This window comes from Diceros bicornis, chromosome 28 (genome assembly GCF_020826845.1).
Source record: "Diceros bicornis minor isolate mBicDic1 chromosome 28, mDicBic1.mat.cur, whole genome shotgun sequence".
Classification (NCBI taxonomy): domain Eukaryota; kingdom Metazoa; phylum Chordata; class Mammalia; order Perissodactyla; family Rhinocerotidae; genus Diceros; species Diceros bicornis.
The window spans coordinates 20,108,168-20,252,346 of NC_080767.1; the positions used below are offsets into that span (position 1 = coordinate 20,108,168).

The 144,179-nt window shown below is 37.4% G+C and overlaps 2 protein-coding genes across 3 annotated transcripts; one reads left to right on the top strand and one right to left on the bottom strand.

Annotated features, from left to right (window-relative positions):
• The first annotated feature begins 7,183 nt into the window (after window positions 1-7,183).
• On the top strand, window positions 7,184-13,564 carry GNG10 (G protein subunit gamma 10). Of its 2 annotated transcripts, none has more exons than XM_058523771.1 (3): window positions 7,184-7,307; window positions 12,105-12,236; window positions 13,274-13,564. In XM_058523771.1, exons 1-2 carry the CDS (start codon window positions 7,227-7,229, stop codon window positions 12,228-12,230), a joined length of 207 nt encoding a protein of 68 aa, XP_058379754.1. In that variant the 5' UTR covers window positions 7,184-7,226; the 3' UTR covers window positions 12,231-12,236; window positions 13,274-13,564. The 2 variants fall into 2 exon arrangements, with proteins under 2 accessions (XP_058379754.1, XP_058379753.1); XM_058523770.1 differs by having other exon boundaries at window positions 7,192-7,307; window positions 13,271-13,564.
• A 6,306-nt stretch (window positions 13,565-19,870) lies between these two features.
• On the bottom strand, window positions 19,871-97,894 carry SHOC1 (shortage in chiasmata 1). Its single transcript, XM_058523773.1, has 27 exons — window positions 97,816-97,894; window positions 95,175-95,298; window positions 91,052-91,139; window positions 83,735-83,919; window positions 77,230-77,395; window positions 76,911-77,025; window positions 75,387-75,537; window positions 73,801-73,902; window positions 72,326-72,434; window positions 68,076-68,170; window positions 67,093-67,335; window positions 56,149-56,565; window positions 53,828-53,947; window positions 52,694-52,870; window positions 49,241-49,345; window positions 45,998-46,176; window positions 44,841-44,913; window positions 41,014-41,083; window positions 39,738-39,916; window positions 37,985-38,102; window positions 36,842-36,953; window positions 35,424-35,545; window positions 31,314-31,407; window positions 27,039-27,170; window positions 24,953-25,102; window positions 23,063-24,029; window positions 19,871-20,075 (listed from the first exon to the last, which is right to left on the bottom strand). The coding sequence occupies exons 1-27, from the start codon at window positions 97,858-97,860 to the stop codon at window positions 19,975-19,977; spliced, it is 4,539 nt and encodes a 1,512-aa protein (XP_058379756.1). The 5' UTR covers window positions 97,861-97,894; the 3' UTR covers window positions 19,871-19,974.
• Window positions 97,895-144,179: the final 46,285 nt, after the last annotated feature.

The window sequence follows — 144,179 nt, forward strand, 5'->3', positions numbered from 1 at the left end:
TTGCCAATATTTTGTTGAGGATTTTTGCATCAATGTTCATCAGCGATATTGGCCTGTAATTTTCTTTCTTTGTATTGTCTTTGTCTGGTTTTGGTATCAGGGTGATGTTGGCCTCATAGAATGATTCAGGAAGTGTTCCATCTTCCTCTATTTTTTGGAATAGTTTGAGGAGGATGGGTATTAAATCTTCTTTGAATGTTTGGTAAAATTCACTGGAGAAGCCATCTGGTCCTGGACTTTTATTTTTTGGGAGGTTTTTGATTACTATTTCAATCTCTTTACTTGTGATTGGTCTATTCAGATTCTCCATTTCTTCTTGGTTCAATTTTGGGAGGTTGTATAAGTCTAAGAATTTATCCATTTCTTCTAGATTGTCCAATTTGTTGGCATATAATTTCTCATAGTATTCTCTTATAATCCTCTGTATTTCCATGGTATCCGTTGTAATTTCTCCTCTTTCGTTTCTAATTTTATTTACTTGAGCCTTTTCTCTTTTTTTCTTAGTTAGCCTGGCTAAGGGTTTGTCTATTTTGTTTATCTTCTCGAAGAACCAACTCTTTGTTTCATTAATCCTTTCTACTGTTTTTTTGGTCTCAATATCATTTATTTCTGCTCTGATTTTTATTATTTCTCTCCTTCTGCTGGCTTTGGGCTTTGTTTGTTCTTCTTTTTCTAGTTCTGTTAGGTGTAATTTAAGGTTGCCTATTAGGGCTTTTTCTTGTTTGTTAAGGTGGGCTTGTATCGCTATGAGTTTCCCTCTCAGGACCGCTTTTGCTGCGTCCCATATGGTTTGATATGGCATGTTATCATTTTCGTTTGTTTCCAGATAGTTTTTGATTTCTCCTTTAATTTCATCAATGATCCATTGGTTGTTCAGTAGCATGTTGTTTAATCTCCACATTTTTGTCACTTTCCCAGTTTTTTTTTCCTGGTTCATTTCCAGTTTCATAGCCTTATGGTCTGAAAAGATGCTTGTTATGATTTCAATCTTCTTAAATTTATTGAGGCTTGCTTTGTTTCCCAACATATGGTCTATCCTAGAGAATGTTCCATGCCATGCCTAGAATCTTAAACACTACAATTGGTATATAGGATTTTAAAATGTTACATAAAAAATAGTTGAGTTTAGAGAATTAACAAGTATTTTAGTACTATTGAATTTATGTTTAGAAAATCATAGTTCATTTCTTTTGAGATTTTTTTTGGACTGAAAGGGCAGTAAACTTTTATCACCCAAACCTTGGAGACATTTTGCTTGAGTGGAAGCCATTGCTAAGCTAACATTCAGCTGGTGTTATGAACCAGTGTGCTGGCCCCAAACTGAAAGGTCTGTGGAAATTAAAGAGAAGTGGCTTTTATTACACATTAGTATAAACAGATCTAGCTACTTTAAGACATTAAATCAGACAAGGGCTCTGTTATAATTGTGCATTTGAGGCAGATAAATGTTGGTATTGATACAAACTACATGTGTATGGATGAAGTATAATTAATTTTATTTGCAAAATGTGATACTCTTCACATTTAAATATTGGCTAAGGCTAAATCTAGAAGCTAATAACTAAATAAAATTTGCTAATAAAATTATTTAACATTTCTGGTTGCCTCAACTGTGAAATGAGGAGATCTTTTTAGATAATTAGGATTTAAAATTTTATAAGCCTGCAAATACACATAGGTTTAGGGTCTGAAGCAGATTAGATTGCCTGCAATTGAGAAATGTTATGGGTATTTAATTTAAAAGCCTACATAATTAGTTGTAAACTTTAATCAGCTTCTTAGTACTTAAAGGATTCAGAGTATCCTTGACAATTGTGCTTGGAATGGATCACAAGGTCTTAGGACAGTGACCTATGGGGTTTCTTACAGTCTCCTCCTCCCTAGTTTCATTAGGGGATGGAGAAACTTCCTCCCATTCAACCCTTCTCTCCTTTTATAACCCCAAGAAGAATGAGCAGGACACAGTGGAATGGCTCAGGCTTTGTAGCCAGATAGACCAAGGCTTGGTTTCTGGCTCTGCAACTGACTAGTAGCTTGACTTTGGGCAGATTAACCTCTGAGCCTTGTTTTCTCTCTCTCTCTCTTTTTTTTTTTTGCTGAGGAAGATTCACCCTGAGGTAACATTAGTGCCAATCCTCCTCTACTTTGTATGTGGGTTGCCACCACACAGCATGGCTGACAAGTGGTGTAGGTCCACACCCGGGATCTGAACCCACAAACCTGGGCCGCCAAAGCGGAGCCCACCAAATTTAACCACTACACCAAGGGGCTGGCCCCTCATTTTTAATAGTAGAGATACTAACTACTTCACAGGATTAGTATGAGAATTAAACAAGATAGGAGTCAAGTGCTGGCATATATGAAGTGCTCAATAAATGAGTTTCCTTGCCTTCATAGGAAATAGGAGTCATTCTCATTCATTAAAATCCATGGTAATAGGAGAGAGTTTACTGATGACTCCAAATCCATTGTTTCTTTTTTCTTTTAATAGGCACTTGAATTCCTTACCTTGTGCAAGACTGAAAAAAGTGATGCTCCTTAGGGTTGGAATTGTGTTTTAAAAGCAGCTGCCTGCCCCTGGTTGTCTTTGGGGTATAAGGTGAAGCAACGGAGATGACAACTCAGGAAAGAATGAACTTTCAGAGACAATTGAATAATCAGCTAATTGCTAGTTTAAGGCCTGCGTTTTACTGAGAGACCCTTTCAATGAGTTCACGAGGCGTCTTGGAAATGGCTGCTCAAAAGGACAGCAGGGAGCCTCAAGTTCCATTACCTCCCAAAGTCTCAAAAATGCCTGTGAAAATCTCTCCAGAGAAGCTGAATCTACAAACCTGCTGGTGAATCTTTAGCTCCTGATTCATTTTCTAAGTTCTAAAAATAATGCAATGGGTATAAGGAAGTGAAGTAATTTTTTTATGGTACATTATACTGTGTCACATTAAATATAGTTGTTAATGTGTTTTCCTGTTTCTTTTTAATCATTTTAGAAAACCAAAGGTATATATTACTGTCATTTTGATATAACATTGGCAGAAAGAAACACTTTCTCGTTATATCATTATTTTTATGGAGAAGAGTAATTTAAGCCCCTTTTCTGGAAAAATAACCCACTGTTAGTAAAAAGACGACAAAATACATGTCAGAGGAGTGAAGAATTATAGATCGTAATAGGGAAACAAATGAAACGTTTGTCTTCACAAGGACACTGACATTTCTAACAAGTACCGAGATTCTTAGAAACAGTGGAAATTTATCAGTTTTTATTTTAACCAACAAAAAAATGTGTAACAAATTCTTTAAAATAATATACTAGTGATCTGAGCATTTTAGCTGGGGTGAGGAGGAAAGGATGGTCTGTCCCCACGCCTCACGTCTTTTCAGAGCTCTGGAAATAACTGCATCTCTGGGAATAGACTCTAGTCCTTCAGGTGGGCAGTAGCCTCTCTCGAAAGCTAAAATGAAAGTTCTTTTCCCACTTTGTGTGATAGTAGGCAAGTCACTTTCCTTAATGGGTCTTAGTTTCCTCATCTCTAAAACCAGGAGTGGACTACATTATCTGAGGGTCTCTTTCCCCTCTGAAGTTCCATGATGCAAAAATAATGGACGAGAAGACATTCTGGTAAGGTATAAAGCAAAACACAGATGGTCAGCCCTCCTCAGTGACAAGTGGTCCCCAGCCTGCTTGTCCATGGATCGCTGTAGGAGGCCTTATGCTAAAGCCTGGCTGTTTCTTTCAAAGCCAGACCACTCCTCCCCAAGACTAGCACAATGAGCCATACAGAGGTGGGCATGAAGGAGGGACACGGGCACCCCTCTCGACCTTTTCTGCTACTTCCTGGCTGACACACGAGTACTACATTATGTGTAGTAATGTGGGCCACCCCAAAGCCGCCTTTCCTAATTAGAGACAATCTCATTTCTCCAGCTGTCATTGCACTGGGCAGATGTCTCCCAGATCAACATCTTGCCACTAAACATGTCAACAGCCTGGAGGCACGTAGCAGTACAGTGGAAAAGTTAGTCCTAAACCAAACTCCTCCCTGTTCTTTATTCCTCCCTTCAAACCTAGTCCTGTTTCTTGATTTCTGCTACAGGCGTCAGTTCTAGCCCACTCTGCTTCAGAAGCCTTTGCCCCCTTTCCTCTGCATTTGATAACCACCATAAAGGACTACTGATTTAGTCTTTTGTAATTTATTTATTTATTTTTTCCCCCAAAGCCCCAGCAGATAGTTGTCTGTCATAGTTGCACATCTTTCCAGCTGCTGCATGTGGGACGCGGCCTCAGCATGGCCGGAGAAGCGGTGCGTCGGTGCGCGCCCGGGATCCGAACCCGGGCCGCCAGCAGCAGAGCGCGAGCGCTCAACCGCTAAGCCACTGGGCTGGCCCTGATTTAGTCTTTTGAACTTGTTCTCCATCCTACCTTCACAGTCCTCTCTGGGGCCTCATTCCAGCCATTCTCTCCACCAAAAAGACAAAACAAAAACTATTATTGAAGTCCTCTTGTCTCCCCAACTTCAGTTCATTTTGTATCCTCATCCCAGCTTAATAATCCTAAAATGTCTTACCATGTGGCTACTCCATTGTTTGCCACAAACCTTTCTGTTTCTCTTGAGGTTTTCTGTAACTTCTAGTCTTAACGGCTTTATCCTCTATTACTCACTAGAGCCTTCTCTGTTCGTTAATTCATTTATTCCACGTATACAAGGCCTTCTGCTCTTCCCTTTGTTGGAATGCTCTCCCCCTTCCTCTGTGCCATCTGCAGGACCCATATCTTCAAGGTCTGGGTCTCACTATCCACGAGAGTTTCCTAATCCTTCCAGTCTATAACTTTGCTCTGAGTTCTTTGCCACATCTTTTCGACACACAACCATTCTATTCTGTCTTACTCACCAATCTAGGAATGTTTCCAACATGTGCTTTCACCTTTTGACTAGAATATATGCTAAGTTCTGTGCGGTGAGGGAACTTGCCACTAGAAAGGGCTTTAAAATTCGCAAATCTGCTCCTGTCACAAGATGAGAAATCTCTTTAACACCCCAAAGACTGAACATAATGCTCCCAAAATGAATAGAAGAAATATTCAGTCTCAACAGTTAAGACATTTAAAAGACTTGAGATACCATTTTTCATCCATTGGGTTGGTAAAGATAAAGAATTACAATACAGAATTGTGAGGCTGCAGAGAAATAGGCAGCCTTCTGCTGGGAATAGCAATTGCTACCACCTCCTGGAGGATAAAGTAGGGGAAAGTTTTAAAAACTGTTTATACGCTTTGACCTATCAATTCTACTTCTAGGAATCCTAAGGAAATAAAACAGACATGCACAACGCTGTATGTTTAAGGTTAAATAATAGGGCAGTAGTAAATAAATTATGATCCAGTTGAACAATGGAATACCATGCAGTCATTAAAAACAACAGATGTAGGGCATACTTTTTTTGACTGTCTCTGGCCCTCTTCTGGTTTCAGCATCCTGGATTTCCTTTGGAGAACCATTCTTCCCCCCGGCCCCATTCCATGTGGTTTGGGTGAGTGTCTTAGTTTGAGTTTCACAGAGAAACAGACTCTGAGATGGTGATTTTTATGCAAAAAGTTTATTGGGGAGTGTCAAAATCAGCACGTGTTGGGGAGCCCAGGAAGTGGAGATTGGGCAGAGGGAGGAGCTGAACTGTGAAGCCTGTTGCCATAAAGGCCTCAGATGGCCCCAGGGAGGGGCTCTAGAGCTGGGACCATCACTTAATGTTGTCCTAACTTGAGGCAAGGGGTTTGGGGTTGAGCTCTCACACATTCCACATCAATCAATGGTTGAGAGCAGACACTGGGAGGGGTGGCTCTCTGGCTAAGGGCAGTTCCCAGAAAGGAACTTAGCTGAGACGCATCAGCTGCTGCTACTCCCAGCAGCCAGGGAAATGAGTGCCCCAGTCCCAAATGCGGAAGTTGGGTGGTGCACCCAGCCCCCACTAGAGGTGGGGCTGACCCCACTCCCCATCCTGCTCTCAGCCAGACACAGCTAATCTGAGCATTCCAACTCCACATAACCTTGCCTTCAAATAGTGATTGGTTCAGGGGTGGGCACAGGACTCAATACGGTCAGTGAGATCCATTACACGGATTTTTGCTGGAACAATTAGAAAGAAAAGAGGCGCTCTCGCTCCTGGGTTTGTTAGGCTAGGTCAATGAAAACAGGGAACCTTCCTTCACAGCACTGGAGAGAGTCTAGTCACCTCTGAAGAAAAAGAGGCAAACACTCAGAAAAAGCAGAGCCAAGAGATGGAGAATGAGAGCCCAGAAGCTATTATTTGGGCAATGAAATCCACTACTTTAAAGTCCCTGGGCTTGTCAGTTACACAAGCCAATATATTACCCTTTTTCATTACTCAGTTTTAAGTGGGTTCTGACAAATACAATGGTGTACAAGAATAATAAGGAAATATTCATGATACATTAAGTGGAAAAACTCAACATTATATATATATACATTACACACAGTAATGATGCCAGTTTTGTAAAACAAACTAACGTACACAACAAAAAAAGAAAATGCAGCACAATAAAAACAATGGTTATAGTTAAATGGTGAGATGGGAGTGACGGGGTTGAATTGAATTTTCTTCTCTATGTTCAGCAAAGATGTCAGGGTCTGGGATTTTACCCTGTTTACCTTATTTACCGTCCCGAATCAACTGGTAGGATTCCCATGAGACAGGAGCAGGCTAATTTATAAACCTGCTCCTGTCTCATGGGAATCCTACCAACTGCCTTCCTCTTTCTCTGGTTAATTGCTCCGCGTGGCACAGAAGCCCGCACGATCTGGCCCCTTATTTCTCCAGCTCATTTCCCACTTTGGCTCCAGCCACAAAGGATCATACTTTTGATTTATCAGGAACGCGTCTTTGCCCTCTCCATCCCCACACCAACTCCGCTCGCCCTAGAAGCCCCAGAAGCTTCCATGTGGAGAGGCGCGCTCGTGTGTGGGCCCCACGACGCGACTCCGGTTACACGTGTAGATGCAGGTGTTATCTACGTTTAGAATCCAGACACAGGTGTCAGTCAACTCGCGGGCCCAAACTGTCGCTTACCTGCGGCGCCTGTGCCCGCGGGGCGCGGCCGCGGGAGAGGCCGGGCGGCGGGGCGGGCGCAGCCGCTTCCCCGCCCCGAGGCGGCGCCGCTGCGGCCCGGCGGCTCCCGGCCGGCTCCCCCGCCCTCGGAGCGCAGCGCCGCCGCCATGGCTTCCGGGGCCAGCGTGAGCGCCCTGCAGCGCCTGGTGGAGCAGCTCAAGCTGGAGGCCGGCGTGGAGCGGATCAAGGTGAGGCGGCGGGAGCGCGCCCCGCCCCGGCCCGCCCCGCCGTCCGCGGACCTGAGCCGAGGGGCCGGCCGCCCGTGCGGAGGGCTGCGGAGCCGGCCCGAGCTGGGCCCCCGGAGCCCTGGAGCGGCCGCGCGGGGCTGGACCGCGCGGGGCCGGACGCGGCGGGCGGCCGCGAGGACTCGTGCTCGGCCTCGGCGGCCGGGGAGCCCGCGCAGGGCCGCGCCCGGACCCAGGCGCCCGGGAGAGGCGGGGACGCGGGCCCGAGGGGAAGGAGGCCGGGCCTGGTGGGCCCGGGGAGACGGGCCTGTCCCCGCGAGGGTGGTCCGGCGCCGCGGGCCCCCGGGGGCGTTTCCATTTCAGCGGTGTGGACAGCGACGGGGGGGCTAGGATGGACGCGAGGAGCGCAGTAACGCAGGCGACGCGCTGGTGGCCTGGACTCAGCCGTGCGGGAGGATGGAGGCCGGAGATGCGGAGGCGGCGGAGTAGACGCGCCTTGGTGATGGACTGACGGGATGAGGGCGAGAGGCAGGGGGAGGGCGAGGCGCAGGTTCTGGCGCGTGGACGCGAAGGATGGCGCTGCCGTTCTCTGCGGCGGAGAGGAGGGGAGCGGGTTCGCGGCGGGGCGGGGGAGGATGTGGACTTAGAGGGGATAGCCTGGAGGTGTTTGGCTACGCGGGCAGAAGGAAGCTCAGAGAACAGGGCTCAAAGAGGGCGTCAGAATGTATGGGAGCGAACGAAGTGTGTTAGTAAAGAACCGGGGACCAGCCAACACGGATGGCTGCGAGAAGAGGAGAACCAAGAGAAAGCAAGGCTGCTGAAGCGAGGAAAGAGGGGTTTTCAAAAATTGGGGGCTTAGTCAACATGTCCAGTGTTTAGTCAGTTGAGTGAAAAGCATCAGTTGTATAATTGTGTTTAGCAACTAGTATAGCGTTATCTGTAGAATGTAGGTATGTGTGAGCGACCACTGCCGAGATATTCCATGTTACCTCAGTGATGCCTTTTCTCTGTACGAGGCACTATTCTAGGTACTGAGAATACTGTGACTGTAGTGGGGAAGAGAAATAATAAACACATTAACCAATAAATAAAATAACTTCAGGTAATAAGTGATGTGAAGATTATAAAACAAGGTAAAGAGAGAGTTATGGAATACAGAAGAGGTTTCAGTGACATATGTAGTAGTAGAAGCAGAATCTAGAATGTAACAGGGTAGGCAGACTTTTTAAAAAAAGAAATTTGGTTTTAAAGAGGAACAACTTTTTTTTTTTTTAATTTAGGAAATGAGAAGCCATATTTTTAGGTTAAGGGGAAGGAACAAACTATATTTTTAGGTCAAAGGGGAAAAACAAATGGAGAAGGAGAATTGGAGATACAAGAGTCAAGGGATCTGTCTATGGATTGGAGGGACACCTTCTGAGACAGAAAGGAAGGAGATAAGGATATGTGTAAAGACAGATGTTTCCAGATATGGGCTTAAGGACTTGTATGATGATAATTTTCTTTGTGAAATAGGAGGCCAAGTTTTCTTCTAGGACAGAGGAAAGGGAGCTAATGGAGTTACAAGAGGGAGGGTCGGGGAGAGAGTGCTGTTGGGAATGGAGAGGACCCCCTAGCAGGTACATCCATAGACGCTTTGTGATTCTGAAGACCCAACTACTGTGAGATTGGAGATTGATTGTCCTACTTGTGCTTTTTTTTTTTTCTCCAGCAGTATTTGGCCACCCAGGAATCTGAGTGCCCAAGGTGAATGGTAGTTAATCCAAGTAGTGGGTTAGCAGGGGAGATGTGTCAGAAAGATGGAAGTGGGGTTGGCAGGCAAGGAGTTCGAGGGTCTGCCCGGAAAAAGGCTGAACCTAGGCTGGATAGAGAAGGAACAGAGCCAGCCTTCTAGTGATGGATCAGACAAACCGGGAGGAGGTGTTCTTCCTGAGACGGAAGAGCAGGTGTAGTGAGACTAAAGGAAGCGGCCCCCTGGATGGTAGGCGAGATTGTGATCAGAAACTAGAATGGGTGAGTGTAAGATTTCAGGTGTAGAGCAGTTACAGGTGTTGGTTGTAACTACTGGCATTGAGGAGAAGGTTGTTGGAGGAGAGAAGGTGAGGGAACTGAAACTGAAAATGCTCAAGCTGATGTTGGGACCTCAGGTGGAAAGGAAAACTGTGAGCCCGACGCCCGCCTACCCTGTGGAGTAGCTCAGGAAGACACTCTTAGCCACATGTAAAAAATAATTATGGGTCATGAGACTGAGACCCAGAGAATTTTGAGTGAATTGCTCAAGGTCACCCAGATAATAAGCTTATTTGAGGGGTGTCCTCATGGTAGTATAGTCTGGGGTGCCTGGCAGGGCTTCTCTTAGGCAGCACCTTAGGGAGTCATAACAATCCAGGTCTAGTCTGCCTCATTTCAGGGCTCAATGGTGGATCTTCTCAGCACACCCAGAGGTGTCATCTCTTTAACAGACTTGCTAACTGGTAAATAAACCAGGACACCAATTTTCAAGCATGTAATGGAGGGCATCCCTTCCCAGTGACTGGAATGCTTGATATCCTTCCAAAGACCCTTTCTTTGCTTTGGAGAAGCCTCCCAGAAGTTGCTGGGCTCAAACCAAGAGAAGTCATATAATTCGGGTGGAAATTATCCTACCTCCAGTGGCAGGCGACAGCTTCCAAGTGTTTAGGATTATATTCTCCCAGTCTAGAGTCTCTCTCCCTTGAAAGTGCTAGAGAAATGCTGATCACTTTTACTCTTATTTTCTCTGCACATCCTCTCACCTGAACTTTTTGACCATGTTCTTTGGGCTAGGGTCCAGTTAGTCTAATTTCTTCAGGGGTCCTGGGAGACAGTCTGCTTTCGTTCATGTGTGGAGTTCACCTATTCTCTCTGATGTGGAGATAGTAAACATGAGCATAATTGGTTCCAAATTTCTTTTGAATTAATAATTGTTATATTTAACCATTAATTCCAATTATAAGTAATGTGAAAATGTCAGAACTTCTATTGAGGGAAAAGTAAGGTTAAACATTTGTCTGATAATATTTATATTTTGTGTTTGTATTCATATAATATAAAGTAAACTGTTATTACATTAATGGAACCAAAATTCCTGAAGCATTCTGGAAACTAGTAACTGTAACATAAGGAGTTAATTTTCCAGTTATTTGGAAGCTTGGAAAATTAACACAAACTAGTAGTAATACTTGAACAGCAATTGGAATCATTTTTGTGCAATGAGTGAGATTTTATACAAAATACGTTTTCAATGCAAGAAAAATGGAAAATGAGGAAAGCCTCCAAGTAAAAATATGGATCAAATGGAGGATAAGAAGAAAGGCAGAATAATATTGTGTCATTGCTGCCTAATAAACTTCTCTAAAATTTAGTGGTTTAAAACAACATTTATTGAGGCCGGCCTGACGGTGCAAGCAGTTAAGTGTGCGCGCTCCACTGCCGCGGCCTGGGGTTCGCTGGTTTGGATCTCGGGCGCGCACCGACGCACCGCTTGTCAAGCCATGCTGTGGCGGCGTCCCATATAAAGTGGAGGAAGATGGGCACAGATGTTAGCCCAGGGCCAGTCTTCCTCAGCAAAAAAAAAAAAATAAGGAGGATTGGCAGATGTTAGCTCAGGGCCAATCTTCCTCACAAATAAATAAATAAATATATAAAACAACATTTATTAACTCACAATTCTTAGGTCAACAGTTTGAGCTGGATTCAACTGTATAGTTCTATGGATCTTTGCTGGGCTCTCCCGTGCGTCTACAGTCAAATGGAGGGTTGGCTGGTGGCTGGATGATCTAGGATGGCTTCACTCACTTGTCGGAGGTTGGTAGGCAGGTGGCTGGGGGCCGGCTGACTGGGTCTCCTCCTCAAGCCCTCCGGTTGGCTAGCTTGGGCTCATTAGATGGTGGTCTCAGGGTTCCAACCACAGCAAGAGAGGTAGCTGCAAAGGCTCTTGAGGACTAGGCTTGGAACTTGACCATTATTTCTGCCACATTCTCCTGGTCAAAGCAAGTCACAAGGCCAGCCCAGATTCAAGAGGTGGGTAAATAGATTCCACCTCTTGGTGGGAAGAGCTGCAAAATATTGTGACTGGTTTTGCAATCTGCCACAAATATGTTGCTAATTTTGTGTCAGCACTATTCTAAGTGCTTTGTGTGCATTAACTTGCTTAATTGTCACATCAAGCCAGTGAGGTAGGTACTATTACTAAATTCATTTCATAGATGAGAAAACAGGTACTGAGAAGTTAAATAAGTTGCCCAAGCTCATACAGGCAGTGATGGAGCTGAATGTGAGTCCAAGCAGTCTGGTTCCAGAGGCTGCACTCTTAACCAATAAGCTATCCCGCCTCAGAAGCATGGTGGAAGAATTTTGTCACTTGTTTTGAGCAGAGTGGAGAAGGTTCCAGCCTTAACATTAAAACAGTTTGTTCGCATGGCAAACCTGGAAATATCGATGCATGCTTCATAAGTGAAAATTTGTAAAGGGAACATTAGAATGAGCTATTTCTTTACTAATTCAGTCTCAAAACTAGGATTCTAAATGGATCAAAGCTATGGCTTTATCTTTCCTTTATTGAACAAGCAACTAAACCAAAAATATCCTAAATCAAAGTTGATAGAAATTGTAACCTTTCCTCTTTGGAGTTCAGTTATTTAGAACTTTCAGCACAAAAGAGACTTTTGGAGGTCGCAAAAAGTGTGATCAGGTTGTACGCCCATTTTTCAGAATACCAAATGGCTGCTGGATAGTTCTGGCTCTGAACAGCTGTGTCAAGCTGTTTTCCCTCTGTTTCAGGTCTCTCAGGCAGCTGCAGAGCTGCAGCAGTACTGCATGCAGAATGCCTGCAAGGATGCCCTGCTGGTTGGTGTTCCAGCCGGAAGCAACCCCTTCCGGGAGCCCAGATCCTGTGCTTTACTCTGAAGACCAGTGAGTAATGATACATTGTGCCGTGTTGGGGCCATGGCATTATCACAGGGCTTCCCAAAGGATTTGGGCAACCAGGTTTTGAATTTCTACTATTCTTGGGGGAATTAAAAAACAGTGAAATGCACAACTTTCCCTGAAGGGTGACTCTATAGTTACCCTGGCTGTGGAATACATCTAATTAGGAGAGTCTCAGTCCTCCTTGGCACCAACTCATGAGATGTTAATATCCTTATGTACTTGAGCTCTTGAACTGAGTTGGCTGATAGTCATTTCTTGACCTTAATCCCACCCTCTCTGTCCTTAACACCATCCCAGAGTAGTGATCTGGTGCTTAGTGCTATCAACTCCCTTGCTGCTCTTGGGACTAAGGACTGCCCAGAGGAGGAGACTTGTTCCTACCACCGGCTGTGATTCTTTCCTAAAGGCTTTCAGAATACATCTCTGTGTTATAATGGAGGAAGAAATGTAGTACTGGGGAGAAGTGTGAGTAGGGTTAAAAGAGCTTTAAAAATGGATTTTTGAAATGAAAACACCTCTCTGGTGGCATGTTAGAAATTTCATGGGTTCTAGTGCTTTGTATTGGGGTCTCATTCAGATTTTCACTTTTTTGGGGGGAAAAAGTCAGAGAATAGATTATTGGAGTCTTTTGGGGCCAACATATTTCAAAATTATGTGGTCTAAGGGGTGTTCATATAGTACATAATCATCTTAGGTCCTTTTTCACATGCTTGCAAAAGGAAATTGTTCACATTAGAAAGAAGGAAGTAATCATACTATCAGGTTCTATTGTACCTTTTAATGGAAAATGTCCACATTTATGGTATTAAAATAATAGTGTTATTGCTGGCATAGCACTTTTCTTTTTACAAAGCACTTGCATGGGTGATGCTCATTCAATGGTGTGGTTTGAATATTTTTTGTATTAACCTGTTACTTTCTACTTTGAAAATCCTAAAGTGACCTGTGAAATGATGAGTAGTTAATTTTATGTATAAATCTTACTAAAGTGAAAACCTACCAAATTCTCTTTTCAGCAGGGAAGAAGTTCGCTGAGGAATGCTTTCAAGTGCAAAGTGATGAATAACTGCCTCCAGATCTCAAGAAAACACTTCTCTCTAGCCAAATGACTGAGATATTTCAGCCCTTTCCTGTGACCTGGTCCTATAGCCAAAATTCTACAGAAATTGATGAATTTCCACTCAAATAAGGAAACTGGGTGAAGTAGTAGACTTTAAATAATAATGGCCTGGTTCTTTTGGTGAAGTACTTTATACTTAAACTAAAACATTACCACCAAATATACCCAACACACCTCTTTCATAAGTGAATTACTAGTATTTCTATACCTGGAACATTATGTATGTTTTCTTTACTGGATGTTTACATTTTGGAAGGAAAACATTTTTGTTTGTTAAAAAATTGAATATTTGTAATTGTTCCTGACTAAGATTTTTATACCATAACAAAATTTGTTCTTTTCTCATGAATTTACAATTTCTAAATGAAGACAAGCAAGTATAAACTTGGGGGAAGAATGGCCTTTACTAATCAAATGATGTCTTGATTTTTCTAAATGAGAAGATTGTTTTACTTGTAACACTAAACATGGGAGCTGTTTCTTAGCAAACTTGTTTGGAAAGATTAATGTTGGGCTGTATATTAGATTGCCCCACTTGTGTATGAAGCAGATTTGGTCTTTGTCTTCTTAAGTTCCTCTACTTTACAGTTGTAGTTGTACTTGAAGAAGAATACTACATTATTTCATGTCTTTAAAAAAATGTTTAAAATGTGTACAATGTTTAAAAACATTGTAAATAATTGAAAGCAAAGTAATATGAAAATATTACAACCTAAATGCATTTTTAATGTCACAAGTGTTTTACTTTGATGATGTGCCTTTGATTTAATTTGGGACACTTTAAAAAAGGATACTTTTGTGTTTGTAATAATCTTTGAAGAGGTTGGAAATAAAATTTCTGCTTAATTCATCATTTTCTGTGACAGCAACATTTTGTGTCTGATTTTGTTTTAAGGCTTCATGGATTTCTGTTTGCTTGTAAGATTGAGTGTTTGGAAGTGGGAAGTGACATTTTTGTTTATAAGTTCTTGTAGAATTTGTAAAAAATAGATATATCTACAACATGCAGGAAGATCTCAATTACTGGCAACATTTGTTCTTTGAAATAGCTATGTATAAAACTATAAATAAACAAATGAAAATATCTTTGAGCATAAGTAGTGTTAAGACAGAAAACAGAAGTGTTAGATGGGAACCCCCTTAACTTGCGGCCACTAACCTTCCAAATCTAAGTGATCTGAATCCCTCCCATTCTATCATAAGTCAGGTATCCCTTTTCTAGCCCCTTCATTTGTTCTCTGGATCTGTTTCACCTCTGAAATGTCACACTATCAATTATCCTTTCTCTCCTTTGTCTTCAACCTCTTTATTGGATCCTATCAGCATTTAAACATGTTCCATTCGCCATCTTAACAACAATAAGTATTTTTTAAAATCTTCATTAAAAAACAAACTTTTGGTTATACAAGATAAGTCCTAGAGATCTACTGTACAGCATAGTGCCTGTAGTTAATAATACTGTATTGTATACTTAAAATTTGCTAAGAGGGTAGATTTTATGTTAAGTGTTCTTGTCACAAAAAATAATAATAAGAGGGCAGGAGGAAACTTTTGGAGGTAATGGATAGGTTTATGGCATAGATTGTGATGATGGTTTCACAGTTGTATACTTATCTCCAATCTCATCAAGTTGTATACACTAATTATGTACAGCTTTTTGTATGTCACAAAAAAGTCTTGATTCCAGTTTCCCCTTCAGCAAAAACTTGATAAAATAGTACAAGAAAATTATAGATATCTCATTTATGAATATAGATGTAAATGTCCTAAATATAATAAATCAAATTCAGTAGTGTATCAAGAGAAGCTAAAACCTGACAAAGCCAGTTCAATATAAGGAAAACTATCAATGTAATTCATTATATGAATGGTTTAAGAAGAAAATCTATGCCAACAAGTCATTCAATAAAATTCAGTAGCTATTGAATAAAAACTAAGTGGATTGGTGAAATAGGAACAGAAAAAAATTAAAGATGATAAAGACAGTTTATCAAAACCAACAGCAAATTTCATACTACATGATGAAATGTGGAAGCATTCAGCATATTACGAAAAAAACCAGGATACCGTTTTTTGTGTGTGTGTGAGGAAGATCAGCCCCGAGCTAACATCCGTGCCAATCCTCCTCTTCTTGCTGAGGAAGACCCGCCCTGAGCTAACATCTATTGCCAATCCTCCTCCTTTTTTTTCCCCCAAAGCCCCAGTAGATAGTTGTATGTTACAGTTGCATATCCTTCTAGTTGCTGTTCGTGGGACTCAGCCCCAGCATGGCCGGAGAAGCGGGGGCGGGGAGGGGGGTAGGTGGGCGCCTGGGATCCGAACCAGGGCCGCCAGTAGCAGAGCACAAGCACTTAACCGCTAAGCCACGGGGCCGGCCCAAACCAAGATACCTTTTATCACTATTCAGCATTGCTTTGGACGTCTCAGCCAATGCAGTAAGATAGAAAATGAAATGGTGTAAACATTTTAGAAGAAACAATATTTGTATTTATGATACTGAACCTCTTAATCTCAAGTTCGTGTGCCCAATGCCCAGCAAGCCAAACACTGAGACATCGGTGCTTGGAGATGAGAAGAATTTATTCAAATTGGCCAAAACAAGTAGGTGGGAGCCTGGGTTGGCTCAAGTCCAGCTCCCCTAGAACAGAAAGCAGGGGGGTTTTATAAGCTAAGAGACTCGGCAGGAGGGGCTTCAGGGAAACAAAGGGGTCACTCCTGATAAGCCTCTGGGCAACCTGACTTCTGGACTTCAGCACCTGCTGAGGGCGGCCATCTGGTGATCAGCCATCCAGTGATCGCAACCTCCCCGAAGGCATTCTCTTTCTCCTGCAAAACAGGCTCCCAAATCCTCGAGTCACCACTCAAGTTAAACCAGAAAAACAGCAAATTGGTTTAATATCTACAGTACCCCTCAGATACCCAGCTTCATTTACAGATGACATAATTGTACACCTTGAAAACTCATGCAAGTCTAGTAAAATATATCTGAATTTGTAATAGAACTTGGGAGGCTGGCTGGGTACAAAGTATATTTAGAAAAATAAAAAGCATTTTCAAGCTGGCCCAGTGGTGTAGTGGTTAATTTTGTGCTCTCTGCTTTGCCGGCCTGGGGTTTGCAGGTTCGGATCTCAGGCGTGGACCTACACACTGCTTATCAAGCCATGCTGTGGCAGGCATCCCACATATAAAATAGAGGAAGATGGGTACAGATGTTAGCTCAGGGCCAGTCTTCCTCAGCAAAAAGAGGAGGATTGGCAACGGATGTTAGCTCAGGGCTAATCTTCCTTACCAAAAAAAAAAAAAAAAGCATTTTGTATACTGGCAATAGCTAGTCAAAAATGGAAATGGAAACTATATCCCACTTCCACTTTAATGACAAAACTATAAAAAATACTTGAGAATAAATTTAACAACAGTGAAAGTCATAAAGGTTTTATTGGTGTTTATAGAAGAAGGTCTAAATAAATTTCAGGATATTAAGACAATTTAATTAAAATGCACTGTTAGTAGAATTCATATGTAAATTTAGTGGAATTTCTGTTTTATTAATGTTTCTGAGGGAAACTGGTTAAAATATCTAAAAAGTTCATATGGAAAATCAAGTGTCCAAGAACAGTTTTTAACACTGTGTGTGTGTGTGTGTGTGTGTGTGTGTGTGTGTGTGTATAAAATAAAGAAGGGTGAAACTTGCCTTACTAGATATTAAAACTTACTCTGAAGCTGCTGAATCAAAACAATATGATTTTTAAAAAAATTAAAAACAAAAGAAAACCCAAAATAATATTGTGGTATAGAAAGAGGCAAATAGATGATTGGATCATAATAGTTCAGAAATAGCCAACTATTTTTTTTCTATTCAGTGGGAAAGTATGATTTACTTAATAAATGGTGCTGGCATTATTGGCTATCCATTTGGAAGAAAATAAAATTGGGCCTGTATTACACGATGTAAAACAATCCATATGGGTTAAAGAAAGGTAATACAAAAGCATTAGAAGAAAAATTAGGAGAATAGTTACATAACTTTAAGATAAAAGAGGTCTTCCTAAGCAAGGCAGGAAACCCAGAAATCAAAACAGAAAAGATGTGTATACTTGACTATGTCAAATTAATTTAATTTAAAGGAATAAGCAATTTAATTTAAATAAACGAAGTATTGAATTAAAAACTCTTGTATGGTAAAAATCATAACAAACCAAATAAAAAACAAAAGACAGAAAAACATGTATTTTTTCAGCCCTAATTTTGGATTGCTACAGCAACCACCCCTTACATCCCAGGCTACTCCATTTATTAAAATTGTTGAATCTCTTATGTTAGGGTGGGCTTATTATTTGGGGAGAATAACAAGGCTCTTACTGTGAGAGCCAGGGGTGGGACACCCTGGTGTTGATCCCCAGTTGTACGCTGAGTCTCAGTGGCAAGAGAAGGAGTGCCTTACATCTATCCACAATTGGAAGGGTCGCTGATGTTCTGGTGGGACCTGCAGAGTTTGGACTGGGCCTAGGAACTTGGGGTATGGCCACTCAAAAGCCCTCAGAGCATCACTACACTATCACCAGCAGTGGATCCAAGGGCACGTTAACCCCCACTTAGAACATGAAAAACCTCACATGCAAATGGGCTCAGACAAAGAATTGAAGTTGCCATTGCAAGAGCCAACCTGGGAAGTTGGGGCTGTTCCAAACAATTCCATGTGATCAAGTGTTTGGGAGAGGATCTTGGAGGCTGGACTGACACTTTTGGCCCTCTTAATAAGGGGCTAGCCAGACCCTGCAGGCTTTCCCTAGGGACCAGCCCAACCTGTCACGTGACAATCGCTCCCTGGAAGTGCTCTGCTGGAGCAGAGCTCTCTTACTGTATCCACTGTTCCCAGGCTCCCAACACAAGACTTACCTTTCAGTAATACCTCTGATGGGCAGCAGCATGAGAGGCTGCTCCAGGCCCAAGCAGAAGGTGTCCTTAAGCAGCAAGCATCATTGAGAAATGCAGGCAGTAGGACTCAGCTGCTTCCACTCCACCTAGTGAGGAAGCAGAGAGGCGGGTGCGGACAGCTTGGCCTAAGGGCTTTACGGCCTATGAAGAAACTCCTCTCCTCCGGAAGCTGATTAAAGTTGGGATAAAGGAGGTCTGCCAGCTGGGAAGCCTCAGCCTTACCTTAGTTTAGGAGCAATCCTGCCAAAACTTTAAGAAAGTAGAACAGAAATTCCAATTCGATTTCCAGCAGTAGTTTCTCTTTAAAGTCTCCACCCCCTACACACCCAAGCAAAACCAAACATCCTATAAATAAAAGTGTGGCAGAAAGAGAAGAGTAGAAAGAGCAAAGTAGGAGAGGCGGTGTAAGGTGAAGTTAAGCCTGTTTCGAAGAGGAGGAAGTGATCAACAGTATCCAGTGCTAAAGAGAGGTCAAGTAAGATGATGTCTGAATGTCCTTTGGATCTCAGACGGTAGAGGCCGATTTTGGTAGTAATGGGGTGATCATTTAAGAAGCCAGCAGAGAGAGTATGCCTGTGGTCTTCAAACATTTTTGCTTGTGTACCACATAAAATAATGTCAAAACTCCGTGTACTTCCATTTTAGAGTTGACATATAAAAGTTTCATCATAACTTTGAATAGTTGCAAAGAATATAATTTTATTAGAAATTCTGACATAAAATAAAATGATTACATCTTTCCTTTAAATGCAGTCAACAGAATACAAATACCATAATAATTAGAAACCTACCACCATCCATTTAAAAATACACAAACTATCCTCCAAAAATGTTGTACCAGCAATATAGGAAAGTGCTATTTTTCTCCAATATGCTGACACTGGATATTATGAATTTTCAAAAGTTTTGTCCATCCGATAGGTGAAAAAACAGTAATTTTTTGTTTTAATTTGCATTTGCCTAATAAGTAATGAAGCTGCATATTGTTTCAAATGTTTATTGGCTATTCTTGTTTCTTCTGTGAAATGTCTATTCATATATTTTGCCCATTCTTCTATTAGGTTGTCTTTTTCCTATCAATTTGTAAGAATTCTTTGTATATTAGGAATGTAAACCCTTTTTCTATTATGTGGGTTGCAAATATTTTCTCTTAGTAATTTGTTTTAAAGTTTTGTTTATGGAAGACAATACTTTAAATTGGAAGTTCTCTAACTTCAATTTTGCCCTAGGATTTAATTTTTCTTGGTGATGGAGGGTTGACTGTGATGATCTTCACTTCTTGATTCAAAGGGTCAGGCTAAGACGGAGGCTCATTTAAAAGGCTTGCTGGAGGAAAGCTAGGGGGCAGCGGGCCCTTCAGAAGACAGCTAAACAACCCTTATATATATATAATAACGTTTTCTATTTCTCTAAAAAGAAAAAAAAAGGCTTATGATGTTTAGGTGAATCTAGGAGATATTTGGATCTTATGACAACTTTTATGCTAATTAGAATATTTTGCTTACAAAGATACAAACTATAGAATATATATTATGAAAATCTAATATAGAAACATCGAGAACATGTAAGAACCATTGCATTTTCTTTAACTTATGAGCAAATCTAAATCACTCTGTATCATTAAAAACAATCGAATATGGCATGTAGCACTATTCTTTTTCTCTTTCAAAAAAACTTCAGACGAGTTTGTCCATCAACTCTACCAGGGACTTTTTCATATGCTAGACGTCGTTTTTTGAATTGTGGCAGTTGTGAGCACGTGAAATCTGTTAAAAGGAGAAAAAGGAAAACCATTTTATTGCTGATAATAATAAAGTGTAGCTATTTTTTTCCACCTATTCAAGTGGATCCTCTCACTTCATCATCTATCTACAAAGTGTTCAATTTTCCAAACTGGGATAAAATAATGACTATTAAAAATTATATTTTTGGGATCAGCCCCAGTGGCCTAGTGTTTAAATTCAGCATGCCAGCCTGGGTTCAGTTCCTGGCTGCAGACCTACACCACTGGTCAGTGGCCATGCTGTGGCGGCAGCTCACATACAAAAAGAGGAAGATTGGCAACAGATGTTAGCTCAGGGTGAATCTTCCTCAGCAAGAAAAAAAAAAATTACATTTTTTAGCATATATGCACCTGTACTTAATGGCCCAGTACTAAAAATTAGTGTTAAATACACATATTTGTATGTCCCTGCCTTCCACAAATAATTAAATCTCCCTGGATTCTTGAGTTTTCCCTCATTAAGCCTGTTCCTTAATCCTTGTACTGTTGTGGAATTTATCCTCAGTTCTGATATATGATAGGTGGTCATCATGTATGGACTCATATGACTGTATTATATATGACACATTAGGCTGAAATAGCCTAGATTTGGATACTTATAGAGGTCAATTGATTAAATCAGTAAAAAGGGAGGCTAAAATATTTAAAATAGTATTAGTAATTATTCCTGGGGATATAATTTCATAATTGTAAGAGTTGGATGCCATTATAAGCAAATTTAAAAAGCAATGTACTAGGTAATTTTATCATAGAGATCACAAATATACACCTACAGAACAAATGGAAAATTATCTTGAGATTATGCCAATGGCTTTGGATAAATTTTCTAGGTCTGCATCAATATGAATTCAAAAAGTGTTATATCTTTTTTTTAAATTTTTTATTTATTTATTTTTCCTCCAAAGCCCCAGTAGATAGTTGTATGTCATAGCTGCACATCCTTCTAGTTGCTGTATGTGGGACATGGCCTCAGCATGGCCAGAGAAGCAGTGCGTCGGTGCGCGCCCAGGATCCGAACCCGGGCCGCTGCGCGCAGTTAACTGCTAAGCCTCGGGGCCGGCCCGAAAAGGTTATATCTTAAACAACATATTTGGAGGCAATGATGTGCCATTAAAAAACCACAGTAAAAAAAAGTCAAAAGTTTCCATAGTGATAATGAAGATACTACATCAAAGATTCATGTGAAATGTTTGAATGAAATTATTTTATGGAAATAATTGGAAAGTGAAAAAAATCAACATTTCTAAACCAAAATTATTTACATACAATTTAGAATATATATTTATAACTAAATTAATGAATTAAAATGTAGGTAGATATTTGACTATTCCATCTGTATCCCTAAATGCTTAAATATTAACATTTATTAGAAAATAATTTCTGAGATCTTCTCATTGAGAAAATGGGGGGATTATCTGACATATTGGGGTGCCCTATGTTCAAGAATATATAGTAATTCACATGCTTAATTTGTTCCAGGTGGAAAAAAGATGGAATTTCATCTAGTTCATTTATGAAGCTGGAATAACCTTCATATCAAAACATGACAGAGCACAAATAAAGAACACAATAGATTAATTTCATTATGAATGTAGATATGAAAAATCATAAATAAATATTAGCAACCATATTCAACAGCATGTTAAAAGAATCACTCCTCAAAAGCCAATTAGGTTTATCAGAGAAATGGCAAAAATGACTTAATATTAGTAAAGCTGTAAATATAATCCTTGACATTAATAGGTCAATGGAGAAAACATGTTTGATTTTCCCCAATAGGTGCCAAAAAGAGTTTAGATAAAATTCAGCATCTATTCCTCACAGAAGTTTTTACCAAACTAGAAATAAAATACTTCCCATTAAAATTAGGAACAAAACAAATTATGATGATTAAATGGGACCAAATCCAAGTTTTGTGAGTCCTGGGGCTTATACAATTTGGAAGCTCCTCTGTGAGTCCTGGGGCTTATACAATTTGGGAGGTCCTCTTTTCTTTTTTTTTTTTGTGAGTAAGATCCACCCTGAGCTAACATCCATGCCAATCCTCCTCTTTTTGCTGAGGAATACTGGCCCTGGGCTAACATCCATGCCCATCTTCCTCCACTTTATATGGGACGCCACCACAGCATGGCCGGACAAGCAGTGTGTCGGTGTGTGCCCGGGATCCAAACCCGGGGCGCCAGCAGCGGAGCGCACGCACTTAACCGCTAAGCCACGGGGCCGGCCCCATGGGAGGTCCTCTTTTAATAAAACTGAGAATACAAGATTTTCTGGGCTCTTCTCAGGCCTCAAAAGGGCCTATGCAAAAGAGGAGCTTTAAAGCTTAAGCTTCTCCCTTTATTTTTTTTTCTTTCCCACTTTTGTATGGCCATTAGAACTTAATATTTTGTTTTAGATGCTCAGGCCAATGCAATAAGAAATGGCACAGAAAGAAAAGATATAATTACCAGAAATGAGAAAATATTATCCTTTTAAAAACTGATATAATTAAATGTTCAGAAACATCAACTGTAAATTAGAGCTAATAGTAGCATCTGTTTAATAGGATTGTCAGAATTAAATTATCCAAATAAAGGACCTAGAATGGCACTTGGCATATAATAAACTCTTAATAAATGTCAGCCCATTAAACACCCCTGCCCGACGAAGAGGCAATTTTCTAATTCACTATTCTTGTTTAACCTTTGCTAATTTTAGTATTCTGCTCTACTTAGATTTGTTCTGTGTTTTCATTTCTAACTTTTTAAGTTGAATGCTTAGTTCATCTAAAGCTACAAGAATTTGACACATTTTCTTTGCATTTATTTTCTTAATTCTATAAGCAGAATTTTTATTTTCTCTTTGAACCAAAAGCTATTGAAGATTCTTTAAGTGCAGTAATTAAAAAAAATTTTTTTTTTAATTTGGTGGTGGTTCTATCTTTTTAAATTACATTCGAGAGTAGTTTTATCAACTATTGGACAGTATTACCTGTTAATGATTTCTTGTCTCCTGAGTTAGATGAAGATTCAGAGTACCTTTTCTGTCCTAAACATTTTCCAGCTCTTTGGCAGAAGTCAAGACTGTTGAATTCTTTTTGATTTACATTAGAATCAGAAGCACAAAATAAATCCAAACTGGGGACAGGTGATAATTCTCTCCAGAAAGTCTCTTTAGTTCCAGTATTTGAACTTTCACATATAAAGCCTTCTAACTCATCTGATAGACGTTTTTGCTGATTAGTGAATAAATTATCTTTCTGAGAGTACCATTTGTCACATGTGGTCTGCTCTGCACCATCTTGTAAGTTGAATGAGAGATTCTGTTGTTCCCAGACATTTTTCTTAAAGTTCCAATGAAGAGGATATGGAGAGCCCTCTAATGGAAAGATAGGGGCAGATACTTCTTTCTTTATAGGTCCTTTTGCTTCGTGTGTTCCCCTTTTCTGATAATTTATAAAATTAGGGGCACCTCTCTTCTGAGTGTCAATAGGTGATATTATGGTTTCACAATTCATTTGTGTCAGACCCAAAGAAAAGATATCTGACTCTGAATCATCCTGGTTTAGACAGGAGTTACCAGCCATGTCCCTTGATTCTGTATTAATCAGGAAAGGATTATTCTGCACTATGTTAGGGTTACAACTGGAGTCTTTCCAGTAGCTGGTTTGACTGTAAGAAATCACAGGTGGTAAAATGCATGGCATTTCTCTTTGTTCCATAAGGGAAAAGCTATAATTTGAAGTGGTGTTTGTGTCGTCATGTACTATTTCTCCTAAGTCTGAATATTGGTCATATTCATTATGTTCTTGAAGGACGGAGTCTGGAGAGCCAGAAGCTGAACTCTGAGAAGTGAAGGTACTAGTCTCATTTCTATTTTCCTGAAGTGATGAAATTTGAGGTGATTTTGTTATGGAAGAAGAGTTAATCTTGAATAAGGAAGTGATGCCACAAAAATGCTAAAATATTAAAAATATTAATTCATACAATACAAATACAATATAAACATCAGTCAAGTAAATATAAACAATAATGCTTATCTATATGGAGAAAAGGCAAAATATAAATAAGTAGTCCATTCAAAGGTATTATACTGAGCCATGTAATAAGATCATAACATAATTAGGCTCCACTAAAAGAAAAACTTATTATAATTTGCATCTATTTTCTAATCACTTATAATCGAATTTTTGGCCAGCCCCAGTGGCCTAGTGGTTAAGTTTGGTGCGCTGCACTTCGGCGGCCCAGGTTTGGTTCCTGGGCACGGACCTACACCACTTGTTTGTCAATGGCCATACTGTGGCAGTGGCTCACATACAAAAAGAGGAAGATTGGCAACAGATATTAGCTCAGGGCCAATCTTCCTTAGCAAAAAGAGGAAGATTCACAACAGATATTAGCTCCAAGAAAATCTTCCTCAGCCAAAAAAAAAAATATATATATATAATAGAATTTTTAGTTACATAAGTTATACATGAATACTATTTCCTTGATAAAAATTTTACCAATAAGGCTAAAGTTCTTTTTAACTGCTACTATAATGAAGGGCATCAGGACTATTTGAAAGAGATAAAGTAAACCCATACGAATAGAGTATGTAATTGAATATTTGTGGGCATAATAACATTTCAAAATGATTTAAAGTGCGATAAACTGACTGTACTGAATTATCTATATAAGATAGCTTTAAAATGTATAATGTGATTGACAGCCAATGAGAAAATCTATATGAAATTTAGTTCAAGGAAATTATTTCTTTGCTATGTGATGCCCCAAACAATTAAACTTGGATATCTTCATTTTGAAATCCTTATGGTAAAAATAGATACTCAAATGGAAAGGAAATAAACTCATATAAGAATATGGATCTCAAATAACTAACCTTTAACACTTTTTCTGGAACTTCAGGTAGGAGTTCCTGAAGTTGACAAAGAGTTGCTAATAATATCCAGTCCAGTGAAGGTCCTTTATTTAGCATGAGCTGAGCCACCAATGGGTTAACACATGGAAAATCAAGTAAGTACATTTCGTCCTAGAAAAGAGTTTAAGGAATAATCAGCCAGGGGTCTTTTGGAAGTGATTCATTTTATTCTACTCACTCTAGCAGATTAAAATTTTTGGCATTGCACCTACCCTCAATTTGAGATGCCTGGGAAAAAAGTATGGCCAGGAGGGAAAGAAACTTCTTTAGCAGTAAAAATTCATATACTCTCAGAATTGGGAAGGATCTTGAAGTTCATTTAATTTAATCACTCATCCAAAAAGTTTTGTTGCTTACCTAATGGTAGATTTTCTCATGAGAAATCTTCTAGGGGACTTAAATTATATACCTCAAGATTTCTTTAGCTCTCCCTTTGTAGACCATATACTACCAATGTTTGATTAAAATGAACCATGTTTATGATATCTAACAGATGTTACAACTTCAGGAAAGCCTTGTTGTGAAGAGTACAGGAAGAACTTCTATCAACCAGAACTGACATTGACAGTCTAAAAACGTATGTTTTCAGAGAGATCTCATAAAAGTCTAGAAATATAGCAGCCATCTTTACTATTGCTATATTCCATTATTTTCTGGGTTACACTAGCTTTTTGCACCCTCTTTGATTTTATCAAATGACACACACATGAGTAGATTGGACATGCCTTGATAAGAAGGAAATTGCACATACATAACACATCATAGTTAATTATACTCATACTTCCTGATAGTACTATGTTCTGTTTAGGCATATAAAAGTTCTATGATTTAATGTATACAAGTATTTTATTTCTTTTCTTTTCTTTTTTTTTTTTTGTGAGGAAAATCAGCCCTGAGCTAACATCCATGCTAATCCTCCTCTTTTTGCTAAGGAAGACCAGCTCTGAGCTAACATCTATTGCCAATCCTCCTCCTTTTTTTTCCCCCCAAAGCCCCAGTAGATAGTTGTATGTCATAGTTGTACCTCCTTCTAGTTGCTGTATGTGGGACGCGGCCTCAGCATGGCCAGAGAAGTGGTGCGTTGGTGCACATCCAGGATCCGAACCCCGGCCGCCAGTAGCGGAGCGCAAGCACATAACCGCTAAGCCATGGGGCCGGCCCCAAGTATTTTATTTCATTTATTTGTTTTATAATTTTATATTTTGAATAGGTAAAATAGTCACATGGTTCAAAATTCAAAAGGTACTAAAATATATATAGAGAAAAGTCTCATTCCCACCCTATTACCTCAGTTCTTCTCTCTGAAGATAACCAGTGTTATCATTTCTTAGTATCCTTCCAGAGATATTTTACTCATTTACAAACAAATACATATAGATATTAATTTCCCCTTGTTTTACACAAATGGTAGTATATTGCATGCTCTATGCTACAACTTTCATTTTTTACTTAACAACATATCTTGAAGATCATTCCATGTTAGTGCATAAAAAGCTTTGTCATTCTTTTTTAATGGCAAAATATATTAAAATGTATTTTAAAATAAAGACAACAGAAACACTGGGTTGGTAGGAGAACTTGGAAATATTTATGCTTAAACAAAAGGAATTTCTAAAAACTATTTAATCTTATAAGTATTTCTCAACTCTACTTTCAGTTTCAGTTAAATAGTTGAATTACTGACAAATCATGAAATGATAGAATTTTGGTATTCTCTCAATATATTTACTATTCTTAAATGTTTAAATTCAGGAATTAGAAAAATAGTTCTGTTTTTTAAAACGTTAGGTTTAAGTCATCAGATCTTACCCTATAATAAGTTAGATTTGAAAGTTCATTATAAAAGATCCCATTAAAATAGTTCTGTGAAATTGAAAAATACACGTGATTCTGGAAAATGATCCAAGAAAATGTTGTTGTGCATTACGGTTATCGTTATATGTGCTCATGTAAGCACTAAAGGACAAAAATATGCTACCAGAAAGAGAATTCGAATACGTGTATTTATATTTGCTTTGCAAGTGTCTCCTTTATTTAGGAAATAAACCTTAGATGGTGAAACTTCAAGCCAGGATTTATCCAACCATTCATGAGGATCTCTCTTCGAGGTCATTAAATTGTGGTCAGCAATTTGTCGAATTATCAGTGCCGTCTCTTCCACTCCTGGGGCAATTATAAGCTAAAATATATATTTTTTATGTTAGATTATAGGAAATATTAGAGAGCAAAATATATCATTCAAAAGTTGTTTGTAATTAGAAGAAAAATAAAAAATAGCAGATTCTAATCTTTGAACACTATTTTAGATATAATTTATTAATTTATCTATGTGAAATCCAGGACATTTTATTTGTAAGGATAAGCAATTTTCTTTCCTTTTTTAAAAATGATATCCTTGTAGTTTCCAATTTTTGGAACTAAATTGTTTTTCTTCACTTCTATTTGGCATTTATTAATAAACTCTTTTTAATACATTTGGTGTTATATTTCATCTATATTAGAAGAAAAAGAAATTTGGATATCACTAGTAATATTTAGTATTTTGCTGTTTCTAGGTTAGACCTAACAGTTCTCAACTAAAAATAAGAATTTTAAAAATATAGTACAAGAGTTTTCAAAACAAAGTTAAAAAATAAAGGATATTTACAGATGAATTTGATGCTGTATTCAAAAAAAAAACAAATAAAGTTTGATTTAGAGTAGCCATCCCCAGTATTTTTGAAATTGTTCACCCAATCTTGGCTTATTTAATACTAGGATACCCCTGCCAAAAATGTGTGTGTATGTATGTGTGTATACGTATTAAACTTAATTCTAAAAAAGAATTTCTTAATATATTCTACTTCCTGTCTGTCACTTGTGTCTCCCTCCACACCCTGCTCTCTTCTGAAATGCCAGCCTTTTTCTTTCTCTTTCATTTCTATCTTTATCTTCTTCTTCTTTTAGATTCAATTGAAGGAAAGATAGTTAGCAGTTTAATGGGGACAGAGAAATACTACCCTAAGCAATCATATCTTAGAAATATAAATATCCTGTCCTGTAGTAGAAATTTAAGAAACAAGTACTGTACAAACCTCACAAAATAATCATGCCAATTTTTTTCTTTCACAAGAATAACAAATACAAAACTCTTAATACATGCCTGGGGAGTATATGTATTCTAAAGAAGGACTTTCTTTAAATTATGTTAAATATGTATAAGGTCCACAGAAATACACTGTTTGAATCCAAATTAATTTTATTGCCAAGTTTTGGATGTTTTGAGAAAATCTGATACTTTTATTTAAATAAAAATTTTATTTTAAAAGGCATAATTTTATGATGGTGGTAAGGAATATTACCTTATTAGAGCAAAGATTCTAGAGCTCATGGCTAGACTTTGGGAGATTTGGGAACCCCCCAACATTGTTTTTAAAATTTTGTGTATGTGTGTATTTATGCATTTTTCTGCAAAGAGACTTGATAAGAAATTTATAGAACTTTTTTTGAAATTAGAATAAAATATAGCATAATACTATGAGCAGTATTTTATTTTAGTTTAAGAAAATGTACTTAAACTTCATAATACTTCCTTTATGGTTAGGCTCTTTAGAGCCCTGAAAATAAAAAAAAATAATCCATACTGATGCACTCTAAAAGGCCAAAAGCCATATTACTAAATAAGATAAGATAAAGCAACAATATATTCTAAAATATCATGAGTCTAGGGAACCCCCTTTAACGTAATAATGTCATTAAGTCAGGAGAACGGGAGGCTTGAGTGTTGGTGACATATTGATAATAGAGAAAGGGTAAACTGATCATAGCTGTTTCTCAAATTCCGTGCAAGAACTGATCACCTTTTTAGATTACTATGTAAAACTTGAAAAGCTTTTGGAATAGTTTGATCCAGGTGGAAGCAGACTTTTGTTTGGAGTGGATTGTACCTGGGCAGGACCTCCTATTTCATCCCCAAATGCCTTCCTTGGCACATGCCCTCTATAAGCCATGTTGCATACATGAATACAGAATCACTCACCGGTATCATATACCCCTTGCATAGAGGAATAAAATGATTCTCTAAAGCATATTTTGCATATAACTGCTTTCCATGAGCTGGGAAGAAAGAGGCTGATTAAGTGGTGAAACCTCACTTGAACGGATAAATGAGACAAATTTACATTTACCATTCGTTTATTTAGATAACTTTTCTAAGAATTTTATTTCTATGTTTAATATGCATCACAGGATCAAAATTATCTGGATTCTATTCCAAATAGATCATTTGTTGATTTTCTTAACTGGTTGTGCTTTGATTTAATTCTATTTAGTAGATGTTTGTTGAATATTTTTACTGTGTACAAAGCACTGTGCCAGATGCTGTAGGTTTTACAAAGAAGGGCCTACTTCTTACCTTCCAGAGTGGAGGATATATGAATGAATACCTCATACTATAATAAAGGTATAAAGTGTTATTGGGAGAATGGGAGAAGGAGAGATTTATCCTGAGAGGGTATAATTGGGGCAGATTTCTTAAAGGAGGTAGTATTTGAGCTGGGCAGAAAAAGACAGAATTATGAAGGCTGAAAGTAAGGGGATGGGGAATAGCATTCCTAGGGGAAGACAGGCCAGAATGACATGTTTGTGCAATGGCTGAGAGGTGATAGCATGGGGGCATATTTACAGGTGTATTTCGGAAATGCAATTGGTGTCAATATATATGATGCACCGAAGTGGGAAAAGAGTAGAAATAAGGAGATGAGTTAGGAAGCTACTTTAAAACTCCAAATGAGAGTTGAAGGCCTGAATTTAGGGAAATAGCAGTGGAAGCAGAAAGGAGAGACATATTCTGGAGATATTGCCGAGTTAAAAACGAGAATTAAGGGCCAGCCCCATAGTGTAGCGGTTAAGTGTGCGCGCTCCGCTACTGGCGGCCTGGGCGCAGATCCCGGGCGTGCACTGATGCACCGTTTGTCAGGCCATGCTGTGGCGGCGCCCCATATAAAGTGTGGAGGAAGATAGGCACAGATGTTAGCCCAAGGCCAGTCTTCCTTAGCAAAAAGAGGAAGATTGGCATAGATGTTAGCTCAGGGCTGATCTTCCTCACAAAAAAACAAAAAAACGAGAATTAAGCTACTGATTTGGTTAGAATAGTAATGTCATAAACTTAGTTGGGGAGGATGAGAATGTTGTGGACATGCAGAGTTTCACATGCAGAGTTTGAGTTACCTGTGGAATATTCATATGAATATTTCCAGAAGAATGCTAGAATATAGGTACAGGCCTTCAGAAAAGTGAGGAATATTTTAAGGATTATACTCAGAAATGAAAGCTGAATTTGTGGGAATGTCTGAGTTTATCAAGGAAAGAATATAAGGAGATAACAGAAGAGGACTGGGCCCTGAATTTGGGGGAATGTCTAAATTTCAGAGTAGGGCATTGAAAAAAAGACCCAAGAGAGGAGACTGATTAGAAATCACCAAGATATTACTTTATTAATATGAGATTTCCATTTTACAGCAGATAAAAATTTAGTGTATATTTTATGTGAACTTTTTTTTTTTTTTTTTGGTGAGGAAGATTAGCCCTGAGCTAACATCTGTTGCCAATCCTCCTCTTTTTGCTGAGGAAGATTGGCTGTGGGCTAACATCCGTGCCCATCTTCCTCTACTTTATATGTGGGACACCTGCCACAGCATGGCTTGATAAGCGGTGCATAGGTCCATGCCTGGGATCCAAATCTGTGAACCCTGGGCCCCCTAAGCATGCAAACCTAACCACTATGCCACCGGGCTGGCCCAATAAGTGAACATTTTTGATTAAGGAATATTTATTTTTATTCATATCCTGCCATGTTTCAAAAAAATCAAGTAATAATTAAGAAATAAAATACAAATTTAAATTCATTAAAGGCTTTTTTGTGTGTGTGAGGAAGATCAGCCCTGAGCTAACATCTGATGTCAATCTTCCTCTTTTTTGTTGAGGAAGACTGGCCCTCAACTAACATGCGTGCCCATCTTCCTCCACTTTATATGGGACGCCGCAACAGCATGGCTTGACAAGCAGTGTGTCGGTGCACGCTGGGCGTCCGAACCTGCAAACCCCGGGCCGCCGCAGCAAAGCGCATGCACTTAACCACTTGTGCCACCGGGCTGGCCCCATTAAAGGCTTTTAGATCTGAAGTTTAAGTGGAAAAAATATTAATTTGAAAACTGTTCTTTATATGGCTTTTAAGCATTTTTTAGTTTACCCGTTTAATGTTTCTTCTCACTGGGCACTTGAGTTTGAGTATAATTTTGGTTTATGAAAAATACTTATGAACAAACATATAGGAAAAGAATACCTTTACATCTAGTTCTTCTGATTTTAGCCCAAATGAAACCAAAGCTGCATAAATCAGTGCTAGGTGATGAAGCATCTTTTCTGTAAGATGGTACCTAAAAAGAATTATATTATTATACTTCTACTCATTTGATGTCTGACTGTACTTATTAAAAATTCACTTCATTTCCCACATTTCATAATGTTATTAGAATAACCTGGCTAAAGCAATGCTAATGTGGCTGACTCAGAGTTTTTTGTCCACTCAGCACTCTTTTGGAAAAAACAGCTCCACCTCTATTCTTTAACAATTCTGTTAAGTCTAGAGGACGCTGAGAATGGAGGTGGGGAGACAATAGAAGTTTAACTCATCCCCTTACTGGCCCCAGGAGTGGCTATATGAGTGAACCTAGCCAACTAGACTACTCCATCCCCCTGGACAAAGTAACAGGATCAGATATGAACACGTGAGCAGAGCCAGGATAATTAGAATCCTCCCTGGTCTTTTTCCTGAACTGTTAGGAAAAATAATATTTTTTTCCTTCTATTAAAGCAGGTCAGATATGAGTCTTGAGTTGTGAGTGGATATTTCTACTACCTTTACCCACTCTAAGTATTCTAAGCAACAAAAAAAGAATGTATCGGCTCATATTACTAAGCAGTCAGGAGAAGGCATTGTTGGGTCCAGCGACTCAAACAATGTCATCGAGAAAAGGGCTCCCTTAATTTCTTGGCTCTTCTTTGCTCTGTTGGCTTCTTTCTCAGGCAAGCTATTTCGTAAGAGTGCCTTGCTTTGCCTAAACTGTTTGTACAAACAATGTTGTACATTCTGTTGAACATCTGCTTTCCTTCTTGGGTCTAGAATTTTCGTATGTGCTAGGCAGAGGGTGCCTATGTGACCAGCTCTTAATAAAAGCCCTGGGCACTGAGTTTCTGATGAGTTTTCCTGGTAGACAACTTTTTACGATGTTGTCACAACTCATTGCTGGGAAAATGAAGCACGTTCTGTGTGCTCCTACTAGCAGAGGACTCTTGGAAGCTTCCTCTGAACTTTGCTCCACGTGCTTTACCCTTTGCTGATTTTGCTTTGTAACCTTTTACCGTAATAAATCGTAGCCATGTACAAGTATATTCTGAGTCCTGTGAATCCTCCTGGCAAATTACTGAACCTGGGGTGGGGGTGCGGTTGTTGGACACCCCTGACACAATTTCTCAAACAGGAACTAATGGCATGAACTACTAAGGTAATTCAAACAATTTATTTGGTATTTTCAATTTTCCTCATTTGATCAGTTAAGATTCTTTCTTTCTTTCTTTTGTTTTTTTAATGCTCTTTTTTGTTTGTTTGTTTGTTTGTGAGGAAGATCGGCCCTGAGCTAACATCTGCCAATCCTCCTCTTTTTGTTGAGGAAGACCGGCCCTGGGCTAACATCCATGCCCATCTTCCTCCAACATCCATGCCCATCTTCCTCCACTTTATATGGGATGCCGCCAGAGCATAGTTTGACAAGCGGTACATCGGTGCGCACCCAGGATCCGAACCGGCGAACTCCCAGCCACCGCAGCGGAGAGTGCACACTTAACCGCTTGCGCCACTGGGCCGGCCCCTAAGATACTTTCTAAATGTTCCAATCATCTAAAAATATAGAACTGAGATACCTAGAAGTCTGAAAATAATTACATTTTAAAATATTATATTATTGTGAATAAATGATAACTCTTCACATCCTGAATATAAAACTATCTCAGAGTATTATATAATTAATATTTTTCATGAAAATCTGGGTAAAAATAAGTGTGAATCTTGTGTTATCTCCCTTGTACTTCAATTGCACTCTAGAACTATAGGTGGGTAGCACTATAAAAACAACTTTAAAAAATTTCCAAATCAGTTATTTATCTAGAGCATTTCCAAGTTATGGATAAAACTTTATAGCCTTTATTAATCTTAAAAATGAAACTTTTAGACCTGAATTATTATTTTTATTTTTCAGTTCTGGCAGAAGGGAAAAACTAGGTTAAATGACTTGCTAGAGGTTATTGTTAACAGAAGAAGGAAGAAGAACCAGGGTGTTTAGACTCTTACATTCTAACTTATACTTATTCTCACATGATAATAACTGTATACAAAGAGGTTGATACAGTAGATATCCAAAAATGGAGTCAAACTAGAAAGTCAATAAAGAATAAAAATCACACAAGCAATGTCAAATAAGATGTCTGTACCTTCTCTAATAACTAATTAAAGAATATTTTAAAAACTTCTAATATGAATGATGTGGTGTGTTACGTGGTACTGTAGAGATAAAAAAATGAATGACCAGTTTGCAATTTAGTAGGAAAGATTCATTCATTCAATCAAGGAATATTTACCAAGTATCTATCACATGAAAGCAATGTGCTCAGTGCTGTCGGGCAAGTCCTCTGAAATGATACTATAAAACAAAATGTGATAAATACTAAAGATAAGAAAAAAAGCAGATAGCTATGGAGTTCAAAGGATGGAAAAGTCACAACTGAATATCTGTCTATATGCATGAGTGGGGAGTATTGAGGAAAGGTTGAATAGAAAAAGTGATATTTGAGGATAAGTCCTGAAAAATAGGCACAATTTCACCAGGTGAAATAGAGGAAGTAGAGAATATTGTAGGAAGAGAGAAATGTATGAGCAAAAGTAGAAGTGGGAAAGCAAGGAGCATGTCTCCAAGCCAATGAGCAGTCCTTCTGGTTGAAATGGAAAACAGTGAAAATTAAGCCTGAAAATATAGGTTGGGATTATATTCTGAAGACTTTGAATATTAGGGTGAATAGTCTGTATGTATCCAGTAGATAATGGGGAAGTCAGTGAGGGCTTTTTATCAGAGTGAAATATCAAGCCTGGTTTTAGGAATATTAATTGAGTGTATGAGAGATTATGGAGAGTAACATTGAAAGCCATCTGGGGGTGGGAAAACCATTGATGGTCTGTTATAATAGTCCACATAAAGTACTGAGAATCTGAACTATGTTTGTCATAGAAATGGAGGGAGGGGATAGATGGAAGAGAAAGTCCACGGTTGAATCTATAGGATTTGTTTTCCAGTCTTGGCAACTAAAAGAAAGGCAATAGTTATAAATAGCTAAAGGACAGAAAAGAGGAAATACAGTCTTGGAGGGGATAGAGAATATGATGAATTCATACTTGAACAAGTTTGAGAGACTGTGGAATATCAGGGTGGAAATATTTAATAGAAAATTAGAGATACATGACAGCAATTTCAGAGAGAGACTGCAGCTGCAGAAATAAATATAATAATTATATGCAGAGAGATGATGACTGAAACTATGGGAGTGAATAAGGTTTCCAATGGATAGACTAGAAGAAAACTCATAACAGATATATTGAAGACTGGAACAAGGAAGAAGAGGTAAAGACAGAGAAGGAGTAGTTACAGAGGTAGAAGATCAAAAACATCGAAGTGTCATGGCACTGAAGCGTTTCAAGAAAGCAAGCATTGACAACAATCTTAAATACTTCAGAGCAGTGAAAGATACAAATATTTTCGGGAGATGATCATAAGAAAGTCACAAGTGACAAATGACCTTTGAGAGACAGGGATCAGTATACAGGTAGGGAGAAAAGCCAGATTGCAGGGAATAAAAGGAGAACGTGGAAGCAGTGGGTTCACAAAATTTAGAGATGAGGAAAAGATGACATATAATGATAAGTTGAGCCAGTGTCTTAGCATGTATCTTTTTGTAATTTTTCAGTTAAGCACATTGATGAAAGAAAGCATAGCCAGATGCTATTTAGTGGGTATATTTAATAAGATTTTAGAGAGAAGTGATTTAAGAATGACATCTTTTAGCAAACAAGTCCAGAATTAAAAAGTAATAAAAAGTGAAATACTTAAAGCAGCACTTCTGAGGTACAGGAAGGGAGGATGATTTACACAGAATGTCCAGGGGAAATATATTACCTCCACAATTCCAATTTGTTTTCCTATCGGCATGCCTCCAACTTGACAATTCCTGACTGACAGCAAACTAGATGAGCAAGCGGAAAATTTGCATAGCTACTTCTGTTCAAAGAAGAGGACTGAATAACTTAAGAAATATGAAGGTGACTTTGAATGAAGAAATGTTTACTTACTCTGAGTTTAATGTGTCTTTGGTATATAAAATTATCCAACAATAGCTGTACTGTAATGATAATGCCATTAGTCTCATAACAATATTGTCTGATGCCTTCTCACAATTCAATTCTTCTACATCCTACCAGAAAATCAACAAAATAAAAAGATTCACTAGGTTGAACAGTTGTTATGAAATTATTGTTACCATATTTCAAGGATCTATGATATATAAGTTATAACTTGAGAAGAAGCATGGGTATGGGCTCCCATTTTATGGAAAAATTAAAATTACACTGGAAGTAATAGTGGAAGAGCTACGATAGACGTAAAACAGCTAATGAGAGCTTCAGTAAGGAGGGCTCATCAATCTCCCAAAGTCTTAGATAGGAAGAAAGCAGCCTACAGAGTGCCCCTATTTGGGCCAAGTCCTTTGTAGACAGGGATCTGGCTACTCCTAAGGACAACAGAAAAATATGTTTAAAAACCCATAGGATAATCTGCACTGAACGCTTCTTTAAGGACGACGAGAAAGCAGCAGTTAACGGCCTTCTAGGAATCTCCATCTGATGGCTGAGAAGCCCCTCTTTCCTTTAACACAGCAATTTTTGATCGAGTGAATAATTCAGGAGTGTCTTATTCTAACAGTAAGTTATGTAACTATGGATTAAAACAGTTTTCCCAAGCAGTGTTTCTCCCCAAATAATTGTTTTTTAAGAACCTTAAATATGCAAGACACAATATCTCTTAAGAACCCCTCTAACAGAGCTTTGTGTTTCCAGCATGTAATTCTTATATTGTAATATTTGCTCATCAAATCAGACTTCTACTTTAGCATAATATTTGCCATTAATTTATACTTCATACTACCAAACCTGGTTTCTGCTCCCCACTCTCACTCTATTAAATTAATTTCTCTGTAATTTGTAATCCAACCAAGCAAACATATCAGGGAGACTCAGTCAAGAATTTATACATCTTAAATTTCAAACGATATGGATTTTTGAAGAGAATTTCTCTCTCTTTTTAAAACTTACAGGCAATCCCTACTTACCTTAGAAGAAATCCCGTAGTTAACATATGGATTAATATACTACCCCCTTTTAAGAAACATAGTTGCTTAGATTTTATTTTTGAAGGCTACAACACTGTAATTATTCTATAAATGTATTTAAAAATAGGTTAATTTACAATAGTAAAGAATCTATATTTGCTTTGTCATCTTAAGGCATGTTAAAAATTATAAGGCATCAAAGAAGCTTGGTAATAGTCATTTTTCAAAGCGATGATATTAGCACTTGTGGCCCATTTGCAAAGTTTTGGAAGAAATCACTAATAGATTATAGTTAAGCTCTCTATAGTAAAGCTAATAGTAAATTTCATAGTTATGCATATATTTTAATATATTTGATTTATATTTTTTACTGTATAGTTTTACCTGCAAAATTACGGCAGTGTGTTCATCAATTGTCACCACTACATAACCTTCTGTACCTCCGAAGAGTTTCAATGACTCACTGCAGCATCTCTCCACCAGTGTGATATTATAGCTGTAAAATACAATGTTTTGGGTGACATAATGAAATGGTTAAGAAAAATTCTTTAACAAAAGCTGTATTGTCCTCCTGCATATTAAATTATTTGAACTACTGTGCTTTTTCTTTCACACATCAATTTATTCTACTTTATAAATTTGATGAATAAAATTATGATTTATTCAGTATATATGAAAAATTAATTGAGATGTGCATTGCCTTAGCTATTTTGTTAAATATTACTGCACACAATAATATTACAAATGTTTTGACCAACTTATTCTAGCTCTTTAAATAATAATTCATGAAATTAAAACATCGTGTTACGAGACTAAAACATTCTGCATTTATCAGAATTTTCTTTTCTCTCTCCTTAAAACTGGCCTGGATTTTAACTACCTTTTGTAAGCTCATAATTTTCTGTGAATGCCCCATGGTCTTAAGATACAAAAATAAAACATGGAAAACAGATCTGCATTTTAACTAAGGTCACAGCACAATTATCCTTCCTTGATATACAGCCTAATGTCTAACATTCCTGTGACAAATTGTGTGCTATGATAAAGTGTTCCATATGACGTAAAAATGCACAGTGTTGGTATGATCTTAGAACTAAAGGTCTAAAAACTTGAGAGTTCCTTTAGAACGTCATAGTCCTGTTTCCCAGGTGGTATTTAAAGTTCTCTAAATAAGAATACTCATTCTCTATATTATCAATGACCCAAAGATATTACCATATAATTCATAGAAAAAAAAACTTACATAAAATGTTCGCATTTGTAGAAATGCGACTAAAATATAAGTTTAACAATAATGACTTTTTTCCCACAAAATTGATAAATATTACTAAAAAGATAACAGTCAATAATTATGATGGTATACTCTAGGGAGAGAAGTGTAAATTGACATAAACTCTCTGGGAAACTATTCTTATGTGATATAATTCCAGGGTTGAATCAGATAGAAATAGTGCCACATACACAGCATAATATTTAGCCAATTAGGATATATATATCTTTGCTAAAGTTATGAAATCAATAACTTACTTGGATTCTAGCACCTGAAGTATCTCTGGAGTATTAAGAAGTCCTTCAGATGCAAAAAACACATATGGAATCTGAATTTCCACAAGAAAACCACCAAATCTATCCAGCAAGGTGCTACCTAAATAAGAGAAAATTTACAAATTTTTCTTTTTTTCCTCATCTCCCAGCTCTTTCTTTTTGTACTAAACATGAGAATAATAGGTATATGTTCACAGAGTATAAAAATAATACATACTTATCGTAAAAAATCAGAAATCAGAATAAAGAAAGTTCTGAAGAATAAAATAAATGCCCTGTTATCCTCCTATCTAGAAATGAAATAGAGTTAACAGAATTAACTAAAACTACTATATGCTAAAAAAAAGTTTAGTTCTTACTTTCAGACTTTTTAATATATATTTGCTTGCCTATATGTGTACACTCACTTAAAAAAAAAAGAAAATGAAAAAAATAGGATCATACTCGACCTGAATGTTAAAGTCTGCTTTATTCACTTAAGTATATATTGGACATTTGCTGTGTAAATACAGAATGATTTACATCAAAATTTAAAATTAGGCACAGTAACCCATAGGGAATGATACAGATCAATAGGAAAAGAATAAATACCTCAATAGATAAATGGACAAAGGACATAAACAGGCAATTTACAAAAGAATGACTATACAAGATCAATTCACATATGAAAAGATGTGGATAATCAGAGGTATGCAAATTAGCATAACTATAAAATATTTTCTGCCTATAATTCTATCACAGATTTAAAAGATTAATAATACCTATTTATAATCAAGATACGGGGGAAAGGATCTTCTCACACTTTCTGCATAAATATCAATTGGGATAGCTTTTCTGGGAGGATATTTGAAATATATAAATGTGTGTATACTTTTGACCCAGCAATTCATTTTACTTCTTAGAACAAGTATATACAGATATATAAAATATATAAACTACCATAAATCTTGTAGAATAATAGTGGAAAACTGAAACATTGCAAATGCCCGCCAAATGGAATTGATTGAACAAATTAAGTTCATCTTTGAGAGAATGGAAGAAGCCTCTAAATATAAACTAGACTGCTTATCTTAATCCTTTCTTGGGCCCATGTTTCAATTATTTAATCAATTTAATATTTAATTCTACATATCAAAGATTCCAAAGTAACCATTATGGTGATTGCATTTTTAGAGTTCTCTCAGAGTTCAGACTTCCCATGCATACTTGAGGTGGGTAGAAAGTATTGAAAGAGAGATGCACTGGGACTAAAAATGTATGGGCTCTTAAATTTCATGGATCTGAGAATTTACAACCTTAGTCACATAAAGTGTTACTGAGAAATACAAAGAAACCAAATGACATACAAAGTGGTTTTAGACTTTTTCTAAGTATTTGTGGATAATTTTTTGCTGCATATTCAAAGTTTTCTGAATCAGTCAATATACTATTACATATTTTCCCCTAAAATTCAATAACAAATACTGTTACATAAAAGTATCTGATTAAGATAATTGTAATAAAATTGTGCTATTCTAAGAAAAACTTACAAGTTAAAGGGATGAAGATAAATATCATCAGTAAAGCTTACTTTCCAAATGAGAAATATGAAGTAAGAAGATAGTTAAGAAAGTGGTGAGGTTAAAGCTTGAACTCAAGTTTTCTAACGCCATAGCTTATTCTCTTTCCACAGATCACAAACAGAAAATTTTCATTTTAATGGGGCAAAGAAAAAGATTTTAGTGTACATTCTTACTCTTTAAAACTGTGTCTGGAAGAATCACTTTAAAGGCCATGTAAGGAATATTCAGTTTTTCGCAGTGTTTGGTCCAACAAGAGTTTTCTGCATAATTGTATTCCACCACAAATGAGAAATTACTCCAGGGGAAATCTGCTCCAATATACTGATTATGTACAACTATACAGGAACTTGTACTGAAGACAAAAGAAAGCCAAGAAAATGGAATTATACTTGAGTCATTATTTACTTGGAATGATAAAAGATGACTGGTTTTGGCTATTCTATTCTTCTCTAATTTATGCCTACTTATCCTGGAAAGGCACTGTATTTTCTGTTGATTTGTTCTCCAATTGTACTAATGTCTTTTTGTCTTTATTTTTGATGGTCATACTTTTTTTAATACAAGGATATAAAAACTGTGGACTATTCACATCCTCAAATGCAAGGGACCCTAATTTTATTACCTGAGTCCTATTAATAACAGACAAATCAACATGAGAAATAAATCTCATTTTCTTACAAATATGAGGTTTTAATCTTTGAGAATCTGTATAATAAAATATTATCTGACAACTTTGAAATGGTTTTTTTCTCAATGGGCTTCATAAGTGATTTAACAACAACAAAAAGATGGACACAAATATCATAAGTTTATCTTTCTCATCTTCACATTTCATCTAACATAGCACTTACTGTAATTAAAATCCTCTACTGCTGCTTTCTGTCTAGAGCAATCTAGATAGATAGAAGTCAAAAGGTTTTATGTCTAGCTTTTATGGGCTTCTGTTTGATTTACATCTTCTCTTTATTATTTGGATCGCAATATTAGAAATAAATAATTTCTACACAAAATAAGGCAAAATAAAACCATTTTTAGACAAGTCAACACTAAATTTATTATTAGCATGCTCTCACTGAAAGCATTTCTAAAGGATGTACTTCAGGAAGAAGGAGAACCGAAAAGAAAGGAAGGAGATATAAGAAAGAATGCTGAGCAAAAAACTAGTAAAAACAAGGGTAAGTCTAAATAGACAATTCCTGTACTAATGATAACAATAATAATGATAATTTGGGGATATTAAAATTCTGGAGAACCATAGTATATAAATACACAAGGCAATGAATTGAGTTAAAATGTTCTATGTAAAGAACTTTTCAGGAAGAGGGTAGAGACATTGATCAATTTCAGATTTTATTAAACCTTTTTTAAAAGTTAAATTCTAGGAGGGATTTTGCTTTTCCTGTGGAACTGGTATGTTTTCTCCCTAGAGATGAAGAAATGTGTTTTTACCCATTTAAAACACCTTCGGATTCCAGAAAATCTTTTCTTTTGTTTGAATGTAAGACGGTCAATGTTAAACCTGTTGGAAGAAAAACAGTAGCACAAAAAAAGTTTTTTCAGTGTTTTGTTCATATATATTTTTTAGATGTGTCATATATTTCACTACCACAAAAGTGAATTAAAGATCTGTGAACAAGGAAATTGCTTAAAATACAATTTGCTGCAGTATTTCTCTAAGTCTAAGGTAACAACAAATGGCAATATTTCTGGTGTGTGTGTATGTTGTGTGTATACAAGCATGGAAATTGTGAATTTATTATGTAAAATAATAAAATGGATCAAAAACCTAATTTTAAAGTAGCCAAATTAAACACTCACCAATTCTGTGCAGTTAATTTTATTTTGCTAAAAATCATCATAGATTTTACCTTTTTCCTCTAGCCAAAAATTTAAGTACTGAACTAAACAGCAAGAAACTGCACTTCAATGTGGTAGGAATGCTTTTTTCCCCTTTCTACTGGCTGTATAAGAAGCAGAAGACTTACTGGGTACCACTAGTTCCTTAGATTCACTCCTACTTCTTAATTATAATTTAAATTTCTTATGTTATAGTTTTTTAACAAAATATAGTATATTTCAAAAAAAAAAAATTCTGTACCCACAATACAGTTTATTTTTGGTAGACATAACTGATTTAAGAATAGCTAATTCTAGTTAGAATAAATTCTACACTCTATTATTGTACACTTGTCAACTGTAAAGTTCATGAAGGCATGATGTAATAATAACAGAGTAATGCTTAACAAGAATTTTATGTTTACTTGACTTGATATGACAATAGATTTGGTAGCAATAAGAAGGGAGTGAGTACTATTTCTCTCTTATAATTTATGAGGTTATTCAAATTATTTAAAACCTAATCTCCTTAAATGATTTCTATTAGCTATGATCCCAAGGCAGATTACTTGCTGAGGGCGCTACTAGGATCTTGCAAACACATAGAAAAATGGAACCACATTTTTACTTTCTAACACTAGACAGAAAAAAAGGCCTAGCTCCTAGATACAGAGGATAGTTGCCAGTCAGAAAGGGAGTAAAAACATTTTTCAGTTTATAGAGTCAATATTTTTGTGTCAGTAGACCTTGTTAAAATAAAAATAGTAAGAGTAGTAATGATATAATCCCAAATACCAAAAGAAATATGGACGGTCAGCATGAAGCCTAGTTAAGAATCGACATATACAGTAATAATTTGTCGATATATCTTAAGTGACGCCAAAGGAAAAGGTACCCCACTAAGTAGGTTTAAGTATTCTTTTCTTGGGGGCAGGGATATTTTCTTAGATTCTTCACAAAAATATTCCTTCAGTTACCCAAATCCCCTTGTTTTATAATGCTAAAATTGCTCAGCACTTTCTTAATTTTTAACAATGTTTCCAGTTACCCTGATTCCAGACAACTGTGCAGGTTCAGCCCCACAATTGCTAACTCTTCTCAAACATTTTGGAACTAGTAAGGATCTTGTGAATTTGGGGAATATGAACTCATCTTCTTGGGATTGGAAAACTGAATGAAAAAATAAGATCCAAATTTGGACCTTAGACACACGATAGCGTCATCATGAAACAGCACCTTATAAGGCTCTGCTTGAAAAAGCTTTCCATTCTCACATTACTATAATTTAAAATGTTAGTTAACTTTACTAACTGCATTGATAAGTGGATATTTGTTGCAATATTTGTATATAATTCAGTTCAATCTTTTTCACTAGTCTTAGTCTATACGAGGTACACAGGGAGGCATTCTTTGGCCCATTCATGTATTCAACAAACTTTTATTAAGTGCCTTCTATGTTCCAGGCATTTTTGTGGGTGCTAGGAATACAAATTAGGGCATGGTCCTTATCCTCCAGAAGCTGACATTTTAGTGAGGAAAACAGACAGGAGAATCAGTTATATTCCAATGTGGTAAGTGGTGCCTTAGAAGTAGGCACATAATACCTTAAGAGCAAAGAGGAAAAGCATTTAAATCAAGGCTTCCTGAACAAATGGTTTAGCTAATTTTTAGAAGAAGTGTAGGAGTTAGCTTTCTAAGGGAGAAGAGCATTTTGAGAGCAGGAACAGGAGGTGTAAAGGCATGGAGATAGGAAACAGCATGATATATAATTTGGTACGGTTAGATCAAAGAAACATTTTGGGAGATGGCAAAAGATGCAATTTATAAAGAGTAGAGAAACAGTAACCAAAAGGTGACATAGGATGAAGGTGGTATTTTATTTTATTTTTAAGACTGGAGGGCTTAAACATTAAGGGAAAGAGTTATTAGAGATGAAGATTGGTTCACCTCCTCTACAGAGAAAAGAGGAAAAGATAAAAGAATACAAGAAATGAAAGTAAGTTTATAGATGGTAGGGAAGGAAATTGAGGATTCTTACCCAATTAATAGACATTTGAAGGCATAATTCCCTTCTAAAAATGAGGGGATGAGTGGCATGGTAAAGGTTTGTGGTATAACCATTAGGAGGATAGGAAAGGGAACTAAGAAGATATAGAAAGATTGTTAGGTATTAAGAACCCATATAAGTTCAGAGAACATGATTTTGTAGCAGCACCAATCTATATGATTTTCTCCAATAATGCTCAGCAGCTTAGGTGTAGGAATAGAGAAGTTAAATGTATTGAATGATTCAGAGTTGAGGATTAAATGGAAGGTGCAATAGAAGTACAATACTGATTAAAGTAATGGCCACATCACTGAGTCTGGAAAGAGAAAAATATGAGACAAAAAAGGAGTTGACAGGTTGTCGATCTCTAAGATGCTGAAGATCATGAGAGAGCTAAAGGCAGCTGTAGACAGAGAGCAATGTATCAGAGTGTCAAGTTCAGAGGCAGGACAGTTCTGCATTATCTCAAGGTGGATGGCATAGCCAAGGAGTGAATTGAAGATGAATATCATTTTTGTTGTGGAGAACAAAGAAACTATGAGGTCAAAGTGTGTAATGAATCATTCACATGAAAGACACCTAGGATAATGGCAGGACGAGAGAGAATACCATGAGCCAGGTACACAACTGTCCACAGACGAAGGAGAAAGCTCACGTAGTTGCTAGATGATGGCAGCGTGGGTGAGAGAGAATGGTATGGCAATATGGCACAGCCTCAAAGGATGGAAGAGAGATGGTTTGGAAAGGGTAATGGAAAGCAAGAAATGGCTTCGCATCTCTATGAAGTATACATACAGAGAAAATTATCAGCTTCTATCTGAGAGGAATTACAGGGAGAGCAGCATCGTGTGGGGAAAGTTGGATTTCAGTTAAGACTAGGAGGTGAAAGAAAAGAGTTTACTTATAAGCAGTGGGTTCCACAGCACAAGGTGAAAAGGGTCAGCAGAGGGGCAGTAGTGGGTAGCAGAGTTGAAGAATGACACTGAAACAAGAGAGACCTAGGTTCAAATCCTGATTCTCTCACTTACTACCTGTGAGGTTTGGCATGCTACCTCACCTTTATGAACTTTAGTTTCTTTACTTGTAAAACTGAGCTAATAAAACCTATTCATAGAGTTGTAAGTAGCCAGTATTATTTAGCAACTAGTAGGCAATCAATAAAAGCTGGTCATTATAATAATAATGTACATATAAGTACATTATAGTACATTTATATTACAGACTTATAGTCTAGATCGATTTAAAAACTGGTTGGATCCCAGAGTTGTATACTTTCAAAGTGTAAATTTTATGTATGTTAATTACATCTTAATTTTAGAACTTGGTTAAATCAATACATTTTTATATGTTCAAGCACTTATTATCAAATGAAGCATAATTTAAAACTCCCTACCTTCCATTTTGTTAAGGATTTTAATGAGTGAATGTTTTTCAGCATCTGAGTCCATTCTTGTTATAATCAGCACCTGACCAAAAATAAGAATTTCATATATATGTATACCTGAATGATTATTCTTTTTCATAGTTTTGCTACAGTGACAAAATAATAAACTTCATTGGTTACATGAAACTAATGACAATAAGATTACAAAATAAATATTTGTGTTGTAAAAGATGTCAATGCTTAAACACAAAGGAATAAATTCTGGTAAATAAATTCTGAATAACAATGAGGAAAATATTTTGGGGCAGGGCATTCTTAGCATTCCTCAACTATTCCCATGTAGGTGACTCTCTCTATACATAAGTTGTGTCTGCTTGTATTGTTAATATTAAATTCAACCCAGACAAGTTAGAATTTGTTGGAGAAAACGAACGATTTGCTGGTATACTTTCCCACTTAATATTACAGGTTTTATTTTTGGGCGGGTGGTGGGAACAACAAATCAGTTTCAATTTTGAATTTGTTACTGATTGATTTAATTTATTTTAATGACTTAAGCAAGTTACCCAAGTAAGCATAAAGTTGCGAATAAAGATATAGAGGGGACAGAGAGGAAAAAGAAAAAAAAGGCCAAATTTGTATCCAGATTTGGTGTAAACCATTTGAAATGCTTTTCTTCTTGATAATATTTTTAACAGTATTTTCTCTTAAATCTTCATTAATGCAACCTTCATATGCTTGAGGTAGGGTGGGCAAAAATTTCCAATATAATCCAAGACAAAAACTAAGTGATTTTTTTCGTAGAATCATATAGGATGAAATTCTAGCTGAATATCTAAAAATAAATTATTGTAGTTCTATTATTGGGTATATGTTCATGGACTTACAAGTACCAGACAAAATTTTTGAGAATTGGAGGACCAATCCATAAAAAACTGTGTACAACAAAAATTAAAGTATTTTAAAATTCAAGATATATGAATAACAATACAAACCATCCTTTCTTTGGGTCCGGTTCTATTCTGTTGACTTACTTAAGGAGAAAACTGTCAAGGGGCAAAATAGTATAGACTATTTCATAATTTCAAATTAAATGCAAAAATTTATCTTACATCCAATTCTTATTTAAACTGATTACTTTTATCTGCTTTATTCCAATAATTAACCTTAATTTGCTGTTCACTTTTCATCCAATTTAGTATCTGATGTTGCAATTCTTGTATCTTGTAGTTGGTTTCAGGATTTTTTCCCCTAATAAACTGTACAATTGCCAGCTGTCTCCAAATGTCATCCAAATAAGAGCCTAAAATGCATTTGTAGGTATCTTTTGCATTTGACAAATATCCTGTTAAAAACAAAAGTAGGGGAAAAAAAGCGTATCTTTTTGTTCTTTGAGAAACTCGATGGTAAAAACCTGAAAGGAAATAAGTCATAACAGAGACAGTTAAAATTTCAATTTAATCCTTTTCTGATTTTGATCAAAGATATTGACTAATGAAAATCTTGAAATTGAGTGAAGCTGAAACATATATACCAAATGCCTCTTTTTAATCTACATAACACCAATATACCTGGATAGACTCTACATATTCTCTGAATATATCCCGTTCTTTCCTGCCTTCTCACTTGTTGAAGCTATTGCCTTCTTCCTTTACTCCCAGGATCTATACTTACATGCAAGTTCTGTGGAAATGCCACTTCACTGGAATTTTCTTGGTATTTTATCTATACAGCTTTTGTACTTAACTTATGGTTATTTATGTGTATGACTTAACAACCTCATTAGTCTATAAGCTCTTGGGATATAATCCATGATATTTATGCATAATTAATTTGTATGGCTGCTAAAACAGCAGTGCCTACATTCAGACTCACTAAACAAAGTCCTCACCAAGAATTCTGAGACCCACCCTTGACAGTTCATATTCAGTAAATCTAGATTGTGTCCCAGGGACTTCTAAGTCTAAAAAGCTCTCCAGGTGACTCTGCTGCACAGTGAGCTTTGTGAACTACTGAAGTAGAGCATTTGGCATAGTAACTTATGTAGATCAGGTGTTCAGCGAGTATTTGGACAATAAATGAAATAAATATAAAAAATTTAATGTTTATGTTCATATTTTTACATTTATGTGCATATTAATCCTAATTTTATATTAGTACAGCTAGACTGTTCAGCAATTTAGAGATTGACTTAGGCTCTTTCTGCCTCCTAATCTCCAAACCTCCCACTGATTCTCCATACTGCTGTTAGACTTAATCTTCTGGAAGAGAAACCTAATCCAGTAGCATCCCTGTTTCAATGGCTCCCTACTGTCTACAGAATAAGGTCTAAACTCATTTGTGTAGCTTAAAAGGCTCTTCATGGTTTGACTCTTTCTTACTTTTTAAGGCTTAGCTCTTACTTCTTTCCACCTTATACTCTTCAATTTAGCCATATGGAACTGTTTGCGGCACACCCACTGGGTCATTCTTCAGGGCTCTTAATTCTGCCTATGATACTCTTTCATACTTTATTTACTTGGCAAATGCCTACTTATTCATTAAAAAATATTCAGTTTAAGAGTAACAGTCTCCATCCTTTGTGCCATTACTACTTATCTCTACTATAACACCCATTACACAATACTGAATTTATTTCTGTGTGAAAGCCCAGAAGCGAAATTCTATACCTTTAAACTTGAAACTCATTACCTCACTAGCTTGGGAGAGGTAGCAAACTGGATGCTGGGGAAAAATACAGAATTCTGGAAGGGAGCAGGGCAGGCAGCCAGCCCCTTATGGACCTTTCTTCCTTTGACATTATACAGAGAGAAAGAAAGGAAGACAATCTAATTTGCTCTTTGATTTTGAGAGGTTTAGAGGAGTGAGAAAGCCCTCCACTAAAAATGTCCAAGGCAGCTAGGTTATTCATTACAGTTTGGTACCTAGGGCTAAAGAAGTTAGTTTTCCAACAAGGATTTTACTTTTATAGTATTCCTCAAGGTAGCCAAATAGTAATGCCAAAGTATGATTTAATAAATGCATTTCTTTGAGGAGCAAAAACAATTCATTCCAAGTATATAACTCTCAATGGTCCCACTTAATCCTAGGGTAAATTGTAGAGTACTTAGAGGTGAATATCCTTCAAGCAATCCTCCATAAATATTATTTCTTTAATTTAAGGTTTTGATAAGTATTGATCAGTAGTGAGTCACAATTGTACTCTCTCTACAGCACTGGGAGCTCAGATATTCTTGATTCTGATATTCTGCCTTACTGTAATGCTTTAATAGTCAGCCTAGCTGTTGGTAGGACCAACAATTTTTTATGGAAGCTGAAAAGTATAATGAAGACAAGTGACTAAATAGAAGGGCATGTGACACTGCACCCTTATACTAGTTCTAGATACTGTAATTAGGACCATAGCCCCCAATCCTCACTTGTCTGGGGATGGAGATAAGACAACTTGATCCAGCATCAATGCCCAAGTGGTTCAGTTGGAGAACAAAGGAAAAGTACCATGTTGGACTTTCTAAAGGTAGCTGCAACTTAGTTATAATATGCAGCCAGATAATACTTGGTTAAGTATTATAACTCCCAGTGCGGTAGAGGGAGTTCAATTGTGACTTACTGCTGCTCAATACTTATCAAAACCATGGATTAGAGAAATATTTATCTGGGTCATAGATGAGAGAAAACGTCTGGGTCATAGGTCAGAGAAAAATTATTTTCAATTTATATTTTAAATAGGTTCTAGAACCCCTAAATTATAAAACATAATCCTATAAGCATACCATTACTAAATAAGTCTAAATAATCCTACAATAAGGGGCCTAAAGCAGGAATGTAGAAAGACAGATATATTAATAATTTGGATAGTTTAGAAAAAATTTCCAAAATTTTAAAAGTTTCCAACACACTCAAAATAGTTTGATTTTTATTACTTAAGTAATTCATATCCTAATTTATATGCACGACTAAAAAAGAAATAGCAAAAGATCTTACTATGTATTAATAATTTAGTTATATTTCATCTAGCAAAGATTCAAAGCCATAAACATTCAATGAGGACCTAAAATGTATATGGCAAAATGTCAAGTCTTACATTAAAAAGTAATGCATGATAATGATTATACAATCAAATCTGCTTAAGGCCATTATGATTTTATAATTCAGGCCTATGTTAGAGATCCCAAACCTATTTTTCTAGGTGATGACAGTTGTTAAAGATAATTTCTTTTAATGAATATAAGAAGAATAAAATATTTATTCCATTATAATTATGTCAAAATGTACATAATGTTCAATGTGGAAATAAAAGAAGCTACATAATTTCCTATAAAGTGTATCTTTTTCAGAAAAGTAAAAGTTATTTCAAATGAAATATTTCAATAGGAAGAAAAAGGGAAATACAAATTTTCCCCACCAACCCAATGCTGTGTCCAAGCTACACGTTAAAAGGACATCTCTAATTGTCACCAGAAGGTGTAAGAGAGCAGCATGCTTGAAGGTCATTTCTCTTTCATCATTTGTACCTAAGTAAGGAAAAACATATTTAAAAACATAAGATATACCTTAGAATTTTAGAATATGTATCAGAATGCTTAACAATGATAGCTAATTTTTATTATTGAGTGCTGACTATGTGCCAGGCTGTACATAAGTTGGTTATTTCATTAAGTCTATAACAACCACCCTATCAGGCAAGTTTATGATGATCCTCATTTTATGGATGAGGAGATAGTCTTAACAAGGTTAGGTAACTGTCCAAGATCAATTTGTGAATAAATGGTGGAGCTGGCATTCACACCCAGACAGCTAACCTTAGAGCTCAGGATCTTGTTGCTTCCAAAGAATATTCAATTATTTCTACTCTTGGAGGGGAAAAAAGGTCAATGATTTCCAGTTATGAAGCAAGAAGAAAATCAAACTCATAACCTGCCAACTGGTTAACATAAAGATGGAGAATCATAACATTAAAGTAATACTTTGAAACTGAGATGGACACCTAGGAACATTCCTCCAAAGATACGACACAAACAAGAGATGTATTCATAGAGACAGGCCAATTGTCTAATTAATGTTTCATGTAGTTCCAGAGTTTTTTGAAGACGACAGATTGGATCTTACTGCGTGTAAAAGTGAGACCAAGAAGACAGAATTTTAGGTCCACTGCCTTAATTTAACCAGAAAAGCTATGATTTTCTGTGTTTTATATATTAGGACCCCATGAAATATTTATTTGAACAAAGAGTTCTGCAAAAAGTTTGAAATTGCTAATCTAATCAATGAAGATCAAGACAGATACGTAGTGGTCATTGGGAATCAAAAAGCAACAGGAGAATCAATTATGGGTAGTATATCCAGTCCCTGGAAGGACTTGCAGGAACAAGTCAATCATGCCCTGGAAGGCATGAGAAGAGGGCAGAAAAACCAGATTTGGGATGATTTTTCTTCTGCCTTTAGGAGGTACTTGAACATTTCTTGGAGTGCAGGTCTGCAGCTTATGAATTCTTTCAGCTTTCATATGTCTGAAAACATCTTTATTTCATCTTTGTTTTTGTAGTTCATTTTTGCCTAGTATAGAAAACTAAGTTGATGGTTTTTCTCTCTCAGTAATTTAAAGACGTTACTCCACCATGTTTTCACTTGCATTATTTCTGACAAGAAATCTGTCATCCTTGTCTTTGTTTCTCGTATGCAGCATATTTCTTTCCCCTCTGGCTACTCCTACAATTTTCTTTTTGTTATTGGTTTTGAGCGATTTGATTATGATACGCCTTGGTGTAGCTTTCTCACGCTTCTTGTGCTTAGAGTTCATTGAATTTCTCGGATCTGTGGATTTGTAGTTTTCACTAAGTTTGGAAAGCTTTCAGTCATTTCTTCAAATATTTTTTCTGTTTACCTCCTTTTTGCCTCTCCTTTGAGAACTTTAATTACTAGTATGTCAGGCTATTTAAAGTTTTCATCAGTGTTTCATATCCCATGGATGCTCTTTTCTTTCTTTCTTAATTCTTTTGAAATTTGGGTAGTTTCCATTGCTATGCCTTCAAGTTAACTAATCTTTTCTTCTGCAATATTTAATCTGCCACTAATCCCATCCAGTTCATTTTTCACTTCATACATTGTAGTTTAATCTCTAGGAGTTTGATTTGGGTCTTTTTTATGTCTCTAATTTACTGAACATGTGGAATACAGTTATAATAAGTTTCATTGTCCTTCTCTGATAACGCTAACATCTTTGTCAGTTCTAAGTTTGTTTTGATTGACAATTCTCATTATGCGTCATGTTTTCCAGCCTCTTTTCTTGCCTGATAATCTTTGATTGGATGTCAGACATTGTGAATTTTACCCTGTTGGGTGCTAGATACTTTTGTATTCATATAAATCCTCTTGAGCTTTGTTCTGGGATGCAGTTCAGTTCCTTGGAAATAGTTGATCCTTTGGGTCTTGCTTTTATGATTTGTTAGGCGGGTCCAGAGCAGTGCTAAGTCTAGGGATAATTAATCCCCACTACTGAGGCAAGACATTCCTAAGTACTTTACTCAGCTCTATGAATGATGTGTTTTTCTAGTCTAGCTGGAGGGAACCAGCATTATTCCCTGCCCTGTGTGAAGCAGGATACTATTCCCTCTAATCCTTTTCAATGGTTTGTTTCCCCAACCTCAGGTAATTTGCTCACACATACCCTTCAGTCAGTACTCTGCTGAATACTTGAGGGAGACAGATTCTCTGCAGATCTCCAGGATTCTCTGTATGAAGCTCTCTGCTCTCTAATATTCTATCCTTTGAACTCTAGCTGCCTTGGTCTCCCCAGACTCTTAGTTCTGTTTCCTTAACTCAGATTGTCCACTGGGCTCTGCCTCAGAGGCCTCTCCCTGTGCCATGGCCTGGCAACTCTTTCAAGGGAGTAAGCTAGAACAATGGTAGGGCTCACCCCACTTCTTTCCCATCTTTCAGGAATCACTGTCCTTCATTGCTTGATGTCTAGGGTCTTAAAAACTGCTTTTGTTACCAACTAGTGCCCCGAGGAACTCAAGGTTGGGTTTGGAAGCATTTAACTGTTTTTCCAAGTTGTTTTGTTATGTTAAGGAGACACAACCAGCAACCACCCTGAAGCTAACCAACCCTCTCTACAAGAGCTGTGCCCATGACCTTGTCTTATTTTTGATGTGAAGATTTCTTCAGGAGGAGATTAAGCCTCATTACCATAATCTGCAGTGTACCTGCCTTTCTCTTTTGAATATTCATTCCCCAACCGAAATAAAAGTTCCTGCTTCCCTTTGTTCAGGGATGCCATAACTTTGGAAATGATTCCTCATGGCCTCCTATTTGCTGCAAATACACTTTACTTTGTGAGACAACTTCCACTGGTATAGAGTCTCATTTAACTCACCAGGAGGTGAGCCCACTTGGTTCAGTATCAGTTTCATGTATTTTGTCTTTGTCTATGTTTTTTTTTTAGTTATTTCTGGCAGGAGGTTAAATCCAATCCCTATTACTCCATCTCGACCAGAAGCAAAAGTCCAGGATTGACTTCAACCAATCTATTTTTTTTACTTCTCCCCTTTTTTGGGAGGGAACTATGTGGTTCAGATGCTAACAATAATAGGGTTAATTTGGTTCCTGTTATATGAATCTGTCAGGTAATATACGTCAATCAGGAACTTCACTGAGAAGCAACACCAGATGATATTTCTCACCTTTTTCTCCTTACTCAGCTGATCCTCCAGTATAGGTTTGTGGGTGCTGTATGCTGAATTACAGTTATGCCTTCATCCATGACTAATTTCTGCATCCTCTATATTCATTTTTTAATAATTTGATACAATAATCCATAAATTTATATTCTTTTAAAGACTGCGACTTTTATTTGCACTCACCTTGGCAAATGGCATCACTTATTACTTTTTCTTGTTCCTTTAAGAGGAACCTTGTTTGGTCAAAAATAACAGTGGCAAATTCCCAATTAGCAACAGGGAGAGTACAGAGGCATGCAAGTTTTTTTAAGATAGGAGTAGCTGCTGCTTCTAGGAGACAGTATGCTTGGCACTGACTATCTGCAAAAATAAAAGCATTAAAGGCAGTGCTTTTATAAGGATAGTATGCTGTTTTTGCCAGACCAATTAAACACGTTACTTTGTGGAAATCTGAACTCTATCCAAATTCTTTTGTGAGTTAAAAATCATAAGATTGTATAGAGTCTTATTTCAGGATAGTTATTCTAAATAAACTAGTAAAAACAATCCCCCCATAGAATTAGCATAATTTTATGGTTACCTTGTTTATTGGAAAGGATTTATTCAGTAACTAATTCTACATGGCAACTACGAAGAGCCATACAAAGAGAATCACATAATTTTTTGCTTTTCCCTCGACTATTAGCTTATAATCTAAGCCAAACAAATTCATAACAATGACAAATTTTTTCCAGTTTTCACTAGAATATAAATATTTAAAGATTTGCATGATCATCTAAAGGTCATAAATCAAATCAAACCAAAAGAATGAAAAGATATTCAAGAACCAGTGTCATATTTCCTTATTGATTTTAATCATGAGCATGATGTTTTTAAGCAGGCTGTTCTTTAGGAGTCAAAGAATATTCTTCTTTATAGCAGAACAGAAAAAATTTAATCAGTATAGGAATCAATAATAACTTATTTACATCACCCTGATAATGCGTAAGAGAAGAGAGAGAGCAACCATTAGCAGTTCATTTTCCAGACTGGGCACAAGAATCTGAGTTATTTGCTCTTCTCTGATGAATGTGGAGAAGCAGCAGTTTAAATGAAGGAAGAAATAACACTTAGTGGACTGGAGTAGGGCAATGGGGAGGGGCAGAGGCAGGAACAGGGCATTCCAGGATTGGAAATAACTTGAAAGTAGAAGTAGAATGAAGAAATATCTGAAACAAGTGAAGAAAATTACATGGAAAATGAGGTATGTCCTAGACACCCAGGAAAGGGCTTTCAAATTTACTTAATCTGAATGTATTTTAAAAGCATATAGCATACCTGATGCTTGAATTTCAATGATATTATCTGCTCTCTTGTCCTGATTTATGTTCTCTAGGGTTTTTTTAGTACAAACAATAGGACTTCCTTCTTGAAGAGTCAAAGAACATTCTTCTTTATCTTGAAATTCTAATAAAAAATATTAATTTTCATTGTTCAGGGAAACTTAATGTTGCTTTACTTAAAATGCTTTCTTGTAATATGATCACAGTTGTTAAAGTTCTTCTTTGAAACACATCAGTATTAAATTGAAAGACTCTTCAGGTCAATGGACTTAACACTGTGCTGGGTAGGAAGCTGAAGGGTAATACCGGAAAGAACTTGGGCATAAGATCAGTGTTTCAGTCTCAGTTCTGACACTAGCCTCAGTTTTCTCATATGTAAAATACGGATCAATGTACTTGCTTTGAATATTGTTATAGGGATTAAACAGCAAGTGCGGTTCTCAACACCTATAAGGCAGGTACTGTTCTACCTCATTTCTTTGTGATTTTCCACATACCCTTCCTTCTGCTACTAATCCTCTCCTAGGCCACAAGCCCTCCCTGTCTCCATCCTTTCTTAATTAGATCATAATTTTGCTCATTCTTTTATGGAGAAGCTAATGCTCTGAATTATGGTGCAAACATTGGTTAAAAAAGATCTCAGTTACATACAGAATTGTCACCGAGCAAGGTAAGTTAGAAGGTGGTCAAACTACTACATAAAAAGAAACTCTAGGGCCGGCCCCGTGGCTTAGCGGTTAGGTGCGCCTGCTCCGCTGCTGGCGGCCTGGGTTCGGATCCCGGGCGCGCACCGACGCACCGCTTCTCCGGCCATGCTGAGGCCGCGTCCCACATACAGCAACTAGAAGGATGTGCAGCTATGACATACAGCAATCTGCTGAGGCTTTGGGGGGAAAATAAATAAATAAATAAAATCTTTAAAAAAAAAAAGAAACTCTATGGCAAATATATATAAACATAAAGGATCACAAAAATCTGAGATCTTTAAATACTATCCGCATTTTCCCCAAGTTTTTCATTGTGAAAAATGCACTGATTGACAAAGTAATATAACTTTAAATAGACCTATAAAAGGCTGTCAGGGGCCGGCCCCGTGGCTTAGTGGTTAAATGCGTGCGCTCCGCTACTGGCGGCCCAGGTTCGGATCCCGGACGCGCACCGACGCACCGCTTGTCTGGCCATGCTGAGGCTGCATCCCATATACAGCAACTAGAAGGATGTGCAGCTGTGACATACAACTATCTACTGGGGCTTTGGGGGAAAAAAAAGGAGGAAGATTGGCAATAGATGTTAGCTCAGAGCCGGTCTTCCTCAGCAAAATGAGAAGGATTAGCATGGATGTTAGCTCAGGGCTGATCTTCCTCACAAAAAAAAAGGCTGTCATATCATGCTGTCCACAAAGAACAGGGATTCTCCTCTGCTTCTCTATGTCATGAATCTTTCCCAAGCAGCCCCCCACCATGTGGAATCCTGTCCCAGTCCAGTATAGTTTGGGACTGGGTAGGTAACTCTGCCCAATCTGGTGTTTAGTTAGTAAGCTCATTTATCTCTCAAACTAATCTCCCTTCTCCAACTTAGCCTTTATTAGTATGAGGTGATATTTTGGTATATATTTTACTTCTTATTTTACAGTTGATTCTGGAGCTAGATCTTGTATACATTAACAGCATATAGGACACTAAGACCTAAGTATGCTCTAACTCCCACATATAAATATTTCTATACTTATTTCATCTGGGTAAACTATGTCCAACATATTTTAGAATACCTATTTTTTTTTTTTACCAGAAGTGAAATGATATGACACTTTACACTACTTTTGATACGGTTATAAACTGTGAATGTAAACAGTTACAACTCAAATGGAAATTCTTTAGTAAAGTTAAAAAGAGTAATAAGCAATCAAATGGGCAAAATGTTCTTAAGTACACACTAAAATATAAGTTAAAATACTGAGATAGAACTGTCAGCTAAAACAGAACAACAAATGGCAGAATGATCAGGAAAAGTTAGAAATACCATGAATCTGTACAGACAAGTGGTAGAAAGCAAGTTTTACAAATAGTGGCTTTTCTTATAAGTTCAAATGTACTTTTTAATTTTTTTAGAAAATACATATCTACATTTATATCTATATCTATATACACATAGCTATCTCCATACATAATAAGTATCATGAATCAATAACATTTTCTTTGGCTTTGAAAAATAATATATTCTATCTGGAAGAGCTTCATTTCTTTACTTCTATAATAAATTATACATTTAGTCCTTTAAGCTGTCATAACTACGCCAAAATATTACTAAATTACCCACCATTTTTTTCATCACTGTCTGTGACTTCAGTCTTTGAGGTACAAGTCCTATATTTATTTCGCAGCATAATAAAGTCACTCAAAAGGTCCAAATCATTCTCTTGCTTTTTACCATGTTTAAAAGATCTTTTTTCAATTTTTGAAGGGGAAGATGATTCATTAGATGGTACTGTGCAGTCAAGTTCCAAGCAATCTTTATTTTCTTTATTTTGGATTGCTCTATAAACTAGTTCTAGATCATTCTTTGGGATTTCTTCTTTTGTTGTTTTTTTAACAGAGATATATTCACCAGAAAAACACAGGTCCGGTACTTCTTTTGCCAGAGATGGACTCTTTTGTGGAAGCGATAAATGATCACTTGTAGATTTCTCATTAATAAGTACAATAGGTGAGGAACAACTTTCATGTTCTAGCCATGCTGAAAACAGAAAATAAAAATATCCAAATGACTTTCATGCCTAAATGAGTGTTCTACTAAGGTATTAGGATAACTTTTAGTTTTGGGTTCTTACTAATATAATTTGATCCTCAGAAGTACTTTGTTTACTGCTTTGAAAATCAAGTTTTGATCTAAATAAAATAAATTTTTAAAGAGGATAAAAATCCAGAACCTCTTTTTCTTACTACTGGAGCTAGATTACCAGGCAAAAAAAGAATTCCAGAAAAACTCTATTGCCAATAGGCTTACAATAAGTCATAGCCTTGGAGGTAACAGTTACTCTAACGGTCAAAAACTTATGTACCAAGCAAGACACAGACCAGAAGAAAATACTTGCAATATGTATACTTGAAAAATGACTGTATACAAAAATATAAAGAACTCCTATAACTTAATATTTAAAAAGAAAGCCAATTAAAAATTTGATAAAATATTTGAACAATACTTCATATAAGATATGCACATACTGCAACATGGGTGACTCTTGAAAATATGCTAAATGAAAGAAGCCAGTCACAAAAGATGATTCCATTTATATGAAACATCCAGAATAGACAAATCTATAGAGACAGAGAATAGATTAGTGGTTCCACAGGTGGGGAAAATGGGGAGTGACTGCTAATGGGTACAAGATTTCTTTTGGGGGATAATAAAATTGATTGATATTCTAAAATTGATTATGGTGATGATTAGACAACTCTAAAATATATTAAATATACCAAAAACCATTGGGTAAACTTTAAGTGGGTGAATTGTATGTTATGTTAATTATATTTCAATAAAGTTGTTACATATTTTTTTTACAAAAGAAGATATACAAATGGCCAATGAGCATGTAAAAAGATGCTCATCATTATTAGCCACCGGGAAAATACAAATTAAAACCACAATGAGGGGGCTGGCCCAGCGGCGCAGGCGGTTAAGTGCGCGTGCTCCGCCGCGGCAGCCTGAGGTTTGCTGGTTTGGATCCCGGGCGCGCACCGACACACCGCTTGTCAAGCCATGCTGTGGCGGCATCCCATATACAGTGGAGGAGGATGGGCATGGATGTTAGCTCAGAGTCAGTCTTCCTCAGCAAAAAGAGGAGGATTGGCAGATATTAGCTCAGGGCCGATCTTCCTCACACACACAAAAAAACACCACAATGAGATACCACAACACACTCATTAGAATAGCTACAATTTAAGACTGTCAATACCAAGTGTTGACAAGGATATAGAGTAACTGGAACTCTCACACATTGCTGGCGTGAATGTACAACGGTGCAACCACTTTGGAAAAAAATTTGGTAGTTTCTTATAAAGTTAAACATACACCTACCATAAGACCCAGCAATTCTACAACTAGATACTCACTCGAGAGAAATGATAACATATGTTTACAAAAAGACTACTTCTATAAGAATATTCATAGCAGTTTTATTCATAATAGCATAAAACTAGGAAAAAAAAACCCAAGACAGTTGATAAACAAACCATGGTATAGTCATATAATGAAAAATTCCTCAGTAACAAAAGATGTGAAATAGTGATACACACAGCATCATGAGTGAATCTCAAAAATATTATGTTGAGTGGAAGAAGCTAGACACAAAAAAGGTCACATTGTATGATTCCATAAATGAAATTTTAGAACAAGGGAAACTAACATATAGTGACAGAAAGTAGACCAGTGGTTACCTGTGGTCAGAGGTAAAGGTTGGTAGAGGAGAGGTGTGGGATGGAGAGAGAATGACTGCAGAATGCAAAGGGGCACAAGGGAACTTTTTGGTGATGGAAATATTCTATATCTTAATCTTAATTCTATATCTTAATATCTTAATTCTGTATCTTAATTTGGTGATAGAAATAGTCTATATCTTAATTCTATATCTTAATTGGCTATACTTAATTAATAGGTATATACATTTGTCAAAATACAACAAACCGTACAGCTAGAATTGGTGCATTTATTATATGTAAATTATACCTCATAAAGTTTATTTGAAAAAAACTTAAATGCCTATAGGGCCAGCTAAATAATGTCAATGAGTGCAGTATATGGCCAGTGCTTAAATCATAATCTTTGGGAAGATAAATTTTGTATTTTTTTCTTCCAAAATGTAGTCTACAAACTTTTTTTTGTTTTTGCTTTTATTAGAGATATTGGCATAATAACCATTTTACTTTCCTCTTAAGTACACTAAATATAAAATAAAAGTGTAAGAGTAATGCTAAATGCCAACTAACACCTGGCCTCCATTTGTGAGCACTGGGAACTATGGTGGACTGGAGAGGGCATGGTCTGTCTAAAGTGGTGATCTGCTACCGGCCCCAGCCAATTGTTGCCATATGAGCATCTGAGTCTAGTTTTTGGAATTTGAAAGACAATCTCAAAATGCAGATCTTTTATGTGCAACCCTCCAAATTTTATTTATTTATTTATTTTAATTTTTTGTTTATTACAGTAACATTGGTTTATAACAGTGTAAAAATTTCAGGTGTACATCATTATACTTCTATTTCTGCATAGATTACATCATGTTCACCACCCAAATACTAATTACAACCTATCACCACACACATGTACCAAATTATCCCTTTCACCCTCCTCCCTCCCCACTTCCCCTCTGGTAACCACCAATCCAATCTCTGTCCCTATGTGTTTGTTTATTATTGTTATTATCTACTACCTAATGAAGGAAATCATACGGTATTTGACCTTCTCCCTCTGACTTATTTCACTTTGCATTATACCCTCAATGTCCATCCATGTTGTCACAAATGGCTGGATTTCATCGTTTCTTATGGCTGAGTAGTATTCCATTGTGTATATATACCACATCTTTATCCATTCGTCCCTTGATGGGCACTTAGGTTGCTTCCAAGTCTTGGCTATGGTGAATAACGCTGCAATGAACACAGGGGTGCATGTACCTTTACAAATTGGTGTTTTCAAGTTCTTTGGATAAATACCCAGCAGTGGAATAGCTGGATCATATGGTAGTTCTATCCTTGATTTTTTGAGGAATCTCCATACTGTTTTCCATAGTGGCTGCACCAGTTTGCACTCCCACCAGCAGTGTATGAGAGTTCCCTTCTCTCCACATCCTCTCCAACACATGTTGTTTCCTGTCTTGTTAATTATAGCCATTCTGACGGGCGTCAGGTGATATCTCATTGTAGTTTTGATTTGCATTTCCCTGATAGTTAGTGATTTTGAACATCTTTTCATGTGTCTGTTGGCCATCTGTATATCTTCTTTGGAGAAATGTCTGTTCAGGTCTTTTGCCCATTTTTTAATTGGGTTGGTAGTTTTTTTGTTGTTGAGATGCATGAGTTCTTTATATATTTTGGAGATTAAGCCCTTATCAGATGTATGGTTTGCAAATATCTTCTCCCAATTGTTAGGTTGTCTTTTCATTTTGTTGATGGTTTCCTTTGCTGTGCAGAAGCTTTTTAGTTTGATGTAGTTCCATTTGTTTATTTTTTCTATTGTTTCTCTTGCCCCGTCAGACATGGTGTTTGAAAAGATGGTGCTAAGACCAATGTCGAAGAGCGTAGTGCCTATGTTTTCTTCTAGAGGTTTCACAGTTTCAGGTCTTACATTCAAGTCTTTAATCCATTTGGAGTTAATTTTTGTGTATGGTGTAAGGTAAGGGTCTACTTTCATTTTTTTGCATGTGGCTATCCAGTTTTCCCAACACCATTTGTTGAAGAGACTTTCTTTTCCCCATTGTATGTTCTTGGCTCCTTTGTCAAAGATTAGCTGTCCATAGATGTATGGGTTTATTTCTGGGCTTTCGATTCTATTCCATTGATCTGTGTGTCGTTTTCGTGCCAGTACCATGCTGTTTTGGTTACTACAGCTTTGTAGTATATTTTGAAATCAGGGAGTGTGATACCTCCAGCTTTGTTCTTTTTTCTCAGGATTCCTTTAGCCATTTGGGGTCTTTTGTTGTTCCATATAAATTTTAGGATTCTTTGTTCTATTTCTGTGAAAAATGTTGTTGGAACTTTGATAGGGATTGCATTGAATCTATAGATGGCTTTAGGAAGTATGGACATCTTAACTATGTTAATTCTTCCAATCCAAGAGCACGGAATATCTTTCCATTTCTTTGTGTCTTCTTCAATTTCTTTCAGAAATGTTTTATAGTTTTCAGTGTGCAGATCTTTCACCTCTTTGGTTAAGTTTATTCCTAGGTATTTTATTCTTTTTGTTGCAATTGTAAATGGGATGGTATTCTTAATTTCTCTTTCTGCTACTTCGTTGTTAGTGTACAGAAATGCAACTGATTTTTGTATGTTGATTTTGTATCCTGCAACTTTACCATATTCGTTTATTACTTCTAAAAGTTTTCTGGTGGATTCTTTAGGGTTTTCTCTATATAAAATCATGTCATCTGCAAATAGTGACAGTTTCACTTCTTCCTTTCCAATTTGGATCCCTTTTATTTCTTTCTCTTGCCTGATTGCTCCGGCTAGGACTTCCAGTACTATGTTAAATAGGAGTGGTGAGAGTGGGCATCCTTGTCTGGTTCCTGTTCTTAGAGGGATAGCTTTCAGTTTTTCACCATTGAGGATGATGTTAGCTGTGGGTTTGTCATATACGGTCTTTATTATGTTGAGGTACTTTCCTTCTATACCCATTTTATTCAGAGTTTTTATCATAAATGGATGCTGTATCTTGTCAAATGCTTTCTCTGCATCTATTGAGATGATCATGTGATTTTTATTCTTCATTTTATTAATGTGGTGTATTACGTTGATTGATTTGCTAATGTTAAACCATCCCTGCATACCTGGAATAAATCCCACTTGATCATGGTGTATAATCTTTTTAACGTATTGTTGTATGCGATTTGCTAGTATTTTGTTGAGGATTTTTGCATCGATGTTCATCAGTGATATTGGCCTGTAATTTTCTTTTTTTGTGTTGTCTTTGTCTGGTTTTGGTATCAGGGTAATGTCAGCTTCGTAGAATGAGTTAGGGAGCTTCCCCCCCTCTTCAATTTTTTGGAAGAGTTTGAGAAGGATAAGTATTAAGTCTTCTTTGAATGTTTGGTAGAATTCACCAGGGAAGCCATCTGGTCCTGGACTTTTATTTTTGGGGAGGTTTGTGATTACTGTTTCGATCTCCTTACTGAAGATTGGTCTATTCAAATTCTCTACTTCTTCTTGATCCAGTTTTGGAAGGTTGTGTGATTCTAAGAATTTATCCATTTCTTCCAGATTGTCGAATTGGTTGGCATATAGCTTTTCATAGTATTCTCTTATAATCTTTTGTATTTCTGAGGTGTCTGCTGTAACCTCTCCTCTTTCATTTCTGATTTTACTTATTTGTGCCTTCTCTCTTTTTTTCTTGGTGAGTCTAGCTAAAGGTTTGTCAATTTTGTTGATCTTTTCAAAGAACCAGCTCTTGGTTTTATTAATTTTTTCTATTTTTTTTTTGGTCTCTATTTCATTTATTTCTGCTCTGATTTTTATTATTTCTCTTCTTCTACTGATTTTGGGCTTTGTTTGTTCTTCTTTTTCCAGTTCCTTTAGGTGCATGGTTAGATTGTTTATTTGAGATTTTTCTTGTTTGTTGAGATAGGCCTGTATCGCTATAAACTTCCCTCTTAGAACTGCTTTTGCTGTATCCCATAAATTCTGGCATGTTGTATTTTCATTTTCATTTGTCTCCAGGTATTTTTTGATTTCTTCTTTGATTTCTTCGTTAACCCAGTCATTGTTCAGTAGCATTTTGTTTAATCTCCACGTATTTGTGGTTTTTCTGATTTTCTTCCTACAGTTGATTTCTAGTTTCATACCGTTGTGGTCAGAAACGATGCTTGGTATTATTTCAATCTTCTTAAATTTATGGAGACTTGTTTTGTGGCCTAATATGTGATCAATCCTGGAGAATGTCCCATGTGCATTTGAAAAGAACGTGTATTCTTTGGTTTTTGGATGGAATGCTCTGTATATATCTACTAGGTCCATCTGTTCTAGTGTGTCATTTAAGGCCAATGTTTCCTTATTGATCTTCTGTTTGGATGATCTATCCGTTGGTGTAAGTGGAGTGTTAAAGTCCCCTACTATTATTGTGTTACTGTCTATTTCTGTTTTTATGTCTGTTAATAATTGCTTTATATATTTAGGTGCACCTACATTGGGTGCGTAGATATTTACAAGTGTTATATCCTCTTGTTGGATTGTTCCCTTGATCATTATGTAATGCCCTTCTTTGTCTCTTTTTACAGTTTTTGTTTTAAAGTCTGTTTTGTCTGATATGAGAACTGCTACCCCAGCTTTCTTTTCATTGCCATTTGCGTGGAGTATCTTTTTCCATCCCTTCACTTTCAGTTTGTGAGTGTCTTTAGGTCTGAAGTGTGTCTCTTGTATGCAGCATATATATATGAGTCTTGTTTTTTTATCCAGTCCACCACCTTATGCCTTTTAATTGGAGCATTTAGTCCATTGACGTTTAAAGTAGCTATTGATAAGTATGTACTTACTGCCATTTTTTAACTTTTTTTTTTTTTCTCAGTGTTTTAGTAGTCCTTCTCTGTTCCTTTCTTCTTCTATACAGAATTGATGGTCACTTTAGTTTGACCTCTGTCTGAAAGCTGTACTCTTTAACTCCCCTCCTCCCTCCTTTTATGTTTTTGATATCATATCTAACCTCTTTTTTGTGCATTTGTATCCATTACATTCTTATCATGGAAATAGATAATTTTTCCTATTTGTGGTCTTCTCTTTTCCCCTTAAATCAGTCCCTTTAACATTTCTTGTAGCACTGGTTTCTTGCTGACAAACTCCTTTAATTTTTGCTTGTCTGGGAAATTTTTGATCTCTCCTTCCATTTTGAATGATAACCTTGCTGGGTAGAGTATTCTTGGCTGTAAGTTTTTTCCTTTTAGCACTTTAAATATATCATGCCATTCTCTTCTAGCCTGTAAGGTTTCTGCTGAGAAGTCAGCTGATAGCCTTATGGGGTTTCCTTTGTATGTAACTTGACATTCTCTTGCGGCTTTTAGGATTCTCTCTTTATCTTAATTCTGGACATTTTGATTATGATGTGTCTTGGTGTGGGCCTCTTTGTGTTTATCTTGTTTGGGGCTCTCTGTGCTTCCTGTACCTGGATGTCTGTTTCCTTCCTTAGGTTAGGGAAGTTTTCATCTATTATTTCTTGAAATAGATTCTCTGCCCCGTTGTCTCGCTCTACTCCTTCCAGGACACCTATAACACAGATGTTAGTGCGCTTGATGTTGTCCCAGAGGTCCCTTAGACTGTCCTCACTCTTTTTAATTCTTTTCTCTTTTACCTGTTCAGCTCGGGTTATTTCTTCTAGTCTTTCGTCCAGCTCACAGATCCGTTCTTCTGTATCCTCTACTCTGCTTTTCAGTCCCTCTAATGAATTTTTCATTTCTAGTATTGTATTCTTCATTTCTGATTGGTTCTTTTTTATATCTTCCATTTCTTTGTTGACATTCTCACTGAGTTCATCTATTCTTCTCCCCAGATCAGTGAGCATCCTTAACACTCTTAGTTTGAACTCTCTGTCTGGTAGGTTGCTCATTTCTGTTTCATTTAGTTCCTTTTCTGGGGTTTTGTCCTGTTCCCCTACTTGGAATGTATTCTTTTGCCTCCTCATTTTGCCTCTTTCCCTGTGCTTGTGTCTACGTATTAGGTAGGTCAGCTACGTCTCCTGCTCTTGGATAGGTGACCTTATGTAAGTGATGCCTTAGGAGGCTTCCAGTGTGCTTCCCTCAGTTCTCAATGTTCCAGGGGTGACCCCTATGTGGGCTACATGTGTCCTTCTGTTGTGGCCTGTTTGCTCTCCCTGTAGGCACCCAAGGAGGCCGAGTTACGCTCCTGGCCAGCTGTTGTAATGTTCAGCTGCTTGTAGTTGTTGTGGGTCCTTCAGTCTCTTTATCAGGTGTGGGGAGCCCCAGCACAGTTGGCTGCAAGTTCTAATACCACATTTATGTTGCAGTATTTCTTTTAAGTGAGTAGGCCCCCAGCGTGGCAGGTTGTTAGGCTCAGGGCCTTACAATTGCTGTAAGCCTCTAGCCTATTAGGTCTCTTGTCAGCTCTCTGAGGATTGCAGCTGGGTGGGGCTGGCCTCAGGCACAGGAGCACCCAATTGTTTCAGGCTTTGGAAGGTGGGGCAAACCCCCTATGTGGGTCTTTGAGAAGCACAAGTCTTCTGCAGCTGACAAGCCCTGCCGCCCACAGGTCCACACACACAGTTAACAGTCCTGCCCCACGTGTGTGCCCCGACCTCCCAATGTGGACCCAGTCTCTCCACGGCGGGAGCCCTACACACTCGGCCACCGCCCCACACTCTCCACCCGCTCCTTGTGCACGCCCTGCCCCACTGAAGTCGGCTCAGTTGCCAGGCTGCAGAGAATCCAGCCACCAATCTATGCAGGCCCACAAGTTGCCTGAGGGCTTGTTGTTGGGTGGGGCCAGTCTCTAGGGTGGGCTGTCTGCCCTGGCTGAGTTGGATTAAATCGGTGCTCTAGCGGGTGGGGCAGACCCTGGGCTAGCAGGCCTCAGGGAGAACTCCAATGGCGTCTGTGTCAGCACGCCCACACCAGGCCACAACAATGGCCGCTGCCAATGTCCCAGTCCCTGGAGAGGTCTCACCCCTCACCGAGATGCACTCAGGGCCTATTAGGTGAGTCTCTTTTCACCACAGCACTGTGCACCTTTCTTTCTGGTGATTTTAGGATGCTTTCTGAAACGGGTGAGTTTGCGTGCGGGCCCTTTAAGAGCCGGTTTTAGTTTCTTTGTGAACCAGCTTTTCTGGCGGTACTCCCCAATGTTTTAGTAGCAGGCAAAGTCAGATATTATGCTGCTGGTCTCAATTGTGCTGCGTCCACAAAATGCCCACAGCGGGGGGGCTCCCTGGCTCAGGGCCCCGCGCCTCCAGGGAGGCTGTGGACCTGTGCGCTGCTCCCTGCGGCCGTGAAGCTGGCGGCTTGTGAAGGCAGCATTTTTCCTTTCCAGAAGGGTGTCTCTGCCTCTTCTACCTCAGTTAGGATTGTCCGTTGTTGCAGGAGTTCCTCTTATCCAGTTTTCAGTTCTGTCTCAGGGGTAATTTTTCCACGAGTAGTTGTAAATTGGCTGTGTCCGCGGGAGGAGGTGAGTTCAGAGTCTGCCTACGCCGCCATCTTGACTTCTGTCCTTGCAACCCTCCAAATTTTAAATGTTGGTAAATAATTAAAACACCCTATGGGTCAATAATATGTGAGCTGAATAGGACCTGAGTGCTACCAATATGCAACCTCTGAGATATTTTCTAGAGATATCCTGGTATGTTTAGCAGGTAAATAGAAACTGTTTATTATTTCACTTTCCTGATTATTTTCCTCTACTACCCTCTCTTTAACCACCCCTACCCTGACAACTTGGCCATGGGCTCCTGATACAGTTACTGCTTTTTAAACTTCAGAATTAAACTATCATCATAATTCTACGGGATATTAAGATGAATTATGTTTTATTTTAACCTCAAAATAATTACATATCATAATAGAGACTTTATGTAGTTTTACAGATTTAATATATGATTCTGGATATTTGAAGACCTCATAAAATCTTCCTCCCCTTCTTCTTTGTCTAGCAATCTGACCAAATCTCTTTTAAAATTCTTCTTCTACCATGGGTAACCATCTAGGCGTTAGGACAGACTGGTGTGCATTTGCTTGAGATAGTCTGTTTATTCTTCTTATTACCACATCCAAAGCCCTCTGTCTTCTGTCTTTGAAACATCCCTTGCTGATAACAATTCTCATCTCAACTCTTATCTCCTTAGAGCAATCTCCCAACACACACAATAATTTCTAAAATTCACTTTTTAATACATTTATTTATTCTATAATAAACTAAATGTAAACCTTCCTAACTCCTTTAAGATCTAAATTTAATTATTGCACAAAGTGATTTTAAAACAGTACATATATACCTCAAAAAGTTATAATTCAGGCTAAGTACATTCCATTTACTAAAATGGCATACAAAGCAACCAAAATAACTCAAAAGATAGATACTCAAAAGATATTTTTGGCTTCTTAAGTTGTATAAGTAAAAAATGTTAAGTGAGTAAACTTTTTGGTAATAAAGGAAGATTTTCTATTGTTGAAGAGCGATTACTAGATATTATCAAACCCTCAAAGTTCAGCTGTGACGTCCACAAATAACAGTGCTGGTTTGTGTGTAGGCTGATGTAAACAGAAACTGAGTTAGCCACTAATAATTTACAAAAGGAAACAAAGTCATTTTAATTGAAAATGGCTAGAAATTAAAAAAAACTGAGACTACAGAATTTTAGGACAGAAAAGAATTTTGGGATTAGCTTGCCAAACTTCCTCATTTTTTCAAGCGAAGCTCAAAATTATAAACTCTGGCAGAGCCAGCGCCAATATTGAACGCTGGAATTGAGTTCTATTTTCCCAATCACCTAGTGGAAAGCCAGTATCTAACATTTTCTTATTCCGAAAATGTTTACACTATTTACTATTTATGTACTCACATTCTAATTGAAGTGCTTTTGTAGGCAAAAATATCTCTATTTTCGTATCATCAGAAGATAGATCATCACGACACAAGTATGTATTTGGATGTTCCAAAGTTTCTGTCACTGTCAGATTTAGTCCTGCTTGTTTCCACCACTCTGCACTTACAGGATTAATCACAACCCTTTCTTCTTCAACAGAAAGTATCTTTTTCAAATCTGTAACTGAATATTGACTGTTGGGCTCTTCAGTTCTTGGCACTTAAAAAACAATAACAAACAAAAAAACAAACAGTCAGAATCAGTCCACAGGGCAAAAGAGATGAAAAACACAATAAACAGAACCACACTGGAAATTCCTTATGAAATAGATTTTCACACATTAAGAAAAACAGTGAAACTTGAAGTTATATCTAGTATTTCATCTTTAAGATGCTAATATTTGCAAAAGTCCAGAATATTATAGCAATAGAAGTCACATAAAAGATTTATTTCTATCTGTGGCAATATCATGAAGTTAAAATTATTCTAATGTTTAGTAGGAGATGGACCCATTATTTTGTTTGACCTTTTTAGTAACTACTGAATTAACTCATTTGATAACATTTTGAAGAATTAATGTAAGATTTATTAAATTGGAAATTTTTAATTCATTATAATGAGCCTAAATGAGAAGAAATATTTGATTAGATTTTATGATGACTATTATCTTAGATATCATGGCACAGAGCTTTCTGCTTCATTACTTTTTAGCCTAAATAGGGACAAATCATAACGTATGGAGGAACTAAAGTAGTGCAACTGCTTAATATTATTATCTACATTATAAGCATCAATCCAAAATTAGGATTATAAATTTTGAAATCCTAATTTTGGAACTGTGCTTTTTATAATGATAGTAATGATAATAATAAAAATAATAAAACTGACAATACACTTCTACTGATTGTACCTTTTCATCTATACTTTCTATTTAGCATTCAAAATCAGTTGATCTTTACCTGTAAGCAAAAATGGATTCAAAGAGCTTCTGTAGCTTTCTAATTGCCACACCATACGGTATTTGCTAGCTGATTCTTCAGCAGTAAGCAGACTACTGAAAAAGAAGATTTAAAGTTTAACACATTAATAATATTGAGTCTTTTTGCATAATAAAATTTTTTAAGAAAAGTATTTTGCTAAGTATTTTTTACATTCAAAAGCAGGTGAAAAATTAACTCTATTTTATAAATATGTAAACTGAAGTAGAGAGTTCCACAGACCAAATTTCAAATACTTCCTCCACCCTCGGGAAGGTGTGGCAATTTCCCAGCTCATTAACTGATCCTGCTTGCCTATAACTTATTCCTACCCCTATCTCCCTCAGTGGAACCTGGAGCCAGAGGAGGCTGACTTGGGAGAGTTTTAGTACTTCCTTCCATAAACTGTGCCAGCACCAACCCTATAAGCCATCCAAAATAAAAATACAATTTAAGTAAAATTACTGTGCTTACCATACAAAACATTAGCTTTAACACAAATTTTTACAAATTTGCTGTCCCCAAGTCCATTCTAAACAGAAATTCCGGAGCCTTTACTGGCTGAGGATTAGAACTACGCAAAAGTTCTGTCTGCTCTACCTTCTCAGGAAGCGACAGGTTCTAAAGTTCAGTTCAAGTCCTTCAATCTTGGTGAGTACGTGAGTGAGTGATGCATGTCTGCTTATGTGTTTTGGAGTGCTGGGAGAAGAGAGGAAATACGAATGACAATCAGTGTAAATCACAGCCCATCAGCAGCTAAGAAGTTGCTAGGCTTGGTAAGGAAGAGACTGTTAATTCACAAATCCCTTAATCTATGCCTCAAACCTCCCACACCCTCCTAACTGAGAATTGATTATATTCTGTTTCTCTGTTCATATGGAACATATATTAGCATATTAATTATAAGTACTGCCAGTTAAATTGACAATCCTGGGCAGTAAAAAGCTAGTTTTTATGTCTAAGCCATCCAATTTACCCACATAATCCAAAACTCTGGCATGTGGGAGCAAAATTTGAGAATCTATTTTGAGAAAATTTGAGAAACCTTAACAAGGTCTCTTTGACAACTAAACACCTCAGATTGTAGGCAATTATTTTAACTTGAAAGAAAGGGTAAATATTTAGATAAGCCACGTCCAACAGTAGATCGTAATATAGACAAATACTCTCACTCTTAATGCAGCTTTCTGAAGACATGTCTGAAACTGATACATTCTTTGGTCATATTTAAAAATATGTTCACAATTCAGTAATCAGTTAGTATGGAAATAAAGTCTTATGCTATACAGACTTTTATTTTTAGCCCCATAAAATCTAGCATAGAGTTTTACATGTGGTAGGCACTAAAAATATTTGTTAACTGGGTATACTTCCAACCAAAATGTTGTGTTCTGAAATAAAAGTAATTGGGACCATAAAAGCAAGTTAAGAGTACACTAACATTACATATTATTTTTCCCTTCTTCCCTTCTGTTGTTGTTTTATTTTAACACTTTTTCTCTTTGTTTTTAATTTCATAGTTGAGGTATAAATCCATTTTTTAAAATAGGGATTTTTAAGTTTTTATATTCACAAACCAAATGGAAGTGATTTACCTCTTGCTAGAAAATATAGTTAATGATGAGACAACTTCTTTAAGTCATTTCAAATGGCCCTAGAACCTTTGGTTAATTTAAAAGCCTTTTTGGTTCTAACTTTGGCAAATCATAATACACAGATAAGACTTAAGTTTCATAAATTCTCATTAGATGTTTGAGTTATAACAATAAGCAGATATATAACTTGTGGGATTAAAAAGAGTTTATTATAGTTTAAGTAAATACTTTTAATATCAGATTGAAATTCGAGATTATTCTAATTTCTGCTAGTTTCTGTTTCTAATTACCAATCTGCCCTAACAGATGGATTAGAGTATATGAAGTAACTAAAAGAGTAAAAGAGCACTAAAAAGACAGTATAGGTCCGGCCAATAAACATCTTGCACCTTAGTAAAGGGACTAAAAGTATTTAAACAAACTATAGGTAGTTCCTGTACTCATCCCATGCTATTATTTGTGTGTGTGTGAGGAAGATCAGCCCTGAGCTAACATCCATTGCCAATCTTCCTCTTTTTGCTGAGGAAGATTAGCCCTGAGCTAATATCTGTGCCCATCTTCCTCTATTTTTTTTTTTTTTTTTGTATATGGGATGCCGCCACAGCATGGCTTGATGAGCAGTGAGTAGGTCCATGCCAGGGACCCGAACCTGTGAACCCCAGGCTGCCCAAGTGGAGTGTGTGAACAGAAACCACTATGCCACCGGGCCAGCCCCCCATGCTATTTTTTAGAGCTCATATCTGATATGGGCAGTTCTAGTTAATGGTAAAGTTCTGTGTAGCACAGACTTATCCCTCACATGAAATAATTCTTTGCCAGAAGATGAAGATAATGGGTGCCCTCAATGCCAGGCTCCTCCATCTTATGCTGGGACACCTTCCTGAGACCATTAATAGAAGCCTGAGCAGCTAGTGATGAGCTGCTCTAGTTACTCCCAGTAACCCAACAGCACTATCCTCTGGTAGATCAGTCAATCACAGCTAAGAACTCAAAACCCAGCACACAGTGCTTACCATGTCCACTCTGGGAATAATTCATTTGAGACTCGTAGACTTTCTTGTAATTTTCCTGAAAATGTGTTATTTTAGGACGCATTAAGTTCCAGGATTACAGTGGGAAAGGAGGCTGTACTGGTTATGTTCCTAGTTTTGTAATTGGCATAAGAAGTAGAGGAATGGGGTGACTTTATTCCACTATAGCAGACTAATCTAACACAGAAAACATAAGTTACATGTATGCCGTATGGTATAAGATATCAACCAAAGCCTTCTCAGACTCTGTCAGAGGACAAAGATGCTGGGCTATTAAGCTATGCAATTTTGGCTCAAACTAGAATACAATGATCCAACCCTGCAATATCAATTCTGAGAAGATAACAGACTATTCTGTACAATAACAATGGGGTATTGAACAGATTGATGGATCAATCCTTGATTTTACATGTCTGGTTCCCCCAATACCAATACCACATTGGCAGAGGTAAACAAGGTCAGTGGAGGACTTCCTCTGTTAGAGATGGGATGTGATCCCTGGTACTCCTAGGGGAGTAAGTTGATGGCCAAATCTATTGATCAGCCACTGAACACACTGTTCTGTGATCCTTGGCTATTCCTGGTCAGAGAGCTACGACAAATCTTTAGAAGACCTCATAACAACCTTGTGAGGTATGTGCTATTATTATCCCAATATTACAGAAAAGGAAACTGAGGCAGGGGGCAATTAAGGTCACAAAACAAATAAGTGATAGAGCCAGGCAATCTGGCTCTAGCTCAGGGGCTCTTAACTATTTCTTATGGGCTGAAATGTGACCCTCAAAATTCATATGTTGAAGCCCTAACTCTCAGTACCTCAGAATGTGACTGTATTTGGAGCTAGGCCCTTTAAAAAGGTAATAAAGTTAAAATGGGGTGATTAGGGTGGGCCCTAATCCAACATGACTGGTGTCCTTATAAGAAGAGGAGATTAGGACACAAACATGCATGGAGGAAAGACTAGATGAAGACAAAGGGAGAAGACAGCCATCTATAAGCCAAGGAGAGAAGCCTCAGAATGAATCCAACTCTGCTGATAACTTGATCTCAGACTTTCAGCCTCCAGACTATGAAGAAATAAATTTCTGTTGTTTAAGCCACCCAGTCTATGGTATTTGTTATGGCAGCCCTAGCAAACTAATACACCACGACACTATCTTTCATGGCAATGAACGCCAATAGAGGCAGTGCTATTGGCAAGTGTCCAGAGGCAAAGTCCTAAGCAGATGGTTCCAGTGCTAGAATCTTTTGAATTTTCAGTTTATATTTAATGGTAATACATTCACATTGAAAATACTAAAAGTATAAAAGAGCTTGGCTCTATCACTCACTAGCTCCCATATTGCCAGATTACCCAGTTCCCTTCTAGATACAATTAATGTTACCTGATTCTTATGTGTCCTTCTAAAGATATTCTACACATATAAAAACAAATATGTATATATATATATTCATATATTCCCTCCAGTGGCTTACTATAGACACACTTCTATCTTTTACATTTTTTCACAGAGATATCCCAGAAATTGCCTTTATATGGAAAGATTTAATTAAAGACTGCTTGTTCTGAATTGCGATTTGAGTTCTAGATATAATCTTTACTTACATTTTACAAACAGGAGAAAATGGAAATGTCTGAAGTCCTGTACATAATGAATTCACTGAAGAATGTTGGTTTGTTAGGTGTAGATGAGTTAATGGCATTTCCAATTTCACTAGAGTACATAAAAATTTTAAAAATCATAATATTACATGAACATTGAATAAAATTAAATATAATTTAGAATTTTTTTTGGGAACTATTGTGTTTGATCATCCTGTTACAACAAAGATTTTTAATAAAAAGAAATTTGGGTTATTTGAAATACAAAAGAAGTTTTAAATTTCCACCTACATAAGGAATTACACATATATCACAGGGTGTCTCAACTATGAGAGTGGTGATTTTTTAAAAATACACTGACAACTAAACTTTATTGAGTTTACCATATGAGATAAATTCCAAGAGCTTTATGTGAAATAATGCTTTTAATTCTGACAACCTATGTTGTTAGTACTTAGGAGATAGTACTATTTTTATCTCCATACTAAATACTGGTGATGTTAAGCAAATAGTATTAATGGAGAGTAATTCCTCACCTTAATAAGTCAGGAGTCTAGGTGGCCTAGCACAGAGTTATACCCTTGTAGGGTGGGCTTGAAAAACTAATCCTCATTTATTCATAAGTACTCAGTGTGTTTCTATCACTTTCATAAATAAAACAGTAAACTTCCAAACATGATTAAAGTGATCCAATTATAAATGTAACTAAATAACAGTATCATCAACATAGTTAAGAAGCAACAGAACTTGGCATTACAATGGAACAAAAGATGATTCTGAGATTCCAAATTTGGTAGGATAATGATATTAATAATGATGGGATTGCTTTGGAGGATTAAAAAGTTAAATTTATGTAAGTGTAATAAGGGTCAGCAAGATTGCTAATACTCAGATAAAATATAATATTTTATTTACTGAGCTATAATATTATAAGATTTCTATTTTCTTTTTTTTTGCAGGGAAAGATGTGCCCTGAGCTAACATCTGTTGCCAATCTTCCTCTTTTTTGTTTTCTCCCCAAAGCCCCAGTACATAGTTGTATATCCCAGTTGTTAGTTCTTCTATGTGAGCCGCCACCACAGCATGGCAACTGACAGATGGGTGGTGTGGTACTGCGATAGGGAAATGAACCCGGGCCGCCGAAGCGTTGAGAGCGCCAAACTTTAACCACTAGATCATCAGGGCTGGCTCAAGATTTCCATTTTTAATATTAATGCTATTTCCTCCATTCCTCTTCTTCAATCTTTGTAACTCTCCTCTACATATTATTCAGTTTTGATGCTAGAAGAATAATGAGTTAATGATAGTAACAAATGTAAAGAAACAGATAAGAGAAAAAAACGACAACTTGGATTGCAATAATCAAATTTTAAACATGAAAATTGTCTTATAGTAGACTTTATATGTGAATGTATTGTACTTTTACATCATATATAGGTAACCCCTTATAAACTCGATAATTTATTCAATATTTTTACCTGGTTCACTGTGCTCTGGTTCGCACCAGCTTTGAACGGCCAAAATCTCTGTGGAGCTGCATTTTATATCCTCAATGTCAATTCCATGCTTGGTAGAAAGATCTGAATAGAAAAGGAAGAAAGTCTACTATCAGCAAAAGTGTTATTATGTAGGTATTTTTGTAATCTTGTTCATTCCTCTGTGGCAATGACTGTTTTACTTAGTACACCATTAGAGCCAAATGAAGGTTAAGAGTGTAACACCACAGTCATTCAGTAAAGTCACTTGTCCTTTCCATTAGCATTCATAGATGTGTGTCCTGCTAACAAGCCCACGGGCCACCCCGCAGTTTTGAGCTCTGCTATATTTTCTTTTTTTCAAGAATTTCCTTTTTTTTGTTTCCTTTTTTTCTCCCCAAAGCCCCAGTACATAGCTGTATATCCCAGTTGTAGGTCCTTCTAGTTCTTCTATGTGGGATGCTGCCTCAGCATGGCTTGATGAGTGGTGAGTAGGTCCGCGCCCATGATCCGAACCAGTGAACCCCAGGTTGCTGAAGCGGAATGCGCAAACTTAACTGCTATGCCACCAGGCCGGCCGCTCTGCTATATTTTCAATGTCTAGTATGATATTGATCCACTTACTCGGGTTGCCTTTTCATTCCCTTCCTTTGATTTGTAGGCTGATAAGTAATTCCCTTGATTTAGTCTAGTCTGCAAGAATTCCTTCAAGTCTGTGGTCTGTTGATGGCAAGCATCCCTGTTCTTAACGGATATCCCAAATCCCTCTTCATTCCTCCCTAATATTATAAATCTTTGATATTTTCAACCAGAATTTATGAAAAGGTAGTTAAATATTTGGGCTCAAATTGTCATTAAAAAGAATTCAATAATATTTACTAAGTCTAACTGGGATGAAACATCTAAAATCTCGGTTATGACTCTCCCAGTCATCTGATTCCATGAATTATAATCTTACTCTGAGCTTCTCCATACCTAGCTAAAGTCAGCATAAAAGTTGTTAGTGCTTTGTCATTGTATATAAGAAAACAACTCCAAAAAAAAAGTATATTCATAGATGTTTTAATTTCATTTGTATATTATCTTGAAATGGTTAGATTAATTTCAGAGACATTTTAAGCTTGCAAGCATATAAAGAGAAAGACAATGAGAAAAGTCTCATCAAAAATAATTCTGAGGGGCCGGCCCGGTGGCGCAAGCGGTTAAGTGCGCGCGCTCCGCTGTAGCGGCCCGGGGTTCGCTGGTTCGGATCCCGGGCGCGCACAGACGCACTGCTTGGTAAGCCATGCTGTGGCGGCGTCCCATATAAAGTGGAGGAAGATAGGCACAGATGTTAGCCCAGGGCCGTCTTCCTCAGCAAAAAAAAAAAAAGAGGAGGATTGGCGGATGTTAGCTCAGGGCTGATCTCCTCACAAAAAAAAAATAAATAAAAAAAATAAAATAAAAATAATTCTGAGATTTCACCGTGTAATCTGTAGAACACTTTTTAAAAATTTGGAGGTTCAGAAAAAGTTTAATGAAGAAGAATTTTTACCATAAACATTATTAAGTAGTTTTCATAAGTAAGAGATTTTTAAATTAATTCTCACCTCTTTTGAAAAGTTTTTCATTTTCATCTACATAATTTATTATTTCTGGCATTAAGTTTAATGACTCCTTCAGTTCTGAGAGTGATGGAATACCAACTTCTTGTTTGAAGCTTGTAGATACTAAGAATTCACACTCAGCCAAAATTGATGGCTGAAATAATATACAGGTAAAACAAGTTTTTAGTGAGGTTTTCCAAAGAAATATTTCTGAATTCATAAATAGATATATTTGCTTAATTGGTGTACCAAAATTTTAACCAAACTCACATTCAAAATTTTTAATGCTATGCATACATTAAAAAAGAAGTATAGCAGTTAAAAATATATTATATTAAAAGCAATGTTTTCTCTGAGTAATATCCTTTACGGCCTCTGATTACATTAGTAATGTACAATATCCCTAGATGCAGAAATATCTTCTTTTGGACTAATAACAAATTTTAAAAATTCTAAATTAAAAACAATCCCTGCAGCAGATGAGAGATGGTAAACAGAGAGAAGTGAAAAGGGTAGATGGAATGGAATGGATCTTTACTGTACTCCACGGAATATGTTTTTCCTTCATTCCTACAGAAATAGATTCCTCAACAAGTGAGACTGTATGTGCACAACTCTCAGAGTTAACAGAAGAGGGAGAGGAGGACTGGAGAAAAGGGGCTAATAGGTAAATTAATATTTTTACCATGTGTGTTAAGATTTTTCATTGTAAGGAAACTCTTTAAATGTCTTTAGACCATCATAGATATATATGTGTATATATATATACACACACACATATTTCCTTTAATGTTTTAAGAAAAGCCCCAAATATAAAACATTTTACGTTGTCTTCAAAAAAAATTTTAAGTAACTTTGTGAATGCATCTCATCTATGTGGGTCTAGATTTTGAGCTCGTTAAACTGAAGAAAGTTATTCGTAATCTCAACAGCTAGAATTCTTTACATATTTATATCATAATAACAATTTTGTGTGCTATTGGAACTGTATGGTAAAAAAGAGGGGCTGCCTTAAAGAAGTTTGACTTTTAATATGCAAAGATGTTATCTTCCTTATTAACCACTGGCAGCATCTAAAATGCAGTCTCAGACCATCTTTATTCTTACTCCTTCAATGAGATCACCTCTCTTATAGTTTAGGTGCTGTTTTGTGTATAACTCACAAATCAACATTTCTAGCTCCAGTCTCCAATTTTTAAACTAGAATATTGAACACTTAATGTCCTATACCAGGTATATTGATTAAAATCATTGGGAGAGGTTTTAAAATTCCCTATACCTGGGCTATACATCAGACGAAGCAAATCAGAATATATCTCCATATAACGCAGGCTTCAGTATTTTATTAAAATTCCCCAAGTAATTCCAATGCATGGACAAAGTTTAGAACTACTATCTTAGAAGTAAATTGATACACGTTCAACCCATTATAAGTTAACAACAGTAGATGGTCAATGTGTGTTACTAAAATTTATAAAAGTGTGCTTTACTACTTGTATAAAAATATTACTGAAAAGCAACTATTACAGCTTCCTTTAAACCTACTGTATCTTCTAGCTTCTCCTGACAAAAGTTCTCTTTATCCATGTAAAAATCTTCTTTCACAAAATCTTTCAAATCTCCTTGAAAAGAGAAACATTCCCTTAACAAAAAATAAAACATTAAATTAGTGTTTACTAATAGCCAGATACATACTAAATGTAGCCAATAAAAATATACAATGATTAAAATTAGAGTTGAAGTAAAGCAATGATAAAATATTATTATTGATAACATCTGGACTTGTGAGCATACAAAGAATATTTTCTCCTCTTAAAAATATTTACAACATTGGGCAATTAAGTACCTGAAAGAATTAGCTTCTGTGAAGATCTGTCCTTTGAAATCTAAAAGGGGATCCTTTACCAAAAATAGTTTTAGCCTACTCAACAGAGTATGCAAAGTTGGTAGCTGACTTTTATAGGCCATCAAATTATTTACAAAAATTATTTCTTCATCATCAATAGACAAATCTGAAAAGAAATAATAAAGGAATAAGAAAAAATCTAAAAGTTACACAAAAGGATCTAGATAGTGACTTTAGTCAGCCATTAGATAAGTTGTGATATTCAAACACAGTTTTACTTCTTTAGTTCTTCATTTTACTGTGCATATAAAGCATGTAGCATAATACTGGTGCATAGGTAGAAGCTCAATAAATTTTAATATTGTTCAGTACACTGAGTAGTAACCAAACAACCTGAAAGAGTTGTAATGGCTCATATTTTTTCAACAAAAAAATAGTTCAATTAATGGAGGAAAATCTCTTGTGGCCTTAAGCTTCAAAACAGCCAGGGGTAGCCTAAGTAAAACTGTAAAGGAATAAAAGCATTTGACTTTTGCTGACCCTAGTCTTTTCTTCTCTGCATTATTTTACCTCTTAACGTCTCTAATTCACCCCGAGACTCTGACATGTAGAGAATGGAGATGGTCTACAAAGCCTAAAAATGAGACCAACTCTGATTCTAGCTCTTTAAAGTTACTCAAACATGTTTGTTATAAAATTAATTACAGTGAAAGTTATATAGCAAAGTATCTACTTGAGAAGTGTGACATATCTTACATATTAGGAAACACTACTGCTAACAGTTAATAGCTAGGATAAATTTCTCCTCTCTATTCCCACCTTACCATGTTTGGGTTACTTTAGAATCTTAGCTAACTGTGTCAGTGCTTTAATAGTTTCTGAGCCAAAGGAGGGAACATAAAACCTGCCCCCATTCTTCAATAAGCTCTTGAGTGGAAAGAGAAAAAGGAAAATGTAAGCTCAGATGAAGAACTACTCAGAAAGCCATGCTCCCCAAAGCAAAAGCCATCTTGAAGGGGAAGCAACAGTCTCCTGTTCTGGGCAGTGGCCTTTCAGTTAAGTAATTTTAGAAACAGCATGAGAGAGGGATAGCATGGAGAGATGTCTCCCATGACCAACTACATTATTGGTATGCACTGGCTTAATAAATATGTGGTGTAAAGCAGGCAGCCCGGGACCATCCCTTTGCCTGGTGCTAACTTGAAACACCAAAAGAGAACTTGTTATATAAACTAGCCTCCTAAGAGATTGCTTATCCAAACCTGTTAAGTTTCTGACAATCTTGTGGCCAATTCTCATAACACACCAAGGAAAGCTAGCCAATCAGTTCTACGTCTAAGCAGGGCTCATCTGAGACTAAAGATGGTTCATTCATACATCCATTCTGTAAGTATCAATGAACTCACATTAATAGTAAAAACCCAAACACCATTCGTTTATATCCCCATCTCCACCTTCCACTTCCAAACACAGACCCTCTAGCCATCTTCCCTTACTACAGGCTCATCCTGGTATTTTTGGGAGTCCATAGGGACATCTCATATCAGTTATGAGGTCTTGTTTCCACCCTTTCCTGATGTAGCCACTTGAGGGCAGCATCACACCACAACCAATGTTCTTTATCGCTACACGTAGGTTGTTTTACCAAGAGGGCTACTTCCTCATATTCTTAATGGCTATACAGCATTCCGTGGCGTTCTTACTTCATTACCGCTATGATACGTACCAACACAGATGTGAGGAGACTATTTTCCTCTATTGTAGAGGAGTGCTAAATGGTCACAAGGAAACAAAATTTTGGCTAGTTAACTATGAGAAGAAGCAGAAAAGAGGTCTACTGATAGGAAAGAAGATAGGTTTAATCTTTGCAGAAGATACTTTTGTCTACCTAGAGAACTCAAGATAACTAAATGAAAACAAATAAAGGAGTTCACAAAGGTGTCTGATTAAAAAATCATAAAATCAATGGTTTCAAATATATATAAAAACCTAGTCAAAAATTAATGGGAAAACTCATTCATAATGGCAACTAATATACAAATATCGAGGAATAAACATAACAAAAATGTGTAGAAAGTATATGGAGGAAACCATAAAACTTTAATGAGGATCATTAAAAAAAAAACTTAGGGGCCAGCCTGGTGGCATAGCTGTCAAGTTTGGGCGCTCTGCTTCGGCAGCCTGGTGTTCATAGGTTTGGATCCCGGGTGTGGACCAACGCACCACTTGTCAAGCCATGCTGTGGTGGCGTCCCACATAAAGCAGAGGAGGATGGGCACGGATGTTAGCCCAGGGCCAATCTTCCTCAGCAAAAAGAGGAGGATTGGCAATGGTTGTTAGCTCAGGGCTAATCTTCCTCACCAAAAAAAAAAAAAAAAAAAAACTGGAAGAAAAGGCAAGATAAAACATTTTCTTGGCTAAGGAAAGATTATTCCATAAATGATATTGGGACAACTGCCAAAACATTTGGAAAAAGTATTTTTTTTTGCTGAGGAAGATTCTCCCTAAGCTAATATCTGCTGCCAATCTTCCTGTTTTTTTTTTTTTTGCTTGAGGAAGATTAGCCCTGAGCTAACATCTGTGCCAGTCTTCCTCTATTTTGCATGTGGGTCACCGCCACAGAATAGCTGACAGTGGTGTAGGTCCATGCCCAGGATCTGAACCCACGAACCTGGGCCATCGAAGTGGAGCGCACAGAACTTTAACCACTAGGCCACGGGGCCAGCCCCTGGAAAAAGTATTTTTTATTCTTACTTTTAAACATATACCAATATCTTAAAGAAAATATGAATAATTATTTATCTAATTCAAGGAAGAATTTTCTAAATATAAAAGCAATGAAAGAAACCACAAAGTAAAACATTGGTAGGATTGGTTAGGTTCAAATTAAATATATCTAGGATTATTGATATTTTTGATATATAAACTGTAAGAATAGAAAAATAGACAAAAGAGAGAATCATTTCACAAAATAAAAATATGCAAATGGTCACTAAATGCCAGTGATTTTCAAAATGCAAGTAAAAATATAAATTTTTGCATATCACATTAGATAAATATCTTATTGCAACATCAGTAGTAACATATCCACTGATGATAAGGCTGGCATGAACTGTGTATTCTCATACCATGCTAGTGGATATATAGCTAAAAAATACATCAAATAATTCCATTTCTAGGAATTCACTCCAAGGAAATAACTGGAAATGGAAATATACATTTATGTACATATTTGAAACTAAAAACATTAGTACTCTCAAATTGGGAAATGTATGATACATAAATAAGATTAAAAACTGCAGTCATGGGCCGGCCCTGTGGCTTAGCAGTTAAGTGCACGTGCTCCGCTGCTGGCGGCCCAGGTTCGGATCCTGGGCGTGCACTGACGCACCGCTTCTCCGGCCATGCTGAGGCCGCGTCCCACATACAGCAACTGGAAGGATGTGCAGCTATGACATAAAACTATCTACTGGGGCTTTGGGGGAAAAATAAATAAATAGATAAAATTAAAAAAAAAAAAAACTGCAGTCATTAGAAGCCATGCTTTTGAAGAAAACTTAAGTATATGGTGAAATGTTCCCAAGATAATGTTAACATTTAAAAATGATATAATGCATATACAGTATGATCACAAGAGTAAAACAATTCATGTTTAGTTTATAGGATTATAAGTTTTTAGTAAAGGGACATTCTATGTATTTAAGATATAGATATCTTAATAGTTATATAAAAACGTTAATAAAATTTAATCTTTATTCATGATCAAAAGCTCTTAGCAAACTCAGAACAGAAGGAAGCTTCTTCAACCCAATAAAGTAAATTCTTCTAACATTTCACCATTGAGAACAATGTAAACATTGAAAATGATGTAAACATTAACATGATATTTACATCACTTTTACGGCAAATGTTAAAATATTTCCTTCACTGTCAGGAACAACACAAGGATGGCAACTATCACTGCTTCTATTGCACAATGTACTGGAGGTCCTAGTCAGCACAGTAAGACAAAAAAAAAACTTAGATGTTATAAGGGAAGAAACAAATGGCCAACGAAATCACTATCTCGAAGAGATAACTGTACTCCCACGTTCACTGCAGCATTACTCACAATAGCCAAGGTATGGGAACAACCTAAGAGTCTGCCGACAGACAAATGGATAAAGAAAATGTGGTGTGTATATATATATATATATATATACACACAAGGGAATATTGTTCAGCCTTAAAAAAGAAAGAAATAGTGCCATTTGCAATATGCATGAACATGGAGGGCATTATGCTAAGTGAAATAAGCCAGACAGAGAACAACAAATACTGCATGGTATTACTTATATGGGGAATTAAAAAAAATAAATAAAAAGGTGAACTCATGGAAACAGAGAGTAGAATGGTGGTTGCCAGGGGCTGGGCTGAGGTGTGGGGGAAATAGGGAGAGGTTGGTTAAAGGGTACAAACTTCCAGTTATAAGATGAATAAGGTCCAAGGAGCTAATGGATAACATGGTGACTATAGTTGATAATATTGTAGTATACAATTGGAATTTGCTAAGAGAATGGAACTTAATTAAGTGTTCTCACCAAAAAAAAAGGTAAATATGCGAGGTGATGGATGTGTTAATTAACTCATGGTGTGAATCCTTTCACAGTGTATATGTATATCAAATCATCACATTGTACACTTTAAATATATTACAATTTTATTTGTCAATTATACTTCAATAAACCTGAAAAAAAACATGTGGGCGGTTGATGAAGCCCAGGGATTGCTGCTTTTTATTATAAACCTTGAATAACTACTTGACTCTCTAAACTATGTGCACGTACAATTTTATTATTTTTTAAATTAAAAATAAAGCTACATTTGCATTTGCTTATATATTCCCGGGATGTCTGAAAGGATATTCATAAAAACGGTGACATTTACTGACAAATAATATATGAATGTTGTATAAAAATTAGTACATATCAACAAACAATAAAAGAAAATTACCCACTGTTTTTATGTCTTAAAGAAATATATGCTTTGAAATTAACTTACAATTTACTAATTAACTATATTTCTTAAAAGACAAAGCAAATTTACAGTATCAACTGAATTTCAAAGTATAATACATTCCTCTTGATTTAGACAGTGAGATCAAAGTATCTATACACCTGGTAGCAATCAATATAGCTGCAAAGAAAATAAATGAAATTACAAATCTAAATGTATGAAGTGACGTCTCATGACACAGGACCCCTAAGGAAATATAAGATATAGACAATTCATATGTATTTGGAAAACTCAAGTATATTTTCATTCAGTGAATTGTAGTTAAAGAAGCTTCTGATTCTAGCTGATGATAGATATTACGAAATTCGCCAATAGTAGTAGCTTCTAGTTTGCCACCTTAATAATAAAAGCTATGTTGGGTAGCATGTTATTTTTTATAAACCATCTCTTTACGTGTACGTATACATTATTTGATCTCTACAATTTTTTTATAAGAACTTAGAAGAATAAATTAAAAGAAAGAAATTATAGAAGAAAATTGAAAACCATAAAATTTTTAATAACTGTCCCCAAATTGTACCACCTTTTAAGAGTAGATTTGGACTTTGATCAAATCTTCTGATTCCAAATTCAGGCTCTTCCTACTATATCATACTGTCAAGTTTAGTCTTTAATGCAATCATGCTCTCTCTCTTTCTTCTCAAACTATAAGAAGGATTTAACTCTATACATATCATAATATACCTCTTTGCCAACACTAAAAATTTTATACACAATTTATGTATCTACATAAAAACAGCAGTAAAATAACCGAATTACTTTTCATGCTCAAGCTATAGCATATTGTAAGTGATACTAGCAATTATATAATGGAGCCTTAAGTTTTTTAATTTAAAAAGGGAATAGACTGTTATACATACAACAAAGACAGTTCTCAGGAGTTTTTATACAGTTGGAAGAATTCAGTACCCTCTAGTAAGATGAGAGATTTGGAATATATTTTGGATAAAATGTATTTTTAATTATTACTTACAGTAAATTTGTAAAAACTGGGTGAATTTCCTGATCTAATATTGCAACTATTCCATCTCTACTTTGAATTATGGTTTCACATAAATTAGACGAAATTGAAAATCTTTAGCATATTTTGGAAAATAAAATATAACCATCACTTAATAATCTACTAATTTAATGTTACACCAGATTGCTGTGTCATCAGATTTGTATACAGATACTAATAATATTATAGGAATATGTTGTGAGCACATTATGATCAAATCTCTGAGGCTCTTTTGAGGCCCAGCACACTTAAACTCCAAAAATCCAATCTACAAAAAGGGGGTTAATATAAAAGAGAACCAATATGACCTCAATAAATAAATAAAAAAGAAAAAAATGAAAGAGAAAATATTTTTATAATGTGGCAAAGCTTAGAATTATAATATTAGAATTACTAATATTAGAAATATTAGTAAGAAATGTTTTATAGCAATGGAAATAAATGTTTTACCTTGGTTCTGTGCTTGAAGTGCTGGACAGTTTTCTAAACAGCTGACAAGTGTAAAGACTTCACTGTAGTCCTTATGGGTATATAAGTTGGCTTCCTCTACTTCAATTTGGGAGTTTGGGTTTGAACTTGGAACAATTTCCTCAAATTCACAATTAGTCTGGGTCACCATTCCTGTAACTGTTTTTCTATGACATGATAAAGTTAGTGATTTTATGTATGTCTTATTTTTAAAAATCTTTATTAACAAATAGTATATGTTCATTGTAGAAAAATTACCAAATTCCAAGACACAGAGAAAAATTACCCCACCATAGCCCTACCATTCAAGAGATGAATTCAAAGATTTTGCATTTTCTCAATTATTTTTGAATATTTTTAAATAAAAGTAGAATTATGTACATAGTATTCTGTAACTTGTTCTTTTCTGCTAAACAATGAAACATGAGCACATTTATATGTCAATCAATGTACGTTCACTTCATTTTTGAATCGGTGAACAGGATTCCATTTTATTGGTAAATTATAATTTATTCAACCAGTTCCCTATTGTTGGAAATTTAAATTTGTTGGAATTGTTTGCTGTTATAAGCAACAATACAACAAATATCTTTGTGCACTTGTTTAATTGTTTTCTCAAAATACGTTTCCTAAAAATGGAAATGATGAGGTTAAAAGTATACAGATTTTTAGACTTTGTCATGCATTGCCAAATTGCCCTTGTGCTGGATACTCAACGTCTGCTTTTCTATATCATTATCCAACCTTTTATATTCTGTTCTGCCACCTGAGAGGCTGATCTCTACGAACCACCGAGCTCCCTTGCCCTCTGGCTTCTGGTTGGGTTCAACCAATGGGAAGCACTGGTGGGAGATCAAAGGTGAGAGGAGAGACAGCTTAGGATATTATTCTTCCCCAATCCTTCCTCCTGGGCCATAGTTTGGAAGTGGCTGCATTCTCTACCAGCGTTTACATGTCTTATGAGACAGCCCCTCTCCTATAGCTACAATTCTTACTGGGTTGGTTACTGCTCAGTCCCTTGCTCCTTCAAGCTTAGGGTTGGGACAACTTCCTGCTGTTGCTAGCCCTGGGGACTTTTTTTGGCTCCCTTGATCTTGCTCATACCTTCCCTGTTTCCTAATTGATCCAGATATCTCTGCTGTTGTCTATACCACTGGGATATGGAATTACAAGAGATCTTCCTAATGAATTTTCCAACAGATAAAATATATTATTGGCAATTTAGCTACACATCCCAGTATACCTTTTTTCCTGATATTCTGAAATATTTTAGCCTTAATAATTCCCTATACAGACTGAAAGAACCAAAATCAATATAACTCCCCAATGTAAGTGGAAGAAAAAAATGAATACGCCATATCTTAAAATCACGTATACAAAAATCTCTAAAGTTTCTCCCTTACTCTTTAAGAAAATACAAGGTACAAAAAAAATATTTCAACACACCTAGGTCCATATTACTCATAAAAACATTGATTCCTATCTGGATCTTTATAGACTTCTAAACTTACTGCTTATATCTTTTACATCTTTTAGTACTGCTATCTCTTTTTTTTTTTTTAATAAATGTTACTGACAGAGTCAGCACTTTGTAATAATCCTTGGTACTATAGTTTTGAGAAAACCCAGTCAATTCTCTTTCTCTAGATATAAATGATCCACAAAGACTAGTATTTCCTGGATCTCCTCCTACCTCCCTGTCTAATATTACCTATTCTTTGTTCACTGGTGCCTCATCCTCTGCCTAATCTGTAGATACTGATGTTTCCCAGGTTTCTAAACTAGGCTGTCTTTTCTTTCTTTCCGTATCATTCTTTTTGGGTAAGTTCATCCACTCTCATTCATTAATTCCTTAACTCAAGAGAAATATTTATTGAGTGACTACAATGTGCTAACACTATTCTAGGCACTAGGAATGGAGTGGTAAACAAAACAAAGTTCTTGCCCTCACGAAGCTTACCTGCTAATGGGATGATAGACAAATTAATAAATATATAACATAATGTCAGGTGGTTATGAATGTTATGAATGAAAGAAAATATTAGGACATCAAGTAACAGCCAGAGGGTTGGTAAGAGGTATATTTTAGAGAGGGTAGGTAGTGAACGGCCCTCTAAGGAGCTGATAATTCTGCAGCTGCCTGAATATTGGTAGAGAGTAAGCCATACAAAGGCCTAAAGTGGGGGAACAAGGTTGGCATATTCTAAGAAAAGCAGAAAGGTCAGCATGACTGGAACAGAGTAACGTTAGATAGGTAGGCAGGGACCAGATCATGTTGGATCTTGTAAGACTTGCTAAGAACTTTGGATTTTATTCTATGTGCAACAGGATACCATTGGTGGGTTATAACAGAGACATTTCATGATCTGATTTGTGTCTTTTTTAAAAACATCACAGGCAAACTCTTAGAAGAAAATACAGGAGTTAATCCTTGTGACTTTGAATTAGGTGAAGCATTCTTAGATACGACACCAAAAGCACAAATGACAAAAGAAAATATAGATAAATTAGACTTCATCAAAGTTAAGAAGTTTTGTGCTTCAAAGGATATCATCAAGAAAGTAAAAAGATAATTCAAAGGAGAAAATATTTGCAAATCACTTATCTGATAAGGGACTTGTATCTAAAATATATAAAGAGCTCTTAAAACTCAATAATAAAAAGACTCATAAACCAATTAAAAAATGGGCAAAGGACTTGAATAGACATTTCTCCAAAGGAGATATACTAAAAATATACAATAATTACATGAAAAGATGCTCAACATCATTAGCCATTAGGGAAATGCAAATCAAAACTACAATGAGATACAATGAGCCACTCACTAGGATGGCTATAATCAAAAAGACAAAGGATAACAAGCATTGGCAAATATATGAAGAAATTGTAACCTTCATACACCGCTGGTGGGAATGTAAAATGGTACAGCTGCTTGGAAGACAGTCTGGGAATTCCTCAAACAGTTAAAAACAGTTAAACATACTCCTAGATAGAGAAATGAAATCATATGCCTACACAAAAACTTGTACATAAATGTTTATAGTGGTATTACTCAAAATAGCCAAAAAGTGGAAACAACCCAAATGTCCATTAGCTGATGAATGGATAAATAAAATGTGGTATGTCCATATAAAGGAATATTATTTGGCCATAAAAAATGAAGTACACGGGCCGGTCCGGTGGCGCAAGCAGTTAATTGTGTGTGCTCTGCTGCGGCAGCCCAGGGTTTGCCGGTTCGGATCCTGGGTGCGCACCAACGCACTGCTTGTTAAGCCATGCTGTGGCAGCGTCCCATATAAAGTAGAGGAAGATGGGTACAGATGTTAGCCCAGGGCCAGTCTTCCTCAGCAAAAAGAGGAGGATTGGCAGATGTTAGCTCAGGGCTGATCTTCCTCACACACACACAAAAAATGAAGTACTGATACATGCTATAACATAGATGAACCTGGAAAACATTATGCTGAGTGAAAGAAGCCAATCACAAAATATCGTGCATTGAATGATTCCATTTATATGAAACGTCCAGAATAGGCAATTATAGAGAGGCAGAAAGTAATCAGTGATTGCCTGTTGAGGGGAAGGGAGAAAAGAAAAGGAGTGACTGCTAATGGATACAGGATTTCTTTTTGTGTTGACGAAAATGCTCTAAAATTGAGTGTGATGATTGTACAACTCCATGAATATACTAAAAACTATTGGACTTGGATATTTTAAATGGGTGAATTATATGGATATTAATTTATCTCAATAAAGCTGCTATTTTACAAAATATATACAAAACAATGTTTTATATATATAAACAAAACAAAAGAATATAGGGTTTGAAGTCAGACAGACCAAGGTTTGAGGGGTTGAATCCTAGCTCCAACTATCGATTAGCTGCATGACTGTGGGCAAGTTACTTAAGCTCACTGAGTCTTAGTTTCTCATATACAATATTGGGATAGTAATACCCATTTGACATAGTTGTTATGAGGTATACAGGAAATAAATATATGTGCACTGTCCTGCATTCAACTGCATTCATCTGAATACAGTAAGCCACAAGAGGAATAGGAAATACCGTCATATGTTCTTCCTCTTGCTCAATTTGGCCATGTGCTCTGTCTTAGAAGCCAGGAAGTTTATTGCATGGTTCTCCCTGATCTTTTTGCATTTTGCCCTTGTCTCCATAATCCAATAGCCTGAACCCCTCCTTTTGCCTATCCATCAAACTATCTTCATTTTTTTTAAGTCCTATATTTACTCTAATATGTATTTATTTGTTAGGAATTTAACATGCCTTTTTACCAATGCTGGTGGTTTTTAAAATTAGAGTAATTATTATTTTTATTAATGTTCTGCTGCAAGTTGCATAGCTTTGACTACAAAAGCTAATTTTGCTATATGCTCTTATTTTTAGTGTGCAATTTTGTAGAACATAAGGTTTTTCAGGAACACATGGCAGAAAATGCCCATATATGTTAAAACACAGGATACTAACAAATTAGTAAGAGTAAAAGAAGTGAGGCCTTAGAATCAATATTAGGAAACAACAAAAATAGGAACAAGCAACAAAGAGACGTGAGAAAGAGAGGAAAAACAAGATATAGGAAATCTAGGTAGTGCTAATGATCAGAATGTTTACTCTAAAATTCCATTAGGTAACAAAAATAAAGTAGCTCCTGAATTAATTAAGATTAAATTTTAACATGGGAAATCTCTGTACCTTCTGCTCAGTTTTGCTGTGAACTGAAAACCGCTCTAAAAAACAGTCTTTAAAAATTAAATTTTACTCCATGAGACAAAATGGAAATTAATAACAGCTTAAATAAGCACAAAAAATCTGGAGGTTAGAAGTTTCTGGTCAGTAAGGCAGTTCCACAATTTGTCAGGGACTGGGGCTTCTTTTCTTTCACTCTGCCACTCTTAGATTTAGTTCTTGTCAGTATAGTCCAACTTAGTTGCTGGAACCAGTCATGACATCTGTATTCCAGCATCAGGAAAGAGAAAAGCGAACAGGAAAAACCTTCCTTTTAAGGACATTCCCTAGAAACGCATAAGCCTTTTTTGCCTCTATCCCATTGAGAAGAACTTGGTCACATGGCTATGTTGGGCTTACAGGGAAGCTGAGAAATGTGTATTTTATTCTGGGTGGTGCCACCTTCTTTGCCATGGACTCTATCTTAGTACTGCAAAATGAACAGAAGGTCAGACATCATGAGATGTCCATTCCTTCAGGGTCTCTCATTTCTCTCATGTATGAATCTTTGGTTTGAGCTAAACTAGCCTGATGATTGCCTTCATTGCGTACTTATTGTGTATTCCTGCCTCTGTGCCTTCAGACCTGTCATTTCCTTTGCCTGAAATGTTTTCTCTCAAGTTAGTTTCTCCCTCAAGGCCCAGCTCAAGCTCAAGTCCTACTTCTTTGTGAAGCTAAGCTGATCTCTCCTGATTATAAACACACAGCCCTACCAATTCAACTCATTGAGTGAAAAGAGATCATCTTGTATCTTGTTACTCAAAGTAGCTCTTGGACTAGGAGCATATTAGAAACGCAGAAGCTCACACCCCAACACAGAGCAATTGAATCTTCAGGATCTCCTTTTTTTTCTTAATTTTTTTTCTCCCCAAAGACCCAGTACATAGTTGTATATCCTAGTTGTAGGTCCTTCTAGTTCTTCTCTGTGGGATGCCAACTCAGCATGGCTTGATGAGCAGTGTGTAGGTCCACACCCAGGATCTGAACCAGTGAACCCCAGGCCGCCGAAGCAGAGCAGGCGAACTTAACTGCTAGGCCACCAGGCTGGCTCCCAGAATCTCCATTTTTAATAAGATCCTCAGGTGATTCATATGTACATACATTAAAGTTTGAGAAGCACTGATCCATCATTATAGTGATAAAGAAAGCAAGGGTCAGAGAGATAAAATGACTAGTCAAGTAGTTGGTACTTGACTCTTCAAATCAAAACTTGAAATCCACATCTTTTAATTCGTAGTGCAGAGCTCTTTTCACTACACCTTTCTGCTTCCTCACTGCTCAGGAGTTTGGTCACGTGATAGATAATGTGTATTGGCCTTACGCCTTGTGATAGACCTTAAGTTGGTCATTTTTTATTATCTTAATTCTTACGTGGTTAATTTTTTTTATGTTTATATATTATCTTTCTAACCTGCCTTTTAAATTCCAGGATGACAGAAACGGTATATTGGACTTCTCTATATTCAGAGTCTGGACACATTTAAATTGGTTATTTGTTTCTTTCAAGTGCAACTAAGGAAAACTTAAATTACTAAAACTTGGAAATGTGAATAATAATTCGATCCTTCCTGGGTCTGATTAGCACTCTTTGCGGGAAGTGAAGTAACAGAGTAAATTATTTACATTTGCACTGAAATCTCTAATTTACATCTACATTAACAATGTAGAATGCGTTAGATGGTCTTCCTCATATTATGCTCTGTTCCTATCTCTGTCATTGTACTTCCCACACTGTATTGTAATTATTTATTTATAAATCTCTATTCTCTAATTTCCTGAGTTCTTTAAGAGTAAAGACTGTGTCTTATTCACTTTTTTATCCTGTTTCTAGCACACAGGATGGTATCCAATAAATACTGATGAATGACTAATAAATAATGTTTTGTGGGGCCAGCCCTGTGGCACAGTGGTTAAGTGCACGCGCTCTGCTTCAGCGGCCCAGGGTTCGCGGGTTCGGATCCTGGGCGCACACCGATACACCGCTTGTCAAGCCATGCTGTGGCAGCGTCCCATGTAAAGTGGAGGAAGATGGGCACAGATGTTAGCCCAGGGCCAATCTTCCTCAGCAAAAAAAAAAAAAAGAGAGAGGAGGATTGGCATCAGATGTTAGCTCAGGGCTGGTCTTCCTAACAAAAAATAAAAATAGAATAAATAAATAATGTTTTGACAAAATATGTCAGAAAATAGCCTTAAATCTGCATTTATACTGCAGGAAAAAAAGACTGATTTTAATATAAAAGACTTTCTACAGACACTTTTTACAGAAAGCTTACTTATTGATGAAAAGCATAATAACATATCTGCTTTATTTCTGTGTCTTTTGCAATACAAATGCATAGAGAGCAGTTAATATGTAATAAATGAGGGAAGGATAAAATGAGGATGTAAATCACTTCTATTAACTTCTCCTTTGTGGTTCAGATTAGGGCTTTTTCTTCAGAAAAAGAAGAAAATCTGTGAGGATGCAAAGGAAGGGATCTTCTCTCTTTAGGTGTCTGGAAGAACTTACCGTTTATCTTTCAAATGTAAAGGGGAAATTTGAGGTTAAGGACACATACTTCTCAAGGAAATCCTCCATAAAGAGACTTGCTTTCCATTGATCCACGACTGAGATATCTGTCATTCCCCCAAACGGAACAGCTGAGACTAGAAAGGAGAATGGTAAACATAAGCTTCTAGAATTTTCTTTCACACTTAATTCAAGGAAGCCAAACATTCACCTTTTACATTATGGTGTTATCTTTATTTGTTCACAAATGTAATTTGTTTCAAAGTAATACCAGATTCCAAATCATTAATTAATCACTCTCCTTATTACAAACCCCTTACAAAAAACCCTCAACTACAGTCAGAACAACATCACTTGAACATACCATCCTCATTTTTACAGCCTCTCTTTTGCTTATGCAGCACTACCACCCCAGATAGCCTGTTCAACAGCTCATGTTATTCCTCATAAAGTCTTTATTAATCATTCTAGCTACTCTGATATTTCCCTTAAAGGGCCATAATATTGTCAGTAGCACTCACTCTGGTACTTAATGATACACAGTCATATTTAAAAATTTTTATGTATCTATAGCTTGTCTCCCAAATTAAGACCCTTGGTTCCTTAAGGAGAGAGACCATGTCACATATTAGTGTCAGAAGAAGCAACTGAGTGAAGCAAGAGTCAAAGGACCTCTATTCTACCACCAGTGTTACTTCTTACTCATTTTGTTACCTTGAACAAACCACTTAACATCTGAGTCTGTGCCTCATTAAAAAAATATGAAAGTTTAGTCATTAATAGTACAGGTTCTGGAATCACCCTGCCTGGATTTTATTTTATTTTATTTTTGTGAGGAAGACTAGCCCTGAGCTAATATCCGATGCCAATCCTCCTCTTTTTTTTTTTGCTGAGGAAGATCAGCCCTGAGCTAACACCTGTGCCCATCTTCCTCTACTTTATGTGGGACGCTTCCACAGTATGGCTTGACAAGAGGTGCGTCAGTGCGTGCCCGGGATCTGAACCTGCAAACCCCGGGCAGCTGAAGCAGAGCACGCGCACCTAACCACTTGCGCCACCAGGCTGGCCCCCTGCCTGGATTTTAATATTTGTACTGCTGCTTATTAACTGTGTGACCTTGGGTAAATCTCTTAACCTCTTTCCTCATCTACAAATGAGGAATAATAATAGCCTTTTCATAGTGTTGTTATAAAAACACTTGTGTTACATGTGATGAGACATGTAAATTGCTTAGAACAGTGCCTGACATACTGTACATACCCAATAAATTTTGGCTGTCATTATTATTATAAAAAAGAAGAAAAAGAAAGGAAATAGGAAGAAATGATAAACTCAATTTTTTCCCTTCTGCACTTTTGGAGAAGTAGTTTAATGAAAGCTATTCTTTATTTTATTTTCAACCTGATTGAGATCTTCAATCCATTGATCTTTCCATTTTTACAATATCCTCCCTTATGTCTTCACTTCCTTACAGAGTTTAGTTTCCATGGCCAGTCCCATAACCAAGCCCTTACAAAGACTCTTGATTTCCTGGCCTCTCTTTCCCTTTTACTAACTTAGGAAAACCACTACTTTCCACTTTGTGTATGTATACCAGAACAGCTGAAAATTATGAGAAAAAAAGTCACCCAGCCATGCTGAATGAACTCATTTCAAATTATGATCATAGATTTCAATGGGCATCCAATATTGACAGATGATAATAGAACACCTTCCTAATAAGATTGGCCTTCTCACTCTTCAAGACAACTATTCGACACATTCCTCCCTCAAGTTTTCATCCCCCTACCCACTTTCAGTCTGTGGCCCTGCCTTCACATAGAAAATTGATATAAACAGAGAACTACCTCATCTTCCACCACCAGTTCTACCAACCCACTGGCATAAGTACCTACAAACCCTGCCTTCCTATCTATAACAATGGAGGAACTATCCTGGCTCTCATCTAATACCAACTCCTCCAATGGTGTTCTTGACACTATCCCCTTTTACTAAATTATCCTTTCTTTCCTACATCATCATTTTCTCTCTTTTTACCAAGATCATTTCCATTGGCAAACAAATATTTTACAACCTTTTTCCTTATCACACATATTAAAAAAAAAAATCACACATCTAAAAAAAAGAAAACAAAAACAACTCTCTTTACCCACTTCTCCTTTCAGCTAGTGCTCCTTTTTTTATTTTCCTTCATAGCCAAATTCTTCAAAAGAGTTGTCTATATTCACTATCTCACATCCCCACTTCCCATTCTCTCCTCAAAGTACTCCAATCAGGCTTTCATACCAAATATTACAGTGAAACCACTCTTACCAAGGTCATCAATGACCTACATTTAGTCAAGCTAATGGTCAACTCACTATCCTCATCTTAGCTGACCCTTTAACAGGGACCAACGCTTTTGACTACTTCCTCCTTCTTGAAACACTTTCTTCTTTAGAATTCTACACCACCACGCTCATCTAGTTTTCCTTTATCACTTTTCTTCTTAGCTGGTTCCTCCTTCTATATCAGCCTTTTAACTGTTGGAGTGTTCCAGGGCTCTGTCCTAGGCTCTCTGCTCTATCTATACTCATGCTATCTGTATAGGACTTTATCCAGTTCCATGCATTTATGTGCAATCTACATATCGATGACTCCAATTTGAAACTCCGGCTGTGCTCAAGATTAATACAGCAGTCCTTCCTTATCTTCGGTTTCACTTTCAGCGGTTTTAGTCATCTATGGTCAACCATGGTCCAAAAATATTAAATGAAAAATTCCAGACATGAACAATTCCTAAGTTTTACATTGCCTGCCATTCTGAGTAGCATGATGAAGTCTCAAGCCATCCCACTCTATCCTGCCCAGGACAGGAATCATCCCTTTGTCCAGTGCATCCGACTGTATTTACCTGCCCCTTAGTCACTTAGTAGCTGTCTGGGTTATCAGATCTACTGTTGTGGTATCACAGTCCTCGCGTTCAAGTAATCCTTATTTTACTTAATAATGGCCTCAAAGTGCAAGAGTAGTGATGCTGGCAATTCAGATATGCCAAAGAGAAGCTGTCAAGTGCTTCCTTTAAGTAAAAAGGTGAAAGCCTTATATCTTTCAGAAACTGTCTACTTCTCAGATCTCCCCTTTTTCATTAACCAGTCACAATAGCCTAATTTTCTGGTCCTTACACACATGAAGTGTATTCCTGAGTCAGGAAATTTGCATTTGCTTGAAAGGCTTCTCCTCCATTTCTTTTTATGGTTGCTGCCTTCTCATTACTCAGACCTCAACTCATATGTCCACCTCTTCACTGCACTCCCTACTCCTGAAATTTCATATCACATTACATTACTGTGTCTTCTCTGTACATTTATCAATACAGGATATTAATCTATATACTTAATGTTTTTATTGCTGCATCCTCCTTACCAGTCTGAAAACCCACTGAGGGCAGGGACTATTTCTATGTCTTTTTTTTTTTTTTTTTTTTTAATTTGTTCCCGCAAAGCCCCGGTAGATAGTTGTATGTCATAGCTGCACATCCTTCTAGTTGCTGAACGTGGGACGCGGCCTCAGCATGGCCAGAGAAGCAGTGCATCCGTGCGTGCCTGGGATCCGAACCGGGGCCCCAGCAGCGGAGCGCGCACACTCATCCACTAAGCCATGGGGCCAGCCCGTCTATGTCTTATTAGTAACTGTCATTAGCACCTGTAACAGTGCCTGGTACATAACACACGTTAAATATATGTTGTTAACTGACTTGACTCCCTCCATGGAGACTACCTCTTTCTTAAGTTCATGACACGATAAAAGCAAAAGATGATATTTTGTACATATACATTTAAAAAGAGTTTTATATTCAGTGTATCATTACAACTTAAAGTAGCCCTCCTACAGTGGAGCAAGATCCTATTATAATACAACAAATATTTACAATATTAGAATATTTTAAGACTTCACCATCTACATATCTTTTATTTGTTCTATCCATATTTACTGTAAGCTTTCCAATTTATTTTGTCACCTAAATTCTGTCATAAAAATATTAATTTGTAAACTTCTTTGAATTCTGATATGAATAAATGCAATGCATTTTTATTTAATGAGAAAAGCACTGCATTTTCTTAATAATTTACTGTGCTAAACTCTGAAATAATTTTTAAAATAGATTTTTTAGAAATAAAAATAAAACATACCTCTTGTCCATGGCCTCCTAAATTTATCATCAATAACTCCTGCTTGGTAATTTCCATCCTGATATAAACATGACGGGATTCGAAGCAATAAAGCATCTCTACAAAACTTCTTTCTAATTACATTCTATGTAAGAAAGTAAGATTATAAAATCTTTTAATATATTTATCAGATTTAACATTTATCTATCAATATTTAGAATATTAAAATTCTCTATTCTTTTAAATTTATATTATTTTTATTTAAAGGTAATACATGCACATTACAAAATACCAAATAACACAGAATGACATAAGTGAGAAAGTCAAGGTCCCTAGTAATGTCAGTAATAATTTGGTGTATTTTCCTTCAGACATTTTTTTCTAGGTAAAGCTAAAATGTGTGTGTGTATGACAAAAAATGACATCACATTTATACACCATTTGGCAATGTGCTTTTTTTCACATAACAGTATAATATGGCTATCTTAACTTTTGTTTTCTATGTCTTTGCATTATTTCACTTATGGTACCAGCAAATATGTTTCTAATTAAAAAAAAAATCTAATAAATAAAATTGTTTCTTTGAAAAGATGTTAAGTCAGTTAAGGAAACATAAATCAAAGTTCTTTATAATTTGGATCTGCCTTTATTTTCAGTTTTATCTCCTGTACTCTCTAATACTAACTGTTCTCTTTAAATAGACTAGTCTCCTCACTACCCCCTTAACATTTAGCCATCACTTCCTCATCAACACTGTAATCTACAATGTGTCTTTGAAAAATGCCCTGCTACTCTTCTCTAGCTATCAAAATCCTATTCACCTCTCAAGGCCCATCTTAAGCAGTATCTCCTCTATGAAGCTTCTCCCCAATGACTCTCAACTTTCCACAGAATTCATTATTCTATGTATTTGGACAAATGATAGTTTCTTGCATTATTTCCCAAGTTTTATGTTTGCTGAAGGTGTTTTAACATATTAAATAAGAGATCCTCATTATCCAAGAATAAACGGTACAGAGAAAAGAACAGCTAAAGTAATTTATATAAAATGAGGACAAAAGGTTAATAATAAAAAGGAAAAAAAGCTTGATTGGTACTTTATCTAAACAAATGAAATAAAGTTATAAAAATTAAAATTTATATCTAACAAAATTTCATTTACAATTGCTCTTTGTCATAATTTCCACAAACTGTATTATATGATAATATGCATGATATTGGTCATTATGTCACCTTTAATCATAAAGAAGATATTTTTAGAAATATTTGAGGATTTGATAAAATTTTCCCAAGGCATCTCTAACTCCTTTGATATTCAAACCTTTCTCTTCCTCTTGTCTGTTAACTGATCTAATTTTGCAAGATCTTCATTTGATAATATCTTTACCTGCTGAGTGGATCTTCAACACGGTTTTCATAAACTTGACAAAATCCTACATCTTTTACAAGATTTGCCATTGATTAGTATCATATTTGTACTGTATCATGGGGTGAGGTACACCAGCAAGAAACTAAGATACCATGGGCAAGGATAAAAGTTCGAGGATGTTTGAGTGTAGACTAATTTTGCAAATGGCCAATATATTCATAAATATATTGATGTAACAATGACTTCTGATTCTCTTCTATGTATGTTATAATGACACATTTGCTTCCCTCAGTTATGAGGGAATAATAAAACCTGAAGATGCCTATGTGTCTTTCTTATTTCCTGTAAAATGTAACACAGTTTTAGTTACAATGGAGTAATTTTTTTTTCCCGGTAGATGGGGTCAAGGTTATAAAGAAAATCAAAATTCAACTTGTCAGTTAAGATCATAAGAACAATGAACTGTTGTATGACAACTACTCTGACTAATTTCTTAACAATGTGCTGGCTTGAATCTCAGCTTTGTACAAGTTATTTAACTTCTCTAGACATCAGTTTCCTAACCTGTAAAATTGTAAAACCTGTGTAATAATACTATCTACCTCATGGGGTAGTTATGATGACCAAATGACAATCCATCAAAAGAGCAAATGATCAAATGATATAATCCATCAAAAGAACAAATTATCCGGCCCGTGGTAAGGGGCCAATACATGCTGTTAGTGTTATTTTATCACAAGGATTCTGGAATTGATTTTTCCCCACTCCTTTCAAGAAATATCACTCAAGATTGTTCATTAGGGCCGGCCCCGTGGCTTAGCGGTTAAGTGCACACGCTCCGCTGCTGGTGGCCCGGGTTCGGATCCCGGGCATGCACAGTCGTACCACTTCTCTGGCGATGCTGAGGCCGCATCCCACATACAGCAACTAGAAGGATGTGCGACTATGACATACAACTATCTACTGGGACTTTGGGGGAATAAATAAATAAATAAAATTATAAACATCAAAAAAAAAATATTGTTCATTAAAAAAGCCCAAACTTGCCAAGAGTTTCCATTTTTTCTGCTGACAGTTTCAAATTCATGTTATATTGTCAATAATTTCTTTCCAAAAGTGGCATTTTTAAGGTATATTAAAAATAGGAAGTAATTTTAAATGAATTTCAAAGTAATTAGACTAATGATTAGTCTAAAGACTACTGCAAAATTATCATAATCATATAGTGAATGCAGATGACACTTTTTATATCATAATTCTCAGTAAATAGGCAGTGATCCAGTAACACTCTACCTCATATAAATAGTCTATTGCACAATATTTGAATGTTGAAAACATATCTTCTTTCTTTGAAAGCAGTACAAATTTCAACATCTGGAAATATAAAAAATTAAAAGTTTTGGTAAAATAGCAAAGCCAGGAGCAGAAAACCACTCTTAATCACCAAACTTTGGCTCATCCATTTAAAGAAAGGCTCTAAATGATAAAAAATTAACTACAAAAATAACACTTATTACTATGATTTAAATCTAATATAAAAAATAATATAAGTGATATAAAATTGTTCATAAATTTTTCATATTGTTTAATCCATACAACTTCTAGTTGGTGGATTAAATATATTTAATGTGATCATTTTGCTGCAAAAGAGGCTGGAGTTCACCAACCTGGTAGAGTGCTTTTCTCAGGATAACCATATTTCTTAAGTGGTCTTGAAATCAAATAACCAAGGGCAAAACTGTGCTGAAGCACTGGAGCAGGATTTGGGAAATTCCACTCTCGCACTTAGAAAATAAAAAGCCTGAGGCAACTATGGCATATTACTCCTAGGTCATTATTGGTAAATCAACAAATTCATCTAATGAAGCAATAAGTAAAATTGAGAACGCTGAATGAGTCCAAGGTGGTTCTCATTGATGTGAGAACCACAGGAATTACAGCTTAGAAAAATTACTGGAGGACAGAGTCCAGTTTATCAGATAGTTCTTAGCATTTTAATCAGTCATTTAAAATGTCTTTTAATCAGTCATTTAAAATAATTAAAAAATAAAAATTGTATATATTTAAGGTGTACATATATACAGTGGCATATTATTCTCGAGATTAAGACCACACACAGGTGAGCGTGAATCTTCGGGCCGGCTTCCCATCTCCTCCCACCAGCCTAAGGCCTCAGATTCCTCCCCTTTCTCACTCCCTGGCATAGAACCACACTTTAACCGCGTAAAATCGCAGAGGAGGCGAAGTTCATCTATTTTCTCACATTGCTTCAGCTATACCACTTCTCGTTAGTGGACTGAAGTCCCACTGGCCTTTCCGTGTCCTTCTTGCCCTCTATTCTCGCCTAATCAGGTTAGGTGAGCGCTGGTTCTGGGGTCTTGTCCCCACAGGGCCACATCAGCTGCGCCTCACAAATCTCTTTTCCAGAGATTTCAGAGTCCCCACTCTAGCCTCAGCCGGATCCTTTCTTCCCCTCAGTCCAAAAACACATTCCCTCCCACCTCTCTCCAGCCTCTCAGGGTAAAGTCAAAGGTAAAATCGCCTCCTACCGGTCTTCGCTGGAGAAAGTTCCCGCCCACTGGACATGTGACCTCTGACCCTGGGCTCAGCGCTTCCATTGGCCAGTCGGGCCAGGCACCTCCCCTTGCCCCGCCCCTTGAGCTCCCGGCACTTCCGCCCGCGGTTGCGCGCGGCCTGGGGTGCCCAGACTTCTGAGGGCCAGAGGGCGGGACTGTCAGCGCCGAGGTCCTCGCGGGTGAGCACAACCTTCGCCGTGCAGGGTGGAGGGTGACGGTGGAGAGGGTGACGGGAAGCCGCCAGGACGTGGTGTGAAAGGTCGGGAAGCCCAGGCAAAGGAGTGTGGGTTTCTTTGGTGGTGGCAGCTCCAGTGTTATTAGCTAATCCTGGCCAAGCGCGACAGGGCCAGAGGGAGGACAGAGGCAGAAGCGTTCCAGAGGTAAAATTGAGAAGATTTAGCAACCGAACAGCTTCAGGGAAAGAGGAAAGCAAAAGGGAGGGCGCAAACATGACTCAGGTGTCTGGCTGGGTGTTGGCCATGCCTTGATGGCGGAAGAACATTTGAGGAAGGGCCAGAAGATTAATTAGAATTGGGATGTGTGGATTGTCTACCTTGATTGATAGCCACCTCCTCGCACGCTCATTTAGGAATCACTAGACCTACCTGATAAAGAAGAAGAATTGTCTTTTCTCTATATTTCTTAATACCCGTCTTCCTTTCCATGACATAGCTTGGCATTAAATTCCTTCCCAGAAGATTGCAAGAAGTAACATGCATTTATTTATTTAACTAACACATGGGTGCCTTTCAAGTTAATTATTAATGAAATACTAATTAAGAAACGTCAGTGGATAAGCCACATTATTTTCTTAAGTTACCTACTTCATTCTGTTTTGTACAGGTTTGTGCAGTTTGCTTCAGCAATATGGATTTAATGTTTGGCAATAATCAGTTATAAGGATGTTCATCTGGCATTGGGGTACATTAATTATTCTGCATTCTTGGATGTATACCTGTTATTAAAACCAATTAAGTAATTTTGTAAAAATTACAAAAGTAACACATAGTTATACTCATTGTAACCAGTAAAAAACCATTCAAAGATGAATACAGAAAAAAGTAACCTCCATTACCACCTCGACTCCCAAGTTACTGCTGTTGACAATCAAGGGTGTGTCTTTCCACGCCTTCCTGCATGTTCATCCAAATTTATGTGAACATGCATACACAAAATAGGTTGGCCAATTATATAAAAATGGGTAACTTACTTTCCTCACCAAACAATACTTTATGAACAATCTTCCAGATCAAGATATATAGATTTAACTCATTTTTTAACAGCTGAATAATATTTCATAGTGAGAGTATGCCATAGTTTATCCAAACATTATACTACAGATGGACTTAACAGATTGTTTCCGGTTTTTTACCTTGACAAATATTGCCACGATAAGAATTCTTGCACATATGGTCTTGAATATTATTGCTATTTCTATGGTATAGATTTGTGTTACTTTGCTGGCTCACATGGGTAAGAGCATTTCAAATTTGATAGATATTGCAAATTTACCTTCCAAAAATTTATAGCAATTTATGTTAATAATGCTAGAGAAGGACCATTTTCCTGAATACTCAACAGAAATGAATATATTGCTCTTTAAAATGTTTGCCAATCTGATGCATGAAAAATACTATCTCGTTTTAATTTGCATTTCTCTGATTACTGCTGATATTAAACACTTTTCAAATGTTTATGAGCCCTTTGGATTTCTTTTTCCATGAATTGCCTAATTATGTGTGTGTGTGTGCATGTATGTTTGTGTGTGTGTATGAGATCAGGCAGTTTTTCTATTGAGTAGATTATCGTTTTGAAGACCTTATATATAGTTATATTAGTTAATATCAGGTTTGGCTATATAAATACAGAAAATTCAAAAATAGTATAAAGTTTATTTCTCTTTCATGTAAATGAAGTACAGAGGTACAAGGTTCAGGATTGATATGGCAGCTATGCCCCACAAAGTCCCCAGGGACTTACCTTCCGGCTCATTACTCTGACATTCCTATGTTGTGATCCTTGTTCTCATGGTCTCAGGTGACAGTATCTATGTTTTAGGCAGCAGGATGGAGAAAGGAATGAAAAAGAGGAGAGGCCAAAGGCACAATGTTTCTTGATATATCTGTAATTAAAATTGTGAAATATAATGTTCATATAGAAAAGTATGTAAGACAATGTAGAGTTTAAAAAATTATTTTGAAGAAACATCCGTGCAACCTCCACTCAAGTGAAGAAACAGAGCATTGCAAGACTTTCAGGAACTGTTTCCTTTTCTAATCACAACTCTCCTTAGAGGAAGTCTCCCCCTAGACCTAGAGATTACTATAATCCTGAGTTTATGGTAATCACAGCCTTGCTTTTCTTTAAAGTTTCACCTAAGTATGCATTTCTAAATGATATATTTTGCCTCTTTTTGAATCATACTGTTTGTGCTTGATTGGTTCTCACTTCTTCTATTCATTGGATGTTGTTGTATGTATATATGTTAATTTAATTTTATTGCTGAATAGTATTCTATCGTGTAAATATACCTCAATTTATTTATCCATTCTACTCTTGATGGACCTTTAGATTACTACAGTTTTTGGCAATTACGAATAATGCTGCTATCAATATCCTTGTACGTGATTCCTACTATACATATGCGTTTCTCTAGAATATAAAATTAAGAATGAATTTCTGAATTATTGAGTATGTGACGTTTATTCTGTAATGCCAAACTGTTTTCCAAAGTGATTGTACCAATTTACACTCCTACCAGCAATGTTTGAGAGCTCTTATTGCCCTGTATCCTCACCAACTCTTAGCAATTTCATACTATTTAATTTTGAGGATCTGATAAGTATCCAATTGTCTGTTAAGGAATGTTCCCATAAGACTCCACATAACACTTCTGCTTACGTTTCCTTGGCCAGGCCCTTGGCACATGGTCACTCAGCTGCAATAAAGGCTAGAAAATTCAGTGTTTATTCTGGACAGTCATGTGCATAGTTACAACTTGGAGATTCTATGATTAAAATAAGAAGGAGAGAACAGATTTTGGGAATATTTGGTAGTCACTGCCACACTAAGAAGAATAATTTAAAAATAGCTAACTTTTATTGAGCATTTACTGTGTGCCAAGCATTATTCTAAACACTGTAACTACTTATAAACTAGATACTATATTATAAATCCCAGTTTACAGATAAGAAAACTGGGACATTGAGAATTTAAGTATCTTGCCCAAGATTAAATAGCTAAAAAGTATGAGACAGAATTGCAAACCCAGGCAGTCTGGTTTAGAGTCCATGCTTTTAGCTAGGCCATACACTCTTTAAAAGGAATATTTGCTCTTAGTCTGCCATATGTTTTGCAAATATTTTCTCCCTGCTTATCTTTGGAAGTTTTTTATATAGCTATAGTGAATTCTACCATATCTAAATCATCTGTGTTTTTTTCCTCAGTAGTTAATGTTTCTGCCTCATTTCTAAAATCACGCGTATGGAGAGAATCTTAGAAAAATTACTTTTTCCTATACGTTTTAACTCACCATTATTTGCACCGTTACTATTTTGAATCTAGGTAGAAAATAAAAGCTTAGACATATTTGAATATAAATTAAGCTGAGGAGCCATAAGGGAAGAGGGGAAAACCCCCGTACTATCTAGACCAGTTCTACACATTTGTGGAAATCTCTTATAATGTCATTAAGCTTCATTGTTGTATTCACATGCTGTGCTGTTGAGGCCGTGGTGATAATGTTTAATGTTCACTGAGAACATACTTTGTGCCAGGCACCATACGAGGCACTGAAGATGTAAAAATGAGGAAAACAGATGTTTGCCTTTAAGAAGCTCACAAATCCTTGCCTGAAGTTGTTCTTATTTTTTCTCTCTTCAGTCAGACCTATACACTTCTGCCAGGATGATATTTCTAAAACAACTAACTGAGACTATCACTCCCTGTTCAAACTCTTTCATCTTTCTGTCACATACAGGATAAAATCTGAAGTCCTTAGCGTGAAACAACTACTCACTCAATCCCATTTACTTTGGAAACTTGAGCCACTGGCGGTTCTCTGAACATCTCCCAGATCTTTTTTTTTTTGTTTTGTAAGGAAGATCAGCCCTGAGCTAACATCGAAGCTAATCCTCCTCTTTTTGCTGAGGAAGACCAGCTCTGAGCTAACATCTATTGCCAATCCTCCTCCTTTTTTTTTCCCCCAAAGCCCCAGTAGATAGTTGTATGTCATAGTTGCACATCCTTCTAGTTGTTGTGTGTGGGACGTGGCCTCAGCATGGCTGGAGAAGCGGTGCGTCAGTGCGCGCCCGGGATCCGAACCCGGGCCGCCAGTAGCGGAGCACGCACACTTAACCACTAAGCCAGGGTCCGGCCACCCCTTCCAAGTCTTTAATCCCACTGTTTTATTTTGTATTCTGATCCCATGTTGAAACCCTATTTATTCTATAAGGTCCAGTTCAAATGTTTTCTTCTCCCACTGATATTCTTAGAATAGTTGTAATCTTTTCGGCACTCTTACAGGTTTTGTCAGTATCCCACTTTGGGAAGTTTTCGTGCTTTGCATTATAATTGTTTTGTTCATGTCTGCCTCCCTCACCAGACTGCAATCTTCTTGAGATGGTGGACCGTGGACCATGGACCATGTCTTAATTATCTTTATATACTTTGTAACTAGCACAATGCTTTATCTGGAGTAAGCTCTGAAATGAATATTTAATTTAATTTACTTAAAATCTGGCACTCGGTCATTTTGAAATAACAGCTATCACAATTTTTTTTTTTTTTGCATTTTCTATTACATGTAGGTTTTCAGTGTTTTTGCAGGAGCACTAATGTGTACGAAATATTACACACACACACACACACACATACACCAGCCAAAGTGAATATGGCTTGAATATGGCAGATAATCAGCTTGAGACAGAATTGCAGATTAGTCTGAACCAGATCATGCAGAAAATCTGGATATGTGGAATGAAATAATATTGCACAAATGTGTTGCATAAGTAACTTGTCTTGTGGTTGCTAATTGATGGGTGTATTCTCACATACTATCTTTTGATCAGTGAGGGACTGTTTTACATCAATAGATTGAAAGCACACATTTCAGCACAACATATTTAATCTAATTAAATTAGATAGTAATCCTAGAAAAGAGCTGTGGTAGCATCAGCATGTAAAGAAATTTTCGCAAGTTTAGAAGAGAAACCTAACATTTCATATTCATGTCATTCACCTATTTTCAATAAAATAAATGAAGCCAAATGTTATCGTAGCCTATTCTTGTAACATTTGTCTCTATAAACACTATCACTTTTCTCTGTTCCACATGTTCAACCTCAACATTTTTCTGATTATGAGCCATCTCATACTTCACATGTTTGTTGGATCTTTCACACACGTTGAAAAATTCACTTAAGCTAAGCTTCTGGCCAGGATGAAAACTTTACCCATGCTTAGACTTCACTCTGTACCCCCAAAGAAGCTATAGGCTGGAATAGACAACTATACTTGAGTGTCCATTTCCTTGGGCAAAATGGAAAGGTTAACTCTACACTTTAACATTTCCCTGGGTAACAGTTACCCTAACACCTCTCATATTTTATGGTCCAGTGAGCTTAAGTGATTTGCCCAAAATTACATAGGTAGGTCTAGAACACAGGTTGTCTGACTTCCACCCAGTGAGGTGTAGTTGTTCACTCCTTGATTTATCCATCAATTTTTTTTTTTCTGGTGAGGAAGATTAGGCCCGATCTAACATCCATTGCCAATCCTCCTCTTTTTGCTGAGGAAGATTGGCCCTGGGCTAACATCCGTGCCCATCTTCCTCTACTTTATATGTGAGACGCCTTTCACAGCATGGCTTGATAAGCGGTGCGTAGGTTGGCGCCCAGGATTCAAACCCGGGAACCCACTACGCCATTGGGCCGGCCCCCTATGCATCAATTATTTTTAAGTACATATTATGTGCAAGGAACTACGCTAGTTAGGGAGAACAAATGATTCTACTCTGTTAGTGTGGCAGAGAAAATAAGATATTTACATAAATAACTAGTAGTTATTCCCTGAGGAAATTAATATTATAAGAGTTGTGGGAATATAAAAAGGAAATAATACTTTATTATCGTAACAAATAAACTGTAGAGATACAGAAGAATAATTGATTAGATAACTCATTTAGGTAGTTCACCAGATTAACCACATCTATGGGAAATCTAGCTGTTGGAACCACAAAAGCTGTAACAGCACCACTACGTATCTAATGGAAAATGGACCAACTTATAAAATAAATAACGTCCTAAGGTCTAAACTTGCAAATTTAAACTATAATAAGTTTTAACAAATGTCACAAGTATCCAGGGTAGCCAACATCATTCTTATAAAAGGTGGGAAATTTATTATTTCTCCTTTTCTCTCCAAAAGAAGTCTTTTTTTTTTTAATAATTTTATTTATTTATTTTCCCCCCAAAGCCCCAGTAGATAGTTGTACGTCATAGTTGCACATCCTTCTAGTTGCTGTATGTGGGACACGGCCTCAGCATGGCCGGAGAAGCGGTGTGTCGGTGCACGCCCGGGATCCGAACCCGGGCCACCAGCAGCGGAGCGTGCGCACTTAACCGCCAAGCCACGGGGCCGGCCCCAAAAGAAGTCTTAATGTTGTTTGAGGCATCCTTGATTGCATTCATGCTTTATATTTTAAAAATGGAGGAGATAGGGCATTAAACTAAATTTTGGAAGAAGGAAATTACATTAGTAATAATTCCATATGCAGGAAAAATAATTTTATGAAAAGCCGAGGGTAGGCTTTTCCCATAAATCAAAAGATTTTGTAAACAGCAATTCTCACCACTTCATATTTTCAGTTTAGACTCAGTCTTATATCTCAGTATATAAATTAATTTAACAAATAATTTTTGAATACCTACTGTGTGTCAGTATGTACAAACTTAATAGGAGGTTCGACAACTTATATTGTCTCTCACAGGAAAAGAAAGAAAAAAAAGTAGCAATAACATCTAACATTACTGACCACATTCTCCTCTAAATATCCTCATCTTTTGGCTTCTAGCTTGCTGGTTTCTCTCGCCGTTCTGCACCTGGACTCTCCATAATTTGGGGAGAAAATAATAAAACCATAAAATCAGGCTCATTGGTTCTGCTGCAAATACATGCTATGTAACTTCAGTTAGTCCTTCAATGCAAATTGTCAATCATTATTTCCCTTCATTTTATACATATAAATATACTATATATGTCTATACTATACTGTAGACATATAAATATATAAATATGAGGAGAGAGAGTCAGAGAGAGTCACTATGTGACAGCAAGGTGTGAAACAGAGTCTCAGACAAGACAATGTCCATATCTTTAGGCCCCTTACCATATTCCAGCAACACCTAGACCGGGGCTTTCAATTGGAGGTGATTTTGCCTCCCAGGGGGCATTTGGGCATGTCTGGAGAAATTTTTGGTTGTTACAACTGGGGGAAAGGGTGCTACTGGCGTCCAATATGTAGAGGCCAGGGTGCTGCTAAACATGCTAAAAGGAAGAGGAAAGCCCCCTACCTCCCCTAAAAAAAAAGAATCATCCAGCCCAAAACATCAATAGTGCCAAGGATTAGAAATCCTGATCTAAACTAACTAAAGACTAAACAAACAATTTCCCCCCTCTCCACCCTCTTCTAGTCATATGTACAAAATCCACCCCATTCCCTGCTGAGGACTTCACATTCTTCTTGAATGAGAAATTATGTTCCTTCACTTTTCTCTTTTTGTCTCAAAATGTCTATGTAGCCTCATTTGGCATTTTCTTACTCTCTTCTTTCTCTGGATAAGTATTCCTCTTTCTTCCCAAGACTATTATCTTTCAATATTTATGCCCTATCTCATTCCCCAAATTATTAATTCTACCTACAAAAATGCATTCTGTATCACAGAATAAAAACATAAGAAATCAGGCAAAGAGTACCATTCCCTTGGATTCTTTATCTCATCCCCACTCACCTCCTCCAGAATTTAGTTCATAGGTTATTTCCTCTCATGTACATCTTCATCGTCTCCCCTATATTTGGTTTTCTCTCTGTGTCTAAAAAGTGCTTAATTATATTCTATCCTAAAATATTCTCTAAAATGCTTATTTTGGTCCTTCTGCTTTTTAAAATTTTCTGTAGCCCCTAGAATTCCTACACTACTGTAATTTTCTCCTAACTGTTCTCCCAGCCTCTAATCTAGTCTGCATAGGGCTGGAGAATTGAGATTACGTCCACCACTCTCATCGAAGTCCTTCAGTAGTCAACCAATGCCTATACATAATAACTATGCCGTATCAAGCATCTTTTATTTACAAAGTACTGTGTTTAGAACTTGGCAAGTTAGTGTCTCCATCATATAGATGAGAAACTGAGGCTTAGAGAGGTTAAGTGACTTGCTCAAAACTATATAGCTAGAAAGTGAGGAGCCAGGATTCAAACCCAAGTCAGTCTTATGCCAAAGTCTATACATTTTACACAACTCTTCATTCCTTAAGGAATCAAGTCCAGACTCCTTAGTTTGGCCTTCAGGACTCTTTGTGATCTGGCTCCAAATTTTTTCCAGTTGCTGCTGACCTTCATTCACCCCACACTCTTGTTAAAGTACTATTGTTCTCTTCATACTCTCTTTGCTGTCTTTTCTTCTACTTACTCCCACTCATACCATACCCTCTAGCTATGCTATCCTTCTCACGCATCTCCAGAGGTCCAAATACCCACCCGCCTTTCAAGCCCAACTCAAGCTTCCCAGCTGAGTTCCTGGTCCTTTCATTTTTTTCCTCCCAGTGGAGCTTTTCTCACTTTCAAATTTTGTTGTTATTAATTATATATATATGCTTTTTTGCCCTTCCTCTACTCTTACTTCCTTTTGAGCAGGGAATGTTATCTGATAGTAATATACTTTTATGTAGAATTTTACAAACACTCTTCCATATGTTAAGAACCTGGCAAAGAGTGGGAGCTCAATAAATGTTTGTTTGCTTGTTTGGTTTTAATCTTCATAGCCATTTTCCAAGGTATTATTATGCTTTACTAACAGATAAGGAAACTGAGGCTCAGTGACCTGCCAGAGGGCAGAAGTGGTCCAGGATGACCCAAGCCCTAACCCAAGAGTTCTGTCTCCAGTTGAGGGTTCCTTCTGCTATACTACCTATGGCTTCAGAATTTTGTTGCCCCCACATAACCTAGCTCTGTGCCTTGGTCTTAGTAGTTATTGCATATGTACTGAATGAATGAGTAATGTCTGTTAAGCACATATTCTATCAGGTTGAGAGTCATGAGAGACTTATTGGCCACCAAGAATAAGAACACTAAGATGTGACTCATCATAACACGTAGTATTTATTGTTCATTTAGGCAGAAGAGAAAACAAACCCTCCCATTCTGATAAAATATCTTAAGCAACATTAAGTTGAAGTCTGTATTATTCACTTAAGAGCACCAGTGCTACACACCTTTAACAAACAGGTTTTTATATGTTATTTAAAATCAGTAGGTAGGAAGAAAATTGAGAAAATAACTTTTCAATTTTGGTTTTCCTTTTTTTTGTGTGTGAGGAAGATCAGCCCTGAGCTAACATCTGATGCCGATCCTCCTCTTTTTTGCCAAGGAAAATTGGCCCTGAGCTAACATCTGTGCCCATCTTCCTGTACTTTATATGGGATGCCACTACAGCATGGCCTGACAAGCGGTGTGTTGGTGCGCGCCCAGGATCCAAACCCGAGAACCCGGGGCCACCAGCAGTGGAGCGCCCGTACTTAACCACTTGAGCCACCTGGCTGGCCCCCGGTTTTCATTTTTATGTAGCCAAATTCATCGTTCTCTTTCTTACTGTTTCTGCTTTTATGGTCCTGTTTAGAACGGCCATCTCCATCCCAAAGATTGTATAAATATTCAAATACATTTTCTTCTACTGTTTTTATCATGTCATCCTTTACAATTAGAATCTCCGGGATTATGTGTATATATGCATGTGTATGTGTTTGTATGTGTATGTGTATAAGGCATGAAATAGTTTTATAATTTAATATTTTTCTTATATAATTTAGTGAGCTTATTGATTTTCCCTTCTGATTTTAAATTATATCTTTATCATGTACTTTCATATGCTAAATTCATATATATATATATATATAGATAGATTTTTCTAGATTTATAATTTGTTCTAGTGATGGTTTACTCCTGAGCTGTTTTTATTTATTTATTTAAACTCTAACTTATTAAAGTTTTAATTTCTGGGTGGCAATCTCATTCACTACTCTTCTTTTTTAAAAAAAATTTCCTGGCTATCCTCTAAGGCTTATTCTTAAAAATAAACATAAGGATTATTTTGTCAAGATCCCACACTTTTTTTTTTACTGGGATTCTGATTGAGATGAAATAAAAGTTATAGATTAATTTGGAGAATTGACATATTTTAATATAGAGTCTTCAAAACCAGAGAACCTGATATGGCTTTCCATTTACTCAAGTCTTTTCTCTTTTCTCCCAATAGTTTTATAATTTTACAGTTTCTGTGTATTTGTGTGTATACGCGTGCACACTTTAATAGAGCATAGTGTTTTAGAGCACATATGCAAGAATCAGACTGTCTTGGTTCCAAATTCAGCTGTGCCATTTGTTAGCCATGTAAACTCTTCCTTTACCTTTATGTGCTTCATTTTCTCCTCCTGTAATATGTGGGATGATAGTAACAGTGCCTCCTAGAGTCATTGCAAAGATTAAATGGGTTAATATATATGAAGCGCTTAAAACAGTATCTGGCGCGTAGTACCATATAAGTACTGCCTATTATTATATGTGTATATATAATATGTGCATTTCATGTTTCTTATTAAATTTATTCTTAAGTGTTTTATATACTGTTACCTACAGAAGGAGTCTTTTTTTCCCTATTATCTTGTTATTGGATGTTATTTTATTTTAGTTATGGAGTGCAATCTCAGTAAACACTAACCTCTGAAATTTCAGCCTCCAGAGGGCTCCCTTTTCCTGTGAATTACTGTCATTTCCCATAGCTTCTTTTATTTAAGAATTTTGTGTCACTTAGAGCCAAGTGATGAAACAGAAAATGTGTATCTGATGCTTTTGAAAGGTCAAGGAAGATAAATAAAATTAACAGCTGGCCCATTGAAAATACCAACAGAACAAACAGTCTTCTTGCAAAACTGATGAAAGAAAAAACAGCTGAAAATGCAAAAAAAAAAAAAAATTTGGAATTAACAATTCCAAGAATGTAAATATCCTAGAAGTTTAAAAATTGTAAGACTACTCAAAGTTTAACCCATCAATAAAGTGAAAATTTTGACTAAATAGGATATTATCTGAGAAATATAAATTATGAAAATTGATACAAGAAAAGGCAGAAAACTTGAACTCATCAACAACAGTAGAAGAAATGGGAAACGCTGCCAAAGTTCTACCTCTGAAAAAGGCACCAGGTCAAGATGCTTTTAAGCATAGATTCTATCAGAACACTGAAAAACTCATTTATAGCTCATTCTACAAGGCTAACATAACTAGGAAACCAAATTAGGGAGGAATAGCAGAAAAAGAAAAACCTATGGGCCACTCTTAGTAATGATATAAATGCAAAAATCCTAAGGAAAACATTAGCAAACTGAATACAACAGCACTTTAAAAGCTGAATGCACCATGACCAAATAGACTTTATTCCAGGAATGCAAAAATAATTCGGTTTATTAAGACATGAGCCTCTTACGGTTTGTAGCTAAAAAATGAGTAAATCTTTAAATGTTTTATATCATTTTCCTCCTAATATTATCCTACTTTACTACTTTCTTTGATTGTCTCTGCCTAAAATGTTTTCTTACTTTTCTTCTTCATCCGGCAAAGTCTTACTTCTCATTATAGACTCAGCTTGTGTCCGCTCTGGGTCTCCTTCTCTGACCCTGCCCTACTTAAGGCTGAGAAGCTACTACTCTTGTGTACTTCCACAATACCCTATATTTACCTCTATTATAACACTTATCATCCTGTTTTGCAATTGATAGTTAACTTGTTTGTCTCCCCCACCAAACTGGGAGCCCTTGAGATAGAATCAATTTATTTGTGTTCTGGACGCCTGGCACATAAAAATCTGGCAGAATCAATGAAGAAATAGACCACAGAACCAGACTGGATATAAAAAATGTTAGCTAATTACTGTAAAAGCTGTATTGGAGGATATTATTTTGATGTATGTCTAGACTGGACTTCCTACTGTTTCACCTCAAGTTAAACTTCCTTCTCCTGTTAGAGGCAAAGTTGGGCAACATCAGGCCTCCCTGGAAGGCACAAGCGTCTTATCACTGGTAGAGAACGAGCTAGTGTTAACCTGCTCTGTAGAGGGTTTAGAAGCTGCTGAGCCATGCATATTTCATTTCTTCTCCCAAATGTACTAATCAATTCACTCACTCCTCCCATGCATAAGTGAGGGGTGAAGAGAAAGGCCAGGAGTGTTATTGAAGCTGAGGTTCTGCATGGAAAACATAAAGCCAGGGAAACAGAGGATACCCCCAGTAATGGCCACCTAACTTTTAATATTTTCCATTAGGACTTGGCTGCCTAAAATTTCAGAGAGAAATTTCACTTGTAGTGACTACGTTTAGTCTAAGTACTCCAATTTAGTTAGCAGGCCATCATTCTTTAATGTATAATTTGATTTGCATGCATCCTGAAATTTCTTTTGGAATAGATGGGGTAAAATAAGTAACCAAAAAACGCATCAGATTTCCTCACAAATATGTTTGCATTCTATTACGTTCTCTGTACTTTTTTCTAGTTAATGTACTGCAGATTGCTTTCAAAGCACTCTTAACCAAGTGAACTGTTCCTTGTGTAGCCTCATGAGATTGAATAAGAAGGAATTGTCATCTCTATGTATCCTGGCTCTGTTCAATCTAACAGCATGCTCTGCTAAGACTGGCAGACAAGGGGAGGAACAGCAAAAGCCAGAGAATGAGGACACTCTTGGAATATGAGTCCATTCACTTAGCATTTGCTATAGTAGCTTTCTTCTCTGCTACCAATGCAACTAATAGATAGATAAATTCTGGAGATGTAATGCACAGCATAGTGATTATAGTCAACAATACTGTATTATATACTTCAAAATTGCTAAAAGACTAGATTTTTTTTAAGGGCATACAGTTTTTTGTTTGTTTTATTGATGTTTTAATATTTATAACATTGTGAAATTTGGGGTTGTACAGTTTTGTTTGTCCATCACCATATATATGTCTCCCTTCACCCCTTGTGCCCACCCTCTACCCCCATTGCCCCTGGTAACCACAATACAGTTTTCTCTGTCCATGTGTTGGTTTATATTCCACATATGAGTGAGATCATACAGTGTTTGTCTTTCTCTTTCTGGCTTACTTCACTTAACATAATACCCTCCAGGCCCATCCATGTTGTTGCAAATGGGACGATTTTGTCTTTTTTTATGGCTGAGTAGTATTCCATTGTATATATATACCACATCTTCTTGATCCAGTCGTCAGTCAAGGGACACTTAGGTTGCTTCCACTTCTTGGCTATAGTGAATAATCCTGCAATGAACATAGGGGTGCATAAGCCTCTTTGGATTGTTGATTTCAGGTTCGTTGGATAGATTCCCAGTAGTGGGATAGCTGGATCATAGGGCATCTCTATTTTTAATTCTTTGAGGAATCTCCATACCGTTTTCCATAGAGGCTGCACCAGTTTGCATTCCCACCAGCTGTGTATGAGGGTTCCTGTTTCTCCACATCCTCTCCAACATTTGTTGTTTTTTGTAAAAGACTAGATTTTAAATGTTCTCACCACAAAAAAGAAATGATAATTATGTGACGTGATAGAAGTGTTAACTAAAGGTAGCTATGGTGGTAATAATGTTGCAATATTTAAATGTATCAAATCAACATGTACACCTTAAACGTAACCCAATGTTATATGTCAATTATATCTCAATAAGAAAGTAAAATAAAGATATATCATAATTTGTTTTCCCCAGTTGATGGACATTAAGTTATTTCCAGTTTTTGGCTATTCCGAATAAAGCTGCTATGAACTTTGGGTACAAGTCTTTGTGTGGATGTGTTTTCATTTCTCTTGGGTAAATACCTAGGAGTGAATGGCCAGGTCTTATAGTTTGTGTGTGTATAATTTTGTTTTATTGAGATGTAATTGACATATAACGTTATCTTAGTTTCAGGGGTACAATGTAATGATTCAATATTTGTATATATTGTGAAATGATCACCACAATAAGTCTAGTTAACATCCATCACCACATATAGTTACAATTTTTTTTTTCTCGTGATGAGAACTTTTAAGATTTATTCTCTTAGCACCTTCAATTATACAATGCAGTATTATTAACTATAGTTACCATGCTGTACGTTACATCCCCAGGACTTATGTATTTTATAACTGGAAGTTTGTACCTTTTGAGCAACTTTATGCCTTTCACCCACCCCCCACCAACCCCTGCCTCTGGCAACCACCAATCTATTCTCTCTATGAGTTTGGTTTCTTGTTTGTTTGTTTTGTTTTTTAGATTCCACATATAAGTGAGATCATATAGTATTTGTCTTTCTTTATCTGACTTATTTCACTTAGTATAATGCCCTCAATATCCATCCATGTTGTCACAAATGGCAAGATTTATTTCTTTTTTATGGCTGAATAATATTCCACCATATATATATATATATATATATATATATGTGGTTATATATATATATTCCACCATATATATATATATATATATATATATATATATATATATATAACCACATTTTCTTTATCCATTCATCCATCTATGGACACTTAGGTTGTTTCCATGTCTTGGCCATTGTAAACAATGCTAAAATGAACATCAGAGTGCGTATATTTTTTTGAGTTAGTGTTTCTGTTTTCTTTGGATAAATACCCAGAAGTGGAATTGTGGGATCATATGGTGTTTCTATTTTTAGTTTTTTGAGGAATTTCCGTATTGTGTTCCATAGCAGCGGCACCAATTTACATTCCCACCAACAGTACACAAGGGTTTCCCTTTCTCCACATCCTCGCCAACACTTTTTATTTCTTGTCTTTTTGACAATAGCCATTCTAACAGGTGTGCAATGATATCTCATTGTGATTTTGATTTGCATTTCCCTGATGATTGTGTAACCACGGGCCCTCCAGGACCAGTTCAACTGACACCACCTTAGCAACAGATTAATTAAGAGTGGCTTTTCAGGAACTGAGACCCCTTGTCTAGTTTAGGCTGGTTGAGACCACCAGCCCATCAACTGGGCCTGCACAAATGCTCAACAAGTGACCTTTTTGATGTCAAGGAGCTAAAAACTCTACCCTCAGATCATGGTAAATGCCGCCCTTTTGTGAATATGTATCCTATGAAGAAGCATGAAGCTTGACTCTGCTTGTGCAGATCATCGATTAACTCACTTCTCCTTACCTCCAATCATCTATCTCCACACTTCAGACTGCCCTACCCTTCATTGCATAAGTTGTGCACCAAGCCCTGGATGAGGGAGACAGATCTGAGGGCACATGCCCCCTGTCTCCTTGCAGATTGATCTTGCAAAATAAAGCTACATTTCTTTTCCCAAAAGCTGATGCTGTAATAATTGGCTTTTTTTATCTGCATCAGGCAAGAGAACCCCAATTTTGTGCGGTAGCAATTAGTGATGTTGGCCATCTGTATATCTTCTTTGGAAAAATGTCTATTCAGATCCTCTTCCCATTTTTTTTTTGGGTGTGTGTGTGAGGAAGATCAGCCCTGAGCTAACATCCATGCCAATCCTCCTCTCTTTTTGTTGAGGAAGACTGGCCCCTGAGCTAACATCTGTGCCCATCTTCCTCCACTTTATGTGGGACGCCGCCACAGCATGGCCCAACAAGCGGTGCGTTGGTGCGTGGCTGGGATCTGAACCCGGGCTGCCAGCAGCGGAGCATGCACACTTAACCGCTAGGCCACAGGGCTGGCCCCGTCTGCCCATATTTAAATCGGCTATTGAGTTGTATGAGTTCTTTATATATTTGGCTGTTAACCCCTTATCAGATATATGATTTTCAAATATTTTCTCCCATTCGGTAGGTTGCCTTTTCATTTTGTTGATGATTTCCTTTGCTGTGCAGAAGCTTTTTAGTTTGACGTAATTCCACTTACTGATTTTTGCTCTTGTTGCCTTTGTTTTTGGTGTCCAATCTGAGTGCCAAGACTGGTGTCAATGAGCTTACCTCCTATGTTTTATTCTAAGAGTCTTATGGTTTCAAGTCTTGCATTCAAGTCTTTAATCCATTTTGAGTTAATTTTTGTGTGTGGTGTAAGATAGTGGTCCAGTTTTCCCAGCACTGTTTATTGAAGAGACTGTTCTTTCCCCATTCTATATTCTTGGCTCCTTTCTCATAAATTAATTGACCATATATGCATGAGTTTATTTCTAGACTCCATTCTGTTCCATTGATCTATGTGTCTGTTTTTATACTGATACCATACTGTTTTGATTACTATAGCTTTGTAATATAGTTTGAAATCAGGAAGTGTGATGCCTCCAGCTTTGTTCTTCTCTCTCAAGATTGCTTTGGCTAGTTGAGGGCAACTTTCTTAAACCCTCAAATCTTATTGAGGACAGGCTTTTATTTCCCATTTTCTCTTCTTGCATCTCCCCGCCTCCCCTCCCACTATGTTTTCTTCTCTTATTCCTCTTCTTTTCAAAATTTTTTTTCTTTCTACTTCCATTCCTCACCTTTCTTCTTTTGACTTTTGCTCCTCAAATTCATGTCATTTCTTCTTCTTTGCTTTCAGTTTATTTATTTATTTATTGTGGTAATATTGGTTTATATCATTAAATAAATTTCAAGTGTACATAATTATATTTTGATTTCTATGTAGATTACATCATGTTCACCACCCAAAGACTAATTACAATCCATCACCATACACAGGTGCCTAATTGCCCCTTTCACCCTCCCCCCTCCCCCTTCCCCTTTGGTAAACACCAATCCAATCTCTATCCCTATGTGTATGTTTGTTGTTGTTTTTATCTTCTATTTATGAGTGAGGTCATACGGTATTTGACTTTCTCCCTCTGACTTATTTCACTTAGCATAATAACCTCAAGGTCCATCCATGTTATCACAAATGGCCAGATTTAATCATTTGTTTTGTTTTGCTTTGTTTTGTTTTGTTTTGTTTTGTTGTGAGGAGGACCAGCCCTGAGCTAACATCTGATGCCAATCCCCCCCCCTTTTTTTTTCTTGAGGAAGATTGACCCTGAGCTAACATCTGTGCCCATCTTCCTCTACTTTATATGGGATGCCGCAACATCATGGCCCAACAAGCGGTGCGTTGGTGTGCTCCCGGGATCCGAACCTGCGAACGTAGAACTTGTATGATTCTAAGAATTTATCCATTTCCTCTAGTTTGTCCAATTTGTTGGCATACAGCTTTTCATAAATCTTTTGTATTTCTGAGGTGTCCATTGTAATTTCTCCTCTTTCGTTTCTGATTTTATTTTTTTGAGCCTTCTCTCTTTTTCTCTTGGTGAGTCTAGCTAAAGGTTTGTCAATTTTATTTATCTTTTCAAAGAACCGGCTCTTAGTTTCATTGATTTTTTTCTATTTTTTTTTTAGTCTCTATTTCATGTATTTCTACTCTGACTTGTATTATTTCCTTCCTTCTACTGATTTTGGGATTTGTTTGTTCTTCTTTTGCCATTTCCTTTAGGTGCACTGTTAGATTGTTTATTTGAGATTTTTCTTGTTTGTTGAGGTAGGCCTATATTGCTAAAAATTTCTCTCTTAGAACTGCTTTTACGGTATCCCATAAATTTTGGCATGTTGTATTTTCATTTGTCTCCAGGTATTTTTTGATTTCTTCATTGACCCAATCATTGTTCAGTAGCATTTTGTTTAATGTCCACATATTTGTGGCTTTTCCAATTTTCTTCCTGTAGTTGATTTCTAGTTTCATGCCGTTGTGGTCAGAAAAGATGCTTGGTGTTATTTTGATCTTCTTAAATTTATTGAGACTTCTTTTGTGGCCTAATATGTGATCTATCCTGGAGAATGTTCCATGTGCATTTGAAAAGAATGTGTATTCTGCAGTTTTTGGATGGCATGTATATATCTAAGTCCAACTGGTTTAATGTGTCGTTTAAGGCCAATGTTTCCTTATTGACCTTCTGTTTGGATGATCTATCCATTGGTGTAAGTGATGTGTCAAAGTTCCCTACTATTATTGTGTTGCTGTCTATTTCTCCTTTTATGTCTGTTAATAATTGCTTTATATATTTAGGTGCTCCTTTGTTGGGTGCATAGATATTTACAAGTGTTATAGTCTCTTGTTAGATTGTTCCCTTTATCATTATGTAATGCCCTTCTTTGTCTCGTTATAGTGTTTGTTTTAAAGTCTATTTTGTCTGATATAAGTATTGCTACCCTAGCCTTCTTTTTATTGCCATTTGCATGGAGTATCTTTTTCCATCCCTTCACTTTCAGGTTGTGAGTTTCTTTAGGTCTAAAGTGTGTCTCTTGTGTGCAGCATATACATGGGTCTTGTTTTCTTATCCAGTTGGCCACCTTATGCCTTTTGATTGGAGCATTTAGTCCATTGACATTTAAAGTAGCTATTCATAAGAATATACGTATTGCCATTTTGTTACTTTTTTTCTGGGTGTTTTAGTAGTTCTTCTCTGTTCCTTTCTTCTTCTCTTTCTCTCTTCCCTTGTGGTTTGACGGCTTTCTTTAGTATTATGTTTGGGTTCCTGTCTCTTAATTTTTTGTGTATTTATTATAGGTTTCTGCTTTGTGATTACCATGAGGTTCATATATAATAACCTAAGTATATAGCAATCTATATTAAGTTGATGGTTTCTTTAGTTTGACCTCTTGCTAAAAGCTCTACTTTTTTACTCCCTTCCTCCCACATTTTATGTTTTTGATATCATATCTAACCTCTTTTTTTCCTGCATGTGTATCTGTTACCCTCTTATCATGGAAATAGATAATTTTAGTACTTTTGTCATTTGACCTTCATATTAGCTTCTTAGGTGGTTGATCTGCTACCTTTACTATATATTTGCCTTTACCAGTGATTTTATTGCTTTTTTTTTTTTTGATACTTTTCTTATTCCTATTTGTGGTCTTCTCTTTTCCACTTAATAAGTCCCTTTGGCATTTCTTGTAAGGCTGGTTTCTTGGTGAAAAACTCCTTTAGTTTTTGCTTGTCTGGGAAACTCTTTCTCTCTCCTTCCATTCTGAATGATAACCTTGCCAGGTAGAGTATTCTTGGCTGTAGGTTTTTTCCTTTCAGCACTTTAAATATATCGTGCCACTCCCTTCTAGCCTGTAAGGTTTCTGCTGAGAAGTCAGCTGATAGCCTTCTAGGGTTTTCTTTTTATGTAACTTGTTGCCTTTCTCTTGCAGCTTTTAGGATTCTTCCTTCGTCTTTAATTCTTGACATTTTAACTATGTGTCTTGATGTGGGCCTCTTTAGGTTTATCTTGCTTGGTGCTCTCTGTGCTTCCTGTATCTTCATGTCTGTTTCCTTCCTGAGGTTAAGAAAGTTTTCAGCTATTATTTCTCCACATAGATTCTCTGCCCCTTTGTCTCTCTCTTCTCCTTCTGGGACACCTATAACATGGATGTTAGTGTGCTTGATGTTGTCCCAGAGGTCCCTTAGACTGTCCTCACTCTTTTTAACTCTTTTTCCTTTTATCTGTTCAGCTTGGGTGATTTCCTCTAGTCTTTCATCCAGCTTGCAGATCCATTCTTCTGTATCATCTACTCTGCTTTTGAGTCCCTCTAGTGAATTTTTCATTTCCTGTATTGTATTCTTCATTTCTGATTGGTTCTTTTTTGTATTTTCCAATTCGTTCTTGAAGTTCTCGCTGAGTTCATCCATTCTTCTCCCAAGATCAGTGAGCATCCTTATGACTCTTAGTTTATACTAATAGTACTTAGTTTGTCAGGTAGATTGTTTTTCTCTATTTTGTCTAGTTCTTTTTCTGGGGTTTTGTCCTGTTCCCTTACTTGGAATGTATTCCTTTGTCTCCTCATTTTGCCTCTTTCTCTGTGCTTATATCTATGTATTATGTAGGTCAGCTACATATCCCAATCTTGAAGAGGTGACCTTATGTAAGAGATGCCTTATGATGCCCAGCAGTGTGCTTCCCTCTCGTCACCAGTTCCCAATGTTCCAGGAGTGTCCCTTGTGTGGGCTATGTGTGCCCTTCTCCTGTGGCAGGGTGGCTCTTGCTGCAGGTGCCTGGGGAGGCTAGGCTGTTGGGTGGGGTCAGTCCATAGAGTGGGCTGCCTGCCCTGGCTGAACTGGATTAAATTGGTGCTCTAATGGGTGGAGCAGACCCCTGAGCTAACAGGCCAGGAGAAGAACTTCAATGGTGTCTGCCAGCGTCTGTGTCAGCACGCCTGTACTAGGTCACAATAATGGCTGCTGCCAACGTCTCAGTCCCTGGGGAGGTCTCACCTCTCACTGAGATGTGCGCAGAGCCTATCAAGTGAGTCTCTTTTCACCAAAGGACTGTGAACCTTTCTTTCTGGTGATTTTAGGTTGCTTTCTAAAATGGGTGAATTTGTGCATGGGCCCTTAAAGAGCAGGCTTTTTTTCCCTTATGTCTGATAGCTTTCCTGGGGGTGTTCCCTGTTGTAATTAATAGCTAGCAAAGCCAGATATTATGACCCTTGTCTCAATTGTGCTGAGTCTAAAAGCTGCTTATTGTGGTAACACTTCCCGGCTCAGATCCCTGCTCCTCCAGGGAAGGCTTCGTACCTTAGGATTGCTGCTGGCCGGCCATGAAGCGCCATGGCTCAAAGATGGCTTTTTTCTCTCCAGAAAGGAATTTCTGCCTCTTCCACCTTAGTCACCACCACTCCTTGTTGTGGGGGTTCTTTTTATCCAGTGTTCAGTTCTCTCTCAGGAGTAATTATTCTAAGAGTAGTTGTAAATTTGTTGTGTCCATGGGAGGAGGTGAGTTCAGAGTCTGTCTACACTGCCATCTTGACACTGTCCCCCTGCTTCATTTTAATACTAACATCTCTGCCCCAGGAGGAGCCTAAGTCTTGTTAGCATAACACGCGATGTATGTGAGAGCATGTCTTCAGACTGCGCTGGCGCAAGCTAATGCCTGCCTCTACATGTGATGATGAAACCTCGCTGCTGAATGTTCATTCCCCACTCGAAATAAAACAACGTGTGTTCCCTTGCTCGGGGAGCCACGGCTTGGGAAAGAATTATACATGGTCTCCTTATTTGCAACAAATAAATTTTACTTTGTGTGACAGCTACTTCTGGTGAAAGCTCTGAATTCAACTCACCAAGAAGCGGACCCACTTTGGTCCAGTAACAAAATTATCTATGGTACCAGGGTTCAGATGTCTGAGAGTCTAGGGAGAGTATTAAAACATACAATGAAAAAATAAATTAGATTGCCAATGCTTATACTGATGTCTGAGATGAAAGGAAGTTGAGAAGAGTATAGCTCTTTTCAAAGGAAATATATGCCTGGGAAGTATCCCAAAAGGAATGTGGCTGTGATATTTTGAAGTATAGTAAGAAATATATATTTATTTTTCATCCTGGTTCCTGGCACAGAGCTCCTAAAATCCCTGGTATTTCCTTTGTTGAGAGAGATACAGGTATCTTTTGTTATGTTAATAGGGTGGCTTTTAGAATGCACCTAAGGATGGGGGCTGGTTGCCAATGAAGCCAACAACGTGATTGGAAGGCTGAAACTGTCAGTCCCATTATCCACCCCACCCCCTACCCCACCCCAGGGAGAGGAGAGGGGCTGGAGATTGAGTTCAGTCACCAATGGCCAATGATTTAATCTATCATGCCTGTGTAATAAAACTTCCTTCAAAAGACAAAAGGACAGGGTTCAGAGAGCTTCCAGGTTGGTGAACATGTGGAGATGTGGGGAGAGTGGCGTGCTGGGAGAGGGCATGGAAACTCCATGCCTTTCCGCATACCTTGTCCTGTGCATCTCTTCCGTCTGGCTGCTCCTGAGTTATATCCTTTTATAATCAACTAGTAATCTAGTTGTAAAATGTTTCTCTGAGCTCTGTGAGCTGCTCTACCAAATTAATCAGAACCAAGGAGGGTGTCATTGGAACCTCCACTCTATAGCCACTTGGTCAGAAGCACAGGTGACTATCCGGATTTTCGATTGGCATCTGAAGTGGAGGTGAGAGGGCAGTCTTGTAGGACTGAGCCCTTAACCTGTGGGATCTGCTGCTATCTCTGGGTAGATAGTGTCAGAATTGAGTTGAATTGTAGGACACCCAGCTGGTGTTGGAACATTGCTTGATGTGGGGAAAAAACCCACACATTGGAATTGGGTGTAGAATCTTAAGGGTACACTCACCCTTTGATTCATTTCTAATAGTAAAAAATTCTGCTTAGGAAAAATTAAGAAAACAATGCTTCTACAAGCTTCAGGTGACCTGTTACTGATTTCCTATGATTATGGAGACTTCCACTATATCTAGAATTGAAGGAATTTAAGGGACATTGTAATATAATCACCCCATAATTTTTGATATGTGTCAAGGTTCTCCTTAGCTAAAAGTAATTTGATCTGGCTATTTGCTAAAAGTACCTTAGGTTAAAGTGTGAATGTTGAAAGATTTAACTAACTGTGAGGACTACCTAATGATAAGAGGCTGATGCCAGGCAGGTAGGCCTTGTCCAATAAAGATTGTTGAAGTAGTCTGTCTACTACTACCCACTTTTTTGGTTGCTGAACTAGGTTCTCTGGCGAGGCTTCGATTCAGTACCACTCCATTCCAGCAGACTAATCTATCTTACAGAATAGGACTATTCTCAACTCTTGTACCATCCTACCCCAACCAGTCAGCTGTGAAGGCAGAAGTCATGACCAAAAAAGTAACAAAGACAGTTCTAAATAACCCTCTACATTACGTGACTCTGGATTTTATATGAGAACGTAAGAAAACAGCATTTTGTGTGATAGGTTAGTACACGATCTCAAAAGTTCTACTAAAGCTATTTAACTTGCGTTAATTCAACTAATTCTGGAATGTTTGTCAGAACCTTCTTAGAGTGGTGCCAACAACATTCCTATACTCATCTGTGTGTGAGGAAGATTAGACATAAATGAAAATTTTGACTTGCTGAAATGTAATCCTTGATAGTTAAAAAATACTACGGGGGGGGGCCGTCACTATGGAGTAGCAGTTAAGTGCGTGTGCTCTGCTGCTGGCGGCCCGGGTTCGGATCCCGGGCGCGCACGGATGCACTGCTTGTCAGGCCATGCTGTGGCAGCGTCCCATATAAAGTGGAGGAAGATAGGCACAGATGTTAGCCCAGGGCCAGTCTTCCTCAGCAAAAAGAGGAGGATTGGCATGGATGTTAGCTCAGGGCTGATCTTCCTCACACACGAAAAAATACTACATGGACATGAAATCAGAACTTTGGAGATTAGATTATAAATGAAGTGACCATAGAATATATGGTCCAAACATGAAGATTTTGAGAATGAAAGAAGCAAATTAATAATCATGTCAGGGCAACAGGAACAAACTGAGGCTGTCCCAGGCAAACCAGGGAGTATAGTCACCCTCATTATAAACCACATTTTATGTAAACATATTGAGGATTTCTCAAGTGGAGGAAGAAGTAGTTCTAGAGAGTTTCCTCTCTCTGCATCTGCTTCCTCACTTTCCTTCCTCATTTCCTTAGGGTTTCCTAATGTCTCCTCCAATATCCCTAGCCACTTTTTCTCATTCTTATCCACTAGAATGTCAGCTGAATTCAGCATAAAAATACAACATTAAAACTAGTTTCACACATACTTGAACTTCAGCTGCTATGTATAGTTAGCAGCAAAACGGGTGTAGGTTTGGGGGAACTCAAAAGTGGCTACCAGTATGGCCACTGGAGGTACAGCGTTTATGTAAAAGATAAGTCTGTATTTCCTATTTTCCTTTAGAGAAGGACTTTATACCCCCTTTCTGGTATGTAAAACATCTACAGTGTTAGAATGTTTATTATAAATGTAATTAAGTTTTATGCAGAGTAGCTTGTAGATCAATAAATTCTTTTTTTATTGAGATATAATTGACATATAACATTGTGTGTGTTTAAGGTATACAACATGTTGATTTGATACATTTATATATTGCAATATGATTAAAACCAAAGCATTAGCTAACACTTCTATCGTGTCCCATAATTATCATTTCTTTCTTGTGGTAAAAGTACTTTTGATTCTATCCTATGTGGCACTCACATGGCTTTTCATATCTCCCCCAAGCAAAGAGAGAACAAGTTTCCCTTATTCATAAATTTGTGTAAATGTGCTGAATGCTTTAAATGCACACACCATGCATGTCACAAGACATAATCATGTCTTCATAAAGTTAAAGAAAGAGATAAAGCTGTGACGGCCAGCCTAGTGCCCTCTGGGGTCTTCAAAAAATGTCAGCTCCTTCCCATCAGACAGAAAGGACAAAGGGAGGGCAAACAATAGGAGGAAGATGTACTCTCAAGCAACTTCTGAAAACTGTCTTTTAAAGTGGGAAATAAGGTGTCCTTACCTATAAATGGCACAAATACTTATTCTCAAGTTCCTGGTATCAATGTGATCTGGGAAAGAAGTCATCTTTAAGTAGTGTCTCCACATTTTTCCTAGGCACATGGAAATCATTGTCAGAAGAAAAAGGGGGCACTCTTTTGAGAAACACTTGTTAAAAAGAGATAACAGGCCCAAAATGCTGTCACTGTGCTAAGCCCATGCCACCAAACCAAGACTTAACACCTAACCTAATTGCAGTTTCAACCTCTTTTAGGAATATAATCTTAACCAGTCAGTCTGGAATTACCTAGTCAGCACTAATGAGGTAATCCACCTGACAGACACCTGCCGTCCCCCAAAAGGAAGGTGACCTTGCCTGAAACCATCACGACTTTGCTAGAATAACTTCTTTGTCTCACCTCCTTCTGCCTATAAAAGTCTTCCATTTTGTATAGCTCTTCAGAGCTCCTTTCTCTCTGCTAGATAGGATTTATTCATGAACTGTTGAATAAAGCCAATAAGATGTTTAAATTTTCCTCAGTTGAATTTTGTTTTTTAACAGATTTGGTGGCAACGGTGGCATCCAAAGGAATCTTCTGACAGCTTTGGCAACGAGAAACACAGGTGTGGCACTCGAAAACTCTTTGAGTTCTCTGTCTTTCTCACAATTTCTGAGGGCCATGAGTCAGTTCCTCTTGGTTCTGAGCTCCACTGTCTTTGCATCAAGCTCCCGATCTAATTGGCTTTCTACAGTTCCCCATTTGATTGGAATCCTCAGCCCTTGGTTCAGTTCCCAGAATCCATGTTGGGAACTGCTGGTGGTTCACTCTGCAGTTCCCCATTTGTTTGGAATCCCAGTCACAGTCCCCATTCTTTGGGGTCCTTTCCCCAACCCCCCAATTCCACTTTGAGAACTGCTGGTGGTTACCTGCCAGGGTTGGAATGGGTCCAACTTAAAAACTGGACTGGGTCTAACTTAGAAACCAGACTGGGGCTGGAGTCGGACTGGGTCTGACTTCAAGCTGGATTAGACTGGGTCCAGTGTGAGGCCTTAGGTGAATAAAATTTTGTTTTAGGCTATTGCTATGCGGAATCTTGGAAGCCAAAAGCTGCAAAATTCGTGGGCACGAGTCAAGCACTTAAAAGCTGTTAGAGTGCTCGCCACCTAACTCTGAAACTCCTGTGTTAGGATAAATCGGTCATGGAATGGGTTAGATTGACACTAGGTCACCCACCAAATTCAAGAAAATTTCCATGCAATGAAGTATACTATAAAACATTACATGATCCCCAACCCAGCAGCACATCCCTCTTAGGTATCAGTTTGGCTCTGAGAGACCCAAAGGCTTAGCTAAAAAAAAAAAAAGGGGGGGGATCCTTAAATTCCAAAGAGTTGAGCACACCACCTTGAGGCACATCTGCTTATTTTATGTCTAAGAACTATGGTCTCAGAAGCTATAAATATCTACAAAAATGGCAAAATCTTACTAAAGACAACCTAGAATTACAATGACCATTATGGAACATTCCAGTTAGACAAGATTGTTTATTTAAGAAGTGCACTTGAAAGCAAGGGTTCCCAAATTAAAGAAACAAAATGGGATACTTATTTTAATTGGTATGCAGAAGCTTCCAAAAGTCTTCAAGATTCCAAAATAGCTTCATTATAAAATTCATTGCAAAAGGCTAATGAAAAATTAAAGACACAAGAGGTACCTAAAACAAAAGACAATAAGAATGACTTCTACTGTTCCTCTCTATCCCCCTTTACCTGGGTACTGATGTTCTCCTAATTCTTTGTTTGAACTGCCTTTCCACTCTGAAGAGACTATTGAACAGTTACCTTTTAAAGTGAAACTGTCCGAGACAGGAGGTGAGTATTCTCAGGTATCTTTCACTCCTTGGTCAAAAACTGAACTAAGGGCCATAGTTAAAGAATTTCCTAAACCCAGGGAAAATCTCCAAAAGTTTTCTGAAGAATCTAGAGTCCTTATTGGGGCCTATGACCCCAGGCTGCCAGACCCTTATCAGCTTGTGCACATGTTGGTAGAACCTGGTGAAACCCAAAAATGGATGCAGGAAACAGAATGGGATAACCTTGAGGATGATATTCGAGATCCTCGATCTTCAACATGGTTGCCTCATGGACCAGAAAAAGCTCATAACTTGGCAACAGATCTTTTAAAAGCTATTCCTAGAGTCTTCCCTGCCTGCACCAAATGGTCTATTATTCAAACAAGTAAACAAAAGAAAGATGAATCTGTGGCAGACTTCAAAGCCCATTTGGAAGCTCTCTTCCTATGATATTCCTGTTCCATACAACAAATGAGGTCACTCAACCTGCTCTAGCTGCCCTGTCTGTAAATGGATTATCTCCTGAGATTAATGGATTAATAAAATGACAGAAAACCAGATGTGAGGCCAATGGTCGACTGAACTGGTGACCATAGTTGAACACATTGAAAGGACTTTAGAACAAGACTGTAAACAAAATTCCACCAAGCTACTGACCTTTCAGCTACAACAGCTCCAAAAGTAGAGACCTAAAATAACACCTGGGCTTTCTGCGTTGCACCTCCTAGGGGTCCATCATCAAAATGCCAGCCCAGGGATCGAAGTCTCAATTGTAATCAACTGGGACACTGGAAAAAAGATTGTCCTCAAAGGTCCTATGCAAATTCTTCAACATCAACTCGAATGCCCTCATATCTACCCCCAAAGGAAGGTCCCTATATGGCCCCCTCCCAGAGTTGACAGGACTCGGAGGGATTCTCCAGTAAACTGCTACTAGTAATTCCCTTAAATAACCAAGGGGAACTAAAATTAAAATTAATGGGAAACCTTGCCAGATTCTGGTAGATTTTCCTGACCAACCTGAACCTGATTTTTTATGTTCCTTACAATCTATCCTTGACATAGAAGAGGAAGAATTCCAGCAAAAGCTCCCTAATTTAACTGAGGTGCCTGAAAATCTGTGGGCTACTTCTAACACTGATATTGGGAGAATAAAAAGTGCAGACCCTATAAAAATTCAGATGAATATTACTAAACCTCTTCCTAAATTGCCTCAATATCCATTAAAGCCTCATACCAGTAGTAGAAGACCCTGTTGCCCAGGGGCTAACCATTCCCTTTACCAGCTCCTGTAACACGCCAATCTTGTCAGTCTGGAAACCTAATGGGTGAGGATGGCAAGTTGTCCAGGACTTGAGAGCTATTAACAAGATAATTATTCCCCATTTCCCAGTTGTCCCAAACCCAAACACCCTTTTGTCAGAAGTCCCACCAGACTCAAAATGGTTCACTGTTATAGACCTTTGCTCAGCCTTCTTCAGCATCCCTGTAGACCCCAACAGCCAATATCTATTTGCCTTTACTTGGAACAATCAACAATATACCTGGACAGTCATGCCTCACTGAGGCCCTTTCTTATTGCTCCCAAGTATTCCACCAAGATTTAGGCACCCTCCTGTTCCCTGGGAAATTGACCTTTTTAAAATATGTAGAAGATCTCTTTCTGTGCTTGGTAACCAAAGAGGCGTCCATAAAAGATTCCACTTATTTGCTGCAAAAGTTAGCTGAAAAAAGACAGAGAGTCTCTAAGGAAAAATTACAATTATCTCTAGATACTGTTCATTACCTAGGTCATAATTTAAGCACTGAAGGAATCTAGCTATCTCCAAAAAGAATTAAGCTTATCTAAGAATTTCCTAGGCCCACAACTAAACAAGAGCTTCATGGATTCCTAGGCCTGGCTGGCTACCGTAGATGGTGAGTTCCTAATTTTTCTCTATTGCTTTCTCCACTCCATGAATTCACTAAAATTTTAGTCCTTGAACCCTTTCCTTGGGAAGATAAACATGAGCAGGTCTTTATAGGACTAAAACAAGTGCTTCAAGAACTGCCGGCCCTAAGGCTACCTAGCTATTCAAAACTTTTCACCTTATTTGTGCATAAAAGAGATAACCAAGGCCCTGGAATGCTCCTGCAAGAACATGGTAGTAAACATAGGCCTATTGCCTATTATAGCATACAAGTGATTCAGTAGCTTTTGCCTATCCCAACTGCCTTAAGGCTAGAGCTGCAGCTGCGAAGTTAGTAGAAGCCTCAGCAGATGTAACTCTAGGAAATGACATTTATTTACAAATTCCATAAGCTGTCCAAAGTCTTCTTAATTCTGAATTGACTCAACATTTCTCTGCAAGCAGACAAACCTTCTGCAAGATCTTTCTGCTTTCACCACCTATGTGTTTAAACATTAAACATCTTAATCCTCCTATGTTACTACCCCTGTCTAATCAGGGCAAACCCTATGACCGTGAGGTAATAACATCCCATTTCATGACACTGCGTCCTGATCTATGAGACACTCCTTTGACTAATCCTGATCTAATTTTGTTTATTGATGGGTCATACTGTAAAAATGAAAAAGGGAATTTCCAAGCTGGTTATGCTGTTACTACCCAATATGAACTACTTAAGAGGCAAAACCTCCTACAAGCTAAATCAGCCCAAAAAGCAGAGCTCTGTGCCCTTACCAGGGCATGCCAGTTATCAGAGGGACAAATTAATATTTATACTGATATCTGGTATTCCTTTGGGGAATGTTATGGAAACAAAGGGGTTTTCTTACGTCCACTGGGACTCCAATAAAAAATGGACAACAAGTAAATGACCTTCTTACTGCTATTCTCTTACCTTCTGAAATTGCTGTCATCACAGTTGAGGCTCACACTTAAAAAGATCCAATCTGAGTATCAGTCAAATGGCCTGGCTGACTTTCATGCAAAGGCAGCAGCAACAGAATCTATAGAGATGGCACATGTGGATGAAGTCCCTTCTGCTTCTGCAAAAAATGACTCCTTGTTGCCAGACTTTTGCTGTCCTGATGTCCTTGCAACATGGCAACAGTCTGCTCCTGAATTAGAGAAATTAAGATGGGCAAACAATGGTTGTAAATTCAATGAATAGGTGGCGTATGGGAAACCCAAGACGGCCACTTGATTCTTCCTGGCTCCCTGGCAAACCCCATTTTTTAGTTTTTGCGTTCCTTCACCCACCATGGTGCATTCAAATTATGAATGAACATTGGTGGGGAGACTTCTATAAAATTGTAAAAACAATTTACCACCAGTCTCTGACTTGTCAGGTCCACAATCCTGGAAAAACTATTTTTATTCCCAGAGACCTCACACCTCCTCCCTCTGGACCCTTTGAGCACTTGCAGCTGGACTTCATTCAACTGCCACTGAGTATGGGTTATCAATATGTTCTTGTTGTTGTATGTATGTCTTCCGGATGGGTTAAAAACCTTCCTCTGCTGCAAGGCTGATGCCCTCGCAGTGACAAAAAAATTGTTGGAAAATGTGTTTCCCGCTTAGGGTATACCTTCCATAATCTCCAGCAATCGAGACACCCATTTCACTGGGAAAATCACACAAGCCTTAACAAAAACTTTGCAAATTTCTTGGAATTATCACTGTCACTATCACCCTCAATCATGCGGCAAGGTCGAGAGAACTAATGGTATCCTCAAACTTAAAATCTCTAAACTTGCTGAAACTACTGGACTCCCTTGGCCTAAAGGTATTGCCTTTGGTCTTGCTGACTGTTCGCAGCACTCCCTTTGGGAAATGTAAGATCACTCCACATGAGACAGTCACTAGTTTACCAATGTTTATTGGTATAAAACTTTCTGCTGATCCCTTGTTATCTCAGGCTAGTATGCCCAGCTACTGTCTTATGCTAAAGCCTATCATCAACAGATTAAAGAAGCTTTCCCAGGTCCCAATTCAAAGGCTCCTGTTGGTCACAGTCTGGAGCCTGGTGACTGAGTATTCTGGAAACGTCATCAGAGGAAGATAGCCCTTGAACCCCATTGGAAGTGACCTTACCAATTGCTCCTAATCACTGACACTGCTGTGAAACTAGAAAGCATTGAGCCTTGGGTACACATCTCGCAGCTAAAGAAGGCTCTACTGACCAGTCCTTTGCAGATGCTGGAGACCTCCGAATCAAATTGACAAGGAAGAGAAGTAGTTGACATCAATGTAGACTGCCTCCAACCAAGACACCAGATCAAGACTTCATACTTTAAGTATGAAACCCTCTCTTCTTCTGTTTCTTTCCTTTACTCTAGCATTGGCCTGGAAAGATCATGCCATCATCCATATCTCCCAGACCATTGCTAAAGCGAGATACCTTTCAGACTGCTGGATCTGTCATCAAAAACTCCGATCTGTCCATGATGCTAGAAAGCCCCCGGTCCTCCCTGTGGCCAATTTTTCTTCTATTCCCAATGTCACCATAAATTACAATCAACCCCCCTTAGAAGTTACTTGCAGAGTCTGACTTTTATGGCCAGAATATCCAATGCCTTGTTTTTACCATTCTCTGATTATAACTATACTTGCCCAATTAAACACAAATACCTACGCAAATGGTAGTATATTTGATATGTGATACATACGTAATATTGATACACCTGATATGTGATATTTGGATCTTCACCCATACAATTACCAATAAAGAGTGTAGATTTATGTTGATAATTCTTAGTACTAAAAGACTTGCTAATTAAAACAGTCAACACCCACAAACAACTTTGGGAGTGAAGCTTCAGGTCCTCGTAATTAGCCTCATTTTGCAAGTGAAGGAAGGAATAGGAGCACAGAAAAAGACAACGTGACCTAGCCAAAGCCACAGCTAGCTAAGGGCCAGGATAAAGACTAGAATTCAATGAACCCTGAACCTCAAATCACAATACCTTATTCAGTCAACCTTTGTTAACCTTCAGCAACGTTATGGTTCTTTTCTGTGGTTGTGCTTGTGGGGATTCAGAACTGGGCTTTGTTGTTATTGTTTCTTGGTATATATAATAAACAAGCAAAGCAAATTGTATTTAAAAATTGCTCTCTCTCTCTCTTACACATGCACACACACACACACACACACACACAACCTATTGAAAAAATTCCCTCTTAAATAATGGCCTAGTATTAAGTACTTTTAGATAATCAAAGGATAAGTGCACCAAAAGTACCTGGTCCTACCAGTCCCTTTGGGGGACTCGTAGGCTAAGGTGCTATGCATAGCGGTACCGGGAACACTTTAGGATGTAAGTGGTTCACTTCCATGCTATGTATGTTACCCTGTTCCTGGCCCTTTCAGTTTAGCCAGCGCATAGAGAGTATGTCAAATTCAGTCAGCAGTATCAGCTCCCAATGCTGGTATTTGCCTAGGATCCTGGCATTAGCCCAGCTAGGATCCTGGTCCCAGGATGCACAAGTATCTGGTTATTCTGAGTTCTCAGCTCTCTGATGTTCTATTATGCTCTGGTTTCCAGAAACTATCTCAGGCTCTTCTCTAGGTGACTGGTTTCATACCCCCAGTAACTCTAAGTAGCAGATTTTGTATCCATGATCTGTGTTATAGCCAAGCTAACAGCTGTAAAATGTTTTGAGATATTGAAGGTTGTTTTCCTTTTGACCCTTATACTTTCTTGAACAAGCGACCCTCTTCCCAGCTTTCTTGAATAAGCTATTGAGTGGCAGCAACAGCTTCTAAAGGTACTGCCCTAGAAGGGAGGGCCTATACAGCCAAGAACAAAAAGTCAAATTCTTGGCTTTCGATTCTAAAGTAGCCTCTTGAAATTGAAAGCAGAGACAATAGGCTCGCAAGCAGAGACTTTTAAATTGTAATAGTTGAGCTGTTTGAAAGTGAAAACGTTTTTTTTTTTGAGTTCAGAAGCTTGGCTTTGAAAATTAAGAGCCAAAATCTAAATCTAAAGGTTTACCATAATTATCAGACTTTGAAACAATATAGGATGATGTAAGAGCAGTTTTGCCAACCAAAAGGAAGTAAAATTTCTAGGACTTGGCAGGAGAAAGACAATTGGAGGGGGCGTGAAAGGAATGTGGCTTCATGGGTGTAGTTTCTGTCCTTGATGCTTTTCAGGCTGAGTCTCAAGAGGGATATTGAAGAAACACATCAGCTGTTCCTCTGAGGTTTAGGGGGCTCTCAGAGCAAGAGAACCATCATCAAATTCCCCAGGATGTGACCTGGTGAGATGGCACACCTTGCGGTGAAGACTTAATCACTAGGAGATCATCTGAGCTGAGGAGGAGCAATAGCTTAATGAGGTCACCAGGTAGGCAGGCCTGAGGCAGCTTCTCAGAATCCTGCACACCCCTGCATGGTGTGAGAGAACCTTCAGGAGTTCCTATGCCACAGTGTGACAGTCCCTCAAAAAATTAAACACAGAATTACCATATGATCCAGCAATTTCACTTCTAGTTATATATCCAAAATAACTGAAAGCAGGAACTCAAACATATATTTTTATAACCATATTCATAGCAGTATTATTCACAGTAGCCAAAAGGTGGAAACAATCCAAATATCCACCAACAAATGGATAAATAAAATGTGATATATACGTACATTGGAATATTATTCAGCCTTGAAAGGAGTGAAATTCTGATACATGCTACAATAGGAATGAACCTATAAAACATTATGCTAAGTGAAATAAGCCAGATGCAAGAGTATAAATACTGTATGATTCCACTTATATGAGATATTTAGAATAGTCAAATTCATAGACAGAAAGTAGAATAGTGGTTACCAGGAACTTGGTGGGGAGGGAGAATGAAGAGTTATTGTTTAATAAGTATTAGGTTTCAGTTTGGGATGACGAAAAAGTTGTGGAGATGGATAGTGGTGAGAGTTGCACAACAATGTAAATATGAACAATAACACCACTGAATTGTCCACTTAGAAATGGTTAAAATGGAAATTTTTATGTGGTGTACACTTTACCACAATTTTAAAAAATCAAGGGGAAAAAAAGTTCCCATGCCCCCAGTAGGAAGACAAAAATGACTGAAAGTGAGGCCAGTGGACCTGAAGAGGTCAGGACTGATGAACCAATGGGACACAGACATTTCGGCATGGCTGTAGTGGGAATAGACATCCAATACATGGGAAACAGGGATTGTTCCTCTCAGCAGAAGCCACCTAGGTGATTTGCTGATGACTGTGAACCATATTACTCTCCCCCAAAGTCAGAATGATAGACCACCCAGGACTTGGATCATCCAGAACTTAGATTACTACTAAGAAGGGACAGAAAGAGGTGAAGGGAGAAAATACTAACTTGACCATTTATCCAAAAAAGATTCAGTATAAATTGGAAGTTAACCAAGATTACTTTGGATTATAGGGTTAATCAATCAGTGAAATAAGGACTCCAGAGTTAATGTAACTTGAGTTACAAGGAAATCGTTTTCATTTTGCATGCATGAATGTGTATGACTGTGAAATGTATTTCCATTCCATTGCTTTATGCCTTTTCCAAACTTAAAACTAAGGTGCCCCTCAAATCTGTGGCAATTCTGGAACTCTTCTATGAGGATCAGGGAGTTCTGCTTGGCTCAAGGTTACTGCACCTTCTTTGGGCTCACCACCTGAGAGGGCCACACAGTTTCACTGATGGCCAAACTGTGGACCAACCCCAGAACATGAGTGGTCATGAAGCTGGATCTTAGGGGTACCAACAATTTAAGCAATGAACACGTGTGACTCTCCAGCTCCCATGTTACACCTTGGCCTTTGAGAACACCTTTATACTATTTGGACCATTGGATAGCCCTCCCACCATCATCTTCTAGTGGTTAATAATAAGGATCCAGAAGGGCCTCCTGAACTAATAGCTATTAATAATTGCTAATCTGTATTACTTTTTCTTTGCTGGCACTGTGCTGAGTACTTGACATGATTATCTCATTTAGGCCTCACAACAAATCTACCGGGTAAGTACTACTATCAATCACATTTTGCAGAAAGAGAAACTGAAGTTCAGTAAAGGCAGATAACTTGCTCCAAGTCACATAGCTAGTAAGTAACAGAGCTAGGAAGAACCTAGAAACCTGACTTCACAGTTTAAGTTATAATCATGACACTACATTGCTTATATTATTGGGACATCTTCCTAATCTACTCTAAAAATCTAGCTCCACCTGGACTCGGACATGGATATTCCTGGATGCAGTATAGAAAGAACTGGCTTAACCATTAGATCTGTGTTTGAAGACTCACAGGTTGATTACTGGTCCACATAAAAAAACAAGGCTTCCACATGATACCTAATAAGTTAACGACAGTTTTGAAATAGGACTTTCTCAAAATTATGGAAAGAATTCGGCATGTCTTGGGGTTTACCAGTCTTATGGCCAATTCATCCCCCCAATTCTATCCAAACCACGTCATAAAAGAGAACATATTATGTGATGCCATGCTGCATCTTCAAGCCATGAAAAACTCCCACCATCCCAAGCCTTCCCCACCCCCAAACCATTGGAAGCTTTACTTCTATTCCTCTGGTATGGGGTTATCCTATTCATAGAGGAGCCAGATAACTGTGACGTCCACAACTACCTCTTGTGGGAGTGAGAGTTAATTGCTTTAGAGTCTGCCTTAGAAGCATGAGCGCTAACCCTCAGGGAGTGAGCTTGGAGCAACTGAGATAGACCTGGAGACTTACCTCATGTCATAAAAGATGGCCCAACTTTTTGTTTCTGTCCTGTATGCACTGGGAAGGCAGGTAGATAATGCCTTCTCTCACAAACAGGGAAATAAAAGTACAAACACTTCTCCATTCCTCATTCCCTCTGCCCTGAGATGTCTCAGCAGTCCAGCCCTAGTGAGGACTGGGCATTGTCTGGTACAGGAAGCAGCATGCAGATGCTCTGACCCTGAGCTTGATTGTGACCTCCCCCATCCACACCCCCAGCCATCCAGAGCTGGCCTAAGGAAATGCAGAACTCAGTGGGTAACTATTCTAACGAGGAAGAGCCAATTAAATCTAGGCCAGAGAAGCCCATCTCCAGGTATTTTGTCTTTGTCCTAAGACGAACATAGCCAACCTCTCCAGACTATCCAAAACCCTGAACACTCCCCACAGAGACATTTGTTAGCCTGACATGTCCCCTTCTAATGTACACACACTAATGGCACCTGAACCACATGTAAAGACAGGCCTCTAAAGGCCTAAGGAACTGCTCACCTATTTCTGATCCTGAATGTCCCTGGGACATCTTCCAGAACATGTCCCTCCACACAAAGTCCTTCCAGAATTTTAAAGTTCTGAGAAAATATTATTTTCAAACTATAATCCAACACTAAGAAACTATTAATCAAGGATAAGGGAAGAAAACAGATCTTTTCAGACACAAAAAGACTAAAATGTTACCTTCCAAGTACCTGTTCTCAGGACTTACTTGAGGATGTACCCCAGCAAAATTAGAGAACAGACCAAGAAAGATGAGGCATGGAATCCAGAAAACAGTGTACCACTCTAACTCAAAAAAACAGCAGAAGGAAGTTCCTGGATGAAGCTAATTAGCAAGTCTGTGGAGCAACTATTCCAGATTTAAACTGGAAGATGAAAGACTCGTGGGTGAAAGTTTACAGAAATAAAGGGAACCCAATGTTGAAGAAAGTATTTTTGACAACTTGGAAAATTTGAGGAAAAGGTAAATACAAATAAAACAAGAAGAAAGAAAAGCCATTATAAATTCCAGGAAAAGAATTAAGAAATGTATAAGAAAGTTGTGGCTCAAATTTGAAGCAAGCAGACTTCCAGATCAAGAAGGTACAGTGGATTTATACTGTGAAAACCCACTTTGCTCCATACATACAGCAATAATAAAAATAAAATATAAAGAGAGAGAACCAAAAGGCATAACTAGGCTCAAATACCAGATAAATATATTCAAAATCCAAAAAGGAACTGAAACTCAAAACATTGAAAAGGCAGGTTGGCTTTTGTAAAGTGAAGAGGATTAAAAATGCCCATATGAGACAGGAGACTGGAACCAGACACACAGCTCAAAGCCCTGAGCAGTAGTGGCATACCCTTAACACCGTGAAAAGAGAATGAAAATGAACTGCTGCCAAGTGCTGCCTGGGACCATAACTTCTAGTGAACTGCAGGCCTAAGGAGGCCAAAGTCAAGGTCATAGCCTTGCAACCAGGAGATAAGCCAAGACACCCGATGGTATATGACTAGATCTGCCCATCCTTAATATCACTTCTGATCCACTATTACGAGACCTAGTTCTGAATTAGGGACCCAGAGGGCTGAGTGGAGGTAATTAAAAAACTGATAGGCAAGAAAGGGTGAGGAGAGAGGTTGAGAGAAAGAGAGAAAGCCATAAAATAAACAACAAATTCTCACTTGAAATGAAACAAAATCTCAAGATACAAATTTATTGCTGATAAAGATAGCCAATAAAATCTACAGTTGGAACAGGAATTCAATCCAGATGAATACTTTATAGAATGGTCTGAAAAGACCTTAACCATAAATATGTTGAGGGTGTTGAAAAATATAAATTAGGACATCATTTCCCTTTAAAAGGTCATAAGATTATAAAACAAAATAGGTAGAAACGAGACTAGAATATGCTGAAAGAACCACTTCAAAATCTTGGAGATCAAAAATATAAGCATTTGAAAAAAGAATGAACTACTGATACTTACAACAACAGGGATGAACCTCAAAAACTTGTGTTAAATGAAAGCCAGATGCAAAAGACCATATAGTGTATGATTCCATTTATATGAAATGTCAAAAAAAAAAAAGCAAATCTATAGAGACACAAAGTAGATTAGTGATTGGCTGGGGCTGGAAGTGGGAACGAGGATTGACTATATTGACCTAAAACAAATGGCCATTTATTTTACTGGCAAAATGGTTTTTTTCAGGAACAGCAAAGAATTGCAATTCAAGACATGCAGTCTGTGGCGAACCACAGGCAAGTCTGGAGAAACAAAGTAGGGGAATGTTCTTTTATGAAGTTAGGTGGGGCTGTTATAAATGAAGAGTCCATTGGAGCAAACTGGGAGTTCAGAGTATAATAGCTTTTCATTTACTGAGTTATGGCAGTCTCTCATTGGCTGAGCTGTTGCTGGGCGGGGAGGAATTTCTTCCCTCTTTCTGCTGAGGTAGTAAGGTAGTATCACTTCCTGTGGGAGCTGCAAGTTACGTCACTTCCTGTTGTGGTCTGTGGTGTGCGTTGAGTGACATGTGTGAGAGTTCTCTCTTCTGGCCTCTTGACTCCATTTTAAATGAGATTTTTGTTTATTAATTTTCACAACTACAAATGAGCAGAAGGGATTATTTTGGGGTGATGAAAATGTTCTAAAAATGGGATTCTGGTGAGAATGGTTCTGGGCTTCTGGTGAGAATGGATTCTGGTGAGAAACTCTATGAATTTACTAGGAATCTTCAAATTGTACACTTAAAATGGATGTGTTTTAGGGGGCTGGCTCAGTGGCATAGTGGTTAAGTTCACGTGCTCCACTTCAGCGGTCCAGGCTTCACAGGTTTGGATTCCGGGCACGGACCTACGCACCACTTATCAAGCCATAGTGTGGCAAGCATCCCACATATAAAGTAGAGGAAAATGGGCATGGATGTTAGCCCAGGGCTAATCTTTCTCAGCAAAAAGAGGAGGATTGGCAACAGATGTTAGCTCAGGGCTAATCTTCTTCACCAAAAAAAAAAAAAAGGTGTGTTTTATGGTATGTAAATTATACCTTAATGAAATTATTCAAAAATTTAATCATTGGAATAAAAAAAGTGTTATAGTTAAGAATACTCTCAAAACTGGACACAATTGAAAACTTAGGAGTTGAAGAAATTACTGGGGAACTCACTCAGTATGCCATGCAAAGAGACAAAGAAATTAAACATGAAAGAGCATTGAAAGACATGGAGGTTAGATCTTGAGACTCTAACAATTGTCTAATAAAAGTTCCTGAAAGGGAATGCAGGTAGGTTAGAGAAACAATATTTGAAGCAAGAATGGCTAAGAATTTCCAAAAACTGAAGAAAGACTTTGATTTATTTAAGAAATATTCATCGGTTGCCTGTTTTGTGCCAGGCGCTAGGAACATTGAACAAAATAATATCTCTGCCCTCACTCAGATTGTATGTGTATTTTCAGTACTAAGCAGGATAAATAAAAATACCAAACTACATCTTAATAAAACCACAGAACGTTAAGGATAAAGACATAATCTTAAAATCTTCCAGAGAAAATGAATGATTATCTACAGAGTAATGACAGATCAACAGCAGATTTAATATCAGCAACAGTGGAAGTCAGAAAACAGTAACGATGGTGCTGATGAGAAATAACCACTCGCGTAGAATTTTTTATCCAGACAAATTATGATTAGAGGGGAAAAGATATGTTCAGATATACAAAAACCAAAAGTATTTACCATCCATAGAACTCCATTAAAAGATGTACTTTAGCAAGGAAAAATATGAACAGAGAGAGGACATGGGATATGAAAAACCACAAATAAAATATGTCAATAATTTTAACTATTTCCTGTAATAAAAACACAACCCTAATTTCTGTGTATTTTTAAGTAGAGTTAAAACTATAACTAAAGAATCTTAAGAAGATGGAGGTGGTATTCAATGGGTCTAGCATCCTAATACCTGTATTTGGGTTAGGAGTATAATAGAAATACTGAATTATTATAGACTTTATTAGAAAAATTTATAATTCATTATGTATGTAGATTTTTGACTTAAGAATAGAAATATCATATATAATAATATTTACTTAATTAATAAAGGAGAAGTTAATAGAGGAAAGAAAAAGAAGTGAATACCATAAATTTTAAGAAGGCATAGAAGATGAGAAAAAGAAAAAAACAAGAAAAATGATAGTAAATAGAAAACACAAATTAAGACAGTAGAATTAAGTTAAAATATATCATTAATCACAAAGCATATAAATGAATTAAACTTACCTAACTAAAGAAAAAAAAACGATCAAATTGGGTTTTGAAAAATCTAGCTCTATGTATCTGGGAGATACATCTAAAACAAAACTACCTAAAAAGGATGGAAATGGATGGAAACAGATTATTTAAATACTAACCTGCTAGAAGCCAGGGTAGCAATATTCATATAAGATAAATATGATTTAAGGCAAATAAGAAATAAACTAAAATGTAGTATAATTTTAATTGGTTGTGTGGGGGATCAGAGTTTGCCATCCCAAAATGTGTCCCTTTGGCTTGACTATTTTTAAGAACAAAAGACTCAGAAAAAAAAATTTTTTGACCTTCCCCCTAGCTGCCTAAAAGAATTTAAGATAGAAGGCCTGTCCCAGGAAGGAGCTATCACCATAGACAACTCTAGGTCTGATAGACTGGGAGGAACCTTGCTAGGCCCATTTTTATCTAAGTTCTCTCTCGGGTCTCATTGTCTATAGATGGCCCAGCAAACACTTGTTTACCAAACATTTGCTTCTCCATCTCCATGTAAATTGCCTTCCTCCCCTTTGAAGTTCCAAACCACTACCCCCAACATCCTCCTTTGTGTTTAACTAAAGATGGTATTTAAGGTGGTGGCTTCAGTCATTTTGGTGAGTGACTCAGTTTTCCTGAGTTTCTCTCATATATACATGTTATTAAATTTATTTGATTTTCTCCTGTTATTCTGTCTCATGTCAATTTAATTCTTAGACCAGCCAGAAGAACCTAGAGGGTAGAGGAATAATTCTTCCTCCTCTTCAGTTGATAGTGTAAGAAAATAGATGCCTTGATGTGTCCTTGATGTTAGGAACAATTTGTTTTATACAGCTGAGGGATCATGACATTGGAGGAGAAAATATAATCCTAATATGCTACCTGGCCCAGCCACTGGACAATATTTACATTGTCATACTAATGTACATGTTGTTGTTTGGTTTGTAACTTCTAGATTCATCTTGGAAAAACCATGGAAATGTTGGTTGTAGCTGCAGGCAGAATGCGTATGTTAACAACTCGATGAAGGAAAAGTAAAAGTGCTGATAGTGGTGGCACATGGAAGGGGGAAGAAAGTGTGTGGGAAGTAACAATTTCACATAAAGTAGGGAGTCAAAAGGCCCAGTTGAAAGTTGATGGAATAAGAAATGAAAGTTTAAGCATATTGTTTAAAGATAAACATAATCAATAAATACATGTAATCAATAAAAGAACTAAAAATAATAATATAAAATTATCCAAGGGAATGGTGAGCCAAATCTTCAACTTCCGTAAATGAGAATCAACTGATAATGCCTAAAATTGATAAATCAAGAAATAGAGGAATAAGAATGTATATATAACATGGAGATAACCAATAAAGTTTCTAAACTCTTGGCAGAGGCTGCTTCCTAAGAATAGAACTGGGGATGGAGCAGGGGTAGTGTGGGAGACTATTGTTTTTCATCGTAAAGAACTATTTGATATGTTACCATATCCATAAATTACTTCAATAAAAGTAAATATTAAAACAAAATTTAAATACAGGAGCTGTACCACAAAAGAACTCTTACTCTATGGGCCTGGGCCACTCTGCATTTTCCTGTCAGGCAGAATCTCTGCAGCCTGAACAAATTATTGGAGGTATAAACTGGAGCCACAGGGTATATGGCTTGAGAGGAACCATGTTGCCATGGGATTTCTGAGACTTTTTTGGTATTAGCTTTGAGACTGGAATTTTGGTTCCACCGTTGTCAATAACAACCACAAATTCTCACATCAACTAACATTGAGGCCAATGGTATTGGGGCTTTAGGGGAGCAGAATTTGTCACCCCAAAATATGTCTCTTTGGCACAAGGATTATTGTAGGCTGGTTATTTTTAAGAAATAGCAGACGTGAGAGAAGCTCTGAAACCAAGTAGAAGTTACCCTTTGTAAAAGATATTTATACATGTAAGGTAAATCTCCATTTGTAAGGGTGTCTCCTCACTGTACCAAGAAGAGGGAGATGACTCAATCTCTAGAAACTCTTATCAGTGAAAAAGGCATGAGCTTAAGTCTGCATGACAACCTTATCCTTGTTTACTATGCTTTTCCTGGTAACCTCCCAAGACTGACTGTCCCTACCCCCAACATCTTATTTTGCCTTTAGCTGAAGATGATATTTAAGGTGGTGGTTTCAGACATTTTGGGAAGTTACTCGGTTTTCCTGGGTCTCTCCCATGTATATAGGAGGTATACATGTTATTGAACTTCTGTTAGTTTTTCTCCTGTTAATCTCTCTCATGTCAATTAATTTCTTAGACCAGCCAGAAGAACGTGGAAGTGTATAGGAGAAATTTTTCCTCCCTGATGGGGTCCTTCCTGTCTTAAGTAGCATATCTGAATTCCTGCTTCCCTGCCAGGGGGCAGCAGTCAACAATCATTAAGATTTTTCCTGAACATGCAGAACCCTGGCCAGAAAACATGTGAGTGGCATTGCAAGGATTTCGACCAGGGTTTTTATTGTTCAGCTGGAACCTTTCTCTTCTCCTCAGATAAAATTTCCCATAAAGAATAAATACGTCTTTGAGGAGAATTGGGAGGCCAGATGACAGAGGTAGGAGAGAGACTTACTTTTCTGTCTACACTTTGGTATTTTTCCAATGTCAATACTAATAACCAACCACCACTCTATAGGTAAGAAAAATAAGGTGAATTTACTTCAGCTGAGAACTAGCACGGCTATGTAGTCTCCACAAAGGGAAGAAAGCATTCTGGAGAAGCGTGGTTTTCAGTGCAGTTTTATACCTTTTTAGAACAAAGAATATATATTAAACATGTCCAGGATACACATTCCTCAAAGTTTCAAAGATATATTTAGTTACAGATGAGCAGGTCAACATGACCCTGATGTCTGGGAAAGGAAACTTATCTTCAAAGGAGTATTGATACTGCCATCATAGGAAAGGAAGTATGCACCCCTGTCTTCAAATAGTGCGTTCTTCACTTTGGGATAATGTTTAATGCGTCCTTTACTTTAATGGTTAAAGTAGATGTACAATACATTTGACAGGCCATAAGTCAGGCTTCTTTAGTTCACATACAGTTCAGGCAGAATCAGATTTAAACCAGAATAGCTTCCTCATATACATCATTATGTGAAAATGTCTTATCGCAATGTGGGGCATGCATTTTCTTTCGTATTCAGAGTCTACGGAAACCCACCTGCTTTAATTTCTAAATCCTAAATTGATATTACTAATTTTTTAGGTTCTCTCTATAAGGGTTTTTAAGAAGAGCAGGCCTTTCAGAATCTAAACCCAAAGATCCTGTTGACAATTTTATAGGGAAGGCACCCAATAAATATTTGCTGGTGTTGGTGGTGGTGTTGTTGATAATGATTACGATAGTGCCAATGATGAGATGAGCAAGAACTCATTTTGTCACCACACAAGCAAAGCAATGGAGCTTTGTGAAGAGTCAACCTCCTGATTTCCCCAGAATGGCATGTCAACAATGCCATTGCCCATTTCCTTCAGGGCTGGGCAGTACCCTTGACATGACTTCTACTTCCTATAGTCTCTTCTCTGTACTCTCTCAACATATCAGAATGATTCCACCCCCAAAATGGGTTTTACAGACATTTCATCATCATATCTGGTAGCCCTGAATCTATAAATTCTCTCCAATCAGTAGTTGATGCTGTGATTGAGAGTGACCCATGCATTCGGGAAGCCATGAGTGCTCACTAGTCTAGCAAAGCATCATGTGCAGAAAGCATATTATTAAGCGATGTGTTCTTCTCTCTCAGGTGCCAAACACATCCACTAAAGCATTGTCTGGCAATTGCAGACCTGCAGACTGCGGGTAGGGGGAGAGACATATAGATACCATTGCCACCTAGTTATACCATTTACCCCAGTTAATCATGCATCAGCTGTCTCAATACAGCATGGCCCAGAGCTGATCCTGGAATTCTATATTCTTCATCACATAGACATGATCTTTGTCACAGAGGATTCTCCATCCCTGCTCCTCCCTCTCTCCCTCTTTTCCTTCTTCCCTTTTCCTTCCTTCACTCACCAGACATCCTTTGAGTGATGTGTGCCAGACATTGCTCCAATAAGAAGGTGCTAAGAATCATATGCCAACTTGAAATTTAGGCAAGTCTGAAGACTCCATCAGGAGTTGAAGTGGGTTTTTGTCTAACTCAGGAGTAAGTGGAACAGACTCCAATTAAAACTGAGCAATTCCCATCAGAGTTGCATCTGCTTGAGTAATGCCCTCTCCTACGCCCACACCTGATTTGGTTGGTAAAATTCTGTGGGCAATAATAAGCAACATGAATGGAAAGATTCCCTTGACTTATCTGGGCTCTTTGGAGGAAGAACAGAAAGGGCCACTGCCCAGTATGGTTGTGCAAATTGGGCTATGCAAAGGAGGGCCTGGAGGAGATGAGTCAGGGCAGAAACCTAGTGCATGCTCTGCTCACTAAGCCAAGAGGCTAGGGGTACGGAGGATGAGCACCTTTTTCTCATCCCCACAAAGGTGATATATGTTGTAGGAAGCAGGTCTGAGTTCTCTGATTGTAATCATCTGATGGGAAGGTCAGGGAGTTACAAACCAGAGTGGGAACACAGGCTGTGTGGAGAGGCACAGGCTTTACAATGCAAGGTACAGAGTAGATATCACCATCCACATCAGGTCCCCTGTTTTGAAACAGCCTAGGACCAGGGTTTTTCTAGATCCTGATACATTTCTGACTTGGGATTCAGACTTCATAATGGGTCTTCTGGTTTCCACCCAGTCACTCCTCACGTTAGTCCTATTGATGTTTATTTCCCAAATAAATATATCTTCTGAACGTAAATATATCCTCTTCATCCTCACTGACAGTTTCATAGTTTCTAGAGAATTCCCAGCAAGATGTAATTGGATTTGAACACTAAGGATTTAAGGAGATGTAACATAGAACTGCTGATTTCCCAGGGCCAACCTTGGTGTCATCTAAAAAAGCCTGCCTGGAGAAAAGATCCAGGTTTCAGTCATGGCTTTGATCCTAACTCTGCCTGCTCATGAATAAGTCCTTACCTCTCTCAGGGCTTCAGTCTCTTGGTCTGTACAATAAGAGAATTGGGTCCTAATTGTTCTTTCAGGCTGTGGTTATACTCAGTCTGGGTTCCAGGGGTTGGAAGCATAAAAGTGACTTGGCAGCCAGCCCTGGTTGTACCCCCGTGGAGCCTGCATCTAGGACGAGAAAGAAGATATGGTTGGAAGGTGCAGAGGCCTGTGCTTCTCTCTCTAGTCAGTTCATGGCAAGTGAATCAAGGATATAATTGCCCTAGCATACCAAACATTACTGTACTTACTTCATCTTCGGCTGCTCCTTTTGTTGGTTAAGCCCTTGTGGAAGTTGCCATCCCTCCCACCTGGAAGTGAGCATGCAGGATGCTACAGTAAAAAACCAGGAGCTTTGAAGTCCTGGTTCCACCCCTTATTAGTTATGTGACTGATTCCCAATTTCCTAATCTGTAAAGTGGAGATAATACTGTTTATGTCATGGAGCTGCTGTGAGGATTAAATGAGATTCTGTCTAAAAAGGACCTGGCTGATACATGATAACTTCCTTTCCTCACCCCCTCGCCCCACACCAGTATGCACATGTCGGTAAAGACTATTACAATTTTGCACCTTA

What these genes read in the sequence shown, in the direction of transcription:
- GNG10 (XM_058523771.1), top strand. Translation starts at nt 7,227, where the DNA reads ATGGCTTCCGGGGCCAGCGTGAGCGCCCTGCAGCGCCTGGTGGAGCAG. An exon ending in CCGGCGTGGAGCGGATCAAG is followed by an intron (nt 7,308 to 12,104) that starts GTGAGGCGGCGG and finishes CCTCTGTTTCAG; the next exon opens with GTCTCTCAGGCAGCTGCAGA.
- SHOC1 (XM_058523773.1), bottom strand. Translation starts at nt 97,860, where the DNA reads ATGTTTTCAACATTCAAATATTGTGCAATAGACTATTTATATGAG. An exon ending in TAGGAGGCCATGGACAAGAG is followed by an intron (nt 91,140 to 95,174) that starts GTATGTTTTATT and finishes TCTCCTTTCTAG; the next exon opens with TCTCAGCTGTTCCGTTTGGG. An exon ending in CTTCAGGTGCTAGAATCCAA is followed by an intron (nt 36,954 to 37,984) that starts GTAAGTTATTGA and finishes TGTATTTTACAG; the next exon opens with CTATAATATCACACTGGTGG.